Source organism: Tympanuchus pallidicinctus, unplaced genomic scaffold (genome assembly GCF_026119805.1).
Source record: "Tympanuchus pallidicinctus isolate F22 unplaced genomic scaffold, pur_lepc_1.0 scaffold3, whole genome shotgun sequence".
Taxonomy (NCBI): Eukaryota; Metazoa; Chordata; class Aves; order Galliformes; family Phasianidae; genus Tympanuchus; species Tympanuchus pallidicinctus.
Window position 1 is genome coordinate 35,783,351 of NW_026294747.1, and position 144,179 is coordinate 35,927,529.

The 144,179-nt window shown below is 40.7% G+C and overlaps 2 protein-coding genes and 2 long non-coding RNA genes across 5 annotated transcripts; 1 reads left to right on the top strand and 3 right to left on the bottom strand.

Annotated features, from left to right (window-relative positions):
- Nucleotides 1–36,277: 36,277 nt before the first annotated feature.
- Nucleotides 36,278–60,979, bottom strand: LOC128087377 (uncharacterized). Its single transcript, XR_008209809.1, has 5 exons — nucleotides 60,756–60,979; nucleotides 50,951–51,017; nucleotides 49,166–49,221; nucleotides 39,624–39,683; nucleotides 36,278–38,778 (listed from the first exon to the last, which is right to left on the bottom strand). It is a non-coding gene; the product is annotated as an uncharacterized LOC128087377 (long non-coding RNA).
- Nucleotides 60,980–65,590: 4,611 nt separating this feature from the next.
- NKX2-1 (NK2 homeobox 1) lies at nucleotides 65,591–71,421 on the bottom strand. Of its 2 annotated transcripts, none has more exons than XM_052696851.1 (3): nucleotides 71,242–71,421; nucleotides 66,871–67,247; nucleotides 65,591–66,327 (listed from the first exon to the last, which is right to left on the bottom strand). In XM_052696851.1, exons 1-3 carry the CDS (start codon nucleotides 71,292–71,294, stop codon nucleotides 65,657–65,659), a joined length of 1,101 nt encoding a protein of 366 aa, XP_052552811.1. In that variant the 5' UTR covers nucleotides 71,295–71,421; the 3' UTR covers nucleotides 65,591–65,656. The 2 variants fall into 2 exon arrangements, with proteins under 2 accessions (XP_052552811.1, XP_052552812.1); XM_052696852.1 differs by lacking the exon at nucleotides 71,242–71,421 and adding an exon at nucleotides 69,347–69,424.
- A 589-nt stretch (nucleotides 71,422–72,010) lies between these two features.
- Nucleotides 72,011–73,244, top strand: LOC128087379 (uncharacterized). Its single transcript, XR_008209812.1, has 3 exons — nucleotides 72,011–72,424; nucleotides 72,503–72,966; nucleotides 73,159–73,244. It is a non-coding gene; the product is annotated as an uncharacterized LOC128087379 (long non-coding RNA).
- Nucleotides 73,245–108,748: 35,504 nt separating this feature from the next.
- Nucleotides 108,749–111,330, bottom strand: NKX2-8 (NK2 homeobox 8). Its single transcript, XM_052696870.1, has 2 exons — nucleotides 110,608–111,330; nucleotides 108,749–109,724 (listed from the first exon to the last, which is right to left on the bottom strand). The coding sequence occupies exons 1-2, from the start codon at nucleotides 110,780–110,782 to the stop codon at nucleotides 109,180–109,182; spliced, it is 720 nt and encodes a 239-aa protein (XP_052552830.1). The 5' UTR covers nucleotides 110,783–111,330; the 3' UTR covers nucleotides 108,749–109,179.
- Nucleotides 111,331–144,179: the final 32,849 nt, after the last annotated feature.

A 144,179-nucleotide genomic window follows, 5' to 3' on the forward strand; every position in this document is an offset into this window, starting at 1 on the left:
GATTATCCTCATTTTTTTTATCTGAGACATTTAATGAGGACCATGAAGAATCACAGCATTCCATAAACTTTGTGCAGTCTCCAGAAGAGAAGGAACAAAGCCTGGTTGTTAAGCATGCCAATATGCAAGTAATACCTTGGGTATGATGTACGCTACTATGAGTACCATGTGATTAGTGCCTGTATGCTGCCAAAGATATCTGAAAATGCAGTTTTGTGATTTTTTCTTTTAAACTGGGTAACCCTATGGCAAAGAATTACTGGGATCTCTTTGCATTTGGAAAAAAATCTTCCAATTTAGCTCTTCTTTTTAGAAAAAGAGATATTATTTTACTTAATGTAATACTTATGCATTTGATACAAAAATGAGCATAACAAGAAAAAGCAGAAAACTGATATAGAAATAAAAAAAAATCAGGTAAAGAACATTCTTATGACTTTATAATTGTTCTTAACAGGAAGAAAAATGAAAGTTCAGCAAATAAATCTTAAGATCTACCACCATTTTTGTGTATGAGAAGCATATTATGTATGAACCATGGTAATAAAATATTTCTAACAGTAATATGTCTAGGTAACACGATCAGAGGATATGAAATCTTTTCAATCAGCAGCCTAGCAGTGACTAAATAAATGCTAATAACCAATATGTATATAATTCATGTTCCCCTCCTACTTTATAGAGCAGAGGGGAGAAAAATCTATTGAAAAAGCTAAGATGGAGGTAAGCAGTTTAGTAGGTTTTTTTTTCTCTTCCTACATAAATGTCTTCTGTCCATAAAGATTCTTCCATGGATCATGCAGAATAAGAGCAGAAACAGATATGAGGAGAAAAAAGTCAGAGACAACATAAATGGGTTCTTACTCCATATTTGCTCCTACTGCAAGGGTTTTCTAACACCCCCTTCAGCCTGCCCTTTTTTGATTGTGGGTAGTAGTCTTTGAGATTTTAAGGAATTTTAGGCAATTCAATTTAAGTGAAGAATGTGGGGACCAGGATAATGCCAAGAGGTCTGGCAGACTTTGCTTCAGTAGAAATGCCTGGAACCTAGAAGCCCAACCCAATTACAATTATCCTTTATACTTATAAGATACTATTGAAAACAGGGTCCTTAGTGCTTTCATGCCCTATAAGGAAAGTACTCTGTGACTTTGGGAGATATTCTAAGCTGTTCTGATCTAGATTTTCTCTTTGGGCAGATCTCGAGGAGGCTGGGAGAGGTGTACACTGTAATTCCATCATTCTGTGAGCTTTCTCAGTATAACCTTAACCTTACTATTGTGTACTTCGGGGCTAGTCTAAGGATGAATCTGTGCTGTGTGCTTCAGAGTATGACAACTTCAATATCCCAGTGTCATTAATTGCTGAAAACAGAGAGGAAGGGAAAGGCAGGAAGGGACATAGCGTGACTGGATGACTAAGGCAACGGAATGTTTCTCTTGCAAATTGTCCTGTCCTAAATTCTTCCCTGGAGATCTTATGTGATGCAGAAAAGTCACAAGACACATTTTCATAAAAGGACATTATTTTTATATTGCCATTTTCCATATATCATGATTGGGCCTCAGTGTGGTACTGAATTCTGGCCTCTGTGTCTTAGAGACTTTGCAGGTTCCACTGTGAAATGAAGTGCTTTGAGTGTTCAAGGTCCAGCAAACTTAAGCCCCCCTAAGATGGAGAAAACATAGATTAAGAAATTAGTAACTCTGTGTTCAGGTAAAGATTAAATAGGGAATAGAATATGCAGTAGGCAGGGTAGATACTGAGAAACACTGAGCAGTAACCCATTGCATGAATACCAATCACTTTATATGCTGAATGAGGCAGGCTGACATAGGGAAAAATCCGAGAGTTCTATTTGTGACTTGAGTTACAGGGTTTGGATAGCAATGTTGATTTAAATACAGCAATGTAAGGCAAGCTGTGTCATGAAAGAGGAAAACTTTTATTAGTTCAGGCTAATGTCTTTAAAACTAACTGATTTACTTTGTGTACACAGCCCTTTCTTTAGGTACGAAACAAAGAGAGAACCTTCCAAAACACCCACAGATCCTACAGGATGAAAGCTATACAAAATGTATTAAATGAGGCTTGCATAACAAGCAATGAGGTTTTCCTTAACTTTTGGTGGCTTGTCCTTGCATTCTTTTGTTTCAGTTTGGTCGTACAACATTAATAGATGAGCTCTTCTTCCTTGATACCTGGAGTAAAACCCAGCACTTCACCACCTCACCAGAGTTCATCAAATTTCTTCCTTACCCACACTGAACTGTGTGATTCTTTTAATTTGCATTCCATACCTCCAAAAACACTGTATACTCTGGACTCACTTCTGTTGATCCTCTTCACAAAGGTATAAAAGTGACAGCTTCAGTGAAAGAAGTATTGCAGAGAGCTGCTTACAAGCACTGAGCAGAACAATGCATGCGTAAGTAGCTGAACCTTGAAGGGAACCTCTATTGAAGTAAAACACAAAAAGAGAAGCTAATTCAATTAACAAATGATTCTTGCTTCTTGAACAAACTTCACTGAATTTTTGGAAAACAAAACAAAACAGAAGCTACATAGCCAATGAGTGTACTGGCAAAATACATTTTTTGTTAACACCTTGAGTTTCCTTTAGATCATACTAGACTTTGCAGCTTACTGGTGGCTTTTCTTCTGGCTTCCTCTCATCTTCCGTATTTTCTTCCTCAAATGAAAATGGCCTAATATGTCCAAGCCTCTGTAAGTATTTTCACATCACCCTGTTATCCTGTGCATATCAAGTACCCTCCTGTATAATCTTTTCTCCAGAACTGCTGCCTTTGAGTAATATACAGATGTATCCATATTATTTCATTCCTACTACTATCTCAAAATTCAGTTAAAACATTCATTAAATTGAGCTGTGCTGGGCCACAAGTAGGAATAAGCTATTAAACAGGCTGGGGAAAGGCAGACTTTAAACATCTCACAAATTCATCTAGTTCTGCAGAAGCCCTCCTACCCAGACCAAGCAACCTGAACTCCAACACCACTGATTTAATTGTATTACAACAGCAAGAACATTTTTTCCTATAGAAGCCTTAATATAAGGTAGTCAGTCAACCATTTTGGTCCCTTTGGGAAGCAGTGAGGAGGAAATGCGTTAAACCTTAAATCACTAGGTGTAATCATTTTCACTGTCTCTATAAATATATATAAAAATATTAAATCTAGTTAGTGTAATTTGGTCTGATTTTGCGAAGGTTATTAAGATGAAAAAACACCAAACAAAAATATCAAGGAAATTTTTTCTATGTAAAAAGGTGACTTCATCCTTTTTAGAACAACCATTGCTGTAGGAAAAAACAACAACAAAAAAGACAACAACAAAAAAGTTTCCTTTAATTTAGCAATAAAACAATTTTACTTAGCTCATGTCAAAGTTTGTTGTGTGACTTTAAAGCATCTGCTAACTTTAACAGCATAAATGAAATCATCACTGAATATGGCCTCACAAAGCAAATGTGTTTTTTTTAATGTGTAAACCATTCTTGCCTATACCCCCTTGTCATTAACTGGTAAATCAGTAATTTATTTCCTATTAGAATTTATATAGTTTGCAGCAATTAAGAAGAAAAGCATAATTGCTGACAAACCCAGGGCACTATTTAAATCACTTCCTTGTTGACAACATATTTCTCCTTCCTAAAACTGAATGTCACTGAAATCTGATTTGTACAGAACCCTTGTGGACTCATCATTCAAATGTACTGCACCTGTCACCTGTGTGCTAGCATTCTGCTAAGGATCAATTTACATAACCTCATTTAATGGTTCATAAATCATACCCATTAAGCCCAGCTAACAGGAACCAAGGGTTCTAATTTATGCTGCCTTTCATAGCAGAAAATTGGGAGGCTGGAGCCTGTGGATAAAGAACCCAGGTCTTGCCTTTGATTGTTGATTGTGATGGTAAATGTATGGATGATGAGAACAGATTTTCACTTTATTGATTTCCTGCCAAAGCACAGCATGCTTTATTGTGAAAGGGGGCCTTTTGGCAGCAGTGCTAAAAGTGGCAGTTGTTTAGGAGCCCTTTGCCAAGATGACATCTAAGACAATACCGAGTGGTAAATACTAAAATAATATCAAGCCAAAATGTTAATTTTTAAAAAGAAACCTCCCCAAAGGTTCATAAAATCAATGATGTCTTCTACCCAAAGTACTTCACTAATAAGCATGAAGCCAGGTGATTACTGTGGGGTACTAATATTGCTCTCTTTTTTTTTTTTTTTTTAATGTATTTTTCTTAAATTCTTTATTATAAATTATTCATGATATTCCAGTCAAAGTAATGCAGATGTTTGAAACCCGCTGTACAGTGACAGTTCAGGCAGAGTTGTGGGCAGGGCCTGCTTTGGGCTTTGTACTCTGATCCTCTCTTTGATTAAATACCTGGAAATAGCTTTTTCTGTCATTTGATTTTCAATTTTTAAGTTCTATTATTTAGTAGGTGGCTGCATGCCGTAATGAGAGCATTGCCAAATGGAATATGCATATGCATAAAGCAGTCTTCCCATGTGAGTTTAGGCAGGGACCAAAAATAGTCTCAGTATTACTTTCTAGAATGGAATAAACTGTGTTGGTTTGTTCCCTTCACCTCACTCTAAATGGCAGTCATTCATTTCAGTTTGCTTTATAATTTTCTGTAAAAGTAGAAATTATGCTTCTCTTCATCTTCACTTAGCATAGGCTTATTTTCAAGAACTGGGAATTTTATCACTAATCCTGAAAACGGACAAATTCCTTTGTCAGAATGAGCCCATAGCTGGTATCCTCTGCCAGCCCTGATACCAGTTTGAAAAGATTCACAGTGTCATGGGGCTTGCTTCTTTTTTAGCCTCATTTTAGGAATCAAGAGCTTTGTCTTGAAAGATGGTGGCCATACAGTAGTGAAATACTAAGCTAGTTAACAGTCTTTTTGATTAAATGAACTTTCTCAGAGAGAAAGAAAAAGCCATTTTTGGAGCATTAGATGAGGACCTGAGACTCTTCCTACTGTGGTCTGCCACAGACTTTCTTTGTGACTTTGGGAATTCACTAGACATGAACTCACAGAATACATTTTGTTTGGTCTTTTTTTTCAGTATATTCTAAAATGAAATACAAAAATAGTCAGGAATGGAGTTACTGGAATGCTACTATTCACCTTCTGCTCCAGTTCATGCTGATCTCTTAATTGAACTGAAGAATTGCGTACTGTTTTTCAATGTGCTTCTGACATCTGATTACCATCCATCACAGCTCTTAGGACACTGTGAGATCTCCATACTCGGAACAGCTTAGAGTGTTCTGGACTTGGAGATGGACTTTCTAAGACTTCATGAAGTGACGTGAATAAAAATACTCCATAGTTTATCAACATCCTTTACTGACTCCTCCATTTTTTAAAAGCCACTGTGTTTTATCCTGCCAGTCCTGCCAGTGTTTGTGCAGACTCCAATGATTGCCTTATGACATCTATATGATAAAGATCTGGAAGTAACGAATATGGAAACACTTTGTAGATCTTGGTAAGTCCTACATGGTAAACTACTATTACCAAGTACTTTACTTCTATTAAGACTGACATACTGTATATCCCAGTGCTTAGACAAACAGAAAACTCTAAAATTTGGTGGATTTTAGGCTTTTAGGATTTTCATGGGAAAACAAGCATTTTGAGGATTTAAATCCTAGACTTTGAGGGAATCATAGAATTGTTTGAGTTGGAAGGGACCTTTGTAGAGCTACATCTTCTGACTCTGAGAGTAAGTTTTGCTGAATCTTGCTGGGACTGTATTGCATGTCACTACCACGAGATTCCTGTTGTTATCCGTCTCCTGCAGGTTCCTAATCCTATAGCAGAACTTACAAAAAAAGTATGTGGTGACATATTCTAGCTCACAACTCTGTATATTAACTTCAGGGCTGTTGAAATTTGCACTGAGAGACTGGAAGATGAAGTGCAATAGCTGGGGAATGAGCATGCATTAGATTCAAACCTCTCCCTTACTGCAGTGGTAACAGCAGACAAAAGTGAAGGGAGAACAGATGGGACAAGCAGTGCCTTACACTACTGTAGCTGCTTATTTTGTGTGCAGAAGTGGATCCCTCAGACTCTGTCTCACTGTCCTTCTGCAAAATAGGAAGATAATGAAATAAGAACTAGATACATTTAAAAGGATATGAGCAATTAAGTCCACATTAATATCTTAGACTTCATCTTTCAAGAACAGCAATTATCTGAGGGTTTTTTGTCAGTATTGAAATATGAATGCTAATTGCTTAGTGGATTGGAGTCCTACATTAGTTTCTTTGTCTTCCAAACTCTAATAATATTTTCTAGAGATGGAAACTGTTGCATCTCCTCCTGTTATTCTAATGCACCTGAGTCCTGAGCTCAAACATCTCTGCTGTTCAAGTCCTTGGCCTTCACTTAAACAGAAACCAACAATCCTACTGAAGAGAGAGAAAGATAGAGAAAGCTTTGTAATCTCAGCCTATGTGCTAGTAGGTTCATAGTAAGTTCATGTCACTGTACACATTTTCATTTGTGACATAAATAATATTTCAGCTCAGGATTCCAGAGGTGAAAGGTTTTAAACTCCAGCTTAGCTCTACTAAAAATATTATTTAGGAAAATAAAAACAAAAACAAAAAACTTTGCTAGAATTCTGCTATTCAATTGCGAGATCCAATTAATCAGAAACTAAACAAGTACAAAATCACAGCCAGTGAAATTGTTCTTATTATTTTTATGAGAATTAATTATTTTTCAGAGGCAGAAGTGAATTGAAGCTGAAGTAAAAGCAGTTCAGTGCCTGAAATGTTGTCTGTTTCCTGCTCTTTGGAAAAGATAAGCCCAAAGAGGGCAATGACTCCTTGGAAGATGAGAGCGCCATAGACATGACATTTGCAACCTTTAACTGCTGTGATCACCTAATTATATGAAATCATAGTTGCTTAAATAAGGACTAAAGCAGATCAAGACCCATTCTAATCTCCACAAAACACTTCTTCCCAGATGTTATGGTTTCAAAGCTTCTGCATACAGTTAATGCTTTGTGGATAATCCACTGATACAGCTGGACCAGATCCACTACTTACATCATCTTCACTCAAATCAACAGGACTCCCATGGCTTGCAATGTATTATGGTCTCCAGGAGCTAGAGTGAAGCCAATGAGGGAGATTGTGGCCATCATTTACTTCAATCATATTTTTGCTTCTGGCTTCAAGGAAGGCAAGATTTCACCTTTTAGTGTTCCTACATAATGTCATCAGCTCTAGCAGATACACTCCACTGTGTATAAGACTACCTAAAGGAGTGACATATATGTAGTCTCAACAGCTGAAGTACTCAGTACTGCTGGACCTGCCCATGTGCATGTAGACCTATGTTAGTCTGTTTATATCAAACTATTCAAACTGTATTGAGAGAGTGAATTTATTAGAGCCATCCATTATTATCATTTCAAGTTGTTGTATCTCTTACCTCTTCTTTTCCTTGTTCCCGAACACAGGCCTGAGTCTTACGAGTATTCCACATAGACAAGGGTCCAGCACTAATGTATGTGAGGATAATAAAGAAAAATATTAGAGTGGGGTCGACAGAGAAAGAGCGAACTGGGAATACAGGCAGGTGTTGAAGATATTTAGGGCTCCAAGAGAACTGTAGTCATGCCTTAAGATTAGACAACTAACACAGTTGCTGCTCCATTTTTCTATTGGATCTCACCACTCTCCAAAGCAAAGAAGCCCTACATGCTCATAAATGAGATTGAAAATATTCAAATTCGGAATCAGGCACATTTTAGATAACTGAAAATATGAACAGTTTGATCCCAATGGGTGGAAGCTGCTGTTGGCAGCATCATCAATGAGAAATTAATCTTTGTCAGCAGAAAACAGGTGTAAATTAATTGAAATGGATGGATTAACCAAGTATAAAATTGTTGTAAATTGAATAAGGCAGCTCTATAAAGAGAAGGCACTATGTATTTGAAATGAGGTGAAAAACACTGCATTTAACATTTTTTCATGTTTTTATATGGAGATTAAATTAAACAGATTATGCAAAAGTTGTAAGTCAAGTTGGGAACTTGTACAATATTTGGACAGCACAAATTGTACAAGTGCAATATTTGATCCAGATCTAATGTAAACTTACTTTGACTAAACTTTTCTGAATATAAATATGATCACACTCAATTTTTCTGTCTCTCGAGGCACAGATCATGGTAATTGCAAAGCTATTGTTCAGTAAACCCTTTCAGCCATAACCCTGTTGATACATTTCTCCACTCCTTATTGAGGTTCACCCCAAGATTACTTTCATAAGAACTGCAGAAAACTCAGCTGAAATGCAAAATTCCAGGAAAACACAGAAATACTAGAGGACATGATGTTTGTGCTCCAGTCTTTCAGCTTTTCTATTCCACAAGAAAATGCTGGATGGCTTGCTGAAAATGAGTTAAATAATTTCTCTGTAGCCCTTTTTAAACATTGGAATGAAAATAATCCTAGAACATGCCAATATTCATTCAATGTTATTACTTAAGTGGGGGAAAAAAATGACTTTTTGAGGTCATGAGAAGGCAAGCAAGGTCAAAAAGGATTGTGGAATTGCTCTGTCCATCTATCTGCTAGTCCCCAGTGCCTTTACTAATTATTCAATAAGTAGTCTAATTTCAAAGAAATTATACAGAAATATTGGAGTTATTAAAAAAAGATCTTTCAGATTCAAGCTGAGTAGTAAATACATGAAAGCAGACAACTAAGTAGGAGTGCGAAATTAAAGCACCCTCATTGCCCATAAGGCTGAGATATGAAGTCACCCATGTGACAAGACATCGAAGGTAGTAAAAGAGAGAGACCTTAGAACCTGATTTCATAATTCTGTTGTTCACATAGCTATTTCTTTTTCTGAGGCTTTTATGTTCAAATCTAATTAGTCCAAGGGTTTGGTTTTTTTTTTTCCTATTATTTTATGTCCCCATTTGGAAATTTTTCTAGATTCCCAATTATAGAGTCTAAACGAATACATTTCTGAACAGATTTATTGGTATGATTAATGAACTTCACGCTTATAGATTTAGTATATGAAGTCCATTCCAATAAAATAAGGTTTCTTTCATTCCTTAATGTGAAAGATGCAGGATAGATTAATTTCAAAAGCCATTAAATTAATCTCTTATTTCAGAAATAGATCTGAGGTACCTGGGAGAGTTGTCTTGTCATAATAAGTACAGGTTGGATGCATAAAGTCTTGTGTCAACTACATTTCAAACTAATTTCACTTATTAAACATGTCTACATCTGCAAACGTAAATTGTATAGAGTGTAGTTACGTACTCTTCATCAGTCCATCTGTTCAACTGATACTGCAACTGATGAGTTATACATGTGATTAATTGTTTAAATAAATCAAATGCCCAGTCTTGTAAGAAAATGAGTGTTTGTTGTTCCTGTTTACTTCAGTTTTGTTTAGAAATAGAAATGTCTTTAAGGACAGTTCTAATAATATGATTAAAAAGTTTATACTCAGTCCCTGCTTCCTTCTTCCCTAAATAGTAGGAAAAAAAAGAGAAAAGACAAAGCTGACTGAACAGTGTCAGTAGTTTTACCATGGATAGCATATCTTCAGACTGACTTGTAACATTCTGAATGTGGCCTACAATACTGATCATGTCAGTAGTACATGTCAGTGATGGAGCTTCATCTATATATATATTTAAATTCCTTTGTATATTTCCTTAATCAAAATTGGTTTGTATAATGAGTGTGGGGGGGTTATGGTTCATACTGTTGTGATTTTTTTTTTTTTTTTTACAATTTTACAAGTTACAAAATTTAGTTTTACAGATTCAGCTAATTCGGTTGCTGAAGTGCAGAAAAACCTCAGACTATCATGGGTCCTACCCATTCATAGTGGAACTGCAGGAGACAACAGAATTACACCAGCGATGAATTTTTCTCATTGAGTTTCTTCCACTTAAATTTAATCAACCCTTTGTGAACTTCATTCATTTCAATGGCATTATATGAAACAACTCAATGTGATACAATTCTTTGTTGAAATTGCATTGATTCCTCTGGAGATGCAGAGGATATCAACATAAGTCTATAAGATCTAGTCTCCTTTTAGGTTACTAAAATAATTGCATTTCTATTTAATGCCTTTAGCCTTTTAGGTAATAAAGTCTCTAAATTCATTTGTATGTAAAATCTAGAGTTAAATTGCATGAGTTCAGTGTTGTATCATTGCTCTCTTTATGCACCAGTGTAACTGAGTCCTGAACAAAAGCCTTTATTTTCCAACTATGAAAGATCATATTTATGAAAAAAAAATGTATTTATCTAGATTCTAAATCATTATTACACAGATTTCTGACAATTTATTTTGAAATGTTGATGAATTGAGGATATTTACTAGATCGGATACATTTTCCATGTAAATTGTGAATACTGAAAAAATAATACATACCAATGTAGAGGCAAAATACTGTGCTCTTAAAGACATCAATATTTTCATATTTAAAATTTTGCTAGTAATAGAAGCTTAGCAGTAATATTTTAAACACATCACTATAATTATTAGCCCTCAGTGTTGGAAAGAACTCCTTTTATCATTGCTGACTTCTAAGGCAGAAAGAAGTATTCTCCTGTTCTTCATGCCAGCATCCAAACCCATACACTGCCTATTTCATGGTTATATTACAACCATGTGTTTAAAGAAGCCCTCCAGTCAGTGGTTAAATATGTCTTCAAAATGAAGACATTGGTCAGATTACTTCTGCTCACTCTGAATTCCTTTGTCTTCTTCCTGACTTCATTTCCATGCTTGAGCAACTATAAAAAGTTAGCATTGGAGAAGATGTGGTTTCCTCTAAGGAAGATGTGGTTTCCCTTAAGCATGGTTCATCTTTGTGACCTAATTCCTGGAATGGTTTATAGCTGAGGATAAGAAACCAAGGGAAATGTTTTCTCTTGCTAACTGAATCCAACAGGCAGGCCAGGAAAGTGCCACTTTGCATTCTGCTCCTTGGGAGCTAAGGGAGGTACCCAGCCAGCTGGCTTGTTCCTGAAACACTGTTGTGAATTTGAAAAGCCTACGTGCTTCACCAGGGCTCAAAGTTTAGTAGAGAAGGTGAACCTTGAATTAGCTCTCCAAGAAGCCTCAAGGATCTGGGCTTTTCATTGCTGTTTGTTGAAGAGAAGGGTCCAAATACTGCAAACAAAAGCATACATAATTTTCAGAATGTGCATACACCCACTGATTTAATGGGACTATTAAAATTCAAAAGGAAAGTATTCACAACCATTTGTATCATCAGTGGCCTGAAAGTGAACCAAATGCCTTTTTCCCAGTAGCTTAAACTCGCCCTTCAACTGGTCTTTTAGATTCATGTGTCACCTTGCCAGTGCTAAGGTAGAATCTAAATCTGTGAAAAATAAACAGAAAGTGCACAATTCCATGTCTTTTTTTTTCTTCTATGAAATTTTATTTTATTTTCATTGTGTTGGGAATTGACTTTGTGTGTATATCTCATAAACTGGCCAGCACTAGCAAGCTTTCTAAAATATTTATATGCAATATTCGCTATATTCTCTTCTTCCCAGATATACTTTCTAAAACTTATTTGAATTATGACAATAATAAAATAAATATTATGTTCCTCCGCAACTGTAGAACAGATAACAAACCTCATCTTGTAGTGAGCAACAGTGTACTTTCTAACAACCGCCAAATGCTATGAAAATGGTTTCATTTCCTTCCAGAATTTGCCAAAAACAGATGATGACTGAAACTGGTAATGACTATTTTCTATTCTCTATCTCTAAGTAATTGACCATTAATTATAATATCAATAGGCTGTGGATAAGTAAAGCAGACACATGTTAGGGCTACATTTCATTTGTAACTGTTTTGTATATATCATAAATCTCTAATATTGGGCTATTGTCACACATGATGAATTATTGTAAGCATGTCAGCACATAGTGGAAGTCAAGTACATTCAAATACTACTCAGTCAGAATTGAATTTGGCATGATAGTCTCATAAAAGGGGACTCAATTGAGAGTTTCCACTTGCCTGCTCTAAACTTGTCACTTGTAGGTGCTAAAGAGCTTGTTGTGTTGGTTTAATTAGTCAACAAATCGGTCCTTACTTGATTGCGTGGTCGTATCACATATGTTAACACTTCACTGTTTGATGGAGATATTAACAAGTGACAAGAGTCTCTTGGTCTATGGACTTTAAAGAAGAGAAGCTCTTCTATATTATTTCATTTGGTCCTGCCAATATTTATTAGATCATGCAGGCTGCAGGCTGCCAGCAAGAGAAAGACAACACAAACATTTTTCAGGGTTATGCTCATCTGTATCCCAAAGAAGGGTCACTAAACAATCGATGGTAGAAGAATATAAGTAAGATGAGTGTTTTCTACCACAGCTTAGAAATTCATTATTTGATACAGTTTGCTGCAGACCTCCTTGGAGCTTTTTTCACTTAAAGATAATTTATGACAAGAACAGAGGGGTTCTTGAAAATGCTATAGCAACTGGAGCTGAATGATGCCACTCTGGCACTAGATGCATAGTCACCAGAGGCCAGTAAAAAGGAAGTTTGCATTTGTGTGAAGAACTGTATTAGTTAAGCATTCATCCGTGTTGTATAAAATATTCATATTACTTGTTGGTGGAAGATTAAACAAAAAAACTTCAATAATTAAAATGGCTTATTCCCAGGAGTGGGGGGTAGGGAAAAAGTTGGTCCTCTGCAAGTTTGCAAAAGGGCTTGTCTATTCAGTTTTTGTATAGCAGCAAACAAAAGAGGAGTGCATACTTTATAGGCTCCACTTGTTTGACCACCATTCTGTTATAGCTTTTATCTGTGCTTTACCAGTAATCAAGCCTTTCAAGAATGTGTTGCAGTAAAGAGAAATATAGAAAATCTCCTTGATAATTTTTGGTGAGTCTCTTCTTAGAAAATGTCATTGAAAACAATTTGGTAGGTGTTGTATGTGTTTTTATTCATAAATATAGATTAGCTGGTCATGGCAATATGTTTTTTTAATTATAATGGGAAAGGATAGATTTAAGTTTACTATTTTAATAGCATTATAATTAAGTTTTAAGTCAGGATATGTTATAAGACAGATGTCTTAAATCACCCTGAATTCTTCACAAGGTCTTTAGGTTTTTCGTATTCATCATAGGTAAAAGAAAATTCACAAAACTAAGCTAAAGCATTTGTAGTAAACTTACTCATTAGTAATCAATGATAGAAAAAATATTTCAAAGCAGAGGCAGTTAAATTACTTGCATGAAATTCTCTGTGCACGATTTGGCAAAAAAAGAATAATTGTATGTTAAATGCATTTAGAAGCTTGAATATATGCTTAAAAACTGAATTTTGTATTAAAAAAAATACTAATCTTATAAATAGTAAACATGCATAAATACTGGAAATTGAAATGCACAAGTTTAGGCATAGAAAGTTGTTTCTGCCATCTTTTTAGTTATGTCAAAGTCTGTCATACAGATCGTTTATTCACACACCCATATGTAGGTGCACACAATTCTGTGAAGGCAATATTTTTTTTTTTACTAACAGCAGTATAAAATATAGTAGCTGTACAAAAATTATTTTTATTTATGTGACTAGAGCATTGCCAAATACTTTCAGCTATTGTTCTAAGATATAATCTGTATTAGTACGAATTGTTTGAATTAGTCTGAAAGTGTTGTTCACTTCTTATTTAAGTATCTGGATTTAATTGTCTTATATAGTTATAATTTGATGAAAAGAAAGATGAAGATGCCAAAGGGGAATACAGGGAGCAGATACTCTGAAACATCACAGACACAGAACAAAAGATAGTTCTTGCTTTTATCTTAGTAATATTTACCTTTTTGTATAGTGAGATATTTTATTGGGTTGCATGCATATTTTGCACACTTGGAATTTTCATGAATCATGAAATTTTTAGAGTTTTCAAATGCTCCTTGCCCAAAGAAAGAACCCATATCTTTGGGATATGTTCAAATATATATATATATATATTTATTTTTTTTTTTGCCAATACCCAGGGTATGTTACAGAGTCTGTAGTTGTGCCAATCCTCCAGATTGCTGGAGAGCATCTGTGAATTGCTAATACCCTTAATTTCTATTGATTGCAGTGAACAAGGGAAAATGAAAAATAAAATGAACCAGAGACTTCAGGATGCATTTGAAGCCTTACCAAAGTGAGAGTTTGCTATGTCCTGAAGTAGTGACTATTCTGGATTTATTATGAGCTAATTTTCTTCATTGTTTTTGCAAATACCTCTGTCCATGTTCACTGGTTCAATATTTTATGTTTATCTTGTTGATTTCAAATATATGTATTTTATTCTAAAATCTTATTTTATATTAATCACTGACCAATATGTTCTCTTTCTCTTTTCCTGTCATTTTATAATTACTATTATTCAGCTCTGCACAATAAATTGATTTTGCCTCAGGATGAACTTTTGGTTGGTGGCAGTACTACCTCATTTCCACCATTTCCACCTCTAAAGAAGTGAGTGACTTTCCCAGTGCCACAGCCATGGCTGGCTGCTGTCCTCCCAAGACTAGGCTCAGGAATAGGCTGTTGAGATAAAGCTAATACATCAGTCCAGAGAAGCAAATACACCAGCTTATGAGTAGGGAAAGCTGCTCTCATATTAGTCTAAAACCCAGTTGACTACACAATGCTGAAGTGCAATGAGAAAGTGGGTGTCATTGTTTATGGTTTTTGTTATCAGTATTCCACATCATAACATCACATAGTGTACTGGGAGTTAAAGAGTTAATGCTCCAGTTCCACGTATCATGGATAGTTCTCGGTACCTGTTTCTCAGAAGAACAACTACATATTATATACCCCAGATGACTTTGCATTGTTCTGTTTCCATTTTCTTTTCAGAGGGAAAGATAAAACTGTTTGCATATCATGAGCCTCCCCCCTCTTTTCCCTTCTGCTTGTTCCGACTAGACATCTTGCCTTACCATTAGAGTAAGGCTTTAAGCTTTCAAACACTCTCTCATTTTGTTTATTAGCTCCAATTCAAACTATATTGTATTATAGTGTGTTATCTTGCATTCCAATATCATATTCAGTAAATCAGCTTGTTTCTCCTCAGATTGTTGCCGCTGTTTTGTTTTAGGCCCATCTCCCTACCCTTTCCCCTTTTCCCTTTCCTGGGGCATAGGTCCATGGATCCCCCTACCCTGCTATTTATGGAACTGGGCCAAACCAGTCCATAAACCACTGACAGTGGGTTGGAAGGGAGATCTGTTATCCAATCTCCTGAAAAAGTATTGCTAGCAGTGAAGTCTGGCCAAACTGCTTTTACCCAGACAGGTCTTGAATACCTCCAAGAATGGAGAAAACATAAACTTTCTCTGCAACTTTATTCATACAGTCATAAGTATGTTCAAGTAGAACTCATCCCATGGTTATCCTGGAGCCTTTAGTTTCACAGATAGTTTTTTTGGCCTTTTTTGAAGATGGGCCTTCCACTGGACTCCATCACTTCTCAATGACAGAGAATGGCCTCACTGTGCTACTGACTATGATACAGATTCTGACAAATATAAGAGAAATCATGCCCTAAAACCTTTGGATAAATATTAACTTCTTGTTATTCGAGCCACAACTGCATACTAGGAAATAATAAATAGTTCCAGTGAAGGGAATTTGTTCAATAGAACAATTTGGGTGATTCTCATAACCCTGTCAATAGGTTGGAAGAAGCCCTTTCAATAGCCTGGAAAAAGCCTTTTATAAAGAGGGGAATTATATGGAAAGTGTTAAAGAGACTCCCTTTCTGAATACTCTTTATTCTGTCCCTTTGGATTCTTCTTTACATATGTTCATTGAGACATTGAAGTAAGTTTTTTCCACCAGTGTAACTATGAGAGGATGAATCCCACCCCCTTTTGACTCATACATTATCAATGAAATGCTTAGGAATGCATTGACTGAAACATGTATAGCACTATTAGAACCAGAACTTCCTTGCATAGAGAGAAATGCCTCATCACGGCATACATATGTATATGCATAGTCATTCTTCAGATTAGCCACAGCCACATCTTTATAAAATGCTTAATTACTGGAACACAAAACACAGATTACATTTCCTCCCTTAATCAGCTTCAAGATACAGTCAATTCTACTGTGGGGCTGGAAGATCAATGTGATGACATCTTGAGATCCCATTCAACCCTATTACCCTTGTAGTAAACAGGAAACAAATAAATACCATTGCTATCTATATGTGTTTTTATTTCTTTCTCTGCTAAACACAAATGAGAAAATTTACACTATTGTTACTGAACCGTTGTTAGCTACACAAGCAGGAGTCAGATAAAAATGAGAAATGCATTCTTATTTGAAAGCAGCATGGATGAAGTAGTAGTCCTCAGCTACTCTTTAGATCTTAGATGAAATCTGTATTTTGAAAGGTAAAAAGGATCTGAGTGGTATTCCCCAAGCCCTATTGCCCTATTTTTGCTAAAAAGAAGGAAGGAAGGAAGGAAGGAAGGAAGGAAGGAAGGAAGGAAGGAAGGAAGGAAGGAAGGAAGGAAGGAAGGAAGGAAGGAAGGAAGGAAGGAAGGAAGGAAGGAAGGAAGGAAGGAAGGAAGGAAGGAAGGAAGGAAGGAAGGAAGGAAGGAAGGAAGGAAGGAAGGAAGGAAGGAAGGAAGGAAGGAAGGAAGGGAGGGAGGGAGGGAGGGAGGGAGGGAGGGAGGGAGGGAGGGAGGGAGGGAGGGAGGGAGGAAAGGAAGGAAAGGAAGGGAGGGAGGGAGGGAGGGAGGAAGGGAGGGAGGACGGAAGGAAGGAAGGAAGGAAGGAAGGAAGGAAGGAAGGAAGGAAGGAAGGAAGGAAGGAAGGAAGGAAGGAAGGAAGGAAGGAAGGGAGGGAGGGAGGGAGGGAGGGAGGGAGGGAGGGAGGGAGGAAACCAGAAGCAGGCATGTACTGCTTTTCATGGGAAGCTGTAGCCTGATGCCAAACATTTGAGTGTAACTGGACATTATAAAACAGAAACTTATGGCTAATCTATGAATATAGTGTTATCTTCTACTAATCTAAATATTATATTCACAGTTTGCATAGCAGTGGTTTTAACTATCTTACGGTCTCTGGAACTCTTTGTGCCTCTTCAGTAGCTGTAAAAGGATCCCAAATGACTGGCAGTTCAGGAGCCTATCTTTTAGGTAGCTAAAATGTAGTGAAATTAATTTTGTCTTTAGAAATAACAGGCAGTACAACTGAGGTTCCAAGCTAAGGGTTCTGAGCAGTAAGCTAAAAAGGACTGAAGCACAAATATACATACTATCTTGATACACCCTAAAGAGGCATCATCTCTGACGTGAGAACTGCAGTAGTAAACCCTGCTCCCTGCTATAGATATAGCCTAGAGAGCATGAGCAACAACTCTGAAATACTGCAATTACATCTGTCACAGCCCCTAATGACACAGGTGTAATTGCTGAGAAAAAAAAAAAAAAAAAAAAAAGTATTGATTCCTACTTAAGTTTGTAAAAAGGGAATCATGTATTGTTAAAAGAATAAGCAATAGTGATATCGATCATCAGTGCTGGTGCGTGGGTGCTTTCCACATATACTATGTTCATCACCTACAACAAGGTATGCCTCTGCCTTCATGTACAAAGCACAGTCTCTGAAGTGTCATCTGCTCAGCAGTTTTTGAAAGGTCTATATCCACTAGGTGTCAGGGCATTGCATGCAGAAACATCCTCACCAGATCAGACACACAGTGGGTTTCTGATCCACCACTTGCTCAGTCAGTTTCCAACCTAGTTGATGAAGGGACTCAGCTGTGGAACAGCAAGGACTCAGCTGTGGAACAGCAAGCACCACCATCACACCAATGTCATGATACACCAACACTGATAGAGACTCTCTCAAGATAACTTCTAGTATGTGTTCTGCTTTACAACAAATCAACACTTGTACAAGTTATCTGTTCAAAATAAAGAAACAAACAAGCTGCTTACAGCTTATGTTAGTTCCAATTGAACTCAACACTAAAATCTGATAAATTTATAAGATCTGACAAACATGAAGAAATAGGGAGCTCCTCTTTAAAGGATCCCACAAAATGGAAAGATACAGTTTATTGTATGGCAAAGTCTACAAGATATGTTATTTTGCAACACCCATTTTGCTTATATCTCAGTTGTGAGTATTGAAATACCCTCTGTCTATTTGCAAACAGTGTTTCAAGTGCAGATAGCAAGGAGAAACTATGTCCAGTTTAGGATATAACTCAGATTGTCATATCTGCAAAACAGAATGGTTGCACATACTCTTTAAGTTACACGGGCACTGAGGATACTCGAGGTCTGCTCTGAAAGTAATGCATCCTATTTTATGACGTTGGCCCACAACATCTGAAGGAGATGTTGGTGGTATGATGGTAGAACCTTTGCATCAATATTCCATTGCTGATAGCAGCAGAGGGGCAGTCTGAAAAATGGCATCTGAAATGGAAGTATGTATTAAGTAAAGATGTGTCACTGAATTCCTCCATTTAGAAAAAAAATGGCACCCATTGACATTCACTGACATTTTAGAACCATTTATGGAGACCAAACAGTGGATGTGAGCAGAGTGAGGTGGTGGGTGGTGCATTTCATTGGTGGCAACAGCAACATGAAAACAAGTCATGTTCCAGATGACCATGCATAACTGTTACTACGCAAAATGAAGTGTGTCTCAATCATCTCATCTGTGCAAATAGGCTGATGGTGGTTGTAAGAGAGCGTTATGCAGCTGGGCATTTGGGCTATTAAATACTGTTATTGTACTCTTCGTATCTATTGTAGTTTACATGGAAATAAGTAAGTGTTACTTTTGGAGCAACCTGCATTTTTATGTGTATAAATAATAAATACAATGTTTAGTGGTTAATTATGTTTTCCAAAAATAATGGGCTTGAATATATGTTCAAATATTCCAACAAAGTGAAGGCATGAATGACTGTCCTACTACTCTGAATATGTTAAGGATGGAAGTTAGTAGGCAATTCATATTTAATTTCAATATTCTTATTGAATTCAAGGTGCCTCACAGGACTTCCTCTAGTAGAGAAAAGGTAGCATTTGTAACCAAGTGCTTTCAACTAATTTTAACCATTTTTTCAGTCACACTTAATAATGTATTTTAAAACAGAAGGAAAACAATTAATGACATGTTTTATTGATTTTTATCATGCCTTTCAAGTTTGTAGTCTAAGGAAAAATTAGCTTGCAAAAGGGCCAGAATGTTCATTAACACATGGATTTCATGGTCCAGCATTTTTCAGTAAGCATCTCAGTGCCTGTCTGCTGATGAAACTGCAGCCTGGAGCATTGCCTGGGTCTGTAATACCAGCTTAAATGTTCTTAGGCAAAGCTGAGCTACACTGGGTTGGTGTGAGATGTAAGGAAATCTCATATTTTCAGCAATCCAGGACAATGCAGGAAATCTCTGCATTTTCAGCAAAACTTCAAATATCACTATACATGCAGATATAGACCAGGTGTATGTGATAAAATATGGAACTGTGATTGTTTATTATGGTTCTATGATTACTGCACCTACCTCTTCCATTTTAACCCTATTAGCAGCCTGTGATCGTGAAAAGAAAAAAAAAAAAAAGAGAGAGAGAGAGAAAGAGAGAGAAAGAAATTTCCAGAAAAATTTTCTCCTTTCAGCATTAAGCTATCATCTCACTGCTCCTCTTTGCAAGGGGAACAGTATTATGCCACATGAAAGAATGGCAAGAATCAGGAGGATAGAAGTCTGAGGTCTGGCAATGCTGAACTTCAAAATAGAGTATCTTCAGAGAAATCCTTAAGGTCACTTCAGCAGTTCCAACTCCCTGTAACAGCAGCTGTTCTAAAAGTAATTAGATCAACTCGACACTAAATATAGGCCCAAAAATATTTAAAGGCTTTTTTAAATGATTTTGAAGGGCTTTTTATATTCTGGAATTTAGAAATTACTTCAATTAGTACAAAAAGATACTCTGTGCTACAAATACATATCTGTATAGGCTATAAATATGCACATATATATTTAGCCTATATATATAGGCTATGTATATATTTAGGATATACATACATATTTTTATACACACACGCATATGCACTGAAGAGTTTACAAGGATTTTATAGAAGAATGTCACATCTTTAAAGGTCAGTAAGCAATATCAGGGTTTCAGTTCATGGCCGTTTGAAGTATGAATCCAGGGAAACATTTTTTTCCCTGTGATTAAAGTTTACAAGCCAAAATTGAGATATAGTTAATCCAGGACAAATTACCATTTTAGTGTCTTGACCCTAGCAGTATTACAAATGGGAAGGCCCCATCCATGCTGCAAGCAGCTTTGGAACGCCTGTTATACCAGCCATTAGGGGTGCACAACACTCCTGTCTGCCTTCATTCCCTGTAGGGATAAGAAATGCCTGCACTGTACACATGGCAGAGGCAGCAGGTCTCCTTGCTGGATGTGGCTTCCTGCCAGCTGACCCCATTCCAAATGCATCCTTGTCATTGCAATACTGCAGCACAGCACACCAGTGGGGGAGGAATAAATGATCTCGTGAGTATGAGGCTTACAGAAAGGTAAGGGAATGCACCTTAAAAACTTGCCATTTAAGAAGATGTCTTAAGAGTGGATATGATATTACTATATAGTACAGGAAACAAAGGACAACAACACTACTTTAAACCTGTAGTTAGGGTGTTAGAGGCTTGATCCAATGCCAGGTGAAGTTAAAGTGGGGTGGGGGTGGGGTTGTATCAAATGCTGAATGCCCTCTCAGCCCATCAAAGGGATTATAGACCATTTAATGAATCTGTGTCACCATGTGCTGGACTGTGCTAATCTTACTGTGTCATTTCAATTGTGGTAAACATGCAGCTTCTTTTTTTTTTTTTTTTTCCCAAAAGGTTTATTGGAAATCTAAACTTTCTCTCCTTCTTGCATACCTCAGTATTGCAATTTACTAAAAAGTTTTAAGAACTCCATAATTTTTTCATATAAAGTCTACGTCAGTTCCCTTACTTAGGTGTAAAAAGCAAACTCAACCAAATCAAATAGGATACTTGATTCTTCCTTCACAGAAAATATTTTACCGATTAATGAAAAGTTGCTTTATATAAAGGAATTCAATTTTCTTCGATTGGTGTTAGACTCACAGACAGACAGGAATAAGCTGCCATTCTTCCATTTGATAGCCAGACGCTGCCAGTTGTTGCTAGGGCAGTCATGCTGTTAAATTAGGTCTAATGAACGAGTAATTGCTTTAGGTATAGTGAACCATTTCAAAGAAAACAAGGATTCTAATTGATTTGCAATTTGTTTGGCACATTGCATTGTCTGGGGCTATTGATTAGTCTTCTGGATTTCACACTGCATGTGTTTCCCTTTATTAAGAGAATAACAGGTTACTGATTACTTTCCTTCTGGGTTTAATGTAGCGGTTAATGTCTACTTTGTTCTTGTGTCATGTCACAGGCAAGGAAGGAATAATATGCAAGTGGGTGGCCCTTTGGTAAGAAACTCCCCTGCTGCTTTGAGCTGTGTACTCCAAGACATGCTGAAAAGCAGATCAAGAGAAAGGGTTAGAATAGCAGGACTCACAAGTTATGGCCTGAGTCAGCATAGACCCAGGCTAGAAACTTGGCTTTCCTTCCTTATCAAAGCACAGCACAGTATGAAGCAGTTGGTGGTAGATTTGTTCTTGTTTGATTGTGTGTTTCTATATAAGGAAACACACTATAGTTTTATATGCCTCGGTTTATTACAGCAACATCTTAAAAATGGAAACTTGTAACATACTTATCTTTTTGCTGAAAAATATAGACTCATAACACACACATTCTGGAGTGCATGATGTTCCACATTTCAAGTCTATCTTGGTTAATAAGAAAATGAGTTCATTTAATGAACAGCTTTGTTCATTTCATAGACAACCATGTATAATATAGCTGATGTGTATTACAGTATAATTAATTTCTGATTTCTTAACATTCATAGCTAAGAATACAATCCTTTGCACATCTTTAATGAGTAAGGTAAAACAAAACAGACTTCATTGTTCTAAAATTGACTGTGCTTCTGGAGATTATTTGGCTTTATATTTTGTCATTGTGTTGGCAGCCAGTGCAAATGAAATGAAATGATTACCTACAGGTTCTAAGGAGTCATGATAATGTGCCCCTGGTCTCTCTCAAAAGGATCAGCTATTTACTACTACATCTACATAAGCCTGATCCAAAGACTATTGAATTCAACAGTAAAACTCTCACTGATTTTCAGAAGGTTTTGCCAATGACCACATCATTTTTTCTTGATTCATCTCTTTAGAACCCATATATCACTTCAACAAACAATGAAAGTTTTACTGTCAGATGAGCTGCAATGCAATGTTCTGTGTATCGACGTTGCATCAGTTGCACCACATGACCAATCACTGAAATCTAGTCTTTGCTCCTTGTGCCAGGATTTGAAACTTCTAATGCTGCAAAGGTATTTTTAGTCCAGTTTTTATGAGGAGTATTAGTGAATTTCCTACACAGTGTGAAATTTTTTGAAAAAGTACAATGGCACATCTCTGAAATATAATGTTGATCATGGTTTGTTTAGTCCAATGACAAATTTAAAACTCATAATCTTCCGTGATTTGAACATTGCTAATTTCTAAGTATTTGCAGTGAGAGAAACTACAGCTGCATCTTACATTGAAATCCTTACGTATTTCAGATCATGCTGGATGTCTTAATTAAACTGGTTTTGTACTTTCAAATTCCCATTAGATTGAGATTAGTGAAGCCCTTAGTCTTAAAGGCAGCACCACGAGAAACAAATATAACAGGAGGCACAAAAGTATTTTGTTATCATGTTTGACACCCATTTGGCTTGTAGTAGATAAGCATATAGTGTTCTGCTATATGCTTATCTAATTGTCTACTGTTTTGAGATGCTCTATGTAATTTATTTTTGCTACCCTATTCTCAAGTGATGAACTCTTCTAGAATGAATGTATATCAAGTACCTGATATATACTGAAACAATCCTTAGAACTTAGCAAATTATAATTAATTACTTCATATTTTATATGATTTTTTTTTTCATCAGCATATTCAAGCCATACAAAATGTATATTTATATATATATCATATTGGTAATTAAATATACTTCATACAATATGGATAACATAATATAACTGTAATGTAGAAAATTCATTAAATTTTAATTCCTCTATGTTGGCATTTTACGTCTTGTATCCATTGTGAAAAGACTGGGATGGAAGAAATATGATGCAACCATTCCCTAATTACAGTGGACCACAGACTATTTCAGCAGCTTGCACAGGCACCATGAGGGAGTTGAGACTTTAATTTCTGCTGTCTTTGATTCGGTAAGGAAAACCTGAGAAGAAACTTTTTCAAGCAAGAATGTTTGCAAGGAAAGGTATCAGTAGCTATTGGGAATTAATACTGAAGTCTAAGCATACTCCAGTTGCAACTGGATTAGAAATTAAACTAAATGTGAGTAGTATAGAAGCAAGTATCTTAGGACGTGAACTTTCCTAAATAGCATGGTACAGCCCATCATTTGGATTACTGTGTGCTACTGGAGAAGATCAGGATGACTTTAATAAGGGTGATATGAGTTGATCTCTTTCACTGAAGTACACATATGCAGAAGAGGATTGCTACGTTGAGATTATGAATATCCCATAATTCAGGGAAATCTTCTATGTACTACATTAAGTGTATTATTGCCTTTAATTGCAGGGCTCACTGTGGAACAAAAGCGGTTGATTCTTCGGAAGAAACATACTTCACTGGTGAATTCAAGCATCAACATGTTGTTGTCATTTTAGGTTATTATTTATCTCGTGTGTTCCAGAGAAATCTTTTTTTTTCTGCTTAGCTGGGGAATTTCCAGAGTAAGTTCTGTTTTCTGAATTTCCTTTTAAATCTTCTTTTCTTGGGTTCAAATAGTCAAGCTTTATGTCTACGTATATAAAGAAGCATGTACTGTGGTGTTCTCCAGGGTTCTGGCCTTTTTCTGACCAGTGAAAAACCTGGTTACCAAGGGTCACACCTCCATTAGGACCATATGAATGTAGCTTCATGTGCCCATCTTTCTGCCTTGTATGGAGTTTTTAAGTACCCAGAGAAGGCAATAGACCCTACAAAAGAAGTAATGTCAATTCCTCTGTTGAAGGAAATTTTAGGAAGGAAATTGAAAACTTGCTGGGACAGAGAGAAGGAAAGTCATATAAATTGTGTTTTCTTCACTATGTTAATGTAAATCCTTGTTCTTTCATGGTCTAAGCTGAAATGTTTGTTTGTGAACTTTACACCAACAAAGTTAAATCATGCCCTCTCCTGTGTGTTGAGTTCTGACTCATGGAATATAGACACAGGATATCATAGGACATTGTGAAGCCTGGTTTAGCAGAGCTGCTTATCAATGCAAAGAGTAAGATTCTTCTTAGCATGGTATAAACAGCAATCTAGACATTCACAGAGTTTTCTGAGATAAAATTTAAGTCTCTATAGGCATTGATTTAAGATACAAATTTGGTGGATTTTCTTCTTTGATGTAAATACTTAAATGACCCATGAGTGGCTAATTCCTACTGTGTCAATAAACCTAATTTCTCAGTTACTGTATATGAAAATATTTTCACTGAAGTACACAGAGGTTATGGTCATCAGGAATATTTAATCACAGATTCATAGAATAATTAAGGTTGGAAAAGAGCACCATGGTCAACCACCAACACATCATCACCATGCCCACTAACCCATATCCCTTTGTGCCACATCTTCATGGTTTCTGAACATCTCCAATAATGGTGACTCCACCACTTCCCTGGGCAACCTGTTCCAATGCCAAAATTATTAGATACATCCTTAAAAAATTGAATGCATTTTCCATTCTGATTTTTACTAGTTGTTCTCTGATAGTAATATTGCCTGAAAGGCACAGAGCTACTGAGCCTACTGAGCAGGTTCGGTGCAGTCAAAACATGCCTGAGATCCTGATTTTGTGTCTGATTCTTCTGTAACTATTGCCTCAGCTGAAGACTTGGACTCAGGTAAAGGCTTGGATCCTCAAGAATGTTTTTGTTGCTTCTTTTTGACAGCAAAATCTCTGTTGAGATTTTAGGTGGAAAAACAATTGCTGAGGCAGTTTGTTTTTCTGTAACACAGCTTTCTAGTTTGTATGCACAAAGCAAATCACATTTTGAAATATTTAAAAAACATGTAGGTGCTTTAAAGATCTGTTTAAAAAAACTGTTCTTGGTTTGGTGCCAGCTACGGAAGCCATGCTGATTACAGAAGATTACATAAATTCCCCAGGTCTTATTATCCTCTCTCTTACACCTATAAAACTGGGAAAAATTCCACTGGAGTTGTTATGGCCCTTATGGTTCAAAAGCTGTAAGTGTTTTCAAGTCCATTTATATCTACCCATGTATTAATATAAAAACTAAGTAAGATAAGCAGAATATAATCTGACTATGCATATGTTTCAGTCTACAATGATTTGAGCTGAATTGCACAGATTTTTATGTCAGCTAAATTCTAACCTGAATATGTAGGAAAAAATGCAATTCTTCTGCATGTTTTGAATATCTCATTATTAATATTTTTTGTGCTATGTATTGCTATATAAAATAATAAAAGATGAATATACCAAATCAAACAAAACTTTCCTCTAGCTTTGGAGCAATGACTTAGAATAGAGTAAGATGGTGAAGGAAAAGCAGTGTATGACATTTCTCTCTCATACAGTTGCATTTTCAGATGCCCTTTGAGCCTGATAACACATAAGTAGATCTTGGGTTCTGCTGGGGTCTTACTGACTGTGAACCCAGTCAGTTCTTCTTTCATCCCAATTAGCCCTCCTGTGACAATGTGCTCCACTGTCTAGTTATGCACCATGAGAAAAAGTGATTGCTTCTGATCTTTTTAAACTGGTTGGTTTTATTGAATGCCTTGCAGTTCTTTAAGAAAATGCAAATAGTTTTCTTCACTTAATTTCTTCACACCACCAGTAAAAGTATAAGTTTCAGTACAGCCCAGTCAGTCATCTTTTCCATATTAATCACTCTGGATATTCTTTCCCAATACAAATTGTCTTTTCATGCCATTGCTCATCCTTGTTGAATTTATTTTCTCTATTTAGTCTTATTCTCCTTTGAGGTGGATTTTCAAACCAAGATACAGTATTTAAGATGTGGGCACACCATTAGTTTATGAGGAAGGCTCATGAAGATGTTCCTTACTATGTCCTGTTTTCTTTTTATGCCTACAGAATGGGCCAAATGCCAGTCACAGTTCTGTGGGATTACTAGCAGGATTATGAAGGCCTTTGCAAATGTAGCAATACAAGGGATTACACCACTGCTTGTTCAGATGAAGAAGAGAGGGAGATTGGTGTATTCCATGATTCAGCATTATTTAGCTGAGAGTAGAAAGAGACCTTCCAAGTTTACACAGGCTACCAACAAGAGAACCAGAGACAACCAGTGGTCGTGAACCAGAAACTAAACTGCGAAGAATAGTTCCTAACAGTTTTTCCTAAAAGCTGGGATGATTCTATAGCCTACCATTGTCAAAAAGTCTTAATATCTTCTCTGTGATCTTCAGCCCTCAAATAAGATGAGGAGTTCTTAGCCTATAAAAGAGCCATATATTTCTTGAACAATGCAAAGTTGAGAATAAAAACAAATTTGCTCCTTAGAAATTGCCTAGTGAAGCAGTTGTTTCATACTGCCTGTTGAACATTTGGGTAGACTGATTCAAATGTTAAAGCTGTGTTCAAACCAGAAAAAATAAAAATAATAAGCTGTCAGAGTAATTACTAAGAACGTACAAGGATTATACAAAGTAAACTGCAGCCTGCAAAAAGAGAATTGCATGTTAGCTAATTGTTAATTTTAGCAATTGCAATGGCTAATTACTGTGGCACACATTGACTATTAGCATGATGCCCCAGCACCTGCTTTCTCCAATGAACAGATTTCTTCATTGCTCGTGCAGGAGCAAAATGTGTAATTATTGGCCATCATTGGGGCGATTTTTCAGTGATTCTTTTGTGTGATGTGAATAAAGCATAATGACATATTTTATTAGAGGGCAAATAGCTGTTTGTTAATGGAAATGATTTGAAATCCAAGAAACTAGGAGCTAGGAGCATGTTTTCAGTATCAGCATGAATTCAAATGTATTTTCTTTTAACTCTTTATAAAAGAAGCATAGAAATCAAATCTAAACTTAGTATAATATATTTAATGATATGTGCAAACACAGCATTGATTAATTGCCTCAAATGTTTTCAATGCTACACCATTCCATTTGTTACAGCAGTCTGCTAAATTTATGCATTTCTTATTTAAACTCTTCTTTCCTGGGCATATAGTGTTAGCAAGATTATGTGGCTTGTTCCTCATTTACTGCAGGGAAAAAAAATCATCTTTGTAACTTAAGCAACAATTATGGGCTTTATGAGGCACATTTTCATTGCACACATTGTAGAATACAGTGCACTGGCATTATTATTCCTGAAAGTACACACTTGAATGTATCTATCAAGACCCAAATGTCAGCTACTGAATAGATTATGCATAGTTATCCAAAGCAGCATGTAGATACATAAAATTTCAGCAGCAGAATATTCCATTTTTTGAGAAAAGATTTTTATTAGATAATCTGCACAGTAATTCTGAAAAACAATGCAAATAAATTAAAAAAAAAAATCACATGTGAACCGTATACTATAGTAGTGCTTAAAAATAGCTGAACACTTCATTGTGAAGGACATGCTGCAGCTAGTATAAGAAAGCCAGCTTCTCTGTTTTGCTTTTATCTGAATGTTAAAAGTTGAAAAGAAAGGGTTACTAATAGACATATTTTACTGAATTCTACTGACATAAAAACTAGGTTAACTTGACAGGAAACAATGAAGTGGCTTTGGATAGCCAAGGAAAGTAGAAACCTTATGAACCTTTCTGAAACTTAACAATATGTGGGAAATGTAAGCCTCTAGTGCACTCTTCAGATAGGAAAGCCAAAAGTTTAACACTAGCTTCAAAGTACAGTAGCAAGAGAGATTTTGGTACGACTCTGATTTCATTCCATTTTAACAAAGACCCAGCTAAACTTCGATTATGCTTGAACCAATTTAGAAGGACATAAATTAGATGGCATTCAGACCTAGTGGATAGACATTAAATGTCTGATTGAAGTAAATTAGCCTTTAAAAGCGTGTCATAGTAAATAAACAAATAATAGACCCTAAACATAGTAGGCATAATAGGAAGATACAGTAAAAGATCATATAGTTTACTTTTTTTTTATTCACTTCATTATGACACACATAACATATTTAAAGATTACGTTCTTCAGAGGTCACTGTCATAAAAATTAATCCATCCCTATATATGCAGAAAATCCAGCTTGTCCAGTGTACCGAATCTGAATTATTTACAAACTTGAGGAAGAAACTATGAATGGGCACTTCCTCTTCTCACTCAGGGCCTATAGCTTCTCTGCTGTTGCAAGATGCAGATAAGTTTGGTATTCAGGTTCACTGTTTGACCCATTAAACTGGTATTGAGGTATAATTTGTGTGTTTTCCCAGTACGGTTGCAGATAGAATGGGGTTCATTTCCACAAGTTTGAATAAATTTATCCAGTTCAGTGAACCTGTTGTTAAGCTTAGCAAAACTCAGTAGGTGGCTTTAAAGTCCTGTAATTAGCCCATTACATAAAATCTGTACTTTAGATTTTTGCACATTGGTTAATAAGTATAACGTGCTTCGTATAGATAAATAACATTACATTAAATGTTGCAGTATAAAAGAATTAAAGGCCAAAGTAGTTAAATAAAATACTTGAAGGAGATCTCAAATTAGCATGTTTAATTCCAATTCATTGAACAGGAAAAGGCTTTAGCCTTACTGTACCAGTTCCAATCAATCTACAGAAAAGTGGATTTTTATTCTTCATTTTACAGAAGGTCGCTGTCATTCCTGACCTCTATGTGACTTTGGAAAAATGTTCTAATTAGCTTGTTTCTTTTAAAATCTAATCATTACAATATCTAAATATAGTCATGAATTACCAAGACAGCACTTGCCTCAACAGTTTTTCATAGTTTGTACATAGCTAATTAATTCTCGATACTTAATTTTTGCTTTCCAAATGAAATATGTGAGGAAAATGAAGTCTACAGCTAATTAACCCATGCAATGCTTACTGTTTCACAGTGAAAGCGCTTACCTTAAAGCTCAGGTTTTTAGTAGCTGAGAGAGTAAAACAGAGCTTTGAATCTTATTGCAATAAATTAAAGTTACACTTCAATTCAGCAGAATATTATATTCATTATTTTTAAATGTTGAAAAAAATTACTTAACCAAAGCCTCAGAATTCAGTTTTTCTTGAAATCTATTGATGAATGCTATAGTATGAATTGATATGTTGAAAGGTAGTAGTATGTGCATAACTATTACCGTTTTTTATTTATTTTTCTATTCATATGTAAAGAATATTACAATATGTATACCACTTCTCATTGATTCTACAGTATCAATGCAAGAAATATATTTCAGAAGCTTGTATAAGTACACATATGCCTACATTTATCTATAAATATGGGAAAACAAACTAATATGTTGGTGCTATATTAAAAACTCAGAGTTGATACTAGCCAAGGGAAACTTGTTCAGATTTGAGATCATGAAAAATTCAATTGGACAGTTTGCCAAGTTTCATAAACATATGGATTCTAGTCAGTGAATCTATACCTATTTATGTGTTCAAAGTGAGTTAATGTTGAATCAGTGGTTTCACTTGACCTCAGCCATTAAGCCAAACCTCATTCATAAACCAGACCTCATTCATTTGTAATTTTGGGTTTCATTAGTAAACAAAAAGAAAAGAGAATGCTGCAAGTGACAAAATTCATACGTTTTATTATGCTTATTGTGATGTGGCAAATAAAACTGCCCCAATTTCCAGCAGTATCCTATTTTTCTTTTGCTGCTTTATACCATGATCTTTGAGTGCCTTTGACTTTTTTCCCATTTAATTTATTGCAATTACCTTCTACACTGCTCTATACTTTTTCCTGAATATTTCATTTTATTGACATGAAAATACTTCTTTTTATATATGGCTACATTCTTTTCTTTTTTCTTGCATATGTTCACATCTAGAGGATTTTTTGTCCCACACCCATACATTGCACAAAGGCTGAAATCCAGTCTCTGAACTAATTCTATTCTCAATCATAGAGGAACACTTCCTGTTGGCTTCAAACAGAACAGACACCATAAAATTTGAGTAAAACTTGTCTCCTTGTGTAAGCAATTAATTTTTTTGTAGAACTATGCAGAGTACGTATAGAGGTAACAAATTTTGAAAGGAAATACCACATAAGTTATTTATACACAATTAAGTAACATTAAGAGGTGGAATGAACATTCTTTGATTGAACATTGATTAACATTCTGTAATTTGGTGCAAACAATCTATTCAACAGTTCAATACTTGAAAAGAAAATAAGAAGAACAGAAAAGCTAAAATAGTCAGTGGAAAATACAAGTCTATCCAGGTAGATCTTCCTCAACCTGTTCTGTCCCAATAATTTCCAACCGTCCTATGCCTTCTAAAATACATGCCATTTGGTTACCTCTGAAAGCACATTTAATGCTGCCATGCCATTTTCCTACACCTGTTTAGACTTTTTTAACTACAAATTTGGATTAAATATATTAAGTACACCATCAATTACACTTCTTTATGCTATGGATCCGCTTAAGTGAAAGAGGAGATCACTGAATGTGGGTTTCTCTTGTAAATGGAACACTCAATTTAGTCTCTTAATTGACCATATGCATGAATTCCACTCAATGGAAAAAGTTACACATGAGAACTAATCTGCAAAAGCATCAAAGGAATGGCAGTTATGGACAGCAATTGCAAAGCTGCCTTTTTAACTACTTATATTTAAAATTTCTCATTAGCATCTAACAGTAAAGAACACCATCTTGTGTATCAGCTACAGCTCTCTGTTTTGCAAGGAATAGTAGCCACTAATGAGTAAAACACACTGAATCAAGTATTTTTTCAAAGCATAAAAAAATTTCCAGGAGAAAGATGATGAAAACAACTTCTTTTCACTAAGATGTTTTATAATCATATCTATCACATTATCAGGCAATGCTTCACCATGTTCATCCTTGCACATAATTCAAAGGAAGCTGAATTTCATTTACAAGATTTGTCTTATCTTAGCTGAAGAGCTTTTTTTACTCAAAAAAAAAAAAAAAAAAAAAAAAAATTGACCTCAACAGAGCACTCAGTTTCCAATTTCTAGAAATGTGTATGCATATACAAGTGAATCACTACCTGCCCAAAATTAGGCCTCTCAAGTTTTAGCAATAAATTAAAATTTTCCAAAGTGAAAAGAAATGTTTACTTTGAAAATCAGGTCCATTTAGGAAATTTGAAATACTGGATGTATGCACATTGATAAATATTACATCAGGCTATTTCATAGAATCATAGAATCACCGAGGTTGGAAAAGACCTAAAAGATCATCCAGTCCAACCGTTCAATATTTGTTGCAACTGTGGAAGGTCCACATTTCCTATACCTCTGAAGCTTATCAGTAGAACCCATGCTGCAGTTAAGAAAAATATAATTTTATTTTTGATTGCTTTTTGATTGAGAAATGATTAGTGACTGCATATCTAGAAGCTCCTCTGTCAGATAGTTTAAATAATTTTAGGTTATTTGGGAAATTAACAACTGAAGCACAGAAATGTGTAACCAATATGGTCATAAAAGTAGCTAAGGAAGAAGAATCTGCATTTCATCACCTCTGGTTTTTGGCTGAGCAATACTACAGATGGTTATCAGGGCTTGTCTTAGCTATACCCTTAGTTTTCTGGATAAATATTGATTTTAAATACACAATTTTAGCAATACTACCTTCCATTGCATATATCATTGATGACTAACAGACACCAAAGAGCAAAGAAACTGAAGAAGTGACACATGCCTTGTTGCTCCACTGACAATATTTTTTGTAAGTTGATGGAAAGAAAAGGCCACCATGAACTGCCTTCTCACATTAGAGTTCTTATAGTACATATCCAAAATGTGTTACTCAGGAACATTCTGCATGGAACTAAGAAAAAGACAATTTTTTTTCTTACATCTACTACCATGAAGGTAGTGTTCACACCTGGGTAATGAAAAATGAGTTGAACTTTTCTTTTGAATGAAACAGTCCACTTGTGAGTGCTCTAGTATAACCAATCATGATCACACTCCCCAGCATCTGGCAGAGACAAAAGTACAGAATAAACACTATGTGAAATTTTGTAACAGGTGTTATTATTGTTGTTCGATCTGATGATTTTATACCAGAAATTTTAGAAGTTTCAAGTATTCTGGGAAATTTCAAATAGTTTGTTGACTCTGCTGCCTTTTCTCTCTTTTTCTTCTAAGACAACTATTCTTTGTGCTATTAATCTAATTCTGTATACCTTGAAAAACTGAAGAGCATGTAGTTCACATAGCAATCAACTCACTTGATTTCATATAATATTTAGGAAAATTTGAAAGCTGGAAGCTAGTCTCATGTATTACATTGGGACAGATGGAATTTTTATTTTCCAACAATATAAATCTCTGGAAGACACAAAGTTTAGCTGGCTACAGAAAATGTAAATCAGCAATGAATCTAGTCAAATATTTCATTTTTTCTTTTCTCAGTATTTATGCAATGTGAGAACTGTTACCTTTGAGGAGACTTAACATTGATCGCTCTCCAACTGGAATGAGGACAAATTAGTTTACAAATGAGCACAATGTTTGGGTTAGAAAGAATGCATCTTTGATAGATGAGTTTATATTAAAAGGATAAAGATGACCTGGACTTTCAAAGAAAATATTACTGTAGGGAGAGAGCAAACCATGCAGCCAAAGGATTGTGGTAAATATGGTTTTGCACTGTAATTGCCATCAATGAGTTGAGCCTATATTTCTACTAGCACGTAAACTTATGAGATCCATTTCTAATATCAGAATAATTTAAAAGGAAAATATTACAAGATTAATAGCAATATTTTCAATTTTCAAAACAGTAATTCTAGAAGTTCCACTACAACTTTGTTCACTGATGCTTTCTATGCTTGCTCTAGTCAGCTTATGGGCTGATCTCTCATCTTCACATTCTACCAAAAAGCCCATTAAAAAAAAAAAAAAAAAAAAAAAAAAAAAAAAGGGAGAGAGAGAGAAAAGATGTTAAAGGAAAAGAATAAAGAAATACTACTGTATGACTTCTTAGTACAGGAATGATAAACCTGTATTTCCTATGGTCACCAGCAATTTTTTTTTTTAGTATCAATTCTGTCTATCTGTATATGAAATGCTAACTGAACGCTTTCAGCTCATAATTTCAAACCAGTATTCCTGCAGACACGACACTTCAATGAAGGGGAAGAAGTTTCTAAATACACAGTGACTGCATGATCAAGCCTGAATCAGGACTTCAATATTATGCGGATAATTTTAACTTACCTTTATGTATAATCAAAAACTGCATTTACTAACACATCAAAAGCCCAAAGCATTAATAAATTGCAAAAGTGAAAAGTGTTAGAAATTATTGTAAGAACAAAAGAAAGTTTGGGAAATAATCCTTTTTTTTTTTTTTTTTTTTTTTTTTTTTTCTTCAAAATCATTCAATTTTATGGGTCAGGTGAGAGAACAGACAGTGCTTGTTTTGAGATTCTGTTCTTACCTAAGCAATCTCACTTCAGGGGCTATCCAGATTGTATGCAATATGGAGAAGGGAGTGCAGGTATCTCAGTAGGAACAAGAGTGAAGGGAAATAATTTGTGCAGTTGAGGAAAGTTTTAGATTAAATGAGAGGAAATTATGAACCTTAAATTAATTTTATCCATGCTTTTTTCTAAGTCAAATGTTAGGATGACCACACAGGATGATTCTTTATTCAGGATATAAAAATTTATTACTGTGCACTGCCCTAGTGAAATTTGCAAGAAAGTGTATTAATTTTTTTGTGAAGCAAAACATTCCTATTAAGTTCTACCTGTTAGAGCCGTGCTTTCTCTGAAATTATTTTAATTTCAGATTGACAAAACTCCCACTTCAGCTAGTGGAGTGAAGCACAACCATTTCCATCCACTTAAAAACTCAGTGCAGGAATCTTGAAGGCCCAAGAGAAAGAATTTTGCATTTCTCTCTTATTTTTATTCTTCTTTCTTTTTTATTATTATGAGCACAAAACCTTTAAAATGTAAATGTAAGCACTAATAAGGTTTACTATTATAGAGGATAATGAGAAGTGACTGTTGAATATTCTATATTCTTAAAATGTTTTGATTTAGCGCGGTGAATTCAAAACACCACAGTAGCATCCAGAGTGTAAACTGATTGTACTTACTTATGTCAAAAGAAAAGAAAAGAAAAGAAAAGAAAAGAAAAGAAAAGAAAAGAAAAGAAAAGAAAAGAAAAGAAAAGAAAAGAAAAGAAAAGAAAAGAAAAGAAAAGAAAAGAAAAGAAAAGAAAAGAAAAGAAAAGAAAAGAAAAGAAAAGAAAAGAAAAGAAAAGAAAAGGAAAAGGAAAAGAAAAGAAAAGAAAAGAAAAAGGAAAAGAAAAGAAAAGAAAAGAAAAGAAAAGAAAAGAAAAGAAAAGAAAAGAAAAGAAAAGAAAAGGAAAGAAAAGGAAAGAAAAGGAAAGAAAAGGAAAGAAAAGGAAAGAAAAGGAAAGAAAAGGAAAGAAAAGGAAAGAAAAGGAAAGAAAAGAAAAGAAAAGAAAAGAAAAGAAAAGAAAAGAAAAGAAAAGAAAAGAAAAGAAAAGAAAAGAAAAGAAAAGAGAGAGAGGCTAAATAAATAAATAAATAAATAACAAGGTAGGGACACCTCCCCCCTTCCCCCAACATGCACACACCCAAGTCATAAAAACGTAAAGCTCTAATTGGAAAGCTTCCATCATCTGAGTACTTGTTTCCTGGCATATATGCAATGATCAGTGAGGAAAGCAGGGTCAATTGAGACAGACTGAGAGTGAAATTAAAATAATAAAATGTCTAAACATTTAACTGCAAATAGGAAATCTTTATACCCACCCACACCCTATTCTGTAGCATAAAACTAAGGCAACAATTATTCATATACCTCCAAGTAATTTGCAGCCTCCATACAAAAATCTCATTTAAAATAAGAAATTGCTATTTCTGCACATTTATTCTCCCCAAATGCTGGCTAATTGCTGCAATGGCCATTATAAAGAATAATTTTCGCTTAGTGGAAAGAAAAGAAAAAAAAAAAAAAAAAAAAAAAAAAAAAAAAAAAAAAGGAATGAAGAGAACATTTTCTGGTTTTGTTCCTCTGCGAAGGCTCTATTCAGCGAATCCTGAATGCACAGCGTTTCACTGCTACATTTATTATGCTGAGAGGTCAAGTATTACACAGCATCTTGTATTACGCTTTGCATGCTAAGTATTTCACTTCACAAATTGACCCTTCGGTGTACTTACTACATAATGCTCTAAAAACCCAGCTAAAACGCAGGACAATTAGCAATACTTTGGCTCTCGCTTAACAATGGGGACACCAATGTAGGTGATTGCATTTACAGTGTTGCTTTCTTCACAAAACATTTTTGACACATTAAAGGTACTTCGGAATTGTGCAGTACCAGTCGCCTCTCTCGTGAATGGCTTTTCCAGCATGTACCGAGAGAAACAGTTACTGTAGTTTAGGGCTTAATTGAAAAGAATTCAGGCACGGCCCTATGAAGCACCAATTAGGGGGATATTATATCATAAAAAGCTGTAATATCAATTTTCAGGCTTGTTCAGCAGCCAGTACAAAGTAGGGCACGGCTTCAAAAGGGCTCCTGCGCGGAGCGGGACGCCGGGAGGCGGCGAGGCCGGGGCGCGGAGCGGGGCGGCGGCTCCGCGGCCTCGGGCGGCTGCACCGCTGCTCCGCAGCTCCACACTGGAGGTCGCGGCGGGCTTTTCGCCCCCAACAGTCGTGGAGAGGGGAAAGCCTCGTGGCTCCGGCAGCGCGCGCTGTCGGCAGCAGCACGCCGCCGGGACACCCCCGGGACGCGGAGAATGAAATCACCCGAAGTTGCTGGGATTTTTTTTTTTTTAACTATTATTATTTATAGCTGTAATCATGGAAACAAATAGAACCCTCCATTAGAGCTCCCGGCTCAGCGCGCGTCCCTGTGCTCTCAGCTCCCACCCCCCTCCTTGGCAATCCAGAGAGCGGCAATTGCCTGCGGCTCATTGTGCGGGGAAAACAAACAAACATAAACTTATCGCCCCGAAAATTTTGGATTTCTCGCGTCAAGCTGCTAATAAAACGACATTAATGGATCAGCCCCGCGAAGTGTCTCTTCAGTGGCTTTAAAGTATCTTTCGAGTGCCGCGGGAAAGCCGAGGCGCACCCACTCCCGACAGCTGCTGCCGTCTGCCCAAGCATCTCCGGGCAGGGGGCATCCCGCCTCCCACCACCGCCCATCTGATGTGGTAACAACATTTATTATTATTATTACATTTATTATTATTATATTATATTATATTATATTATGTTATATATTTACAGGGAGAAAAACCCAAGGGTTCCAAAACCACACGTAGAAATGGCATCTTGAAGCTGATGAAGCAAAATGAGACCAAACATCCCATGACCTTCCTAGGGCAGGGACTCCACCTGCCTTCCCTCACCACGTGTCCGACGGGGAAGCTCTTTTCAGCCAAAGCAGGCCCTTCACAGGGCTTTCTGATGCAGTGCAGGGGCAAGACACTGGAAGGGACTAGGGGCAGTCTGCGGCAAGCTCCTCAGATACATTTGTTTGTCACCCAGGAGGATGTGGGTATCACACAAATGCATGTTCATCATGCCCCCTAGCACCTCTCCATCTATGAAAGTGCTGGGAGTATCTGCAAGAGAGTCCTGAAGGCACCTTATTACTGTAGCTGCAGGATTTCTAAGGGTTACTGTCAATGATTTTATGGGCTGGTTCGGCCCGGTTCTGTGACCAGTGGGATGGAGGGATCGATAGATCCGCGCCTCCAGAAAAAAAAGGCTATTACTGGCATGTGTATATCTCTCTGTGTTTAGTAAACCTTATAAATACTGTAGAAAGAAAACTCGAGTTGAACAGGATTAACTCATCTTCTGCACTGTTGAACTTTTAGTGTGTGAGGTATGCCTCCTGCCTGCCCTTCAGGTTTGCAATGATCTGATCCTGATCTTCCGTCACGGCCAGTGCTGAAAGGTTGAAGTCCAGTGTCAACACAACTGGAAAAGATAAAATCCTCCTATGGCTTCTTGAGATGGGGACTGCAACCAGGGTGGATGGGTACCTCAGACTGTCCAAAAGAACCATGAAGTCTTCAAATAAAGAACAGCGTGGTGACAAGGCATCTGATGACTCTTCAGTCTGCTTTTCTCAATACACGTATCTATTTCTTTCTCTTTTTCTCTGTGGTGCTAGCACATCTTTAGTGCTGTCCTGGAAACACAAGTGGTGCTAGGATCATGATAAGAGGAAGAAAGACAAGCAACATTAGGAAACTAAAGCTAAATGATGCAGATGGAGGGGATGGTGGGGGGCAGGGATCTTTTCAGTGAGTGTTCAGGCTGTGCAGTATCCCCATGCAATCCCAGTTCCAGTTACATGTGCTTCTTGTGCTTGACAGAAGTCCTGTAAATTATAAAGCAGAATTCTTCTTCTGAAGTGAACTGATAAAATCACACATTTCGATGGAATATGGTTCCATCAGGGCTCCTCTGTCTTGCTCTTGAGACAGTCTTCATGCATAAAGCACTGTTGTTTGTGAAGAGGAAAGCTTTGAGGGCTGACAGCAGCTGTAAACTCTAGAGTGGCCCTGCTTTAGCAAGTGCAAAGTCACATGTTTTTCTTCACTAAGGGCTTTTTGGAACTGCATGTAGCAGTGAGTCATGCTTTTTGCCATGCTTAAATTGGTGACAGCTCACTTTAGGTCAGGCAACTTGATACTTTCCCATGAGTGGCCCATTGTTCAGCTTTGTCAGGAGGGGTGGCGTCTGAGGGCAAACCTTCCAGCACCTGGGCACAGCCCTGCCCACCTTAGCTGTCAGCTCAATCTTCAGAATAGTTATAAACAAACAAAAGGAACCAAACATATCGGAGTGGCGGGCTGGATGTCCTTCCTCTGGGCAAATGGATGAGGTGATGATGGCAGGAGGCAGTGTGTAATAACTATTTTCATACTCTGCTTAATTAGAAATTAGTTAGAAATTAGGGGATATTCACCATGGTCACAGACTGCAGCTGCTTTAGCTCGCTCTTCTCAGTGTATGTTAGATGGCCACAAGTACACAGTGGTGTACTTTTAGCAGCCAAATGAGTAAAATCCCTCTCTGCTGCACAGGCAGGAGAAACTGAATGAGCACAGTGTGGCTTTAAGTTCAAGAGTTTTGTGTATGCTACAGAATAGGTACTTCCAGGCATTTGCTGCAAGGCTCTCATTTTCTAGATGAAAAATAAATACTTGACACCACATCAGTATACACATATCACCCTGGTAAGACGTGTATCTTGTCTTCCATCTTGTTTGAACATTTGGATCCCTTGTTGAAAAGTGCCAGTTTACCTGAGAAGAATTATTTAAATATTGGTAGAGGCTGATTTGGACCCTAACAAGCTAGCTACATCTATTGGCAATAGCTGCAACAGACTGCTGAATGAAAAGCACCTTTGTAACACCATGCTTGACAGAACTATGCATGTGCTGAAGAGTCCATTGAGAATTACAAGTGTTGCACAGCAGAGCTTGAAGAAAAACCATGGGGAAATATTTATGAGTGACTATTTTATGACAGCCTTATTAGAATCAAGTTTTAAAGGACATGCAAACTAGAGATATGCTGAGCATTATTAGGACTTATCTTCACTTAATTGTTTTGTTATTCTGCAAACAAACAAAGACACAAAAAGGGGAGGATAAAAATATCCAGTAAAGAAGTTCTGTGAAGAAACAAGCTTGCAGCAATCAATAAAAGTGAAGGAAAAGACATTGAGAATTAAATGTCTTCCTACTATCAATCAAACTTCTATATTATGTCTTTATTTTTGGTTGCTAAGTTTTTTTGCAACATTTATTTTAAAGTATTTCAATTACTTAAAAAGCCTTCCACAGTTAATCAGTTACAACTGATACATATTTTGGCTAAATACCTGTAATTACAGTTGTTTCATGCCTGAGCCCCGGTTACTGATGTTGTGTAACAAGCAGTCCTGATTGCTGACATCAGCCCACTTAATGTTCCTGCATTTATGTGATAATTAGATAAAATCAAATAAAGACTTTCTAGTAACTTCATAGAATGCAGTAAACATATTTACTGAGATTAACACAGATCTAAAATATTATTTATGGTTTCATCTCTTTCTGACATCAAAAAGGAACAGGAAAAGCATCTAGGAATGATTACTTACTTTAACATGTGTTTTTCCACAGTGTAGCCATGTACAGGTCTGTGATGTGTGAGGTGAGAACTGTAGAAAGAGGTATTATTTTTTATTAGAATCACTATTTAGAATACAATTTATGATGTTATGCTTAGGACATTTTTTTATTTCTCACCTCTACCATTTCTCACACTCTTAGACCACTACTACTACAACATTAACATTGCATGTTTGGGATGCCCTAGAATATACAGATGACCAAACTTACGAGTCCATGAACATGTAGAAATGATGTTCCGTGCAGAAAAGGTGCCTCAAAGATAATTTAGGATATCAGCTTCATAAGGAGGAATGAGCAAAGTGACCATAGCAGCAGCCTCCCAGCCATAGTGGCCATCCGGCCAGGTGCAGCCTGAGGAGGCTGGCACTTTCTCCTCAGTCTGTAGGCCAGGAGGCTCTACAGCCTGTCAGGCTGTATACAAACAAGTGGGTGAACTCCAGCTCTCAAAGCTTTCTGGTCTTCCCTGTGCAAATCTTTATTTCACTGACTTGGTCACTCCTCCTTGCTAAAGCCCCTTGCGTGACACACCCCACGGCAGTGCATTTTGGATCAGTTTGCACTTCAGCTTCTCTTACTCAGAGTAAGCGGCAGTGCTGCTTTATTCCTTGACAATTCTGACGCGTATCGTAGGCATTTGCTTTTGGCCTTTAATCCCCTTACAAAAATTTCCTGCTGGCCACCTGCAAGAGCAGCTCCAGCCTACCTGGCCACTCATCATAGCGAGCACCCTGAGCTCTGGTGTGTCACTTCCCAGACATGTCCAGCAGTTAAAATAAAACAACACAGAACTTGGGAAAAATTTCAAAATCACTTACAACCCATGGCTAATGCAGCAGTAGACAGAAATAACAAATTTTGCAGGTGTTTCTTCACTTCATAGGTCTTCATGTTTCAAAAGTCATCCTCTTAGCTCCTATTCTGTTCCCTATTTCTTCAATAAAATTGGACACAAATGTTTTTCATACAGGACATGGCCATTCCATTGCTTCAAAATTACTTCTGATTGTTCTTCATCAGGTAGAAACTTGATAGAGATGTGGTGAAAAATAGCTGATTCTACAGCCTTTCAGATAAAGTAATGGCATAGTGGTTTAATAAAACCAATGAGAATGTACATCTGCTTTTTATTTTTTCTTTCTTTTTTTCATAAAATTCTTCTCATATGAACATAACCAGAGAATGACTGCGTTGGATCATGTAGGAATCTAGCTAATCCAGAAGGCAGCTCCTGATCAATAAGCAACTATCAAGGAAAATATCTAACAAACTGGGAAAGTGTGGTCTTAATGTGGTTTCACATTCACATCTAAGCAATCGTTTGCTTAATTGGTCCCTTTACAGAGATGTGTTGGAGTCATATTGTGGTTGAAAGCCACATGCAAGATTTTTTCCCATGAATTTGTACTCCTGGCCCCACAAAGTCCTGCATCAATAAGAACATGCAATGTTTCTGCTTGTTGCTTTTAAACTTCCTACTTCATCATTTTACTGGATACCCAGTACTTCTTTCTATTTAAATTCTCCATGTAATTCTTTGTTTTCCAAGCAGAAGAATCTTAATATGTTGAACTAAGACTTGGTAAGAATCTATGTTATTCTTCTGATGGTTCTGACTTTCTTTTTCTGAATCTATTGTAGTTCTTCTATATTATTTCGTGGTAGGTTCGCTGTAGTGATATTATCTAATATGTGCCTTCACTATATATTTATTCATTGCCATAGAGATGCTTCATATTTTCTTCTCTATTTCCTGCGATAATTCCTAATGTATCATGTCCTACATTGGTCTAATATAAAAAAATATGCAATCTTGTTGGCCACTAACTAAATATTTTGAAAAATTTCTACAACTCTCCATGATCAGCTTGAGTATTTTAATATAAACAGAAGTCTTTCTTCTCTCACAGCACGCACACGGACTCTCACCACCCTTCTCACATCATTTTTTAGTATTCTGGAGAGATAAAAAGAATTCACTGGTAACTTCCATACTTTTCGTTAGCATAGTAAAATTTTAACATTTGTTCCTTCTTATACTTGAAATCGAGAAACTCCCTCTTATGCCAAGATTGTTTCATTTTGGAATCTACAGTGAAGAACCTTGTTGAAAACTTCTTGAAAATCTGCCATACACAGTGTAGCCAATATATAAGCACAGATTCATTTATTTATTTATTTTAAGAGATCCTGGAGTTCCTAACTGCTGTTTGTGTAGAAAAGCTGTAAGAAAAAAAAACATTCAAGTTTAGCAAAGGCATAAACAGGAACCTACACATACATTAAAAATTGTTATTTAAAACCTGTTTTGTAACTTAACAGAGCTTGGTGCTGGCAATGCAAATAATTGCGTGTAATTGGTAGTACTTTAATATTTATTTCCCTTCCTAGTCCATATTGCTTTTATTATGAGTGGCTACTTGTAGTTAAAGGGGAGGTGCATCTCACTGAAATAAGCCCTAAGATTTGCTGGAATGGAAGAGGATTTCTGAAGTTCCTGGGCTTTGCATTTGTCCTGTGCAGAAGGCAGAGCATCAGATGCTGTAAGCCAAAATGATTTTACTATGTAAATAGATGAACAGTGTGGATTGGTGTCATTAATAGGCATTCACTGTATTGAAGATAAATGTAGAGAGAGAAACAGTAAGGATATTTGTAAACATAGAGGACTTAACAATACCACAGTCACTGGAAAAAAAATAGGTACATGGAATGAGAGGATGTCAGGATACTGTGCTTCCAAAAGTTCTAGGCAGCACAGCTGTTAACTACATGAGGACTTGTTCCTTTACCATGTCCACATCCTGCTCTAGGTTTCCCTTTCTCTGTGCCATGTATAATACCCATGGGCAGAATACCAGGAAAATGCAAGGACTGAGGTGGTCTTGGTTACTAATACTGAGTTACCAATCAGAATACTGTGTGTGCCTTGGGCCTCTTTAGTTCTAACTATGGAAGCACTGATCCTGTCATTTTTTTACTAAGTGAAGTTGCAGAAACATCATGTGAAATATTGCTTATATATTTTAGAAGCAACTCTGGAATGTGGGATGCAGAGAATGCATTTTTTTCATTCTTTGTTATTCCTTCTCAATTATTGCTTTTATATCCCAATTTAAAATAGCAATATCTATACTTCACTGCAGCTTGCTGCTTTGATAGAGAAATGTACTTGACTCCCTACAGTTATTGCAATTGGAGGTGGATCTGATTAGGATGCTTTTCCTAATTAAGTGATATCACCTAACGTGAGTTGCCCTACCATTGTCTCATTGCGGTGTAAAAATAACAACAGTGCAGAATCATTTGGTTATTTTATTTTCCTGATTAAAATGTCTTTACTCATTCATATTTTACAGAGTAAAATTCCACTTTAATGAAAGAAAGAGGGTCAGTTTTCCAACACAGATAATTATATGTCCTCATATCCCAATCATGGTTAGGGCTCAATTTCACTGAATTCAGCAGCAGCACATCTCACTAGATCCACATGTGAGGAGAAAGCCCAAGGTGGATACGCAGCCACCAGAGATCACGGAGAAGGTCCTTCAGAGGGCTTTTCATTCACAGTCATCTCTGGGAGAAAAAGAAACAAGTCATGCCCTCCCCAGCCAGCTGCCACATATATGCAGATCTTCATGGTATGAAGGAAGTTCTTTGTCTTCATTTGAATCTATAAGATCTGGATGTTTCAAATTGATTTTTTATGTTTTTTCCTTGAAAAAAAAAAAAAAAAAAGTATTTCATGAGAAGCTCTAGAGTTCTCTTCTTCTCTGTTCTTTTTAAAGGTCCAGCTGAGCCCATATTTGATCAAAATTCTGATCTACTATTAAGTGCAGGTATTATCAGAGATAATAATAAATAAATAATAAATAATAATAAATAAAGGGAATTTTGAACATCTTTCCATATGTTAGTGACTACAAGACAGATGAGATTTGCACTTGATTTGCCTATATTTTTAGGCAATTTTATAAAGTTTATAAAGTTTAATATGAAATCTTTTTAGTACATTCAGAGTTGAAAAATATGATATGAAAAGATATTTCTCTGAGAAAGAGAAATAGCTGGTTATGGAAAAAGAGATTTTGTATTTAAGTAGATAATAAAAATGAAACACATACACACATCTTTAATTGCAAGCACAGCTGTTGGATGCAAATACTGCAGACCTTACAGCTCAAAAACACTCTTAAGGGAATCTTGCTCAAAACAGTCTTCAGGATCAGGCCTTGTAAGATGGAATTTTTAAGTAGAATGTTATATAACATTTAACTCATGTATAACTCATGTATCATTTGTTTCCTTGTAACACTAAAATTAATATTTTTCACATTTCTTCTGCATGCAGCACAGTTAAAAAGAAAAAAAATAAAAAGAAACTTTTGTCTCTGCCCCTATGAAAGTTGAAGTAGGATTTCCTGTCTTATTCTTTTCATTCTGACTAGTGGTGTTCCATGTAGCATATTTTATTGCTGTTCTGCTGTCTTCTGTGCCCTTGTGGCTGCATGCATCAACCTTAGTGGAAAAATTGACTTTCCTATGGTTTTGCTCTTTCTTTCTTCTACTTCCTTTCCCACTTTTGTTGTTTCTATTGATTCAGTCACAATAAGTAACAAGCAAAAAAGAAGATTAGGGCAGAAAGATCTTCCCAGCCTATCAATAAATTTCCTAAGCCTTGCTGGCTGTAATTTTTCAAAAAGACTTAGAGTTACATTTACATTCAGAAAATAAAATGCGTAATCCAAGGGATCAGCTCTTTCACATTCAATAATGTGTACCAAAAATAATTCAGCTGAAGCCAGTGGCTTAAAATTTATACAAGAGAGCAGAAAACCAGGCTGGTGTACAAAATGGCAAACCGTTGTCATTTCTGCCAGGCAAAAATCTCGAGAAAGACAGCTGCAAGAGTTTTGTCCAAATAAGAATTTTGATATTCAGCCAAGGAGCATGAAGAAGACCAGAATTAAGTCCCAGTATTTTCTAGATGGAAACATCTGATTGACTGCTCTGTGCTTACGAATTTTTTTCTTCAAATGTTTTTCTTTTCAGTTGTACTCATTGTACCAAATTATCTCCTCATTAGCAGAAGACAGTTTTGCTTGTTGAAAATGATAAAAAACGATGTGATTGAAGTTTCTGTTTAACAAATTTTCTTTTATGGTATATTCTCCTGAACTAAAGTCTAATCTGGGCTTTCTAAAACTCATATCAGTCTCTTTACAACTTTGTCTCCCCAAAGTACTAAAATATTTTACCAACCTAAACCATTTGAACTTTCACTAACATTTATTTGCCATAAGAAACAATAACTCCAGAGACAACTCTGTGACTACTTTAATATTCTAAGTTGGCCTCGTATCACGTAGCTCATGTTATTTACTAAAATCAATAAAAATGCCAACAGTAAAAATATTCCTTATTATCCACTGTTGATGGAATTGCCCTCAGCATTAAGAACATTGGCAACTTCACAAGCAAGCAGTGTCAAGTTCACAAATGTTTGATTGAAATACGAATGTGAATGCCACGATTGTGTTGTTCAGCTTTGAATGTCTCCTATAAAAGGAGCATTAAATAATTTGAAGTCATATGCTCTATTCTAGTTGTACATTACTGCAGAAATGGGGCTTCAGAGAAGCTAAATCGTGTTCTTTAAAATGCATTTAATTCAGCATTCAACTTTTGTAATCAGTTTGGGTGGGTTTCATTTTTCCCAAAAACAAGCAAACTAATGACACAAGGTACTTGCCTCTTAAAGTGGGAGCCTTTACATTCCTGCCTCCTAATTAATCCCATCCGCAAACTCCTTTTATTTTTGCAGTAATGGTGGCCCCTGTTCAGTTGGATCTGGTACATTTACAACTGAAGGGCAGAAAATGTCTTAGTACTACTTGCTTGTTGTTAAAATGTGAAGAACAACACACAACAAAAAAATAATAACTAGTGTCTGGGGAAAACACGCCATCAAGATTCAGAAAGTTCACAAGAAATCTGTTTTACTCAGTGCAGCATTTTAAACAAAAGATTCTTTTCTGTTCAGCATTCTCTGGTAAACATCCTGGTTTAAAGACAATCATCCTAGCGTGGAAGCTCATCAGCCTCTGACCCCCAAAATACTATGTATTTAGAAATATTGTATACAGTGACTAGTAAATCCCCAAATTTAAAATGTTGCATTTTAAAGTGAATCCTATTTCCTGATGTAGTGACTAATAGCATGACCATGATCAAGTTGTCACAGAAGTGAAATTGCAGTCACTCCTTTGGGAAGGAAACAGTTCAGACACTTCATCTCAGCTGTTAGATAAAATAGAAGCCAGTCAGTGCATTCCTTACACTGTACTAAAATAATAATTGTTATGTGCCTAGCTGAACTGCATGAAGTGCAGAGTCTGAACCCTTTATTTATATGCCTTGCACAATCAAACATAAATGGAATAAATAAAGTGCATTAAGTACAGCACTTTCCCTTTTGAAGCCACTGGCCTTACACAGAACTCTAAGAAGTAAACTCTGCAGCCTCCTCTGGGCCAGAACATCAATTGAGTACTTGCAATAAGAAGTGAGAATCATATGTTATTTAAAGGCATTAAGCTAAGTGTAGATATTTAATGCAAGTAACTTAGCTGTGCGTTTAGTTAATATGGAAATAATTATTATAATGTAGCACTTCATTATTTATAATGCATTAAATTGAGATTTTTATATGATGCCTTTACAGAGCAGATAGTTCTTTTGTGCAGCAGATAACCAACGTGCGCAAAAATTGCAAAAAATACAGAAAGGGTGAAAGATCTCTTAAAAAGCAATATGTAAGGTTTGATGATTAAAAATGGATAGTAATCACCCAAATGCTAAGCAAATAGCATTACTATTCAGTGGTTTTATTCTCTTTTCATGGAAGGTATTTAAAATCTCTTCTCCAGTGCAGGAAAGATTGTCTGAAATACCTGCATATTTTCAACGGCTAAGCTATATATTTTCTGGTTATATTCTTCATGTAGAGTGTGGGAAATATTTATTCCAAAGCCCAGATGAAGCAGCAATGTGAGAAATGTTGTAAAGCATCTCATATTGATTGGAGCTAATTAACTGCCGTGCTCCACTGTTGTTCCCAGTTTTAAGCAGCAACACAAAGCACAATGCCTTTTATTTCGCTGTTCTACAGACTTTTGCTTAAAAACAGATTAATTCAGTATTTGTACAATTTCAGCACTTTTTGTCTTAAAATGTTTTTTTGTAGATACACCAGAAATATTTTCTATGCCATGTTGGTTTTTATGTTTCATAATAAAGTACAATTTGATAAACTACTCGTACAATTTTGCCCTTCTATAAGTATAGTGAACATGTGAAACATGCTACTTTGTGATTACGTTTTCAAATCAGCTCTACATTTTTAGAGGTATATATTTAAAAAAAAATAAACCTAAGCATAGAAAATCCTGAAAGAAACTCAGCAATTGGTTTCCCCTTCTTCTCTCTTGTACCAGCTAACCTTGAATCAGAAATAAATGATGTAATCCTGTGCATCCTACATTTACCACTGCATATCTATAGACATACATTTGAGGGTGAGAAGCAGGAATACTAAAATGTTTCTCAGCACTGCTGAAGCAGGTATACTGCTGTTGTGCAAATCAGATTGTTTTAATATTGAAGATGTGGGAATATATCAGAATCCATTATTTGTCTTTAGTTGGTGTCACTGGAATTTTAATATCTGGAGAAAGTTGGGTGCCATCAATTTTAGTTAATGCTGAAACAAATCACCACTATTAAACATTTTGATTAAAAATGCATCTTGTTTATTCCACTGACTACACACACACAAGAAATTACACACTCTGTGATTTCTTGTCTGACTAGCTGCAAATGTACCTATCACCTCTTCACACCGCTTCCCAAAACTTTCTCCTGGTTTCCCAAGTGCTTTTTAAATTTTTGTTACTTCTTCATTCCTAGCCACACTGACTCTAGGAAGAAGAATCAGAGCAAGGCATCCGTACAAAACCATAGGGTATAAAAACAAGGCATCTGAAGGTTTTAAATTCAAGACTGGTTCAGCTCTGCATCACATAGGAATATGTCACAGCCTGCAGTACGAGCTACATCCTTTTTTGCATCTGTTGAGGTCATATCTTGTCACCAGGCTGGGCTCAGCTCTGACTGCACTCCAGGGCAAGAGGTTCTCCAGGTGTCTAGCAGGGTTGCGGGGAAGGAGAAATGGGCAAGGGAGGGATGTAGCACACAAAAACTGGCTTCTAGCAGGTCCAGGCTGAAGAGGCTGGTGGACTGTGGGAGAAATCAGTCACAGATGAAATCCTGTTTATGATTTCATTAGCAGCAGGTAGCATCTACCTGCTTCCCCAGTTGTTCTCTCCACCCTCTGATATTCCTGTCAGGCAACCACGACATATTCTCAGACCCCTATGAAATCACACTTCTATAAAGTGGAATTGGAGCTGAGAGGCCTCTTCAGGCTCAGGGTCAGTGAGAGCATACTATATCTTTTGTTTCTGTTGTGCTACTCCTGCTGCTTCTGGGAATTGAGAGCAGAGGGAGGAAGGAGAGACTTGTGACAGAGATGTTAGCTGCACTGCTTGGCAGACTACCGCCCAGCTCCCCACTGTGCCAAAGATACCCAGAGGAGCCCTGAGCCTGCCATGGCATTTCTCTCTAACTCCACCTTCCCGCTAAGTTAAAATTCTTTCTATCCCTCATTTTCTCTGGTTGAAGCTGGCATTTAGACACTGCTGTGAAATGGTTAAGCTCTTCTTCATGGCATCACCGTTTTCATACCAGGAAATAGGAACGTAACAGACCCTGTGTGTGACATTGGTAATCTGCATGGAGGGGAAAGCAGGGGTCCATTCCAGTGATGAACACAGTTAGCTTTCAGAATAGTATTTTTTTCTCTGCAGGAGAAGACACACTGAAACCCCACATTGTGGGATGCTTCCATGGGGATTAGGAGAATTGGGACTGTTTGTAATAAATAAATATCCAAACACCTATTTAAATTAAATATATTTGTATGGTGTTAAATAAACAAAAAGAATAATCCTTTTCAGGACAACAATTATATTCGTATTCTCATGACTCTTCTATGTTTTCCACCTTCCCCCTTCTCTGAGTTGAGTTTCCATTACTACTACAGGCATTTTTTTATTTTTCATATTGTTTTTTTCTACTCATAATGTTCTAAGATTTTGACAGTGATGTAGCTAATACTGCAATGATCTTAGCAGTAACAAGAGCAGGTGTGTTCAGCTCCATGATTTTTAAAAGCATTGACTGGATCTTCCTTAAGATGTTTATTCTTGGTTGACTCTGAGGACTAGATGCATTTGAAAAATGTGCCTGTGACTTCTGTACAGTCTTAATATATCACCTGGGGAATTTATGTAGATTCTGTATGTTACTCTAACTAACATCCCAAGTCTCCTAGCCATTGTATTTTATCTAACGTGGTCTAGTAATACTCTGCCTTGAAGGCAGGTCATACCTTTTCTGTAAGTAGTATGTAATTCTCCTCTGGATCTCCCCTTACTCGAAGTAGTTCTGTGAAATAAGAAGACACAAAATTCGTCTTCAAATCTTATTTCAGTAATCTTGTCCTGGATGTGAAGAAGGTGAAACCTGGTTATTAGCTTAAAAGACTAAAATAAAACTATGTTTCAAGATTAATTGGGATTTCTCCTTTCCCTGTGTTGAGCTTGAAGAAGCCCTTCTATCAGCATTGTTATAAGTTATTGAAGCAGCCTGTCAAAATAGATTTCTCAGCCCCAGTTAACTGCTGGTACACTAGCATGAACCTCCAGATTCTGTGCCCTCTCCCTCCCTTTCACTTTGCAGTGTCTACTGAAAAGTTGTGATTGAAAACCTTATTTTCACCGTATTTGAAACTTGTATTTTCTGCAAGAAAATACATACAGAGCAGTAAAGTTAGCTGCTACAGTGTTTGACATGGACTTTTGGTAATTAGAGTTACTGTATTTTCATGTGTCCGTGAGATGGCAGGTTTGGGTTGTTTGGCTTAGAGATCCGTATCTTGTTCCTGAGATTGGAAAGACCCCAGGATTTCATGCACTGTGAAGTAATGGTGGATAGTAGTGACGAACCTGTTGGTAGAACAGTCTGAGGTGAAAAAATCATGCCTCTTGGTGAGAAGGCAGTTTGTTGGGGAATTGATTTTCTGTCTAGTTCTCCCTACACATGATATGGAAGACAGAATAAGTATGGAGAAGCACTGTTGCTACATATGTTGAACATTAGCATAGGGATAGTAGTACTTTTCTTCAATTTAACATTTGTTCCTATTCAGTGCTTCAGTTTTCTGAGGGTAAATGCTTTACAGATCTCAAGTTGGATGTAACATAAATCCAGATCTCAGGTTAATGGTGCTAAGTTTGCAATGTTGTGGTCAATACTCCTGATATCCAATAATGCCTTTTTGGAAAAAAAAAAATCATGTCCTTGCAAGTGCAAAAAGACCTTGTTCAAGGGTTCTTCAGAGCCACAGAAAATGAGACCAAAAAGAGCCAGAATGTTATTGCCTGCACACCATAGCAATTTCTGCATCACACTTCAGCTCCAGAAGGACATACATTTTTGAGTTAAAGTAGTGGAGGTCCTATCATAACACCCGTATGCCTTCCCTGTTAAGGATTTGCACCTTATTTCAGCTGAGCTTTGCCTAGCCTAAGCTTTTATCTGTAGAGCATAAATGTGCTTCCTTTTCCGTGCCAAATTAAAAACACATCTTGTATAGGAAATCTTTTCTTAGTTATGTGTAGGCTCATTATGTCATGTCAACCTCTTTGCTCCTGCCCTGGAAAAAACATACTTCATTGATTTTGTGTACTGGAAAAGACTTTAATATTCTTTAAATAAATATAACTTCAATATCACTCCTGTATTGGCATAAAAAAGGAGTGTATAGGAAAAGAATGGAGGTACTGGTTGTATTTGCTATGAATTTAAAAGAAAAGAGGAAAAAGAAAACACAATGCATTCCTAAGAGTATAATGAAGAGAGAAAAAAGAGTTTGGATTGTGGCACAGATTTTTGTTTCCAGTTGCTCTGTGAACCACACAAGCTACATTTATTCTTCACGTTGTGACAAGACTCCTTAAAACTTGTGCTTCTTTTGCTTCAAAGTATGTATTAACTGTTTATAATAATATTTGTTCAGTCCTGGTCAAAATAGAGGTGGATGGCTCATGCTCTAAACTGAGAATAACAGCAATGAAGAAGTTAGAAATAAAATGGATCTTCAGATCTTACTTACTGGCATCTTACAACACTGCAACAGGAAGAAGAGCGGATTCTCCTGGTCGTCCTGGTCTCTGCAACTTCTACAAAAATGCTGGTTTAGAAAATACTTGGGAAGTACGTGGTGGGAGTTGCTCCAGGGACCAAAGTACAACAAGAGGCGACAACTCTAACTTGAATTCACACTGTGAAGAATGTTGAGCTACGGAGTCTGCCTGTGTAAGAGCTTTGGAGAACAGGGATCTTAAACTACCAGATGTAGATCATGTCATATTTAGTGGTGTAATTTATTGCGACAAGACACCCACAGAAAAGTTCAAGAAAGAAATAATGGATTTCAGAAATCTTCCAGAAGTGTCCCAGATAACTCTCTTTTGAGTCAATTACTCCACACTTACCTACACGAGCACTTTGTTTTAAAAGCTGTATTACTATTGCCACAGGACAAGACTCTGAGTAATGCAAGTTACTGGTCTGATTTGACCTTATATTTTCTATTAAAATATTTTTTCTAAGTGTACCCATCGCTTTCTGGATAATGTTCTAGTATATGCAAACTTTTGAATGCTCACACCATACCCATTTCTTTCCCATACTCTCAGCATTATCATCATTTTTGCCCATGCAGTAATATTCAAATATATTCCCATGGGCCTTATCCTCGTTGTTAGAGCCTGTTTTTTGTTGCTACAGCTCACCTGTTGGAAATAAGTGGCAGAAGTCTTTCTCACTTTAGTCAATAAAATACCAAAAAGAAAAAAAGAAAAAAAGAAAAAAAAAAAAAAGAGAGAGAGAGAAGAAAGAAAGAACATTCAAAAATTCTCTACATTGCTTCATTGAGGATTTTTGCAGAGGTCAAATCTGTCCTCACTTGTGAACATCCCTAAAATACTCACTAGAAAAGCTAGAAAGCAATGCCAGCATAAGCAAAAGAAGGGAAATTCTGGATGTTTTGAAGCTACTCATCTAGCTTTTCCACAGATCTGTTTTGGATGACAGTTTCCACCCCAGGTCTGTCTGGAAAGACTCCGACAACCAAGAAAATTCCTGGTTGCATGTTGTTTTTCAGTGCTTACATCAAGACAGCCTGTTGGTGTCCCTCAGCACATTTCTGAGACTTACCACTCATGATTCCTTTGCTTCCCCTCTATTTCAGGATAGAACTTCTCTGCATTACTTTGTTGGAAAACTCATCCTTAGTGACAGTGGATTGCCAGAATGGCTAAAATGGGCTGATCAGCCGCCTCCTGCTTTTAATGAGAACTGGATGAAGAGCCTCTGGAGAACAGTATTATGGTTTCATCTCCCACGCTTTTTGCAGAGCCTTGCACATGTTCGCACTGCTCTGTTTTCTTTCTTCATGTTTGTTCCCCATTCATAGGTCAACTCTTCTCATTACATTAATCTTGCAGGAAATAATACTGGAAATAAAATGCTCACTTCTCATGGGATTTTGTTCATCTACACACATTTTTTCTTGCCCTTAAGCAGGAACAATATTGTACATCTCAGTTTCTTTGGTTAAAGTAAAATCTTTGCTGTGAAAAATTTGTTCCACTGCTTCTGTCTTCTATTTTCTGTGAAAATCCAACACACATTCAGCCACAAGCACTACAAGCAGGGAAAGAAGAGGGGCAGCAGATACACCATGATGCTCGAACTGGTACCCCAGAAAGCTTGTCATTCCATTACTCCTCTACCCTGCTCAAGCCTGATTTAAAACAGATTAAGTTGTGGACTGAGAAGCTTTCATCTGTAAAGCAGTCTTTTAAGGCAAAAAGAATTACTCATTCTTTCAGCCTGCAGAAAAAGTGATTGCCAACACGACACCTTTTAATTAAGAATAATTTATTTATTAAAATCAGTACATCCTACATTCTGCAGAGAGTACCTTTGAGTTTTGCTGTTTTATTTCCTTAGAGCAATTATTTAGCAAATATATTTCTGCAGTGTGACAGGAAGGGAATGAAGAGCACTTTATTTTGCAGACCTATCGTGGCGAACCTCGGGTTTGGCAAGGGAAAATTATGTCTGTGATTATGAACTGAAAGGAAAAGACAACCTGTAAATAAACCACAGCCTTAGGGAAGGAACAGTGTCTGAGGTTTAAAGGTAATCCTGCAACATTGATCCAAAGGTGTCATTACTGAAAAAAATAATAAAATAAAGTAGGAAGACTGGCTAGTGTGCCTCCTATGGTCTTGAAACAAAGTTTTTTAAGTGTTAGATTAGTCCAACTCTCAACATAAAGTGTCAAACAGAGTAGCCTGGAAGCTGGGTTTGGGGCAGGCTTCATGCAGTAGCTCTTGGTGTTCCACTCCAGTACACAGTTCCGCACTCAGCAGCAGGACATAGACTGCTCAGAGCAACTCCCTTTCAAAAATGTGACTTTTTGCTTGAGTGCTTGCAATTGGATGATGTGACCTGTGAGCATAAGCTCACAGTGAGCATAAGCTGACCAGTCCATAAAACACACACAGTATTAATATTATTTTTTTACTTCCTGGAGTAGACTTCCGAGGGGAAAGAATGACAAAAGAGCAGCATGTTATTGGTATCATTGCCTGTGGGTTATTGTGGGAAGTGAGAGGTGATAAAGAGCTGTTTGCTGTCACCAAGGAAATGCAGAATAACTTTAGGAGGCGTAATATCATTGCACCTGACAGGGTCAAGGTTATAAAGGTGGTTGTTGGGCATGTGCTGATGCTATTAAACCTCTACTAGCGTGGAAGGGCTCGATCCTATTCTGCTGGAAGCAGAAGGGCTTGCATCTTAACTTTGGTGGGAACACGCTCGAGCCCAGATCGTCTTAACATAGAATATTGGTAGCAAATGACTCACACGGGAGAAAAAAAATCGGCCTAAAATTTTAAATGGAATGACCCTCCATATTTGAGGAGTTTTTGGAAGGTTCATGCTTGACTCGCAGCGACTTAGAAAAGACTTTCTGAAATGTCTTAATGACCGGGAAAAAAAGAAAGAGAGAAAAGGAAAAGGAGAAAAGAAGAAAAGAAGTAAAGAAGAAAAGAAGAAAAGAAGACGTCTCAGTTTAAAGAAAATATTTCTGACGTGAGGGCATGGTACTTGAAAGCTGTAATTATGTGAATGCCGGTAGTAAAAAGCATCCTTCTGGGGCTGTCCAGCTGAAACCTGAGCACAAACAGAAATTTGGCATCTGAAGGAGAGGAGAATCCTGAATACGGTGGGGTTGTTGTTTGGTTGGTTTTTTCTCCTTTTCACCGTGTTTTATCCTAAATTTAACGTCTCGGACAACTGCAGGCAGGTGGCGTGGTTAGGAATTGAGCTTTTTGTTTGTTTCTTGTCGGAAAGCTTGCGGGCAGCGCAGTGCCGCGGCCAGGGCGGCTTCTTCGGAACAAGCCTAGGACCGAGATTTGCAAACAACGGCGAAGCCGCGGACGCACAGCGCATCCGGCTGAGCCCGGCTCCGCTTCACCCCGGTCCCCGCTCCGGACCGGGCCCGGCGGCCGCGAGCAGAGCAGGCGGTGCCGCGGACATTTCCGCCCCGCGAAGGACTGCGGATTGTTTTTAATGTCCCGCTGTTTCTTCTTCAGTTCTACCCTCGGAATCCTAAGATTCACGGAAGAAAGCTGAGTAATGGGGCGGTGGGAACAAAATTCTGGGATTGAAAAATTCGCTCAGTACCTCGAGAATATCGCTTAAAAACTGCTCCGAAATATTCCCTGGCTTTTTAATTGAAGTAAACAAAGTGCAACAAATCCTAACTCAAATATGATTGCACTGAGATTAAGCTCTAATTGCTTAGGGTTCAGGTGGAATCTGCAGGCTAAAGCCTAGAAGAACAATCTGAATTTCACAATCATTCTGTCAAAAGCAAAGAGATGAGAGCCCACACGCTTACTAACAAGTCATTTTTAACAGTTACAAGCTTCTTACAAAGACCACACAGGGAGTCTAAGAGATGCAAATCTAATCCCTGGTCATTCCGCGGGCCTGCAACAAAGATGTACTAAAGCCCTAATAGAAAAGAAATCAGTTCTCTGTCACCAGCTCCTGGTAAAATCTATTAGAGAAAGTACGGATCTGGCATTTACAGCGGTTGCTTTTAAAGGTTAAGGACAAGTACATATAAAAGGCGCATATATATATATATATATATATATATATATTTGCATATGAAATATTTAATAAAATCTGCTCTTATTGTTCCAAAAGAGGATTTGGTGTTATTTAGTATTCATTGAGCAGCACAGTGGAATTCATTGAGCAGAAGAATTATCCATCCATTCTTTAAAATGTTGACAACAGAAATTTAAAGAAAAATGTTTCTACGGATACTGTTCCGCTTTTTTTTCCCCCTCCTTTTCTTTCTTTCTTTTTTTCTTTTTTTCTTCACTATTTCCACTTGCAAACGTACTCAGGGACAGCAGAACAGAGGTCAATCTCCTGCCAAAAACTCCGTCATGCGGAGTTTGACCAAAAATGAATATTCAAGTGAAACGAATACAGAAATAAAGAGGAATAAAACGTCCCACAATGCACTGGCAAAGGACATGGAAACAGGCAGACGTGTTACGGGCACTGCCTTCTTCTCGCTCCTCCTAAGTTTTGGTTGTAATGAGATCAGCCTTTTTTTCTCTCTCCTTCGCAGTATAAGGAATTCGTTCTATCTCTCGGCAAATCTCACTGATGCAGTGAGGGATTCTATTATACTTTTGAATCGTTGAAGTTAACAGATACGAAAGTGATTACTTTTTAATACTGACGAACACACCCGCAAGGACGCATCTCACTGCGTTCGCATACATCACTTATGCAGATCGGCATTAACACGGAGAAGCCTCATGCTAGTTTTTAGGTCACTGTGACTCGTGGAAGGCTGCGTGCCCAGCCCCTGTCCGCAGCCCGTGTCCCAGTAAGGCGCGTCAATGAGGGCGCAGTCCTCCAGCGCTCCACTCGCACCATGAGATTTGGTTAAGTGGGAATGTGCCTGCCAGAAGACTGCTGGGTTGGAGTAGCCCTTCTGTTTTTCCCTTGAAAATCACTGGCAATAAAATAAAAGATTCATTTGAAAGTGGACTACGAGTTTTTCGTCGTGGGAACCGGGGGGACGGAGGTCTTAGATTATCAAGGGAGCCCTAGGTGACACTCCTGAAGGTGACAGTGCTGTTCTAACTCGTGGCTGCATTACCGATGTGGTATAGATACAACTCCTGACAAAAGTCGGGCGATGGATCTCACACGCACACACAAAAAATTGTATTGCTCTTCAGTAATTGTGTAAAAAGAGAATCGGGTCGGAATTCGCCGGCGGTTCTGCTCGGATCTTGGGGTGTTTTACCAGAGCGGGGAAGAGCTCTGTGCATCCCGTGGGCCTGCCGCGGCTTTAAGGGATAAACAAAACACGTCGAGATCAAATGGCCCCATTCTATCTGTACATCTCGATGGGGACAGATTGTGTGGATAATGACAACAAAGCCTGGGTTGGGACAGAACTTTTCCTAAGAAGAGCGGTCCCTTCTTTCCTCTTACCACCTTCCGTGTGGGGACCGTGAGCAGCAGTGCATACTTTCTGGGGGGACGGGACAGGAGACAGTAATTGTAGCGCTTCGGGTAGGGGAGCAACTGCTTCCAAATCCCCAAGCGCAGCCTTGGAGGCCTCCTCCACCATCTAGCCGAGCTCTAATTAGGGCTCTGAAATAATGAGCTTTGGCGGAGAGGAGAGCTGGGACTCCCTCCTTCCTTTCTGGGAGCAGCACAGTGGAAAACCAGACGGGAATGCGTTCCCCGCTTCTTTCCTTTGCCAAGGAAGGGGCAGATTTGTGGGGCGGTGGCTGGGGCGCGGGCAGCCGGGCTGCAACGGGGGGAGCTGGAGGAGGGGAGGAGGCTGAGGTGTTCTACAAGTCTGGCCCCAGCGAGGAACCCCGAGGCAGTGGCAAGGATGTCCGTACCAACCCGCCCGTCACCCTCCTCGATGTATGAGCGCTCCGCAAAGCAGTAATAACAACTTGTACCTCTCCGAGGACAAATGTGGCTTTCTGCGATTTATTTATTCCAATATTTATTTATTTACCTCCTCTTCCCTTCCCAGGAGCTAATTTGGCCGCTTGAAGTGGAAGAGGATTACAAACTGGGTGGGAACGGGGATAAGCAGTGCACTGGGACGGGCCACGGCGTTTAGCCTCACGAAGAGGTGACTGCTGCAAATCCTGAGAAGCAAACGGGGCGGGGGGCTGCGCTCGGGGCTGGGAAGCTGCCTGCAGACCTAACGCTCTGTCGGCAGAGCACAACCGCATCAACAAGTAAATGAGGGGAATCGGAAACGTCAATTAATGTGCGAACTGAGGTGCTGGGAGAGCCATAATTTCATTGTTGGTTCCCCCCCAGGCGAATCTCATTTCTGCCTGCTCCTCTCCTGCAGGATGATTACGACAGAGGGTGCGTAGGCCTTCCTGCTTTCCGGAATGTTAAGGAGTAAGGAAAACGTTCCGAGCAAGCAGGAACAGGGAGTGCCGTCCTGCTCTGTGCAAGGGCTGCTGCGGGGGACAAGGTGACGGGACTCTGCTCTTCCCGCGGCTACCCACCCCCGAGCTACGTGCGGTGGCTCTTGAGCATCCTTTCTCCACTCCTGCAACGATGCGGAACCTACCGGGGACAGGAGAGGGGAGCCCCGGGAAGTGCTTCCCAAGATAGGGCTCCCCAGGGGAAGGGTTCTCCAGAGCAATGCTCCCTCGGACAGGGCTGCCCGGGGCAGTGCGCTCCGCTCCGCTCTAGCTGGCCCCGAGCAGTTCTCCGTGCACGTGTCCCTCCTCCGGGTCTTTTATTCAAAAGCAATTTATCGTTTTATAGAAAATAATCCGTTCTTAATTAGATGACTATTAACCCTAAGGCTCTGGTAGGACAGTCAACATGCTTTTCCAATAAATACTTTTTTTTTTTTTTTTTTTCCCCCCAAATGGAGGAGTCTCGGTGTAAATCAAAACCTTGCTTTCTAATGCAATTAAGTAATATTTTCAAATAGAGTATTATTTTCAAAATACAGCGTGATTAAAGCGTCGTGAAAAAGCTTTGCAATGAGGAGAAAATATTTGGTGCTCGTCTGCCGATTCTCTCACCTACCACCTACTCTGAATGCGTTCTGTATCTTCCATCGTGTCCGGCCCTCATGATTGCAAATAGGGCTGTTTTCAAATGGAAATAGGACTTCCAAACTGATTATGTGTATTGAATCGGAATCACTCACTAGATCCTCTTGTTTAAAACGTATTGAAGAAGAGCGATGGTTGCCCAGTTCTGAAACCGGCTGCTTCTCATCTCGGGGAGGTCGATCTATTTTGCAACTTTTTGCCATTTAATAATGTTTCAGCAACATAATTACTCTGCCATTGTGGAAGGGCGATGCGGTGACATAAACACCCCCTCTCCCCGTACATCTACAAGCACTCAATTCCCGGCGCACACCTCCAGCCCCCTGCGCGGAGTCTCTCTGTGCCCATCCCGCGGCCCGCAGCCCCCACGCCCCGGGCTGCCCACGAGTGTCCGGCACATCACCGCCACTCTCGGCAGCCCGGGGAAGCAGGCACAAAACACTCTAGCCGCCAGTACCCCACGAGGAGGGAGATCCCGATGGCAGGAAGCGACCCCACCTGGCTCCCCCTGGGCTGCCTCACTCCCCTCGCCCTGACTTTCCCGTCCAGGAGCTGCCCCCCACCGACCCGAGCCAGGAAAACTAAAGTCGAGCTGGGGGCTGGGGGGGCCTCAGGGGCCAGAGTCTGGACTAGCTCTGGAGGGCGGGGGCTGTGGGGTCACCACAGCGGGCACTGCGACGGTGAGCACCAAGATGCCAGAGCTAGGAGCTGATATCCTGCCCTCCCACTACGTGCGCGATACCTTTCAGAAGCCACAAGTTCGTGCTGCCGCATCTCGTCCTTGAGCTTTTTTGGGGCTTACCACGGCACTTCCCTGCCGTTCCCCTGCTCGATGGGCTGTGTTATACGAGAGGCTGCCTTGCCCCTTCCTCCTGCCCCCGAGTTGCCCGGACCAGGAACCAGGGGCAGCCCTGGGCCGGCCCTGCGCCCATAGCCCCAGGGGCATCGCTCCGTGTGCCAGGGGATGGGGCCGCTGAGAACGGCCGGATCCCACGTCCAAAAAAGTAAGACGGAGACGAGCGCTGCCTGCGGGTGCGGGTTTTGTTCTCCCCGTCCGTGCAGCACCTGGGACCGCGGCAATTTGTGTCTTGCCTGGAAGAAAGCTGGGGCAAAAGACGTCCGCCGGGCAGAGGAGGGTGCGATGAGGCCTGTTACCGTTCCTTGAGCACCGCGAACGAACGGCGGCGAAAATTTGGTCCACTTGCTGCTTCCCCAGTGCCTGGCGGGGCCGGGTCCCGCCAGGCACTTCGGCTGAGCGAGCGCGGCACGGGTCGGAGGGCAGCGCTCGCTCCAAAGCGACAGTTCTGTGCCCCTGCTTCCCAACCCCAACCCCTATAAACACCCCCAGTGTTCGTGCAGCCATAGATAGCACCAGGACGTGGGCGCGCACATTCTGCCTAACCTCCCCGCGCTGGTCACCCACTGCTTCTACTCCTCTTTGCCACGAGCGAATGCGAAGATGAATGCTGCAGGAAGCTGCGTGAGCACCGTTCCTCAGAAGGGACAGTGTGGTGCGAGGCAGCGCGCAGGTTAAGAGCAAATTCCCAGAGTAATGAGGTGCGAGAGAGAAAGGTAGCATTCATTTGTAAGACCTTATCTGAGAAACAGCGGCAGAGACAACAAAAAGTTTAAGGAACAAAAGCACCGAGTGAATCTGCAGACGGACCGTGTCCCAGAGTAACGTTATTAGGTCACTAACACGCTGGGGTGAACTCAGCCACTTCAGCAACACCTCTGCTAAGAAGCAAAAAGTCGGTCCCCGCGAGTCCTCAGGTGTGCGCACGCCTGTCGCACATCATTACTTGCGTGAATTTACTCCATCGAGGAGAAGGACTGCGGTGAAATCCACCCAAACAGATGGAAGGGACGGTCTGAACCTCGCACTGCAACTACGTTACTTTTTTCTTTTTCTTTTTCGTTTTGTTTTTCTTTTCTTTCTATTTTTTTTTTTTCTTTTCCCTTTTATTTTCTGTTTGAACTACTGTGCTCCTGCACTTTATTCTCTTCCTTTGCACCGTCAGGAAACACCGACGAGCACCCGCCAGGAGACACTGGGAGTTCCCATCGAACAGACGCAATGGGTCGCACATGTTCGCCAAAATCGGCGGTGTACACTCACTCGCTAAAGAAGCGCAGCTTACAAACCGACATGAAATTACCGGGAACGTCCTGCTGTGTATAAGAAACACCTCCCAGAAAGCAGAACCACCGTATTCAGACTTAATTCTAGTGAAAGACCTGTGGCTGCCAGTGGAACCGACACAAGCAGTGTCAGTCACCTGCTAAATAATTTTAGAATAAACAGTTTTAGGTGTTTTTCTTTTCCTCTTTATTTTTATTATTATTTTTTTTTAAAGTTGTTTAAGCCAGTTAGGGACTGTCAGTTTCCCTTTTCTTGCATATATAATGCTTTCGGCCTTTTGTAAATGTCTGCTTCATAATGTAATTCTAAAAAAATACCAGTTTTTCCCATTCCCCCCTGCCACTACTAAAAAAACTTCAAATCGAAGATGAAATGTCCTAGGCAATGTTTGCATCTTTAGGATCCCCAAGACGTTTCCTGCACAGTGCGTTGTTTTAAGCATCGAAACGAATTCAGTTCCGTGTTACATAAATCCACCTTATTCGCCTTATTTATACAGCTGACCAGAGCCTTGAGAGACAGACATAGGATATAGAAAACTTTGACCTTACCTGCTCCCTATCGTGTTGCAGCCAGAAAAAAAAAAAAAAAAAAAAAAAAAAAAAAAAAAAAAAAAAAAAATTAAAAAAAAAAAAAAAGAAAGAAAGAAAATGACAATAAATCATTTCAATCATTTCGCGTTATTCACCCCTTTGCCAGAGATGGTTCTCTCTACCTCATAGCAACAGCCGCACTGGGACAAATCTCTGCATGCGTTTGATGAACACAAACAGTGTTACCATTACTTAGGGTTTGGAGATTGGCTTTTTCCACCCCCACCCCCCCCCCCCCGCCCGAAGGGGATCATGAGAGGAGCAGCGGTCAGACAGAAAAAAAGTATTGCTCAGCTTTGCTCCTGACATGGCCGTGGGAGGACCGCAGTCCTCCGAGACTCCCTCGGGCCGCAATCCGGGTTTCTATGCACCGCGGCCGGGGCTGGGGCCCCATGGGTCTCCGTACGTGCACTCTGCCACAGAAGTGCCAAAATATCTCCTCTCGCTCCGTGGCATCTTGTCCCGGAGTCATTTCGGAGCTGTCTCAGATTGCACTGCTCGGGACCCGCACTGGCGCGCTGTCTGTGGGCTCCGCGCTGCCGTCGGAACGCCGCGGGCAGGAAGGCGCTCCTAGCCCCGCTCCCAGCGTGGCCCGACCGACGGGCACGGCGCCGGCACCCAGCGCTGCCCGGGACTGCGGGGCACAGCAAACCCACGGCTGGCTGGGGAACAGCAAACGGGAAGGAGCCCTCTGCTATTGTCGTGGGGGCGGCGATAGGATTTGGGGCTTTTTGCCTTTTGTTTTCCGTAGGTTTTCTTTCCCTTCCCCCCCTTTCCTTTTTACTACGTGCATACTCCATGGCAATCAACCACGAACTCTTACTTACAACAGGAAAAAATGCCCTCGGCGGTTCTCCCCCGTTAAAGGGCAATGCCAGGAAATGGGCAGAGGCAGGGGAACGCCATTCCTCGCAGGGTCCCTCATCGCCCCTATAAAATGTCCTATAAAGGAGCGGTCACATTGGGAAAGGTGCATTTCTCCCATCAGTTCAGGTTTCAGTCTTGTCTCCTCACCATCCCATTATCCAAACTTCTCCTTGATTACCGAGGGACTGAAAGTCGGCGTACTCCGAGAAGTGAGTGTTCAGACGGAGGCACTGATTTTAATTTAGAAAGGCTGCACAGTGCCTTCGTCCCCGTGAGCGACCTCGAGGGAGAGCTGGGATTAAAAAAAAAAAAAAAAAAAAAAAAAAAAAAAAGAATACCACAAAAACACAACCAAGTATCTTCATCCTAATGAAGGCATAACCGCTTTATACAAATAAATTTATGATAAAAGCAATAACACAATGTCATTAAAAGCTATAAAATTGTTCAAGAGCAGTTTGTTTGCGTTTCTCCTGATTGATATGTAAATACAGTTTGAACTGTGTTTGCTCGGTCCCTAGTGCTTAATAAAGAGATGAATTCACCTTTCTGTGGAACAAGTAAACAGACTTTAAACTAAGCCGACATCAGACAAAGTGGAAACGAGTTTATTTAATCGAAACTAAATCTAGTTTAAGAAAGATAAGTCAGTGTACATAATAATCCATTACAGTAATTACACCCACCACCAAATATGTGTTTATAAGGTTGCCGAGACACAATAAAATTCATTTATTTCCCCCGAGATCAGTAATGAGAAGTCACCGGCTGGGTGTCTGCCTCACATGCCAGCCCCACCAGTTTTTTCCAGGGACGGAAGGAGGTATTTCTTGGCTCTTTTAAGGCCTTTCAGTGCTCCTCAGCTGTGAACGTCTGAAAGGATGCACATATTCATTACATCTGAAGGGGAAATGTCGACTTCAGCACAGCGGTGTCCACCTCGGCCTTGTGCGCTATCTTCGTCAGAATCACAGCATCGTTTAGGTTGGAAAAGACTGCCAAGATCATCTAGTCCAACCAAGCCCCGACTGAAGAATCAGCCGAGTGCCCCCCTGTCCCGCTCCCCTCACAACGCCGTGGCACCTCCGGGATCCCCAGCACCTTTCCCTTTGAGCAGAACTAGGGGCACCGAGGGGCTGAGTTTAATGCGTGTGTCCGAAAGGAATGTGGACTCGGTAGAGAAAGGGAGAAAAAAAAGAAAGAAAAAGGAATATTCTTTGGGTTAGTTGAAACTGCCCCTGTGCAAAGCGGGACGTAGTATAAAGAATGAAAGGTCCCGAAATTCCTGCTAACACACGTGATGTTCTCTAGTTAGAAATAAGGAGTGGGGTGGCGGGGGTGGGGGGTGGGGAGTGGGGATGGGGACGACGACGGGGGACGAGGGGGGCAGAAAGAATCCGATAATCTTTTAATTCATTCTGTCTATTTCCCTTATTCTCCATCCAAACCGGCACTTGGTGTCCGAGTAACGCCGGTTATCTTATATCAATAAAGGGCTTTCGAAAGCCGCTACTTAAGCTGGAGGTTGGTTTGTTTTCATTCCGGCAATCTGCTTGCTTTCTCCTCAAAAATATGAACGTTTCATAATACCTCTGTAATGCAGAAAGCTTTCAGTGACCGAGTAGCTTCCGTGGTTTAACCGGGGGGGTCTGGAGGGGAAAATAAAAATTAAAAAAAAAAAAAACAAAAAAACGCAACCGAGCAGCAAATGCAAAGGTACCATACTGAGAGAGCCTTCGGGATGGGGGGTTCTTTTGTTACACTCACAGAGGGGATATTTGGGACCCGAGACATTAAAAACGACATTAAATTCAGGATTGTCCAATATGAGCTGCTTCACAGGATATGATTCATATATTTACAACAGAGTTAATACCTAATTGCTTGCATTACCCATCGGATTTATCTTATAACTGAAGGCACCTCGGTTTCCCGGCCGGGCGCACACACGCACACACCCACGCCTTCTGCATCTGCTTCTTTACTCAATTCCCACAGAGCTACGAAAATAAAGAAGAAAACAAAAGGGGAATTAAAAAAAAAAGAAAGAGAGAGAGAGAGAGAGAGAGATAAAAAGAAAAAAAATAAAAGTAAACAGAAAAAGAAGAGAGAGGGAAAAAAAAAAAAAGTGGAAAAAAAAAAAAGGAAAAAAAAAAACCGAAAGCCCAACCTGTGCTACGCTGAGCCGCAGCCTGCCCTTAACCCCCCGCCTGGAGACTGGGGTTGGCGCTTGCGGGAGAGCTGCATGGCCGTCTGTCTGCCTGGGAGGTGTGTGCGGGTGGGAAATTCAGTACAGCCCTTCAAAGAAAGTTAATCCAAACTACGATTCGTACACAATAAACTATCTTTTTATTTGGAATATAAATAAGGTGACTGTACTTCCCTTAAAATACAAGTACATAGGAAAACCTGGTAGAGATTGTTCTTTTCCTTTCTTTTTTCTTTCTTTTTTTCTTTCTTTTTTTCTTTCTCTTTCTTTCTTTCTTTCTTTCTTTCTTTCTTTCTTTCTTTCTTTCTTTCTTTCTTTCTTTCTTTCTTTCTTTCTTTCTTTCTTTCTTTCTTTCTTTCTTTCTTTCTTTCTTTCTTTCTTTCTTTCTTTCTTTCTTTCTTTCTTTCTTTCTTTCTTTCTTTCTTTTTTATTTTATTTTTTAACAAGGTATTTAAATTGGACGCTCTTTAAAACGGCCGGACGTCCTACACTGCCAGAACGTTCGTCGTTAGTTTGTTTCTAGTGGCATCAGACTTCTCCCTTCTTTCTCCTCCGCGCCTTTGGCATTTGGCTCTCTCTTCCCGGAACACTTCACTTTCTCCAGCAAAAAGGACCGAGGCCCCTCCGCCTCCCGTAGCGGCCTGACCCCATCCCCTGCGGCGCCGGAGCTCCCACTCTCTCTCCGCGCGTTCAATCGGCGCTCGGCCCCGCGTTTCACCGCCTCCCGGCGCGGTTCCCCCGAGCGGGGGCGTCCCGGAGCCCGCAGCGTCCCGGTCCGGTTTCCATCCAACACAAAAATAGAGATGGGGGAAAGGAGGGTCTGGAGCGAGCCGAGAGGAAGTTTAAAAAAAATATATATGTATATTCGCAATGCGTATAATTTATTAGAAGCTTCTTATGAACTATATTTAAGCCAAATATCTACATAAGTTACAACAGGAAAAGGCGGCGTGCGCAAAGAACAAACTGTCGGAGAGTTTACGAGGGGACAATCAGTGTCCATAAAAAAGAGGGGTGGGGTTGGTTTGGTTGATTGTATTTTTTTTTTCTTTCTTTTTACAACAAAATATACAGGATGCTAAAAACTATGGGTTTAGTCCAACTTTTGACAGCATTATACAGCTACAGGTTCACATCAAACGTAAAAGAAAAGCCAAAGCCTCGTGTGGCCTCCCGGCCCCATCGCTGGGACGGGGCTGGGACCGGAGCCGGGGGTGGGGGAGGTTGCTCTGTGGCTGCGTACCGCGACCGCGTTTTTGGGAATAACCCCAACCCCATCCTCCCCAATCTCTATATTTACATGCAAGTCCTAGACGCTGGCAAAGGGTCCATCTGCAATCCGAGCCTTCGGGCCATGCCTACCGACGGGCCCCTGTCTGCAGAACGCTCCGTAGTTATTGGTCAGAATTGGTTTAACACCCCACACAGCAAGTTGGGGGGAAAAAGGAAAAAAGAAAGACCCAAAACTGTCACAGTATCAGTGAACGGAACAAGAAGTCACTCTCTTCCTCTCTCTCTTAGGGGTCCTCAGAGAACCAATCAGTAAAACGAAAAATAAAAATAAAAATAAAAATCTTTAAGGGGAAAAAAAGAAAGAAAGGAAGGAAGGAAGGAAGAAAGAAAAAATAATAAAAGAGCAAAGGAAAGCACCCAGTACTTTGGACAGGACACAGATTTGTGTGACTGGGAAAATCTGTTGGTGTTTTTTTTCTCTCTCTTTTTTTTTTTTTTTTTTTTTTTTTAATTTATTTTGTTTTGTTTTGTTTCGCTTTCTTTAATCCTTTCACCAGGTCCTACCGTATAGTAAGGTGGAGCAGGACATGGCAGTGCCATAGTCAGAAGTGGAAGAGTTCAGGTGAGACAAACTGGAGACTTGGCTCTGCAGGGAGGAAGGGCTGGCCGAGTGCTGTCCCATGTCGGGAGACTGCCCCGCACTGTTTGTCTGATGGCTCTGATGCTGTCCGAGGCTGTTGCCATTGGTGGCCACCGTGATGGTCGTGGCCGCCTGCTGCGGGTGGCTCTGGATGGCTGCGGTGGGGGTGTTGGAGCCCGCCTGGCAGGGCTTGCCATCCTTCACTAGCACCGGCACAGCCACCCTCCTGGGGGACTGCTGCTGCTGGCAGGAGCCGTTCTCCTGTTGCATCTGTTGCTGCGCAGCCTTGTCTTTGGCCTGCCGCTTCATCTTGTAGCGGTGGTTCTGGAACCAAATTTTGACCTGAGTCGGGGTGAGGTGGATCATGCTGGCTAAATGTTCCCTCTCGGGGGCGGAGAGGTATTTCTGCTGCTTGAAACGTCTCTCCAGCTCGTAAACCTGGGCCTGGGAAAACAGGACCCTCCGTTTCCTTCGCGGCGTGCTCTGCAGCGGGGCCATGCTCTTGCTCACGTCCCCCAGGGAGCTCAGGCCGCCCATGCCTCCCATGTTCATGCCCGAGGACGGCGCCATGAAGCGGGAGACTGCAAGGCAGAAGGGGCGCGCTGTCAGCGGCTCGTTTCGGCCCCGCGCTGCCCCCGCTCGCGCCGCCGCCGCTTCTCTCGTTCCCCCGCCGCCCGTGGGACCCCCTCACTCCCGGCCCGGCCCCGCTCGCCCTTCGCGCCTCCCGTGTGCCGCCGCACGGTCCCTGCGGTTGTCGGCTCCCGCGGCCGGGGTTCCGCCGAGCCGGGCTCTCCCGTTCCCCCCGCTCCTCCGCGGCTTCAGCGGCTCCGCTTCCCTTCGTCCTGCCGGGATCGGGCGGAGCGCTGGGAGCCGGGCAGTGACGGGTTCCCTGCGGCTGTATCCCACTCCGATGCTCTGCTGCCGGCTCCCCTCCTCCCTCCTGCCGCCCCGGGAGCAGCCGCGAATCGCCTTGCGAGGGGGGACGGGGCCCGATCCTCCGATAGAAGAACGGACAGAGCGGAGGGGGACGAGCGGGGTCCGCACCGACTTTTGCCCCCGACGCCCGCGGGGCAGAGAGGGATGCAGCCACCCCCCAGCGGACAGCCGGCCCCGGGCTCACTTACTTGAGGAGAAGCGGGGATCTGGGTTGGTGCCGTACCATCCTGTCGCTGAAGCACTGTTTCGCATGGTGTCCTGGTAAGGCGGGAGCTCGCTCATGTTGCCCAGGTTCCCATTGCAGTAGCCCCCCATCGTAGCGTGGGAGAGCTGGGGGACCCCTGCCGCTGTCATATGGTAGGCGGCAGTCACCGTTCCGTTGTGGCCCATGGGGTGTTGCTGCATGGCCGGCTGTGAAACCTGAGACTGTCTGTAGGCTGACAAGGGAGCCCCCAAGTTACTGCCCTCCATGCCCACTTTCTTGTAGCTTTCCTCCAAAGGACTCAAGATGTCAGACACTGAGAAAGGAGTCGTATGCTTTGGGCTCATCGACATGATTCGGCGGCTGGGGAAAAAAAAAAAAAAAAAAAAAAAAAAAAAAAAAAAAAAAAAAAAAAAAAAAGGAAGGGGAGGCAAATCTTTTTTTTTTTTTTTTTTTTTTTTTTTTTTTTTTTTTTTTTGCCAAATATTCTGGTGTTGCCTTAACGCCGATCTTGTTGGATGTACACGTAACCGAGTGGACGAAGTCCGCCTTAATTGGATTGAGTGGAGGCTCAGGGCTGCCTTTCGTTTGTTTTAGCCAGACGCCAGGTTTTAGGCTGCCACCAGAGGCGGGGCATAGGCACTAAAGCAACAAGACAATAGAAGCCTACATCTTGCCCAAGATAATTAGCTTACATGCTGATGACAAGGTAAACACCTTTAAGTTTTACTTGTCAGGATTTTTTTATGTCTTAAAAAAAAAAAAAAGAGAGAGAGAGAGAGAGAGAGAGCGGCAGGGAGATGGAAATAGAGAGAGACCCCGTGAGCAGAACTCATTTTATTTTTCTTGGGGGTTACAGTATTGTGGACGGGTAATGGAGAGCAATGCCAAAAGCCCCCGTTTGCCCATGTGGAGGGATTTCAGATCAGACGCGGGTGGGCTGGCAGACTGGCAGGTGGCCTTCGGGAGAGCTGCGGACATGGGACTGCTGCCACTGGGCACACGGAGCAACCCTCCTCTACCCCCCAGATCTGCCGGGAGGGGTTCCGCAGCCAGCGATCCGCACACCTCCCGCTGCTCGGGCACCCCTGGCAACTGGTATCCCAGGAACCTTTCTGTACCCTCTAAGACCCTCGGAGTGACACCCCTTGTGCGAGGATCGTATCTCTCCCTGAACCTACAAGTTCCATTTACCTAAGGCTTTCTTGTTGTTTTTTTTTTTTTTTTTTTTTTTTTTTTTTTTTTTAAACCTCAGAGAGAGGTGGAAGATGCAAGTTTATAAAAAAGAGCAGCAGTTACATTGCTCCGAGAGACACGCTACTGAAACAGCTTAGAGCAAGACGTCTCTCCCTATTCCCAAAGGCAAAGGCTGCTCCAGGCTCCCGAAGTCCCTCTGAACCCGAAGCTGCTCTCTAAGGTTATTTATACAGCGCGGGAGCTGCATGGAGAAGACCTCTCGGGTCATCTGCCTCACCAACCTTGCTAACGAACACCTGCCACTTAGAATCAACATCAATTTCTGCCATTTTCGGATCAGTTATGGGATCCGGCTTAAGAACAAAGGAGAACCCACTCCCAGCTCCGCGCACACACACGCGGCAAGCAGCCCGTCACAGCTCCGGGTCCCCACGCGGGTACCGCGGGGCGGTCCGGGAGGAAGGGAGGAACCTCCGCTAGGCAATTTGCACCCCTGCCCATAGCCCTGGGAAACTCGTTTAATAAAGCGATTACCTGAATATTAAGGAAATTACGGAGAAGGTACAGTTAACCCAGTGACTTTGAAGTGTCAAGTAACTATTTAGTAATTGCACTTGTAAATATATTGGTGCTCGGCTGGTTCGTGCTTAAAAATGCAAAAGTGCACTTGCTACCCGGGAACAACTAAATATCTTTGTCTAAAGTGGCAGCGTAAATAGCCGGTCGCTTTGTGACTGCGCTCTATATTAGCGCATAAGGATCATTTTGCCTCAATTGGGAGGCTCTCATTCAGTAGCCAAGAAACCGTTTAGGAGAAAGTAGGTTCCCGTATGAGAGTTAACATCCTCGAAGGGTAAGGCTCAGCCTTGATTACACTTTAGAGCTCAGCGAGAGGTGAGCTTTTCCACACACATACACCGGGGGACTCTCCTTCCATCAGGCCCTCGGCCCTTCTGGCCCCGCTTGGCTCCCCCGAGCCCCAAGATGGGCTTCTGGGGGTCTGCCGTGTCCCGCAGGCAAAAGGGCCGTTTCAGGCTGGGGAATGGCTGCTCTGAATTCGGCCTCTTTCCTTTCCGGACCTTTGGATCACTTCCTTACAGATCCCTGGGACATTAATTTCCCCCTACCTCCCACTCCTGTACTTCCCCCAATCCTCCTCACCCCCACCCCCACACTTCCCTCCCACCCCCCCACCCCCTTTTCTGCACGCGATTTTCAGTAAGATCTTCGAGTTTGCTCTTAAAGAGAGAGATATTAGACCTCACCTTGCGGGGTTTTGCTTGTTTGTTTGCTTCTGTTTCCCTTGGATTCCTCGACCATTACCTCCGTGCCTGCTTTATAGGCCTTAAAGAACAGGAGGGTGTGGATAGAGGAACAAATAATACCGAAGGATCCACTGTCACAACAGTCCCGGGAGGAAAGACGGTGGTGCGGAGTCGGGGCCGGGCTGGGGACTGCCCATAGTGCACTGTCCCGGCCACCGCCACTTCGATGGGGTGTGCTCTGGCAGCCCTCGAAACGCTGCTTGGTGAGACAGAGCCGAATGAATCCGGCCCTGACCCTGCACGGGGGCTGGCAGAGGGGAATTAGAGCGAGAGCAGCGGGGTGGAGATCTCCTAGAGGGCTGAGCGCTGCCTGTGAATACTGAGGATCTGCACCCCGCAAGATCCCACCTGCACTTTTGAGCCCTTCCGGATCGATCCAGTGAGATGGAGCAGGGCAGCCCCTGATCCACCTTACCGCCCCAATTAGTTCTGCATGGCCAGTCGAGCCGCGGCTGCTTCTCTCTGCCGCCTTTTCGAAGCCCACCCCTCTCCTCTCGGCCCCCACTGTCGGAGCTATGTCCGCGCTCATTCCCGAGGGGGGCGGGGGAGCAGAGCCCGGCAGGGCCCTGCTTGGGCTGCCTCTTGGAGCTACGTTCGTTTACCTGATGCTGCCGTTTAGGGACACGCTCGAGTTAAGAGGAAATGCTAAGGAGGAGAGCAGGGAAGATGAGCCGCATTTTGCCTGGAGGAAGCATTTTCATGAGAAAGGCATGGTTTTCACCCCGTGTTTGCAGAACGCGGCTACACGGACGTCCCTTCAATAGCTTCTGACCCCACACAATCCGTTTGATAACACTCGAGAGGTGGAAGAATGTGAGACTTTGTCAATCAAACGGTGCCAATCCCAATGGAAATGGTGCCACCAACACCGCAGCGCGTTTCCTCATCAACTGGATTGCGGGGGCTGGGAACTCAAGGAGCGCCTTTTGAAAGAGCGCTCAGGGCTCTCCAAAGCCAACAATATCTTTTTTATGAGAGCCGCTGTGCCTCCCCGAAAGGAACCCAACGTGCTCGGCCAGGCAGCGCCGCGAGGGGCTGCTGGAGGATCCGCCACCCACTGCGGTGGGCACCGAAGGCTGCTCTGCTCCCACCCGGGGCCCTTGTCCCGAACTCTTTCCACTCCCCTCTAAGCCCCTCCGGAGCCCGTGACTCCCGCAGAGCAGGGAGCCGTCCATCCTGAGCCCGGCCCCGAGCCAGGTTGGCTGCAGTCTCCGGGGGAGAGGGGCAGGGGCCAAGCGATGCGTGCTGCACTCCTCAAATGCAACTTCGTAACAGAAAGAAACGAACCCTCTCTCAGCCAGGTAGTCCGGCTTAGAACGGGTGAGGTGAGAGTTGGGGTAAACTTCCTTCTGCGCTGGTTATTAGCAGAAGCATAACATGCGCGCAAAGATTCAAATTCCCTTCCCAAAGCCCCGAGCCTGCAAAGGGGAAAGATGACCCGCGGCGCTGGGAGAGCTGGCTGCGGTACTTCCCTCTTGGCCGACCCTCAGAAGAACTTCAGCTCTGGTGCCGTGTGCGTGTCGGCGCACCCCTCCAGAGTGTGCCCGGCACACCACGCCCGGAGCCCGGGAAGGGAGCGGAGGGGCCATTCCCGCAGCGGCCGCGCGGGGCGGCCCCGTGTGGCTGTGACTGCGGGCACATCCCTGAGCCTGAAGCACGGTCCTGCCGAGCGCTCGTGTTGGTGGGGCTCAGCGAGACTACTTCCCTTCGGGGAATAGCCACCCTTCCCCAGTCATTTTGTGAAGCTGAGGAATGCCTCAGTGGGCTGGTCACAATCTCTTCTCCTGGGGATCTAAGCAAGCAAACTAAGCAAAGTCCCAAAGGGAAATTCTCACCCCTCTGCAGCGCACGCCCAGTTGCTCCTCCAGCTGCTCAGGGCATGGAGCATTTCGCATGCAGGACCCACTCGCGAGGCTTTGCCCTCCTGAACCACTTCTCGGCTGGCTCCCGAACTCTTCTGACCCGATGCTCCGACCCCCGGCTTTTCCTTTGCCGGGCCGTTCCCGGCCGAGAGGGACAGGGAGGGGCCAGCAGTGAGGTACCAGGGCCGGGCTCCGAGGCCGCTGGGGCGGGCGGGGACCCCGTGCCCGGACCCAGTGGCACGCCTAGGCCCGGCGCCTCTGCGCTGCCCGGGGTGGTGGCTGCGGGCACGGAGGGCTGCCGGCAGCATCGTGCTGGGATGTGTTTTGGCACCTGCCCAGGCACCGTTATAATCAGCAATTAATGCAGTGGCCTCATTGCCACAAAGCATGTGATTCCCACCACGTCTGTAGATTGCCACAGTGCTGTCAGTACAGGTGTGCAGGACTCATTGAGGACACAAAGCAAATTTGGTGCCGTGTCAGAATGTGGCTGCACCAGAGGTGGCTGAGATAATTTGCAGAAAGTTATGTTTTGTAGTTAAAAATATAAGCATGGTTCACACAGATGTAAATACATACGACAATACTTAGTATCAGCACATACCTACAACAGAATCTTGCCAGGATTGAACTATTTATCGGTTTTTAGATACAGCTATCAGTATATTACCTCAGATAATGCAGGAGTTACATGTTTGTGTCTGTATACCCAGATATGCACACATACACTGTGAGGTGCATACCTTCGAGAGCAGCTGTGCATGAGCACATATTTGCGCTCACATTTCTGATCCCCAGCTCTGTCGCCTGCACATACTGCCAAGAGGAAACCGACCTGCAGGTGGGCCACCTGCCAGCCCGCACCCTGCCCTCTCTGAGACGACGGCGGCTCTCGGCCCGGCGCCGTTGGGTGCCGTGTGCCTCCATACCCGGGTTCGGGAGGGAACAGAACTCCGCGGGAGGAATCGAAGCCCCACGGGGGAAGGAGCTCCCCGGCTGCCGGGGAGTGGAGATGTGGCGCGGCCCCCCTCTGCCCTCGAGTTTGATTTGGACCCTGCCCTTGGACCTGTGCTGCCACTCCGGGGGGCGGCTCCGCGCTCACTCGCACTCGGAAGGCTGCTTCTGGACCGGGGCCACCGCCCCGCGCCCGCCGGGAGTACGTGCGCTGGCGGGAAGGCGACCTTTCCCCCTCGACCTTTCCCTGGGGGTAACCAAAGCTCCCTTTTATTTCCAGTGTCACTTCGGAGTCTGCCTTTTGTTCCCCGCTACCTCTCGCTTCCAGGGATACGGGCGGCTCCCCGCTGGCTCGGGGAGGGGCGAGCCGTTGCAAAGATATCTCATTTAAAAACGACAATGGAGTCCTTTCGACCAGCCCGTGTTTTCGACCAGCTTTGTTTTCGGGCTGGGGGAAGGGAATTGTTTGCTTTTCTTTTGTTTTCACAGCAAAACTTGAGGGCAAGTTACAGGAGTGTTGCGAGCAGCCTCGGCTCATCCCCATGGACGCAAGGTACCGGGCAGGGCCACCCTGCGCATCTCTGGCCCTCCCTGCGCAGGCACAGCGCCTTCGGGCGCATCCACTAGACGATTCCTTGCTCTCACTGGCTCTGAGAAGTCGAAAAATTGCTCTCCAAATCTTACCCTGATCTCCAGTCTAAGCCTTGCTCTGAGGTCTCCTGGATGCTTTAATTCGGAAGGAAGGTGCCAGCTGGCTCGCTATGCCCTTGGCTTGGCTTTTAAAAACATTTATCTATCTATCTATCTATCTATCTATCTATCTATCTATCTATCTATCTATCTATCTATCTATCTACCTATCTATCTATCTATCTATCTATCTATCTATCTATCTATCTATCTGCATCCCCGTTGCTGGGGCTCCACCTCAGCTAGGACGTTCCCAGCCGTGCCAGGGAGCGCAGGGACGCACCGGAGCCCGGGGGCCGCCGGACGGAATCGACCCGCAGCAGCCCCCGATGGCCACCGCGGGAAGCGCAGTCCTGGCTGGGGCCAGAGGGCCTCCACTCACAAGCCCGTCGACTTCTGTTGATGAAATATCCCAAAGAGACAACGGGACGAGACAAAGGAAAGAAATAAACAGAATGGGGTTTTGCTCTTTCGTCCTTACAGGAGACCATTGTCATTACATGAATATTGGGCCTTAGTCTCTAAGTGTTCATCCAGATCTAGAATAAAGGATTTGCTTCTTCCCGTGCTGCTGCAGCTCCTCTCCAGCACCCACTCACAGAGGTAACACAGCATCTGAGCAGGGTTCTTCTCCCTCTTCCAGGAAGTATCCATCTGCAATCAGTCTGGGACAAGAGGAGCTTGGGATCATTTGCATCTGCTCCAGGTGTTCCCTTTGAGTAGCACAAACAGTTCCAAATTGTGCTCCCACCAATTCATGGAATCACAGAACATCCCGAATTGGAAGGGACCCATAAGGATCTCCAAGTCCAGCTCCTGATTCCGCATATACAGAAGATACTCTCTCAGAAACTGCCTGTTGTGAATTCCTCTTCACTATCTTCATCATACACTTGAGCCTGTGGTCTATGAGCTGAGCTCCTCTCCCTCCTTATGGGAACAGCCTACTTGCCCCATGTTCTTTGAGAGCAAAAAGTGAATCTGTTGTGCCACTGGGGCTTAGGAGCTCAGAGGGAAAGCTGTGATGTGTCAGTGAGCTGAGCTCTGCTAAGGCCAGACTGACCAAACTGCTTGCTGTAAAAGGCAGCTGGATGTATTTCTCACATCAACCTTAAAATTAAGGTTACACTTGAGTCTTAAATAAACTACAACTCAGCCTGACTTGATTTTTTTTATTTTCTTTCTGGAACAGAAGTTACAGGAGGCTTGCTAGAGAGAGATACTCATTTCAGAAGCCCAAGGGCAATTCTAGGAATGTTTCAGAAGTTTCCTTTTCACTTCATGGGAACAAGAGTCTCCTGGGAAGATCATGCCTTCAGTCTGCCTAATACAACTGTTAGGTCTAGTTAAGAACTGGTCTAAAAATCTGCAGCATAAAGGAAGCCATCTGTAGTGAAACCCAACAATGAACTTTATTAGTCCTGCCACCAAATGCAGTAATGAAGCATTGCTTCCAGGCCTGAGTTTTGTTAACCAGCTACTGACACATATATGGCACAGAGCACTGATGTAACAGGTGCATTCCTCTTGCCAGGAAAGAGTTCAGTTCAGGTGCTAGCTTAAGTAAGTTCTGTTCCTGGGTACCATCTTTGAAAGAGTTTCCTGCTGTAAGCAGGGTCTCAGACCTTCCTTGTACAGTGAGACACATGCATGGCAGGAACGCTCTTCTCAAACCATGAGACCTGTCCCACAGGACTTAACAACAGCTCTCCTCACTTCTGAGACACTGGGATCAGAAAGAACATCCTTGTGGCCAAGATCAGTTTAGGTCAGACCCCATCGGCAGTCCTGGGCTACCCTACAGTACTGCACCTTTCAAAGAAGGCTGTATTTGATTCAATCCCTCCAGAACCACTCCCCTCTGTTGCCCCTGGTAACAACCTCACTTCCCATATTGATAGTCCTCAGAGTTGGACTCTGCATCCCATAGTGAGGTTGGCAGCAGGGTTCAACTCACAACTGAGTACTGATAAAGATGTTTCAAATAACACTCTTGCAGGAGCTTTCTTTCTGGAGTAAGTAAACAGGAAGGAAGGAATGGATTTAAGCTCGAAGTTCAGCTGGGTTGAAGGACCATGTGTTACAGACCAAAGCAAAGTCTATTTGTATTGTGGCCTAAAAAATGTACTGAAGAACTTTCTAAAAGTCCAGAAATATTTTACTTTTGAATTAGAATAGTACTTTCTACTCATATAAAAATCCCAAAACACGTGTTAAAAGAAGTCCTTGCTTGCAGGTTTATTTTCTGTTTCCCCAGAAGCTGGTCATTACTAACATTCTAGTGCAGAAGAGTCTCTGTGTAGTAGGACTATCTTCTAAATTACTTTGGATGATAGACATAATGAAGTTAAAAATTTCACTAATCTTTGCTCTATTGTAAATGAAAGCACATATTATACTTATTCAAAAAATAGCTAACCATAGAGTTAGATTCAAGTTGCATTTTCAATGTAGAAATGTTTATGCTGAAAAAGCCTAGATACTTTCTTGGAAGTAGTTTAATGATGTAAAATAGTCCATTAATGGATTTTGACTACTGTGCAGTTTTTAAAATAATGTCCTATATAATTAGTTTTTTTTCATCATTCCTTTATGAGCTTTGCTTATTTCAAATTCCAGGGAAAGAAGGCTGCTAAGCTGATATAATGAGATAATATCCTTCAGTGGCATAAGTAAGGATATGAGATGGACTGCTACCCACATGGGTAATTACATATGCTCTGTTTCCACAACTGGAAACGGAATGAATAGTCTACAGCATTTTGCTGTCTTTGAGTAACATTAACAGAAAAAAGAAAAAAAAACAACAAGTGAGTAACTTGTTTATGTATTAGTATTGGAGGAAGCAACCTGAGCTGGCTGTCCTTGAGATTGTGGAGTCACACTCATTCAGTGGGCACTTAACACTGGAACAGGGAGAAGAGCCATTTTGCTATCAACATATATATTTTCTGCGCTGGCTCTGCCACTCCAAGGGGTGCCTGCTACAGTTTCGCAGGGATGGGTCACCAGAAGTCAGGGTGAGGATCACACTTGTGTCCCATTGTGAGAGACAACTCTGCAGGTGAATAAATGTGACACTCCCATTCTATCTTCTCTGTAGGATCTCAGCACACCCTCAGATTTTCAATGGACTGAAGCTGAGAGGAGGAAGGATTTCATGCCCTTTTTGAGGTGTTGTAGGAGGCAAAGCTGCTGCTTTGGGACTGCAAACAGGGCTACAGGATGTGCTCAGGAGCGTGTGCACAATCATCACCTGCAGCTGGGAATATATCCTACCACATTTCCACCTGTGGCCAGGATGAGAAATAAGTGTTGTCTTTAAATTCATCAAGTCTCTGGTACTTACAGACCTTATAACTTGTATTGTAAAATGTATCACAGAATACTTGCTTTTCATTATTGCATTTTGACTCTTTTTCAAGTAAAAAATCTTTTTCCTGTGTGAAGGTTGGAAACCTCAAATGGAAATACTTATTGCATGATGCAGGGGTTTCCAAATAGATCTTTCTTTGGGTACTGCTTGCTGCAACAACCAACCATAGCTACTGGTGGGTAGCAGCTGGTCTCGATGGTGTCAGCTATGCCAAGGCTGAGGATTCCAACAGTAACTACCATGACTGACTTTGCACCAGCCTTTCCACACTCCTCCATTTTGTCCATCCTGTCATTAGGATGCCAACCATAGGCTTCCTTCTCTTTCTCCCAGCCCCACGGGCTTTTTCTCCTCACTGCTGTCATGCTTTCAGCAGCTCACCAGCACTGGCAGCATACTTGTTGGAGCTAGCTTTGGTGCTGGAGCATCAGTTGGAAACTGCCTGTGCTTGGGAATTAGACTCACAGCTGAGCAACTTTTTACATAACATAGTTGTTCAGTACTGGCAATGCTACGCAGGCTGCAGGATCTTCACACTTAGGAAAGTTGTGAATTACCTTAACCAACCACTCCAGAAATAAGGGAAAAAAATTTTTTTAACTGTATTTTAAATGGGCATCTCCAAGAAATTCTATAAGAACTTTTCAATGAACTGTGGATGCTCAGCTCTCCACAGCCTCTTCCTTGCAAGGCTTAATGGTTTTCTGAAGGCACACCCCTTGAACTGATGGGCTTCTATAAATTTTCTGACTGAGTAACTATGTGTCCTGCATTTGTACAACATAGCAAAAAATGCAGGACTTTGCCTTTCTCTCAGGCTGCATGCCATTCCTTTGCAAACTTGAAAATATTTGTTCACTTAGTATTTATTAATTCAGCTGTTCTTTTTATCTAATTTGACTATTCTGCTGCAGATTCAGATATGAGAACAGTTCCACCTCCCTTGCATCCAGTTCCATTTCTCTTCAGTTTCATTTCCCTCAAGGTCACTGTCAGGTGATGATATGCAGTAATGTCCCCCATGAGGTGCAGTTTCCATTAGCTTTCCCTTTCAGAGGTGGTCAGAGGTCTAAATTCTTACATGTTTTGTTTTCTCGCTTCTTAGAAAATAAGATTCAGTTCTGATTCCTCTTCTATACAAATGAAAAATGAGCTGCTTTCAGATACTTCTCCGTTTCCTAATGAGGCAGTGGCTCTTACCTCTTTTTTTAAACCAGCGAATGTTGTAGTGGATAATTTTCTTAATCATCATTCAATGCTGTTTACATAAAAATGGTTTTAATAGCAGGAAGAAGTCATAATGCAGAACATATAATGCACGTCCATACATTCCCATTTGAAGAGGAGAGTACACCCCCAGATACATCTACATGGAATACAGTGAGCAAGTAAAGAATATTTTCTCCTGTTTAACACAAATCATGATCTGTAGATGAGTGAATGTATAAACTCCATGCTACAAGGATGCAGTCAGCTCAGTAGATGTAATCCTTGTTGAATCAAACATGATTCAGCATACAATGTGCTCCAGTTATGCTATTTTGGCAACTGAAGGAGAGGGAATGACAAACCAAGTGTCCCATTCTTTCCTCAACAAAGTGCTATTTGAAAGTTTATCATTTGAGCACTAAAATGGCTTTTTTTCTGATTATGAAATCGTAACATGTGGGGGCACTTCAACACCTTGCTGCACTTTAACTTACAAGAGTGGTTATTCCTTTAAAGTTAGCATTGCTTGGTAGCCTTGTATTGGCTCTTCACACCACTTGAGGGGCATGGTAGGGCTTTACAAGACAAGCTGGAGAGAAATGGTCCTGTACTTTACTATCACTGTTTTTGAATAATCTGTTGTGGAAGTGAGTTTGGAGAGAAACTGGGGCTAGCATGTCACAGGAATCAGCAATTCAGAAGTTTGGAGGAGGGGATTCAGAACTGCTGTGACTGTTAGTGGAAAATTAGAAGAATTGTTACTCATCCTGTCAAATCTATAAATAAATACCAGAATTGGGCTGAATTCAAGTACCAATTATTTTTCTTCTAGTTTTGTTGATCTTTTTGTGCTTTCATATTATATTTCCTATGGTTATCCACATTTGTCTAGGTAAAGAGTCATCAGTACACGTTATATTGTAATAAGAACTTGCAAGATTAAAGCTTATCATTTTAAGTAGAACATATGTACTTCTTTTCTGAATTATCATGTTGTCCTGTTGAATGAATCTAACTGAAAGTCTAAGGAGTTGCCCACATTGTTCTCTATCCCTTATAGCTGGATAGCATCTTCCAGCTGCATTGTTGATTACAATCTTATGTTATCAGAAACAGAATTTTCTCTCATGAAAAGAAATCTCCTTTTTCTCTATTTCTATACAGAAGTAAAGCAAATGTCAAATGTCAAGATTTTTTTCTTTTTCTTTTTCTTTTCTTCCTTTTTTTTCTTTTCCCTGAATAAAGAAATTTTATCAGAACTTCTCATGCTTTTATAAAGGCTCTGGTCCTGTTTCAGGAGAAGTATGACTTTCAGTGAGACAGAAACTGCAATCTACAGTCATCTCATGCTGAAATAAAAAACCAATTACTCTAAATTCTTAAAATTGTTCTGAAATAAAAATAAATAAAAGCCCATGGAAAAAAAAAAAAGAAAAAAAAATCCCCAACGATAATCTAGATTTCACTTCCAAGAAGAAAGTTGTGGAAAGAACTCATTGACTGTATATCTCAGTGTGTAATTGTTGACAGAACTCTGTTGCACAGGCCTAGTAGTTAACATATTTTCTTCCGTACAAATAGTAGATACTGGTTTATGTAGTTTACAAGAGAACAATAGAAAATCTGCCATTTTGTCACCACTGTGTTTTATTCAGCATCAGGAATGTTCAGTGCTTTACAGACACTGAAAAATATTTGACCTCCCTTTGCAAATCAGTGTCAACATTCATTACCTGTTTGAGTAGGTCTTCATTCTTATCTATTAGGGGGTTTCATATCCAAAATCCACTAAGGCTTAAATTCTTGCCTTAGAAGACACGCAGGTGGGAACAGACATAGCAGAGAAGTAAATAGACTCAAATATTAATCAACAACTAAGACACTACCATCTGCTTGTGTAGTATGATCTGAACTGCAGAACATCTTAAAGCAGTATAAGGCCTGATCAAGACATCTGATCTCATTATATCAGATAGCCTTCAGCTAACCATTACATTGAGATGCTTAAGATCGTCTAGTTCCAACCCCTCTTACTGTAGACAGGGGCCAGGTTACTCAATTCAGCCTGATCTTGAATGCCTTTAGGGAGAGGACATCCACTGTCTCTCTAGGCAACTTCTTCCAGTGTCTTACCATCCCTACAGTAAATAATTTATTCCTAACATCTAGTCTAAATCTATCCTCCTCCAGGTTTAAAGCCATTTCTCTTCATTCTGTTGCTACATGCCGTTATGAAAAGTTCCTCTCCAGCTTTCCTGTAGGCCCCCCCTCAGGTACTGGAATGATGATATAAGATTCCCATAGAGCCTCCTTTTCTGTAGGCTGAAAACATAAACTCTCTCAGCCCGTCCCTGCAGGTGAAGTGCTCCAGCCCTCTTTTCTGTAGCCCTCATCTGGACTCACTCTAACAGCTCAATGTCCTTCTTGTGTTGGAGGAGATTATCACCAAACTGTGGTAGTGCCTTCTTTTCAGCCATTTTTACCTCCAGGTTAATTTTTTTTCCTTCAGTTTTAGAAAATATTTTTTTTTAAGTTATTTAAAAAAAAAATCTTCCAAAATTATTAGAAATTGGCAGAGAAACTGAATGTCTTCAACATTTTATGCTTTTATTGAAAAGTAAAATCCAGCATAACCATACAAGACGCATGTACTCTCCCTTTATATGGCAAACAGAGCATTCTTTACAATCACTTCCAAACAGAGTGTGGTGAATACTTTGCATGGGACAACCCATAGCCACACTACAAACTATCATTAAACGTCTAGTAGTCTAAATTTACCAATGCACTACAAAACTCCTTTCTTTCTTGTTTTCAAATGAACAACTTCAGAGATAAAGAGATAAACATCTTCTCCTTTCTTTTTTCCATTGCAAATATTTTCCACCAATTTTTATAATGGGTATTATTCTTTGTACATTGCAATGCCTTTCTTTAGCTTTGTTATCTAAAGGAATGCTAGGTAAAACCTTTCACTTTCAAATCTGCCTGTCTTTATGTGCATGCATGACTTCTACTGATCTCACAGAGTTGTGTATACACAGGGAAAGGAGAGTAGAGACCTGAAAATTGCCACCATTTCAAGTAATAACATTTTTGCTTCTTTTGTTACCTTTGAATACAACTCACTGAACCCATATAAAAATTTATTTTCTCTCTGTTTGCCTCTTTCTTTCTATGCTGCTTTCTGTTGCTAAGCTGCCTCCATTCCTTATCATCCATGTGCTTGATGTTCCCTCTCTTGGTGTAGTGCCATAGAGCTGTGATCAAGATATAACCTAAGAGAATGCAATTGTGTGACCATTAAGGTCATGCATTTGCAAAGTATGTTTCCATTCCAAATCCAGCTGCATGCTATTGATCAAAAATTGCACGGTAGCACTGCAGTGAGAAACTTCTATGAATGGTGAGTCAAAGAACAAGCATGGGTATTTATGGGTAACAGCTTTTTCAGAAGGACATATTTTTTAAGCTGTTCATTGGCTTCATGAATGGCTCAAAGGGTTTCTAAATGATCTTTAAAGTATAATGTTTCACTCTCATCATTTCTGCAGCGCAAGGGAGATGCTGTGGTACAAGGATTCCATGTACCAAAACAGGCTGAAGTTGTATCTTTCTGGTACCCACTACTTCCTGTGTGTATAGCTATGTCCAATGTATAGCTTTTGGACTGCCTCTAGGTGAGGTAGCTGCTACTTACGTCCATTCACTCTTATTGAAATTCAGCTGTACTCACACAGCATGGAAAACTAAGTCATAAGCAGCTTGCTCCCATCTCATACAGCCTGAGAGGCAAATGGGAAGTGGGAAGATGTGGAGACAGTACAGCTGACTCTCAGCTGGTAGCCCAGTGACACACGCATTGGGGCAAATTGAAATTGCTGCAGGAACATAAGGCAGGGTTGTCCTTTTTCTTGTTGTTGGTGGAGCCACAATATTGAGTCAAAATCTGCTGTGAGGCTTGACTTAATGCAACTGAAGCTTTCTCTGAGTGTTCCTGATCCAATATCAGGAAAAAATCACCTCCGGTATTCACCTACATACCAGAAATCCCTCTCAAAGTGATAGCATGAGAGAGGAAAGCCTAATCATTATTCTTTTAAACAGTCTACATTCACATCTTTCTTCTATATCCAGCTTCTTTCTGCTAATTATTTATTTTAATTAATTCTTGCTACATCTCCTTTCTTTTCCACATCACATGCTTCATTTTTCTCTTTGGAAAAAAATGAGCAAACAAATAATAAAAAAAAAACCAAAACACCAAAACAACAGATTTCCTTACTCTCCATCCACATGCATAACAGAATCATAGGGCTAGATTCTGAAAGGTATGTGACTGGAATATAATCGTATCAACTTCAGTAGTTACTCCAGGAATACTTGAGAGAAGAGTCAGGGACGAGCTCTTTTTTAACTAAGCAAAGTCTACTGTCACAATTGTTTAAAGCTTTGTAATACAATATAGGATGTGTTGATAACGTTCATTTTTAAAAACTACCCTTGTACATTTACAACCTCTTGCCAACTGGGAACTTTGATTTTTTTTTAAAAAATTTTTCTCATGACCCAGTTTTGCAATTTTCTTCTCCAATAGGCCAGACTAAAATTCTTTCACATCACTGCATCTGGTAGTTCTGATGGTCCCATGGCTGCTTAATTTATTTGTGTGCTTACAGATGAATCATGAGAAACAGAAAACAAACTTGAACTCTACCACTTCTACTTGCTCAAATACATAATTTTAATGAGCAGTAAATTTGCTGGAAAAAGCAGTACCAGTTTTTCATGACACAATCCATTTTGTGAATTGCACAAAATAACAGGATTAGATGGGCAACTAGTCTGATAGTTTTTTCCTTCTTAATTGGAGTAGATGACCAAGATTCCTGAATAGATCTGAATGAGCTTACCTCATCCCAAAGACCAGTACCTTCATCTACTTGTGCCAGCTGAACAGCATCTCACTTCTTATTTGGCCTCTGCAGAAATTTGTGTAGTTGCTAGAACAGGAGCAACTAGAGCCCAGCAACTCACTGTTGGCCATGGTGACAATTACAGGTTATGCATTTTATATCCAACAGTGGAGGATTGATTTTTCCTTTTCTAATGCTTTGTCTATTCTTGGTGTTTTTTGCTTTCCTTGAGGGTCTTTCTCTTCCTGCCCCAAATTTTCCAATGTTAAACCATTTATTTGCTTGCTAATTTGAGCAACAGCTTTTATTCACTCGTGTAGTCATTCCATCACTTTTAGCCATGATTTTTCTGTCACATTCTTATGCTATAGATATCCTGTTTTATCCTGCTGGGAGGCATTGACTCACTCTAGAAATACTTGCTTTCCTATATTGCTTACGAAAAGCACTTCATATAGCTGTCTGTAATCTGCATATTGACATCTCCAGTTAGCTGAGTTGAATCTAGCTCTTCTTTTGGTCATCAAAACCACCTTTGAAGAGTGACTCTTGATGGGTCTCTGCAGTGTTTTGAAATCCTCTTTCTCAGAGCTGAACTATAGAATTAGCCCTGAGAGCAAAGAACTAGTCTCTCAGTTTCTGATCGTCTCTCATTGCTCAAGATGGAGCATCACTACCTTTTCTCAAATGTTGTTTTTCAGTTGCATTAATTTTTTTTTTTTTTTTTTTTTTCTAATTGTAGCAATGTGGACTCTGGATTTACATTCCTTGGCATGGTATATTGCTGTAAAAGTTCACATCCTTCTCTTCTCTTACCCTTATTCTTTGAAATAAAAATGCAGAACTAATAAATGATTCTTTTCCTTAATTTGCAGTTCTCAAATGGCACTTCTTTTTCCTAGCACGAATGCTCTCCTGCTGTTCAACCACAAGACAGTTAGATTATTTCATTAGTCATAGAGCATAAGAAGTATTTGCCGGACAACACATTTCAGGGAATACTTCCTCTCTACTGTTAATATATGCATAATGATGTGAACGACATGATTCATCACTCCAATTAAACAGCCTTGTTCTGGGCTTTCCTTCATTCCTCCAGATTCTTCACTTTCTGCTTTTTCCTAGATCAATTTTGTCCTTTTATTTCTAACATCTCCCCAGGCTCCTTTAGTCCTTTCTTATTATACATCTATATAACATGATGTCTCTAGTGAAAAACAGGAACATGTCCCAGGGAAGAATCATCTGCAAATGCCATCAGTATGTTTCTAACCTTTTACCTCCACCCTCACCCCCACCCTCCCTAATCACAGTAAATAGATTAAATAAAATCAAAGCTAGTTTCAGTCTCTGTAAGAACCCTCTGGGCACCTTCTCCAGCTTGCCACATTAGCGCTTATTGTTTCAGTCCAACAGGTCATTTATAACTCATGCTTTAGTGCTCTTGAAGGAAATTAGTGCAACAAAACACAATTCTGGAGCTTTAGGAAAGCAAAAGTGATATTTATTTTAAACAAAACTGACTACAGTTCCTCATGTTACTTTTCCCACAGATTTCACTTACTTGTTTTCTCACACCCACAAGACCATAAGCACAACAGTGCATTTGTCCAAGCAGTTTTTTGAGTCCTCCCAGTATTTCTTGGTTTCCTGTGATGGTACAAGCAGAATTTTGGATTGGACTTTTACATCTTTTGGGAATTAATTTTATTGTGAAGCAATACCTTGACTCCAATTGTTTACATTGTCTTTCATAAATCCTACATGAAGTATATGTCTGTTTCTTTTTGGTGTCTTTGTGGCTACAGCCCATCTTCATATTGGGGTGGTGGTAAAAGGAGGATACACGCCATGTGCTGTAACTTTTCTACCCTACTGTCCTGCCTTACTGGAGGACAGTCCTTCAAGTCTTTGTCTAAAAATAACATTCTTCAAGCTTTGCCAGTTTGGCTGTACCTGATCATGCCCTCCGTTATTAATGTAGGTATCTTGAGGTTTGTTAGTCTTACTGATGTTTAAGTATGTTATATATATATGATCACTTACAGAGAACACTCAAATTTGATTCAAGTAGTTATTAAAGGGATTCAAAGGATTTCCATTTATTTTTCATATTGTGGGATTATTTATAGGTTTTGGTTTATGTACAATTTACTTATTTTTATGGATCCAATCAACAAATTCTAAATATGATTTGTTTACTCCTGATAGTCTTCTGAAAATCTCAGACTGAATAACAGCCATCTCAGAATCTAAGTTAATGTGGCACATTATCAGAGCACTTACAATGGAAAAGATCCCATCCTATGCAGTTCGATTTTGGTAGTGACTGAAGAATACTCTAAACATGGGACAAATAAGTTCCATATCTCAACGGTTTTAGAGTTGCAGTCTGTTGAGCTGAATCAATTACAAATGAAGGGTCATTCAAAGGCAGCAAAACATTTAAACTGTAATTCCTCATTTTGCAACAATGAATCAAACACCACTGCACAAGCTCATCTTTTGCATGTTTTTGTTCCAAGTCTATGTTTTTTAGCACTGGTGGTGTTGCCAGTGAACATGTTACATATTTATTCTATTTCAAGGTCAAGATTTCCTGAGAGGATGGAGATATACAAATAACTTACATTTGATATGGCTGAGTATTCAAGCAGCAGCGCTATTGTAAGTGATAACAAAAGACAAAATGTAAGTCTGATACTTAAGGCCAGAACATGTTGTTTTTTTGAATCCTTTGTAATAAAAAGAAGGAATAGAAATTTTATCTCCCTTAATAAAAATATATCTACTTCACTGTATGTTTAGTTTGCGGTGTTGGCTTTATGAAAAAATTTGAGCACCCTTTGCAGTAAAAGGTAATTCATTAAAGCTCCTAAAGAAATACATAGTATTTTTTTTTTCATATACATCAGTATCCAGAGGTCATTACTTTCCTGCCAGGGACATATCTGAAACACTGTATTTTGGATTTAATTACAAGATCCTTACATTCCAGCAAAGAAGTTCTGTCCTTTCAGGTGCTGGCTTAGGAGTCACTTTGTAAAACACCTGTTTGGGGATCACTACTACTATTTTATTCTTTCTGTGTGCACACGTTTCCATAGGGTACAGAGGGAGCAAATTTTTCTCCCTTTTCCTTCACCAGAAAGTACACAGTCTGAGCGTGAGTGGGATGGTGCAGGAGTGAAAAAGAAAAGTCCATCTGGAGCATGCTCATGGATCAGCCTGAACAGTGGAGAGAGTGCGCAGGATAAAGGGACCGAAGAGAATCCAGTAAGAAGGGAAAGAAGAAAGGAAATTAGAGAGAAAGTAATGGACTGAATGCGTTCTGGTACCAACTGCAGAATCCTCCCTGTTCTCCAGCACCCAGGAGTACAACACTGACTGCTGCTGCCCCAGAGGGTTCTCCTCTCCTCTCCTCTCATTTTCTCATACAAAGGAAGTCTGGCTGTTAACAAATATGGAGAATGTTTTGCTGGTCCACTACAAAATTGTTAAACAAACTTCTTTTATTTGGGAAGTTTTTTCACAATGTTAAGCCTTCAAGCAGCATAGAAAATAAGAAAATCAGGGAAAAAGTAAATAAAGAACAAGAGAATCAAATAATTGTCTGGCCAAAATCTACTTGCAGTGTTGAAAGGAATAATTTAAAAGCAATGCATTTAATCAAATTTTTCACTTGTTCAGATCACATTATAGAGCTTGAAAAATCCTAGGGAAATTCAGTCCAATCTACTGAGCATTGAAAGCAGTACCACATCTTAAAGAAATTCCAGTGAAACCTTTACATATAGTCTACTGAAATCTTACCACAGACTATCCAATTTCCCATTAAAGTAGGTTCTTCTTGTAATAGGCAAAAAGATAGTAAGCAATTTCAGGAAAAACAAATAAACAAACATTTTTCTGGACTTTGGTTGGCAGTCTTCTCCTTCCCCCCCCCCTCCCTCCCCCCACCCTTATTCTCAATTCTATCCATTTTTTCTGATCCCTAATTTTGAAACAGCAACATTTATGCTGAGTGGCTTCAGATCCCCTGGATAATAGCATAGGGTGTGAGTCCTCAGGATCATGAGTCTCTTTTTCCCTACTCTATATAGGAAAATTCAATCCATCTTCTTGTTTCTTTCTCCCGTCACTTTATCCTGCCCTATTCCAAACCTTGTGAAGCCAATTTCCTGAGATAATGATAATAACAATTATTATTATTTTTATAATATTTAAAATATTTTTAATTATAATTATATATATATATATAATTTTATATATAAAATATAAATATATCTATATAAAAAATGGAAGGACAACAGAGCTTGCAAACTTCTGAGCCTGGGAAACAGTATTTCTCAGATTCAGAACAAGAATCATGATCAGGTTAGAATTTCTGGGCAGGTGACAGGTGGCCCTAATTTAGTTGTCAAAATAAAAGTGAATTTGTGGTCTCAAGAAGGAAGAAGATGACTCTGGTCTTACTCAGTCCTATAGGAAGGAATGGAAATTTGATCCTAAATCTAAGCATGCTTTCAAGATTTTCAGGCCATAAGGATCTGACTAGTGGGATCACTTTGACGACTCAGAAAAAATGAGATAAGCAGAGATACTGACTAAAGAGAGGCACACTTAATGCAAGCATCTCAACATAATGCTAAAGTTAGCATCAAATACTCAGTGCTGAGTCAGGTAGGAGTGTTGTGTTTGGTCCATCACCCTTCTCGTGTCATACCCATTGTTCTTGGCTGGTGGATTTCTTTTCCTATTCCTATAAGTACAAAGTACAGATATGTGAGAAACCACCTTTTGAGTCCTCCCAACCCGTAAACGAAGCCTGTGTTACATTTCTCTCCATCAAGGATGAATAAATTGCAGCTCCAATAGACCTTTTCTCACGCTTCAGGAAGCTGCAAAGAAAGCAGATCTGCTGTGAAACTCTTAACATTTGTTCTCACAGAAATTGAAAAAGACTTTCTGCTTTCACTACATTTCAATACATTATGTGTGCCCTCAGTTTTTATTAATCTTTCTGCAGATCCTTTGCTTTTGCCATTAGAGTGCAGTATTGTCACCAGTTTCCTTCAGGGATGTGAAGCTTGCGTAGGATCAAGAAAGGAAATTTTAAAGGGGTAGAAGAGAAACAGAATGTCACTTGGAGAAATTTATTGTGAAGCTCTGGTCTCTGACTCACTCATGAATAAATCCCAAATGCTAATTCTAATAACTCTTAGCCAGGAAATAGAGTGGGTTCAAGGTTAAAATCCCTGAAAAAAATGTAGGATAACCTTGCTGCAAGTCTTGCTAACTTGTATATACAAAGAAAGAAAACATTAGTGCCAGATCTCACAGACAGAGCTATTGAAGTACAGAAGTTTCTATTCCCTGAAAGAAAATGAAGGGTCTTTTTGAGAGATCAGTGTGAACCACCCATGAGCTGCAGAATCATTTCTGCTTTCTCCCTGGGAGAGATTCAAGCAGAGCTAGTTAGAAAATGCTCTACAAAACATTTATCTATCAAAATGTTAATTGCTCAAAAACAGAGCTTTTCTCAAATACATTCTGTTTTCAGTCAGCGTTTAACAGGATCGTTTCTCAGCCCTCTGCTCACCCAGGAGTGAGTTTGCTCCACAGCCATAGAACTTAAAACCAACTGCCTTGCAGTCCTTTTCTCACACAGAAGGAGAGTCTGGTTTGGAAGATTCTTCCTTTTTCAGGTGTTTAATCAGAGACTGTGATCCAGAGCTCCTCACCTTGTGTGCAGCATCTGTAGGCTGAACAGCAGGCACAGGGGCTGAAGATCAGGAGGCTGCCATGCTCTGGGATAACAGGCTTCTCCTCTCAGCTGACTTTTACTTTTTTGCTTTGTTCTAAAGTCAGCTATGAAGACACAACTTTCTGGGCATCACTGCTGCCACTCAACACCAAAGCAGCTTGTCTTGGGGCTAAGTGGAGCTGGAAGGCTGACAACCCTTTTGTACTCTGTACTTAGTCCCAGCATACTGCTCAGTCCTGCTATTCAAGTGAGTTCGAGTCACAGCTCACCTTACACCTGCTCCTCAACCTGACCTGACATTCTGAAGCCTGCCTCTGTTTTTCATAATGGCAATTCAAGAATTATCTGTTTCCCACTGAAAACTCAAAGTTAAAAGCCATCACAGCTGCTGCAGAGGCTTCACCAAAAGCAGCATCAGCAGTTTCTGTTTTAAAAACATTTTTTTTTTTCCACCCAGTCACACTGATGCAGCTGCATCTTTCGGCAGAGCCATCTCTGTGGCTGATTTGCCATTTTTTCTCTTTCCATTAAAAAATATCTGGGGCTTTCAACACCTCAAGACTTAATTTTTGAAACTCTGAAAGTGAAGGTTAAATATATCACAGCATCTGGAAAAGTTCTGTCAGACTCAAGGTCAAGTATTTTGCATATTTAGAGAGAGGAATATCTTTGTTTTACATCCTGAATGTCAAAGTTGCTTCAGAAAGTTGTGTTGTTGATAACACTGGATACATGAATGCTAATGAATGTAACCTGATGAATTTGAAGTGGTTTGTCAAAGGCAATGACATGAAGAAAACCAGGAGCTAGTAGGTTTCACCCATGTCACTCCTAGACAGTATCTCCTGTGGAGCAAAGGTTTTTGCTAGAGTTTGTGCTGCTTCCTCAGGGGTGCTTTCATCTCTCCACAGGAGCCCACTGATCCAACGCCTACCATCCCAGGTGCAAGTTTCTTCAGAAATGGGAACATCTGCACAATAGTTGCTCAAGACATGGAAAAAGAAAGGAGTGTAGTGGTAAGAGTGTGTCCCAAGCTGATATGAGACCTTCTTCATCAGCCTTGACTGGGAGGGATCAGTGGCCAGGCTGATCTCTGCAGGAGAGCTCCCAGCACAACAGGGAAGGCTGTTTCTGTGCCCTGAGCAGTGTGGCAGTCCCAGAGCAAGGAGGTGGCCACATGTCATTGTGTAGAACCTTGTGGCAGAAGGAAGAAAGTAACTTTTTAGGACCTCTAAGAGGACTCAATTAGGTGAAGTGACAGAAGAGGGGAGGGGAACCTGCCATCAGCTTAAATACATTGTTCTCTTTTTCTTATGTATTTTTATGCATTTTTCTTGATGTTTTCTGAGAGTACTTTTCTCATAATTTCAGAAATAAATGAATGGATGAAAAGGATATGCTGCTCCACCTGCCCTTGATATCAAAGAAGAGATGAATACATTCTAAGGCAAAAGATACAAGATTGTCCAACATGACATCTAACATCTGAGACAATATATGAAAATATGCAATCTTCTTCCCCCTATTTATTTCATTCAGAGTGTGTGCTAGTGAAAATGAAAATAATTCTGTGGATATTGTGCAATCAGTGCATATAATTTGACAACAAAAGAATAAGAAATATAATAAACCATTATCAATAGTGAGAAGACATCAGGCATGCTGTATGATTTCTTAAGCATGTATCTGAAATAGCTACACAAAACAGTCAGTGCAAAATGAAATAAAAAGCAGTGAACAGTTGTTTGCTGTAGGTACATTTTCTCTCTGACAGCTTCACTTCATTTCTGTTACACTGAACAGATACTGTCATTTGTCTGCGGGCACCTGTAATGAAATTCCTACCATAAGGGCTTTCCCAGAGTTGAGTCTTACCCAACGCAAGACTGTAAGAGTTTCAGCACTATATTAGATCAAAGGTTCACCTAGCCAATATCCTGTAATAACCAAAAGTAGATATGTAGTGGAGAGCAAGAGGATAGAGAAATCACTGTGACAGTTCTCCAAAATAACCTTCCAATCTCCAGCAACTTGTGGCTTGGAAATCTCCTGAACCAGACTTGGCTCTTAATAATCTTTGCTGAGTGTGTGTTATTTGAACTTTTTCCATCTCCTTGAATTCATGAACAGTTTTAGTACCCACAGTGTCTTTTGATAAAAAATTCATTTATTTAACAACAACATGTGGAGAATGATCTCCTTTTTGTTTGTTCATCAACTCCCACCTGCCAGTGTCATGGAATGCTCCCTTGCTCTTGCACTGAGAGAGGGACAATCAATGAGTATTTGCTACAGGCACACAGGACTTTCTACACCTCCAGTATATTTCCACTCTCTTACATCTTTTCAGGCTGAAGAAATCTCACCTTTTTGAGTAAATCATTTCATACCCGTGTTAACCTCTGAGCTTTTTCAGATTCTGCTTTGTACTTTTTGAAATGGGCAAAAAGAACTGTACAGAGTGTTCAGGATGCAGATGTACCATGAATTTATATAATAGTATTATGTTTTCTCCTTTGTTTCTCTTTTCCTTTCCTAGGCATTTTTAACATTCAATTTCCATTGTTACCTGGACTAAGCATCGAGATGACTGTCTGTTATAACCTTTCATTCCTGAGTATTTATTTCTGAGCTAATAATACTATACCTGAATTTAGCATGGGATTTTGGTTTTTGTTGTGCACCATCTAATGTTCACCTATACTAAATTTCATCAACTGTTTAATAGTTAGTGTTTTAAGATCATTCTGGACAGTTCTGCCACCATGCTATTCACACCTGAAGCATTCAGTGCCTATTATTTCAGAAAGAATTACTATTTAGCTCTAAAAGACTACTCACATTAAACGTATGTCAGGGAAAGTTACAAAAATTTGGTCTAACCTGTATATCTGTAACTCCATTTATTGCAAATCTATGGGAACAGAAGTGAACCTTTCTCTGTAACTGCTGGTGATATGATCATAGGTGGAAGATGCATTCAGGATATGAGATGGAACAGTCTCACATAAATAATCCATGCTTTCTTCTTTCTTCACTATGTCAACCAGTTCAGCATAGAAGTACAGTGAAAAAGACTGCACATACAGGACAGCATATGCATCCCAGAAGTATCTCAGCAGATGTCTCTGACATTTGAAGTCAGGCAAAATCTAGAATCAAGTGTTTCATTTCGGGGATTAAATATTGCTAAATATTTAAATACTAGTGCCTCTTACCCCCTCCACCCTTGAATAATTCTGTTTGGAATGTGTAAATGCTGATTTGAAAAAGGACAGAGAATTACAATTCTACTAATCAATGTTCTTTGACCAGTTGTTCTTCTCTGCCAGCCTCTGAGCCGTCCTTGGGGCACAAAAGTGCCATGGAGAGAATGCACAAGAAATTGTGAAATTATTTCCCTTAAGCCTCAAGAGAAGCATAAGCCCAAGAGAGAAAAGAGGCCCATTGTTTTCTGTGTTTTGAGCCCTCAGATTTGAAAACTCCCAAGTTTGCCATAGAAATGGGATCAACTTGCTTGATCCGCAACATTAAAGATATAGAGTAAAAGAAGAAAATGCAGTGTTGCTTAAAAATGATGAGAAATCCACAGATACTTCACAGAAGGTACCTTGAAGAAGCAAAAACTTTTTCACTCTGGCTACACAGGGAGGATTTAACTGCCAGGATGCAAAGAAAACAGAAGCTAATTATCAAATGAACATTGTCTTAATATGTTAATGAAGCGGTTTTGCTAATAGCGAGAGACCTGAATTTTAATACATTTTAAGAGCTCCTTGATTACGTGTTTGTTAGTTGTTATGATCATTTTAAATTATCTGTGCATGGCTTTATAATGGGTTAAAAACTGTATTAAGCACTGTATTCTAAACAGGCCTTGATGAGGCAGGTGAATAGTGCAAACATTGTCGCTAGGAAATTCACTTCAAAAGAAATGTAAACTAGTTAACCTAAAACATGTCATCAGATCCAACAGTCACACTCAGCAATGTAAGTAATTTCAATGTAATTGCCAGTTAGTTCTTTAAAAATGCCTTTTAAAAAATTATATATATATATATATATATATATATATATATATTGCAGGAGAATATTAAGTATTGTGTCAGTATTTCACTGTGCAGTAAAACTGACCCCAAAACAAGTTTGGGAGAATGAACTAAGTACTTTGGAAAATAATGAGTTATTCTGTTTTATCTTTGGTAACTAGAAACAATTCATGTTTGGTTGTGTTTTGTTTTGTTTTGTTTTTTAATTTGTTTGTTTTTTAATTCAATTATTCACAGTTTAAAAAAGCCTTCTACTAGAAGGCTTTTCTTTCCCCTTTTCCAAATCAGGTCATCCTGGACCATTATCCTTCTCCAGCCTTGCTTTTTTTTTTTTTTTTTTTTTTTTTTTTTAACCATTATAAACAGCCTTCAGTTGAAGGGTTCTTGATGGCTTGTCATCTAGGCTTCTGTGAAGCTGCTCACTGAATAAGACATGCTGCTCTTTCTAGTGAGAAATAAACGACAGTTACAAGTCCTCTGGGTTCACTTTCTGCAATTTTTAGAGGCAACCAGAGATATCTTCTCCACAAGATATCTTCCTTTAGTCCTTGAAAAACTGTTTTCATCCCAAATGAGGACAAAAAAACAGTACATAATCCATGTGGAAAGAGAGACTGCAATTTCTGGAAGGATGTCAGTGTTTGCTGGAGGTTACTCATGCCCATTTGACATTCCCCACTGTTAAACAAAATTATGTTTCAGTTCCATGTGACAAACATGTTGTGTTTTCTGGTGTGTCCATATTCTTTCTGCTCAGATAACCAAGGAAGTAAGGCTTTGTTTCCTCAAACCAGAAAGTGGAGCTCTGGATGGAAAGGGAATGAGAGCTTAGGTACAAATGGGAACTGTGTTTGTATTAGGCAAACTGCCATTAAGGGGTTCAAGCTCATCATTCCTTACTTCAGTTAATATCAAACAGAAGGGTCACACTGGCAATACAAAGATATTCTGAGAGCCTCATTTGGTATGTAATATCCAGTTATACAGTTTGGGACAGAGGCTTCCTCATCTACATCAGAGGCACTCATCTGCTCTTCACTCAGACTCCAGAAGTGCCTGGGGGATTGAACTATTGAGGCACTTCAGTGAGCATTTGGGCTACCTTAGAGTGCCAGACCCTGTCAGTGTCTGTTTAATGAGCCAGTGCTTCCATCTCCTGCACATCAGGTGCCTAAATTCATCTCATGCCTTTGGTTCAAGCCAGAGGGGTCTGAGACCATCTGAAATTCTATCCATAAAAGCCCTCTTAAGAAACCATCAGAGAGAACCCTTAAGTACAACATACACAGCTTTGGCTTTACAAAATTAAGCATATGTATTAAGCGAGCTAAAGAAATTGATACAACACAATATTTCTCATATTACATCCATTTTCTCATAAAATTTGGAGACCATAACTATCTTCTTATTTCTTGCACCTCTGTGTCAGTTTGGCAGAGAAAGGAGGAAACACAATCTTACTTAATATAAGCAGCATTTGAAAAATAGTAATTGCAGGTCTCACTTTAATTTATTTTTAGGTCATACTGCCCTCTAGGGGATTAGGCATATAGCTAGAGATTTTTGCATATTATGAACATTTTTAATTCAAATAGAAAGAGATCAGTACCTTTGTACTGCAGTAGAATGTAACAATCTATCTAGACTTCATAACTGATCATTTTTAGCATAATTCAAATTCATTTTCTTGGGAAGTATTCATAATTAGCATAGAGTCATTGCTTCCTGGAGATGGGGCTGACTTCATGTGCTCAGGTTGTTCATCTCTTTATATTAGGAAGTTTGTGCAGGGTCCAGTTGATGCTGTTAAATTAGGAGAACTTTCCCACTTATTTTGGGGAATACTGTATGAGAAGCATGAGAAAACTTAAACACTTAAATACTCTGTAGAATATATATATATTTGTCGCATCATACATGACTCCTCTTTCAACATTTTTGAAAACAAACAAACAAACAAATAAAAAAACAGCTTTCAGAAATAGAACAAACAGCAAAAGAGTCCATTTGGCCAGGCAAGATTGTGATTTTTTCCTAGTGATTTACGAAGGCCAAAAATAAAGGGAAAAAAAATGAGGATATTGAAAGATTGGAAAGGAGAAATCAAATGACAAGGAAGACTGCCCTTTGGGTGGACTGAGAAACTCGTAGCATTTTTTAGAGGTGGCAGTGCTTGCCAAGGATGGAGGATAGCCTACAGAAAGTGGTAAAGGAGCAGATATCCAGTTCTTTATTACCTCAAAATATTTAATCTTGTCTGCTTCCCTGTCAGTTACTGATGCTTTGATCCTCCTCTGACTTCTCTTCATCCTATTTCAATTTTAAAAGCCTGCAACTGGGCAACTGTAGAACAATCTTCTCTGGCCAAACGGACTCTAAAACTGGACTGGGAGTGGGGATCACCAGATTGCTGTTGGATCATTGCAAACCTGCTCTAAAAGTCTGAATTTGGACCTAATTAATCTTCATTTTACTGTGGAGTGAGTAGTCTTATCACTACAATGGGCCTCCAGTTTCTGGTTTGATACCCTCCATGCAGCTGCACTCCCAGCAGAGGAACAGCCATCTCCTGTAAGCACTGCCTTTAAAAAAAGATCACTTTGCTCTTGCTTCTTCCAAGGATCATGTGGGACTTTGGAGACGTTTTAAAGATGTCAGCTTTATATAATCTGGCTTTGCACTTTAACCTTAGCAATCTTAATTATGAGAGCTAAGGAAATTAGTGTAAGGTAAAATAGCTAATCTTACTGTTATTGTATTATCTTTGTGTTATCTTATTATTTAGTCCATTTAAATTTCAGAAGGCATCCACCTAGCCGTCTTCTACTTTTTCCCAACTTTGTTTCTGTCTTCTCACTTAAAATCTATATCCATTTTGTAAAACATATTCTTACATGTAGAAGGTTATGCTGCTGGGACCTCTTAAGTAAAAGCTCGCTTCTATATTTCCTTGCCTGGCCAAGAAAATGGGAATTAACATCTGCAGCTTTTTTAAATTTATTCTAAATGGTCCTATCACATTCAAGCTTGCATATCCTGTCCTGTAGTCCATGGCATGCTAATGATTTTTATTCTCAGTGGCCTAGACATTTGCAGATCTCAGAGACTCTACAATAATGGGCTTTCCCAAGTCTCTGCTGATTCTAACCTCATTTTATAAAAATTTCAGAAGTATTACATTTCTGGTTTGTTCTGGGCTTGTGTAGATGCCTTATTTACCTGCAGGCATGTGCCAGAAGAGGTAGTATGGCTCTTTCTGCGCTAGCTTGCCTCTACCAAGGCAAACCGGAGTTAATAACGTCAATAGGAAGACATTTTTGGTACTGCTTTGTAACTATAGCCATTGCCTTAACTTCTGTGCTTATCACAGTGTGTAGTTTCAACGGTCATGAACTGTCTGGAAATCTCGCTTCAGTTAGTCATACTTTTCCACTGCTGTGAGTCCACTAGGAAGAGCTGTTACCATTGTGATTTTCAGCCTGTGTACAGGACAAGAACACAGTAGCACAGGCTCTCCATGAGATACTTGAACTGAGGGATGGCACGTTTTCAGCTAGCAGTCAAGAAAAGGGCAGTCTGACTGACTTCTTGAGACTGCATTCCTCTGCTTTCCCACCACTATGCCTGGTTTCCACACAGGCAGCCTTTCTTTCAGGAGCGGTTGTTCTTGTATTCCATAAGGAGTACCCACAAACGTGTTCCAAAAGGAATTCCAAGAAGGGAATTCCAAAATACCAACAAAAAGTCTGCTCTATTTAAGAAAGAGAGAGAAATAATTAGAAATACTGGAAAAAAAAAAAAAAAAAAAAAAAAAAAAAAAAAAAAAGAGTGGAAATTTCACTACTGTAGTTTGGAAAACAGAAGTTATGCTTTCAGATTTGAAGGTGAGATATTGAGTGGGTGATGGAAGAGCTTCTCCTGTTCTGTGTCACCAAGCTAGGTGTGCTGCCCTCAGGCAAAAAGATGTAATGGGAACAATCACTAAGCTGCAGCATTCACGACATGGGTTAATAATCTGCACAGACAAAAAGAATTACTCCAGTATAATTTAAGGCACATTTTACATAATATATTTTCCTAGATCTTGCATGCCTGCATGAAGAACTTCTTGACTCCATAAGTGATTCTCTGATGAAAACAAACAAGGCCTGATGGTGACTAAAGTGCTCCTCAACACAAGAGCATTGCTGCAGCCAGATTCTGCCACAGCCATTCTTGCAATAAGTAGTGACTTAGTCTACAAGTAGGATGTTTAGTCTCAGACTGAGCACTGCTGGTGAAAGGTGCTACTCAGCCTGAAAAAGAACCTGATTTACAACAAGAAATACAAACCAAAACAACAGCTTCTCCAATCACAATGGCTGAGTGGGAAGGTTAAGATTTCACATGCAATCCTTGAGTTAGAATTTGCCTTGGGAAGCAGGGTTAGGTCCTCTTTTCTGCAATTCTCAGGTCTTTCTTGCTTACACACTTCAAGAATACAGTCTGCAAAACAGGACTGTGATATGCCCCACAGAACTATCCCTTAGCATTGCTCCTGCTCTGTTTTACTGACAGGAATAAAATCAGAAAGCAATGAATCGCCTTGTCCAGCTTCCTGTATATCAACAGTCACTTCATGTTTCTGTGAAGATCTGTAATGAGTCTTGAGTGACTTGAGTGCAATTTAAGCATGCTTTGCAGAGGGGCCTCGAGTCTTCATCAACAGGGTCCTGGGGTCCTTACCCTGTTAATTATCCTCATGCTTCCAACTGTGTGCTCTGCTCCAAACTTGGATTTATCTTACTTTCACTCCATTTTTATGTGCCATTCTCCTCAAGGCAGACAAGGCTTTTGCCTCCAGGAGCACTGGAGCTCAGCTGATCACATGGATCATGCTCTTGTTGCAGGATATTCAGCAACATTTCATGTGTCTCTTCACATAAAAATTAGTTTAGTAATCCCATATGTCTTTCAAAAGAGATCTTCACACTGTAGTGGAGTGATCTTGCAAACTTGTTTATACTTAATCAAGTTGATATACGTTATTTAAAGTCTATTGCCCTTTTGTTACTGTCTTTCTTGAATCATGTTGTGGCTTGTTTGCAAGCTGTCCTGTGATGTGATTTGAAAATATGTATACAAGCAATAAACATAATGCCCTAGCACTGATCTCATCAGCTAGAGAGGTGAAGAAAGAGCTTTCTTTCTCTCTTACTTTCCACCTCATTCTTTGAAAGCCAAAGATTATACAAGTCTCCTTTACATCACAGTTGTACTGATATCTTCCTCTTAACTACTGCTACTCTTCTAACTTGAGACAAATAATATGAAGAATAGGAAAAAATATAAAATACTGAGCAATTGCCTGTTGAAGGAACTTCCACTATGGTCTGAGCTTAATGAGGCAGAAATTCCTCCAAAAATTTATGGGTTGTTGAAAGACTATGTCAGGGCCAATCCGCCCAAGGTGCCACCTCATTTCTGGAGCATCCTGGCTTCAATTCTTAGCTTTGCAAATAAAAATGAATTTGAATACATTAGCATATGTAATAGTTATTACTTATCTCTCCTACGACTCAGTTTCTGGACAAGCATGGGACAATGAGCTTTAAACAAGGCAAGCAGGTGCTAAGGGCTTCTTTGAATGAGACAGGCCTTAACTATCACTCTATACTCTGTGCCAAAATCTGAGTTTTTAGACAGCGTAATTAAGCTTCCAAATTCACCCCTAATGGCATAAGGGTCTTGTTTTAAGTGGCATCAAGTGTCCAGCACCACTTTGTCTTCAGATAATCCACCTAAAATACATGCCTTATCACTTTGCAGGTATCTTCTGTGCTCTTCCTCTGTACTTTCCCTGAAAAAATAATGCTCAAATATAGCCAAGGGTATTTTAAGAAAACAAGGACTTTAAATTGCTTATTGTACTCTTTTGTTGTTTATTTTTTTCTTTTCCTTTTTTGGCCTGTGAGGGAGGGCCTGCCTGTATATTGCCATATACTTAGACAATTCCTGCCGCAATGTGGAGCCCTCCTCCTGCTGAGGAGCTTAGATGCTATTGTCCTATAGAGAAATACTGGCAGAATAATGTCTATATAGTAAACAAAACAAAACAAAACAAAACAAAAAAAAAAAAAAAAAAAAGAAAAAAAAGCAGGAAGACGAAGCTTGTCATATGAATAATGCTTCAGAGAACCTGGGGAAAGAGACTTATTTATTTTCACTTTTCTTTCAATCATTTTATTTCTGATAGTACTTTTGCCTGAAGTTAAAATCAGCTATTCTTTAATCCCCAGGAGAATGATTACTATCATTTAAGAAAATGATGTTCTTTCTAATTAAGCTGTTTTCAGACAATTAAATTGCTTCCTGATTTTCATAATTGTTTCATTGCTACAATCTACCTCCTTCCTGATTAGCTAGGTGGAGAAACCCCAACCTTTTTACTGTGTAAAACGTTTAGCAGTTAAGAAAGTAGTCCCAGCAAATATTCTGAGTTGGATTCTTCCCCCACACATCCTGCCCAATATAAGCTGCCACTTCACCTGCATCCCTCCCATCCATGTAGCAGTCACATCCGAGACTCCAAATCTCCCAGAAGATGTATGTGATAATGCACACTTTTACTTTGTCCTTGCTAACACAAAACATCAACTCAGAATGATGCAGTTCTTCTGGGTAGAACTGGGGACAGTTCTGCTGTCCCACTGGGGATTTTGTTTCTTACTGGATAGCAGTGCTTGTTATGGGATGTGACTAAAGATGAGGCCCAAACTGAAATTTCATAGATAAACAGAAGATCATTTAAACCTGTTTTGATGTTTCTAGCAAATGTAGATGATGTGTTTTTTTTAGCGTCCTGAAACCAAGCTTGCTTGCATCAACTGTTTGTCTATACTTGAACCTCAGGTCTCCATAGACTAAAACAGTGGGTTCACAAATCCGCAGTGTACAAGTTAACCACAGACAAACATCAAAAAGCTATTGCAGTGTGTTCTGACTACTTACACAGTCTGGAATATGATTGATTTGTTGCACAGAGGTGCCTTGAAAAATATGGAGAGCTCTTTCCATCCAAACCCTGTACAATATGTCAAGAATGCTGTTGGATGTGCCTGGCTTCATCTAATATTATTACTTTTTAACATCTTGTGCATCCTATGTGCATGTTTTCGTCTTCTTTCTCTTTCATTTGCTTTCTCTTTCTCTTTTGCTCTCATTCTCTGTTATGGTGAGGAATTAGCTGTTAATATTGAAGGCTTATTAAAATGTGAACAAATTAGAATGTGCAAAATGTCTTGGGATGCTAGGGAATTTAGAGAATGCCATGTGAGTTTTAGTATGTGAAAGGTGCATAGCAGAAGTCTTTCCACATTTACTGCATGATTGTCTGCAACTGTTGCAAATGACCCAGCAGATCAATATCCTTGGTATTAAAGGAAAATAGATGGCTGTGACCTATGAAGGAGGGAACAGCTCTAGAAACACTCCAGCGATGTTTAGCCCTGCTTCTTCACTTCCAAGCCTGCCTCTCTCTTGCAGCACTAGACTCCAGCTCTGCTAGCTGGTCTCCGCCTATGAGACAAAGGCAGCCCTCCCTGCTGGCACAGGCCCTCTCCTCCTGACAGTGAACAAACAGTCTTCAAGAGACCCATTTCTCATAACCGGTTCTAAAACAGACACACTGTGAATGCAGCACATTGAACTTAGTGATTCCTCTGATCTCAGCTTCCAGTCACTGGGCATCCCACACTCAGCAATCTCTTTAGCACTTCAAAATGTTTCCGGATCATTTTATTTATGACTTTATGGGCCAATTTCTTTAAACGGCATTCAGGTGTCTTCCAAACTTGTGCTGAGAAATACAGATAGAGTCTTTGTTTATTTAGCAGTGAGTGTTAGTAAGCGCAGAACCACCAAACTGGCAACATAGTGCTTTTAAGTATTGATCCACACTATCAGAAGAATAGAAGAAATGTGAAATAAAATTCAAGAAGTATTTAATTAAGATATTGCTCCTCCCACAGTTCATATACCATTCTGCTCTCACCATGACAGATTCCACCTGAATTTACTGAACCTCCTTGTGACAGTGTTAATTAGAGAAGCATGATGGCAAATAGCCCTCCCAGCCTCCCACAACCAGGAAATCCAGCCACACAAATGGCAAGCTTTTATAGCAGGGTCAGCCTTCTTTAGAAAATGCAGGATTTGTCAACTCCCATGATTTTCACAGGACTGCCTTTGGAACTGTGTCAGTGGCCTGGTTCTTGAAGTCAACTGAAGTGCCAGCATGTACAAATGTACAATTTTAGTTCTGATTGAGCTTACCACACCCTTTTGGAAGGAAAAAAATAGAACAAGAAAATATTTTAAATGTAACAAAATTTTTCTTAAAAAAAAATAATATATATATCAGAGGGAAAATGAGTATCCCTTTCTCTTTAAGTCTCATGATTCTTTACATACATCCTACGATTTTTTAGCTCTGACTTACTGATTTTTGGCATGGTGTTGAAAATGTGGTACAAACTGACAAGAACGAGCATATTAACTCCAACAGAATCATCTCTTCTTTAGAGATGTTTATGGGCATGTTAGATATCTCCTTCCCTTGATATTTCCAACCAAATGAAAGAAGTCTTGAAGGCAAATAATTTTGCCTTTCTGTTGTGATAAGCTATTTTGTTGCAATATCAAAGGCCATTATCATTAACTATCTCTTTTGTCTTTCAAATTTTTCCATGAAAAATGACTTAATATGAATTTTTTGTAATATTATGAGAAGGAAATTGATGACTTTCAAAATCACTTTTGAGGCAGAAGTCAGCATCAAAATAAACACAGCAGAGCCATCTCTGAGCAAAGATGTTCAGGTGCTTCAGTGCTCATGGGCACAAGCGGTTCGGAAAGGAAGGAAGATGTAATAAGTCAGGATGCAGATTTCCTCCTAGAGTCAAGCCTCTGTTGCCCATTACTCTCATTTCAGTTACTTCCATTAATGCTCACACTCTCATACTCTTCTCTCACTTTTTGCCTTTTTCACCTTGTGCTTTAACAGCCTGTCTCAGAGGGTGGTAATGAAACAACAAATAATTTTTTCTGCAGAAAAAAAACTTGCAAAAAATACCATCCACAACAAGTGATCCTTCTAAACACCTGCATACCCCCTCTATGCTGTGGGATGAGCTAGCTAGAGTAGGTTATAAGTGTGATGCACAGATGATCAGCAAGCTCTTTGCTTGGCATCCCTTTTTCATTATCCTGCCATTTTAGATAAATGTTTTTATAGCCTCTGCTTGATTTTCTGTCAGATTCCTCCCTATGAATCCTCCCTTCCTGCTTCCTACAGAATGTGGCCAGCTGGTTACTGCTAAATTTAAACAAAGATGTGCTACTTGTAACTCTGTTTTCTCCATCCATGCAGTATTACTAGCCTAACTCAGCTAGCAATAAGTACTTCTATTTTGATGTGTGTGGGGACTGTAAGCCCAGATGAAGGTCAATGAAGGCTGTTGCACAGATAGATAATGCTGACAGGGAGTGCTCTGTCTGATTTTCCACAGAAAAGGGCTGATTCTGTGGAATTGGGACATTTGTGGGGGCATGTGAATTCTGTCTAAAATCTGGGGGAAACTGGGAATTTAAAATAGGGTGCCTACTGGAGATCTGCAGAGCAGCACAGCCCAGATCTCCATCAGCAATGTAATCCTACCACACTGGTATGGAACAAAATACCCAGCATCTCTTGTGAAATGGAAATCTTCCTTTCTAACCAGCTCTAATTACAAACAAAATACTGTGTTTGAATAACCAATAAAATAGGGCATCAACAAAGAAGCAACTCTTTGCATCTCTGAGATTCATACAGCATCCAAGAGCTCAAACATCAAGGGGAACACAGCAGGTAGCTTAACTCCCAAGATCTCTCCCCTGCTGTTGTTATCATTGACAATGAAGGCAGTGTTGTAAGCGCAGAGTGCAATGGACAATTCATGCACTTACTGTATCTTGCACTCTAGCTACAGGCGCGTGATTTTCTGAAGAAATGATGACAGGATCAAACATATTCTGGCAGATGCTCACAAAATCAGAGCTCCTTTCACTCAGTAAATGACCACAAAAATGCTTTGAAGATGACAATAAAAAGTTATTTAATCATGTTCAAAACAGAAGCACCTGCCAAGTCAATATATCATTTTTTACATGATTGGCTGGTGCAGTAACAATAGCAAAAGATGTAAAGTGAGGCTGTTAGGAGCAGCTACTAGCCTGATTCTATAGTAGGCATAGCCTGATGGTGGAGAGAGAGAGAAAGAGGTGGGGAGAAAAAAAGCATCAGAGAGAGTCACACATATATTTCCTTAGCCTCCTGATTTTTCATCTCTTTTCCACAGCTGTTACAAGGTGCCCTTGGGAACCACATTGGAAGACGTCCCAACCAGTCCCCATTTTCCACCAACTCAGTGTAAAGAGAATGGATCATGATAGGACACAAGGCAGCCTGGGTAATCTTTGTGCTGCTAGAGCAGAGGGGAAAGGTTCTGGTGAGAAGGACAAAGATTTGACCGTTTGGTAGTGTCACTGCTCAGGACTTTTGTAAACCAGTAACCATGTGCCTTTAGAAATAGGGAAACAGCCTTATGTACAGCTGGGCAAGAACATATCAAGAATAATAGGAGAGCCATTGCCTGCCACTAATAGCATGAGCTATGAGGCCACAGCTGTACAATAATGCAGAGCCCATGCTGCTGTTTGGCTACTCCCCTGCCCCACAGGTGTACACAGAGCTCAAATTCAGCTAGACAAAACATTTATCTACCCGTGACCTGGCATACACTACATGCTAGGCTTAAGAGCTGTCCAACCATACCTGGTACAACTCAAAACCACCTCCACGATGCTGACTGACTGAGCTGTTAAATAATCAGCTGAAATTAATTCAGGTAGTGATAATTTACATAGATTGATGAAAGGAGATAGGCTGGTATCTGAAATCCTTCAGAGCAGCAAACAAATGTGTAGAATTTAAGGTGAATAGCAAATGCTGAGCAAATGCTGTCATCTTCATGGGGATCCCTGGGATTAATTCACAATACAAGACTAACACCTTTGATTAAACTAGAATATTTTTGTTCAAGTACATCATTCAAATTTTCAAGGTAATAAAGCATGCCATTAAGTTGTGTTTAAAATGACTTACAGCTCTTGCTAGTTAAGAGTCAGGCCAGATTTCTGACCAGGATTTGTCTAGATGTTGGCTCTCACTCAGCTTTGACCACTAACCTAAGGAGCCTTTTATGACCAAATTTTTGTTTGCTATGTCAGTTTTTTAGCTTAGGTTGCTTCTTGAGCTTCTTTGGTGTGCTAGACTATGCAGGCCATTCCCAACCTTCACCCCCCAGGATGAATATTAAGCCACGGCTTGTCCAGTGGCTCTTGCTTGGTGGCTCTCACGTCCTTCAATTTCTTAAAATGTAGACTTTGAAACAATATGGCACAGAAGGATGATTGATAATGTAGTGTCCTCTGGAAGCACCAGGAACACAGAAGAAATGGAGTTCCAACTGGTGCCCAGCTAGCAGCAGCAGATGCATTTTCTGAAGTGTGATAGGAAAGCAATAATCACAAACGATACTGTGTTTTGCAGAGCAGATGTATCCAATTAGGACTCTGTGTGAATGCACACAACAGAAAAAAGCAAATCAATAGCTTCTAGAAGAGGATGTCACTAGCTACTGGGCTCCTTTCCATACTGGACTGCTTCTCTTCAGGGAAGTTTTCCTTGTCTGGCAGCACAGGAAAATCATGGGCACATGGGGTAGAATATTTTCTCTCCGGATTTAATTTATCTACATATTTTAAGTGGCTACATTCATGACTTAGTAAAATAAATATTGAAGTTGAATATCATAAAACCATTAGCAGTACCAAATCCCCCACCCGTCTGTAACAGGAGAACAGTCTGATGCCTACTGCCAACCAATACTGCAAAGCAATATATGGCGGTTTTGGGGAATGTCAATAAATTATTTTTGGTAGATGATTTTTGGAAATCATTTTGTGACTTTTCTGTATGTTGAATGTTCCAGGAGAATTTGCCTGGCTTCTCAAAAGCATCATAAGCTGAGTCCCAATGAGTCCCTTTGTACTAAGGAGATTTGCTATTCTTGGTGCTGCTAACAGCTTTTCAAAATTTCCTTTTCTTGTTCCTGTCTGTTCCTTTTCTTTTTTAAAACATTCCTCATTCAGAGCCAAATTCAGTCATATTCTGAGGAGGGTATCTAACTCCCAGGTTTAAATATCAGATGGAACAAAGGCTTATGAGGAAGTACTTAACATGCAATTCTCTCCAAACAACTTGGTCTCCTTTTGCTCAAGAATGAGAATCTGTGAATGTCTGAAATGGACTCATTCTCCAGTCATGTTACTAGGGTAGTGGGCACAGCCCCAAGCAGACAGAGTTCAAGAAGCATTTGGATGATGCTCTCAGAAAGAGGGTTTGAATTTTGAGTGGTGCTGTGTGGAGCCAGGAGTTGGACTTGATGGTCCCTGTGGGTCCCTTCCAACTGAGGATATTCTGTGACTCTATAATTCCACGTTTGAATATAAGAAAGGCATGCCCCTGTTCTGGAGAGACATCTTTATTTTTACCTGGGAGACCTATCCTTGGAGCATAAATACTTCATGATGACTTCTAAATAGAAGAGTACTGGAGAATGTAGGATGAAAACTGGCACTGCTGCCAACCTTTTTACTCTGGAGAGCTGATTGTCTTCTCAATTTAAAATGCAATTTTAAGGCTGAATATAATGGAAAGTAATCCTGATCTTAGTAGTCTGTGCGTTATTGGCAGGCAGTGATCTCTTCTCCCTGTTAAATCTTGTAGATGTATTAGTGACATTTGGTCAAATTAATATTGCTGCTCTGAGATACTCTACTCCTACATGATACTTGAGAATATATTTATGTCTGAGGAAGGTAAAGCAACTTCTATGATGTTGGAAACTGCAACCACTGTCCCCTTCCTCAGAGAGAATTCTGTTTTAACCAATGTAGTTAGAAGATTCTTGGAGGTAGGTTGAGGTGTTCAGGATTCTTTCTGTCACTGCTATTGTTGGTGGCACTTGGCTTTTACTCTGATTTTTTGGTTTTTTTTTTTTTTTTTTTAATGTGAAGTAGATAGAGGGAAGTCTTGCAATTCATTGTAGGAATTGTAAGATGAGTACATCACGCAATGGGTAGTAGGTATGGGATAAGACCAGGACTCAAAGGTTGCTAGCACCAGCTGGGGGAAAGGAAAACATGCCTTCAAGACCTTTGATGAAAGGGCTGAGCGCCATTAGTAAGGTTCGGAGACTAGGTTCCTTGTATCTCAGCTATTCCCATCTTCTCAAGAAGCAACAGTTATCAGTCACTTGAGTCCAGTAGAAGACATGTACCTTCACCAAATAACTGTGGATTGTGAGAAGCACTGAAAACAGGGAAAGCAGGCCCATTCTCCTCCACAGAAATTGCTGGCTAATGCCTGCTTCTGAAAGCAAAATGAGGTCACTATTCTCTCCAGTATCAGCCGAGTCCTGGCCAGGGGATGGAAGGCTGCTTCTGCCACTGCAGCACTCAGAGAGGCTGAAAAGTCCAAGGAATTTTTCCACAGACATCATTTGCTCTTAATTAACAGCACAGTCCAGGTGGGTTATGAATCTAGACACACTCAATGCAAAGCTGCCAGGAGCCTTTCCTAGGTCAATGATAAAAACACCTGTTTTGGTGCTTGGCTGAGCTCTGCTGGGAGGTGACACATTTTGTCTATTACAAAATTTAAAATATATTACATATACCTCTAGAGACCAATGACAGACAATCATTAGCAGGGACACATTCAAATGGCTCATAAATCACAGCAAAAAAAGCTGGGTCGTATGCTTTTTCTGAACTATTGTCCACCTCTTGGAGACAAAGTCAAGTGATTTGTTATCATGCCGTGGTTCTGAGCTAACAAACATGTGCCCAGGGGCTCCCACTGAAACGGAGCTGGCCTTTTACAAAGTCAATAGTTTATTTACTGAATAAGAATAAAGCACCCAGGAAGATCTTTTAAGATGTCAGCAATGCTTTTCATTAGCTGAAGATGGCATTTAGGTCTTGATCACTGCATGTTTATTCATTAGTTTCAGTGAAATCCCTGTCCTGTTTGCACGGGAATGTAGAAGTGAGACCTGGTAGGATGAATGAAAGGGAGAAAAGACTGTGTGTGTTTGCCCCTTTCACAAGAGTGGGAAAAGAAAGAAAAAAAAAGAAAAAGAAAAGAAATTAAAAACCAAACAAAAAAAAAGTATTACAAAGAAAATGTATTGAAAGGCAGTAGATCTGTTTTTTGGGTTTTGGTTTTGTTTTGCTCAAAATTCTGACCAAAGATGTTTGTCAATGTATTTCTCCTAGATAAAGCTTAAACGATAGTTAGGTTAGCACATTAATTTTCCTTGCTGAATACATTTAAAATTTAGTTGGATCCATTTGTTTCTTTTATGAAAACAGTATTTTCAGTTCAACTCACTCTTTGCAGGTCTTCTTACAGTAAGTCTCCATAGTTTTCTAATTGACATTTAATGTAAAGCATTCTTCCTGCTACCTGAAGCTGTTGATTCAAGGAGCTGCTTTTTAGTACTTAAACTAGACTCGATTGCTCTCCCTGTAGCTCAGCTGTTGGTTACCTTCCCTCAACCTGGGGAGCACAGCTTTGGCCTCAGCTGGTTATCAGGAATTGCAGCTTTCCTATCCCCTGGGCTTGGTAAAGGGCAATGCTCAGAAGCTGTTGTTTTGTTTAAAGAAAGTCCTATTGCAGAGTATTTCAGGGAAGGGAAGAGAGAGGGACACCCCAACTCTTTCTGTCGTCACCTGTTCAGTCAGTAAGTGGTAAAAGCATAACTTAACCAAGTCTTCCTCTTTCACAGAAGCTTTCTAGGGCCGCGTGTTGACTCCTGGGGAGGAGAGAATCTCAGGCAAAAAGGAGCCAGGAAAGGACCCAGACCTCCTGGCTGCGATGCTGCCAAACACTCAGCAATTTGATGGAGGGTGGATGTAGGCTAAGGAGGAGAGAAGTTCTGCTCCTGCCTTTCCCTTTCTAATGCCGATGTCATGCTATTCCCGCGGCTGATTCTGCTGCACCGTTGGGTTGCAAAGAGTTAAAATGGAGAGCAGAGCAGCATGTGCACGTTACAAACTACATGAGGCAAAATCCAGAGCTTGAAGTCCGGATCCCTTCATCTCCATTCTCCTGCCAACATCACCCCCCCTCCTGTCCTTCCAGCAATCATATATTATAAAGAGGTTTTATGATACAAATTTGATAATCTCCCATACACATTGGCACTGTTCTAATTGGAGTTGTAAGCCCATAAAATTCAAACTCTTTGTTTTCATGAAGGCCACAAGGTTTTAAAAGATACTATTGTACCGCCTAAAACCCATAAAATTGTCACTAGGGACTGATTAAACAGTCCTGAATTGAAACAGTGCGGATTTTGTCTAGGTCCTTTTCAACCACAACAATGCTCTTTTCAACTCCCGAGACAAAAGGAGGTTTAAGGAGCGATTCTCTGGGAGATTCTTCTGAGATAACCCCATCCATATGGGAGACAAGGTGGCCAGCAGCTGAGACAAAAATAAATAAATAAATAGGAAGAGAGGGAAGGAAAAAAGATTTTGGATGGCAGGAGGAAAAATAAAGTGAGGAGGGGGGTGGGAATAACAACAACAGAAAGACAGGTGAAACACAGTCTGTATTCCTCTGCGTTCTCCTCGTGCATCCGCAAGCCCGGCCCTGCCCGCATCCCCTCGGCACCTGCCCCTGCCCAAGCTCGGCGGCGACGTGTGGGTTGGATGTGGTGCGGAGCCTGACTGCGGCCTCATGTCCCGGGGCACATCTGCTCCGAGGAATTCCCTTTCGGGAAAACACGCATTAAAAACAAAACAAAACAAAACAACAACCCCCCAAAAAAACAAACAAACAAACAACAACTCCCGAGTGCCCCTCTGCTTTAACTCGACCACCTTTCCTCGGCGTTTCTAACTCCCAAATATTCCCTCTAGGTTCTTGGTTGCGTCTCCTGTCGAAGAGCTGAAGACAGTCAACAATTCAAACTTCTTTCTCTCGTTTTTAAAGTGTTTTCCGTATTTACAGCTAGCAGTTGAATGATTATTTCCCTCCAATTAATAAAAGCAATAGTTAGATAAAGCGCTTCAAGACGTAATTCTCTAGCTGTTGACATACTTCACTGCTCTCTCGACCACCCTTCCCCACCATACCTTTGGAACAGCTGCGGGCTAGCGGTCAAGTCCGCTCAATGTCGGCTCTTGCCTTAGCAGCTCGGGAAAGCCCAGCGCTGAGCTTACCGCCGTGGCGCCGGAGCCGTCGAACCGAGCTGAGCCGATGGGAATCCCGCCCCGCAGCCCTCGGCCCAAGCGAAGGGTGCGGAGCCCGCAACCACAGGCGCCCAGCACCCTCTGGCAAGCTCTATTCGCCGTTCACCATGGCGTGCGTGGGTAACGCAGAGGAACTCGAGTGCGAAGATCCTCTGGAGAGTTCAAGAGAAGTATTTAAGAGCGAGAAACAATCCAAAGTGAAAGATCTAACGGTCAAAAATACACTCCTTATCCGAGAAAAAAATATTTTCTGAGTATCATTTTATTAGTCACTGGAAGAATAAGCTATTTTCAAGTAAACTAGGTCGCTAGTTTTTATTATTATTTTTTTAATAGGAAACCTCTCCGACAGAGCCAGGAGGAGAGGAGCTATCACCGAAGCAGAGCCGTACACGGCTCCGTGCCCCGGGAGCAGATAGCCCCGGCAGTCGCGCTCCGTGCCCGCGTCTCCGTGCCCCGCCCGCCCCGTCCGGGAGCCTTCTTCGAGCCCGTGGCCGGGCGAGCCCTTGGGATGAGTCCTGCCCGGAGGGGGAGGCGCCGCTGTCACCAGCTCCAGGAGACTACGGTGGGATGCGCTAAGTGCTGGTACGCGGGGCAGACGCCGAGGGTAGGCGGGCAGGCCGGGTAGCCCTGCACGGCGAGGGCGGCCTGGGCGCTGCAGCCCGCCAGCGCGCAGCCCAGCTTGGGGCGGGAGGCGGCTGGCGAGGAACTGGCGGGGAAGCTCCGGCAGGGCTCCCCGTCCCTCAGTAGCACCGGCACCGGCATCATCACCCGGCGCAGCAGGGCAGGCGAGCGCGGAGGAGGAGGACTGCCGGGGCCCTCACTCCGTGCCCTTTTCATCTTGTAGCGGTGGTTTTGGAACCAGATTTTCACCTGCGTGGGGGTGAGGCTGAGCAGGCGGGCCAGCTGCTCCCGCTCCGGCGCCGAGAGGTACCGCTGCTGCCGGAACCGGCGCTCTAGCTCGAGCGTTTGAGCTTTGGAGAACAGCACTCGTCTCTTCTTCTTCTTCTCGGCCTCCGAGCCGCGGGCTGGGAGCGACCTCTGCGTGGAGTCGGGCAGGCTCAGCTCCGGGCCGCTCTCGTCGGAAGCTGGGGACAGCGAGGGGTTAGAGAGAGAGGCCGCCGGGTAGAATACGGGCCGCCGAGGCCGAGCGCGTCACCTCCTGCGGGGAGAGCGCGGGGTTTACCGGAACTCAGAGGGTGTGCCGGGCCCAACCTGGGTAAGGGGAGTCGTGGCCACGGGACAGAAAGGGCCGGACCCACGGCACGTCCCCGCAGGCACCCCTTCCTCGCCTTGAGCGGGTGCCAGCAGCGGCACGGGGCTAGCACCGGGCTACCAAATGTGCACACTTTCCTCCAGCCACGACTACCTTAACGCGGAGCTTATCCCGATTGGGTTCCTGCTTCCGCCTGAAGCAGAAACTCGTCCCCTCACCTCTGTTTAAAAGCATCTGTATCTGCAGCGCAGTTTGGGATAAGTGCCGCAGCGCTGGGCTGAGCGAAGGCTGCTCGCCGCGGTGGGAAGCGCGTGGGCATCCACGGCTGAGGCCGCAGCGCTGCATGGCAGCCTGCGTGCTGCCTTCCGCGCTGCGGGGGGATCCGAACCCCTCCAGTACAAACAGGCGGATGCCTGCAACACTGAAACGGGAGGAAGGAATCCGGGAGCGAGGCTAAATGGTAACTGCAAAGAGACCGGAGGATACAGCCCGAGGCTAAGCTTTCTGCCATAGCCCTGCTCACACCGAGAGGAAAAAAAAATAATCTTTTTTCTCACAAGCTCGTGGCTGGGATCCTCCTGCTGCTTGGTCCTTGTAGTTCAATAATATCCTATATAATTCCCAGCCTGGATCCCCCCGGCGCTGCAGGCTACACGCGCTGGCAGTTCGCTTCTTCACATCTTCCCCAGAAGAACGGGGAACAAACACACGATAGCTGCAAGGAGATGGCGAGTTTCTGTCCGTAGTATACTCACAGGGATAGTGATTTCTGTCCGTCTCTATCCAGCCACCATATGGAGAGCCGCTGTATTTTTCCGCCGAATGCTGGTGGTGGTGGTGGTCAGAAGCTTGCTTCATGCTATGCGCATCCTGTTCTGGTAAATCCAAGATGCTCCTCACTGTAAAACTGATCCTGCCAGATGTGGCCATGGTAGGGTGTGCACACTCCCCAAAAATATCTTCCCGAAGTCCCAAACACCCTCCCTTAAAGCCTCGAGGAAAGGACTGCGTAGTTATTGGGGAATCTCTCGGCTCGAGAGGAGCCCTTCCATCGCCACTCAACCCCAAATATTAGTGTCGTTTACAGAGGTGTCCTGTTTATATAAACAGTCCTCCCCACTGCAAACACTGCCCGCTTTCAAACCGTCCCTGTCTATAGGATGCTAAGTACCTGAATTAGTCAAGTGCTAAAGCCCTAATGGGAGTAGGTGTAACCCCCCTCCCGCCACCCCCATGGGAGAATAACCCGTTACCTCCCAAAGACAGCAGGAAACAGGCTTCATCATTACATATTCTGTCTGATTAGCCAAAAGTGGGGACAGATAATGGTAATTGTTAGCAGTGAATAACATCTTGGGTGGCATGCGGATGACCAACAACCACCCCCCTCCACCCGCCACCAAAGCCACCAGCGTCCCTTCTATCCCCAGACAAAGTGAATCCTCCCAGGACATCCGCAGAGCCTGCCGAGAGCCCCCTCCTAGCTTCTCCTTCTTTATTCTCCCCCCGCTCCCCAATCCCCCTTCTTTTCCCTATCTTTAAACCTGGCAGGAATTTCACTCGCTATTTGTTTTATTTTCCCGGGCCGTTCATCGCTCTCTCTCTTCGCCAGTGGCAGCGTTCCTACCCTCAGCCCCTACCGGGGCTTTCACACCTCCGCGGAAAGGCTGCTGCGTGCGAACGTTCTGGGGACTGTTGTGCTACATCTCCTGTGCATGGTGTGGCTGTAAGGTTTTTTTTCTCGGGAACAGCGATGGGGTGACCGTGGCTGGGTACACAGGGGTAGCTCGACACACTTGCTTCATGGGAAGGAGAAGTAGGGGAGATTTTATTAACATCATTTTGCTCTGTGATTAACCCAAAGGCGACGTGTGTAAGGTGTTGCAGTGACTCCAGATGGGAGAGAAGGAGAAAAGCTCAGACGCGGTAGCGCCTTTGTTTGTTTATCCACATCCCCCCTAGCTCTGCTTCACCTGCGGAGAGCCCCAGCACTTGTCCGGATCCGGGGCAGTGGCCGTCGGCTAGATGCAGCCCCAGCGGCACCTCCGTTTCCCCTCGCAGCCTCTCATTGCGGAGCTGCAGTCTGGCTTTGCCTGGCTTCCGTGAGACTCACAAACCGACACAAAGCCACCAAGCCTCGCTAGCCGCTCAAAGGCCGAGCACAGCGCAAGGCTCGCTTCCTAGGCGCATGGCAGGGACCGAGGGACCGACAGCCGCGACCTGTTTCGGCTTTGTCCGAGATGCGCAGCGAGGGGAAGAAACATGGGAGGAGAGGGGACATATGAGCTCTGTCGCTCTTGAATGCCGCCCAACTGCACACAGTGTGGCCCCGTTGGGTAAATTGCGTGAAATCCTGCGCCTCGAAAGAGCAATCTAGAGGCACATGCAGAAATGGCTCTAGCCGGCTGCTTTGTTGGTTCAGATCTCCCTGTCCAAACAGACACCTCTTACCCATTGTTCTCAGATTTTATTTATCCATCCCCAGCTTCGCCCCTCTGCCTCCTGCAGCCCCTCCCCGCCTGGCTCTGTGCAGCGCTTCGCGAAACAGCTCCACTCCATGGGAAATGGGAGCTAGGCGATAACGGTGGTGAGGGACAAGATTTATATCGAGGAGATCTGTGGCGGAGATGAAAACAGGGCACCGGTCTCCATTTGGCCATCTTCCCGCATATTTTCCAGGGACCGGCCACGCTCCATATAAACCATTCCCAGGCCGAGATTGCCGCAGCCACCTATCAAGCGTGCGGGTGACAGTAGTTATCTTCCTCGCCCCGAGCGCTGCCTCCCAGCCGTCCTGGGTGGTCGGAGCGAGGGGAACACAAATACATGCCAACTGCTAGGCCGTGAACAAAGGGGAAATGTAGCCCTATGTCCCGGACCTGTTGGAAGCATTTGTTCCAGTCAAGATTTTGCATTTGTTCAGATCTGGAATAATAGGTGATTGACGCCTTCCCACAATGTGCTTTAACTCTCCGGGATAAATCGGAGCTTGTTCCTTGTTGTCATGGTTTTCAATAGGGTTCAATGGGATTGAACCACTATCGACTCTGCTTTACGTCTCCGGCAGCCCCGTCCATACAAATTTATTAGTTATGTCTTTTTAAATAAGATTAAATAGAAGCGACGTGGCCGCGCTCCGCCGAGCTGCTCCTCCCGCACCGCTGTGGCCCCAGGGCGCAGCTCCCGGTGTGTGACTCCCCGTGTCGCACCCGCGTCGCCGCAGGGGGGCTCGGCCCTGTCGCCCCGCCTGGCAGAACCGCGCTTACCTGCGGGCAACGCACTGCCGCCCGCTTCCGGCCGCCCCGAAAGCAAAGGAGTCCGCAACGTGCTTATTAATAACTTGACCCCGCGGGCAAACACTTGCTGAGTGCCTGTGCTTGGAGCTGGATGCCGGGGGGGGCGGCAGGGGAGGGGCGGGCCGGGGGCTCGGAGCCGCAGAGCTGTACAGTACCGCGGTGGCTCTTACAAGGAGTTTGCTAAGGACTCTCCAAAGAAAGTGCAAAAACTCTGCAAGGAAAAAAAGTGGGGATGAGAGAAAGAGAGTCTACTTCAGTGACCTCTCTTAGCCTTTTAATCTATTTAACATCCTAAGCCCACACTGATGTGTAGAAATAAGTAAATGGTACTCTTCAAGCCTTAAGAGCTCTTCAGCATCAAATATTTGCACTTACTCTTAGAGTTTTTCTCAAATAGCACAAGACACATTCTCCCTGGACGAGCCGAGCTAACTAAATATACCTACGCATTGTTATCTGCGGGAAATAGTTCCCTTCAAAGGGAGAACGCAAGAACCTGAAATGTTTCATGTCTTGTTTTGCTTGGGACTGACTCCGTACTTGCCAGCCCCGGCTGCCCAACCCCATTTCGGGCTCTGCGGGTTCACGTTTCATCCCTTCGAGGGACGCTCTGACCGTGGGGACTCCCGGGGGCCGCAGCTTTTGACAGACGGCGCACACGAGGATGAAGCCGGGATGGGCAGCGCCGGCTGCACACCCCACACGTGGGCCCGCAGAGGAGCGCTGCGCGTGCCTGTCCTTACTAATTTCCCAGCACTGTGCGTCCCAGAGAATGTCCCCTCTTCGTAGAGGATAAAGGAAAGAAAAAAGATTCTAAATCAATAATATTTATTTGTTACCACGTTTTTCACAGCGCGCTTTTCATCCCTCCCTGCCACCAAGCGTGTTTGTTTGAGGCTCAAGAGAAACACAGCAGGAACAGCAGCGTTCTCCAGTCCGAGACGTGGCCCGGCCAGGCCCTTTTAAGGATATCCCGGAGCTCGCTCTGACCTTCCCCATTCCCCTCGGGGCTCTGCCGAGCTATAAACATCTGAGAAAACAGGGCTTCCCCCGGTTTTTTGTTTGTTTGTTTGTCTGTTTGTTTGTTTTATTTTTGTTTGCTTGTTTGTTTTGAATGGGTTCATCTGTTGTGCTCAGTGGAGGATTCCAAAGCAGATTGATTAAACCGATATATGCGGGATGCTCAAATGCGATCAGAGAGAAGAGGGAAAAAATAGATAAAAGTATTTACGCCAATGAAAGCAGCATTCTGTTGGTGGTGGATGCAGTCGTAGCTTTATGGAGGAGCCCTCCATAGCGCTTAGCAGACGGCTGCGGGGCAGCACCAGCGCCCAGGGGAGGAGGCTGGGAGCCGCCCAGGCTGTGCTGCGGATGCGTGCGTTTCAGCCGCGGAAGCTGCCGGGGCAGCGCACCTCGGCGGTCTCACAGCCACGGGCCGTTGACGTCTGGGAAATGAGGCATGGAAAGTGAGCGACTTGACAAATACCACAACAACACTTGGCAAATGAAACCTTGGCCTAGAGTTTTCTTTCTCTAGATACTGGATTTTAATATTTCAATCTGTATTGCAATCAACGTCCATATGAGAGGATTCAAAACTCACTACTTTGGTTTTACTGAAAGGAAAACCTGATCTCACAGAATTCAATGGAAACTGTAGAATTTAAAATTCGAAATTAGAACAGGGAAGATGCTCTCCTTCCATAAAATCCTTTACTTCATTTTCTAATAATGAAAATTTTCATAGCTCGGAAGTTTTCTTTTGTAAGTGCCTGGAAATAATGTCTTTCCCATCAGCTTTAACTTTGAATCTTACCATAAACTCTTGTATTTTAGCTTTGCAATCTACATTCTTTACAGTATATTTTATGATTAGGGCAATATTGTGGAAGGAGTATAATATTATCTACAGGAAGGATTGCTTTCTATTTATATATTGTATTCGTCCCTCTTCCCCAGAAGAATAATATCAGTTACTTTTGGCCGTAGGTTTTTCTGCTTTCTAATACGTCCTAGAAATCCACTTTTTTTTTTCATTACTTTTTAAAAAAAAAATATTTTTTTTTTCCCCCAGCTTCATTATTTCTTCTTTTCATTACCATTCCCCAGCTTAAATACAATGAACTCCATCAAAAACCTCAAGATTTTTTTTCATTTAATGGTTACTCTGAAGCCTCTAATTCTCTGGTGCACCACCTTGTACTCCACCTAAATCATGTCTCTGCTATCAGTTTCCATTTGGTTTTGCAGAGCTTATTAATCAAAAATAAATAATAATTATTACATCCAACACATTAAAATCATGTTATCCAAGGCTTACACTTTCTCTGAAGCCCTCAATTTTCTGTTCTGCATTTAAACAAGAGGCATTACTCCTCGGAAGAGGGATTATCCGCAGCAGTGGACAGAGCTTTTCATTTGCTCCATGTGATCATCCCGGAGGAATTATTTTGCAAATGGACCACAAGCAAAGCAGACAGGGACAAACTCTCCCTGCCCTCCCTTGGATTGAGATGAGCTTGTGCTGTGCCTAGGTGGTGTGTCCTCACAATACAAGGAAGTAGAGTGGGGCTGTCACTTGCCCTGGCTTCCCTCTCCTTGGGGTGCCTGGGCCTCAGATCTTGGGAGAGGCTGAGGGAACAGCTCTCCTGCCAGCACACTGCCCTTGGGCAAGCAGGGAACACCTCCCAAGGTTACCTGGGTGGCACAGCAGCAGCAGTCCCACTGATACCATTCCTCTCCATTTTTATTTCACTGCTGGGGCAGGGGCAGGCTCCAGCTGAAGGGCAAAAGACTTGCTCCCAAGTTCTGCGCCCACTGCCAAAGTTGGAGCACACAGGTTCCTTTCTCCAGGGCAAGATGTCCATGCTCATGGCGAAGGAGGCATCTCTGGAATGCAGAGTAACAATGGCCTTGAAAGGGACAGGTCTACAGCAGAGGCTGCATTTTGTGCTTTGAACAGCTTATAAAGGTATATATTGTTCTTCAGTGTATGACTTTGGTTTGGACTGATATTTATTCATTACATTTTAAAGTAATAAATAAATTCTAACAAGTATTCTCCATTGGTTAAATGCAATTAAATTCTAATACAAAATCTCTATGAGAATAAAATCAACAGCCAAAATTATAAATTTTAGAAAGTTCTTTTTGTCACTTTCATAGGATATGATTTCCTTCCTCTGTGCCTTGCTGGGTCGCGCAGAGACACCAGTGCTTTGGCTGGTACCTGCTGGCTGGCTGCCACTCACATGTGCTGACTGCCGCCAGCCTGCTGCCAAGCCAAATGTTTGCCTTCCTCCCCTTAGTCAGCCAATAACTCAGGCTTTCTCTCAAGCCATTGTGTTTCTCTGAACTCCTGCAATCATAATTGGTTTTGAGACTCCTGTCTATTGATTGAATTTGTTTGAGGCTGCCTTTTTTTTCCCTATGGGTGCCACACAAGGACTGTCTGTGCCAGCAGCCCCCATTCTGTTCTCTTGGTGGGTGGGAGTTTACTGAGGAGGCACTTTCAGTTTGTAACACTAGAAACTGGATTTTAAGTTTGACTGCATATGGACCAGACCAAATGTCCCCATTTACAAATGTGGCTTGAAATCTGCATTTGAGTTTCTCAGCTTTGCCCTGACTTGATACTGAGCTGCTTTTTTTTTTGTCCCTACAGATGTATGTAATGAAGAGAATTATTTCAGGTTTGTGCAGCAAGGAGCCAAGGTTTATTTTTGCATACAAAAATTTCTCAGGCTAAGATTCAGCTCATGACACACATCCAACTTTATGTACTTGTACATGAAAGTGCATACACACATTTTGATGCTCATTATTTTCAATAATAGACCTTGAAGTTCACAGAAGATGATTTATTTTCCTTTCTGTTTCAGCGTCTGTCTCCACAGCTCTCTTCTATTTTTCTTCCCTTCTCTCACTCACATTTTACCTCTTTTGCCCTGATTTTTCTCTCTTGACAGTTTCCATTTAAAAGCCTATTTGCAATCATTTTCTCACAGCACATCTGAACATACTCTATACCAGCAGGTCTTGTGTTAAGAAACCATGAGGATACGTAGTAATTTCTCAGTCCCATTGCAGTTCCTTAAATGCTGTTAGTCACCAAACTGAACAGTAAAACAAGCTAAGATCCCCAGACAATCCTAGACTGAAATATTTTATTAGAAAACAATAAACAGAAGTATGTTTTCAGCTATGCTTCATTTTAAGCTTATGCTCAGGTTGTTCAGTAAAATCCTTGGGTCTGATTCAGCTGTCATTATCCATTCTTAATCTAAAGGGTCTTAAAGTTAAGCCTTGGTGAGCACTGCATTACAGTTTAGGTCAAGAAATTTATTTCATTTGAAAGAGCTACACCTTTGCTAGATGTGGTGAGAATACAAATGTCTCTCTGGGTTATTTTCTCAAAGGCTCTTTTGTGCAGTAATTATCAAAGTTGGGCACTAGCAAATTAGTTGCATGGTCTGACAGAGTGTGGGTCAGAAGAGAACAGAAGATCTAAAATCTGATTTTGGCTCAGCTCACCCTGTAACTATTTCCGCAATGTAAAATAATGTCAGATTTTATTGAAGTGTATCATACAACTTCTGTGGTTGTAATGATGTAATGGGTGAGTAGTCATACAGCGCACTAATCACATAAATTGTTGTCAAAACCTCTAAATGAACACTCAGGAGACATATTTCATTATGGACTCACTGCCTGATCCACGCTACTGCAATTGTATGTGCTGAGTTCTGGACATACGTGTGTGCTGTTCTTACGTTCACTAAAGCTATTTAAACAGCCTCAACCCCTAAGGCAGAGAAGTTACAAGTAGAGTGGAAGTGGCTGCTGCAAGAATGCTTCAGAAGAAAATGTCTTAGGGTATTTGGGGATTTTAATAAATTGCAAACACAGTGGCACAATATTATGTAGCAACTTTTAAAATGCCACAGCTGAAGTTTCCATAAAAAGTGCAGGAGTTGTCTCGTATAGTTTGGAGTGGGTTAGGTGGGTTAGTTGTTGACGGGTTTGTTTTTGTTTGTTTGTTTGTTTGTTTGCCTTGAGTGTATTTGTATGATGATTGGAATCAGGCACTGCCCTGGAAGTTGCTGTGGGCAGGAACACCTCTGACTGCCTCTGATTCTGCAGCAACAGACAAATCCCCCTGCAGTCTCCTCAGAGAAGAAGTTGACTCAGGCATCAAACAACTCCTAAACACACAGGGTCAGTGGAAATGGGAGGACAGAAAGCCAGGAGGAAAGAGAACACAATAACTAATAGTGAATAAATGGCTGCCGACCCTCCCATCTCTGCCCTCCTTTTCAGGCTGATCTTGAAGGAAGGGTGGGTATTAGTTTTCTGTAGTTTAGTCAGCTTCAAACACAGAGCCTTAAACTCTGCTGAAGCATCTTATAACTTTTTTGCTGCTTTGTTGTACACTGACAACCACCCTATATTAGCATACTTGTTAGCAATATCCCTGACAACTTGTCGGTGATAATCTCTCAGCTTTTGATATGACAAATAATAACTGCTTTAAAGACCTATTGGTCAGTTTCTGTTAGTCAGAACGGCTTTTTTGGTGCTGAAAGTTCTCCCTGAAATTCCCAGAGTTATGTTATTTCCAAAGTCAACCTTAGGAATATCCTTCCTGCCTCAGGTCGTGGCTACTGGATGTATAAAACCACAGCTTTGAGACTTTTTCCTCGTACTGCAGTGCTTAAGCATGCTGACAGGAAGGAAGAACAGTGGATGATTAATTTTAAAACAAAGCATTCCCGCCAGCCCTCTGCAGCTCAATGGAAGCTGTGGTGACTGAGGCATTTATGGAGAAGATTTCAAAATGAGATGTATTTATCCCATGACAGCACTCTATTACCATGACTTTTTGTGGTATACCTTTAATGACCTAAGTATACAGTACAGAGTAACCTTGGTGTAATAGTTTTCATATGACGGAATTTGTTGTAACAGTGAAAAAAAGCAAGTTTACTATTCCTGGAGCAGACACATTCCAACCTTCTTTTTTCTTTTTTATCTTTTTCTTCTTTTCAATATGTTTTCTTTCCTTCTATTTCTCATCCAGTTAGCAAAAATGTCCATGGATTAACAATGCAGTTGCTAAATCAGCTCACATCATCATTTGTATTATGCCCAACATCAAGCAGATTTACAGAATTTAATGTTTAGTAGTGCTGGCTTGAATCCTTTTGTGAGTTTGCAGTGATCTATTGCATTGATTTAGTTGACATTTACAGTTAAACAGCACAGGATTGCATGATGCATATTTAATTTGATAAACATTTTAAGTTTGCTGGAGCAGCAGCTGTTTTATTTTATGTATTTAATCAAAGAAGTGCTTTGTAAAGCTATGCTGTGCTTTGGTCCGTAACAAATGTTTACTTTAAAGTAGAAAAGAGTTCATCTGTGCTCAAACAGTTGCATTATGCATTCTATCAGGCTGTGTCGCGAGGGGAATTACATTTGCAAATAGAAAATAAAAAAGGAATGACAAAGGAGAAAAAGAAAGCACTATTTTTAGTGCCTTATCTTGCAAACATAGATCAAAACACAAAAGAGAAATGTTTGAAAGAGGGACTTGGGTGCTGTTTCTCCAGGAATCACACTGATGTGCAGCCAGCTCCTGGCCAATGGGCACCGTCGCGCCCAGCACAGAGGGAGGAAGGTGGCAGTGCGGAGCTGCCCGTCGGCACGGGGCTGCACACAATGGTTGAAAGGCGACCACCCAAAGTGATGCTGCAGCGGGAGGGTGCGCTGAGACCTGCAGTGGTGACCTCGGCCTGTGACCAGTGGAGTGCAGAGTCACTGAGTCAGGAAGGTACCTCGGGCCCTGCTTTTCAGTGGCCGTGTGAATCAGCATAAGCATCTTATAATGCTTGAAAAACTTTGTGGGTAACCAAGTGAACTGAGATGGTGTTGGGAGACTAGGGGGGTCCTCAAGCGCAGCAACAAGCAGCAACCAGCATTGCAGCTGCTCTTTCAATACAGCAGGCGATGGTCTGCCGGGAAGTCCTGCAGCAGTACTTTTGGCAGTGTATTTAGGCAACTTCTATGCTTAGTTCACTGAAATCAGGAGCCTTGAGCTGTGCTTTGTGGTCTTGAAACAGAGGTGGGAAAAAGAGAGAAGTCTCATTTGTGGCATAGAAGTAGGGTGATGTGGAGATATGTTTAAATACCCACAAAAGCAGACCTTAGGCTTCCATGTACCCATAAAGGTATTTTGTGCCACTGGGGGCTTCCAGTCTACATTTTCACACTCCAAGTATATATAAAGCTGGGAATACAGAGAAAAAATACAGCTTAACTTAATCAGTGCTGCAGTTTATTGTGTTCTGTTGTCCTCAGAGGATTTAAATTCATTTGGATGTGACAGCTGTATTGCAGCTGCAGCCAGAATACTCTCTGTCTTTCTTTAGTGTCAACAGCAACATTTGGAGAGATTTCCTGTACTGCCTGGTTCGACTCCTTTATTTCTTGCAGATTTTATTTTATGAAATTAATCTTTGTACTCTTAAATGTTTAAATTTGTGTTCTTCCTGCTTCATTTTTTTGATCCTCATGTGCTCTGCTTAGTTTTTCACTTAGGCAGTAACCACCACAGCAGCATATTCCATTTTCCTCTACTAGATCCAGAAACTCAGTGTCCAGAACCTTCCTTATGCTGATCAGTGCACTGTTTGCTATGTTCTGGGGACCTCAACGCAGCAAAAGGGACCTGGCTTAGTGTATCTTCAGATTACTCTTCCACATCTCCAAGCCAACCACATGAGTTACACTACCTAGAAGCAATGAAGTGAAATGCTGAATCAGAGTTCACTGCATTTGTAGGCCATTGTGAAAAGGTTATATTCACTGGACAATGTCAGTTCAAGTAGAGTTTATTAGCATAAAATAATCAAATTTATGCAAGGTGTCTATACCAACCTGAAACACAATAAAAATCAATGTTGACAAATGAAATGTTGATACTATTTTAAACAAGATTAGTTGTTTCCCTTCAAAAACAAAAACAAAAACAAAAATAAAAAAAAAACACAAAAAAAATACACTCATACACGAAACAGCAGAAACAGTGAGAGAAAAATACAGATAGACCTATGAAAGCCAATGTATATTGGGCTTTTTCACATATATCTAGATATAGAGTGCTTGTATATATCTCTATCGACTTAATGGAGATACACTAGTTTAAACCAGTTAATTTGGTGGTGCTAAATATTTTATTATTTCTTCTATTGCCTTACTGTGCCAGCTTACAGAGTGGACATAAGAAATGAAGGGCTTACAGTACCTGAAAATGAGCTGAAATGTTGCAGTGCTGGTTAAGTGTTTAATTGCTTGTCCAAGTTAACAGTGTGTTTAGTGTGCACCATAAGGAAAACCTTACACAAATGGATTTACAGAAAGAAGACCTCGCTAGATTGGGAGCATAAAGGTCTATAGCTACAAGTAGGAAGAAAATTGCTTGCAAATATGTTTTAACAGTAAACCAGCACCAGATAATACCACGGGAGTAGTGGCTGCACACAAGGAGCAGTGGGGAAGATGAGAGCTACGGCTGTCCCCATTGTGTCCAGCAGCACTTCAGCATGGACTGTCTGCTGCCAGCCAGGCTGGATGCCTGGCAAAAAAATAAAATCCTACAGGTGATAGTAACAGAGCAGAGAATCAGGCCCCACAGTACCTAGACAGCAGGAATTTTGTGCAAGGATTGTTCTAAATGGAGTTTCCATTCTTAGTTTGGAAAACTTCCCTGGACCCTTCTTTATGCTCTGTTGTTTTTTCTTCCCTCCGCTGTTATGTGTGCCCATCCTCCAGCATGGCAGCTTGGACACAGGTGATAAATGCCAGGCTACATCTCTTATATCCAGGCTTCATAGTTCTATATAATAGTACAGGTTCACAGGCTTTGCTTTGCTTGTCCATTTCTAGAGAGGTGTTTAAAAGATACAATTGCCATTAAAAAGGGATAAATACACTTGAGCAGGCAAGGGCCAAGTCTCTAGTGGTGATTCGGGCACCAAACCAGGAATAACAATGTACTAAAAGCTGTGGCTTGGACATTTATTTCCTGTAGGAATTTGCCTCCAGAGCATTGTGTTGGCAAGTAATGTCTCCTCAGCAAACAAGGACACTGCCAGGTCCCTGGCTTTTCTCCTATTATCTTTTATCCAAGAAAGCAGTAAACAGCAAGGAAGCAGCACAGTTTCTATGTCCATAGCTTTGAACATCTCTTTCTGCTCACTCTTTACCTAGGGCATTATCTCAGATGTACTTCAGCCTATTAAAGAGTACTATCATAACTAGCATTCAACATAAATATCATAGAGGCGTTACACAGGTAATTGTATTTTGCATCAGAAACTCTTACAGCAATCTTTGTTAAAGGTCACTACACAAGAAAAATATTTTCAAGTATATTGAATGTGGTTTTTTTTTTTTCCAGATATAATACAAAAGAACATGCTATAATTTTGTCTCTAATCATGAGTTAATTATAGTCAAATTGCAATGGACAACCTGGCTCCTAATGTTGTTTTGGGAAATGATATTCTGTAAACATGAAAGATAGAAAAGAATCTTTTTTGAAAACTGAGTTTCTGTCACATTTGTGTGATGTCAGCACTTAGGGCTTTAAAGAAAAAACAAATTGCTATTAGTCCATGAGACTCACTAACCCTACAAAGGCCTCTTCCCTTTGCTCTGACAATATAAGAAGTTTTTGCAGTGCATCTGCATTGTGTTTGAAACCACTTCAGCATACTTTGATGTTCATTGGCCCTTAGTTTAAATAACAGTCTGCACTTCTATCTTTTACAGTAAGAAAATATCACATTCCAGCCTTAAAGAGTAAACACTGTTCAGGGAGTATTCAAATTAAATGGCAGTGGAGAATCAGAAAATGGCTGAACCCTAAACAACATAAGTGACAGGGATTTGTCATGGGAATCTACTCTTTTATATAGGAAAAAATTGGCTGAAGTTTTACTGCTACTTAGCAATTTGGTTCTGTTATCAGGTAATATTTAGGCCAGTGAAACCTTATGCTGAGTATCTGTTTTCACTGGCTGACTTAAACCTGCAGAAGCAATATCACATCCTTCAGGGATTGAAGCTCACTGGGTGTCCTCTGATAATCGTCCCATTGCACTTGGAATGAAGGGGATCACTCCAGTCTGACAGCAATTCAGAATTAATCAGCACATTTTCTGGGATATTCAGAAAATGAGTTGAAGGAAAGAGGGTCAATAGCCAGAGAGCACTGGGGACAGTGATGCACACAGCACTGTCTAATGCCCCTTGTCATAAGCTGGCTGGAAGCTCATAGCAAGGTTCACAGAAATGCATTCAGGTTCGTATAGCACATAAGTATTATGCATAAATATTACATTGTCTTCTCTAAGGTAATCTAACTGGCATAAACTGTGAAAAACCAGCTGAACATTAGAGGCTCATACATCAAGGAATTAGGCTGCTGGGACCTGGACATACAAAGTGAACAGTCTGTTTTCACCCTTACTGCATTTCTTTGTTTGTAACAACTTGAACTATTTCACGGCAGCATAAAGACAACTACAGAGAAAAGGAATCCCAGCAGTGCTTGTTTTTAAAGTATCTTTTCTTCCCACACAAGGTCCTTTAAGACTGGCAAGTAAAAAGCTCTTGTCAGCCTTCCATTCCATTTATTTCTATGGCTCCACAATGTGCTCTCCCTCCATGCGTCCTCTTGCAGTCCGCTGTTGGCTCTTTGTTGTCTGGAGACTCACTAGGATTCTAACATCTTACCTAAATTGCTCAGTAGAAAAATATCAGAATATTTCATTTCATCAGCTTGAAGTACTTTGCTTCTCTACAGTTGAAGCACTTCAATTCAGCTGTAATATTTTGACTTTAGGAAAATAATGAAATATTGTAAACTGTAAGCATTGAAGCCAATGCAAAAAGACTGAAGCATGCAGGGAATGTCTTTTTGAGGTATTTCAAGTCACAACAAATTTTGGATTTTTCTTTTAAACATCAGGATTTATTTCTTTTTTTTTTTTAAGAGAAAAGGAAACAGAAATTACAGATTCGGTTTTCTTCTAATAAAATGGGAATTGTCCAGCCACCGGTTGCTCATACCATAGGGTTGCTTCCTCCAGCACTTAGTCTTTTGATAGACAGTGGCCCATAGTGTGATGCATAGACTGACAGCCTCCTGTAAGAGAACTATTCACTGCAGCTGAGAGATTTATCTTCAATTTTAATCCTCACGGGAGGATCACAATCCTTTCAGTGTAGAACAGTGCTTAGAACAGAAACTGTTCAGCAAAATGAGCAGTGATGGTTTCTGGGCCATTCAAGGTCACAAAAATGAAGATAGAAGGGATATTGTGATTTTTTTGGTAACTCAACAGGCATTCCATTCCTTGTAACAGATTTTCAGCACAGTGATTGAGATCAAGGGAGTCAATGTTGCCAAAAATCTGAATTCAGTAAGGTATTTCATGACCTTTGGAAGGGAAAGTGCTTAAAGAGTCAAATACAGAAATAAGGAAAGAAATGTTTATGCTGTGGATACAGATCACTGTTTCAAAATCTCACTATTTCAAAAACCAATCAAGTATATTGTAATGGTGAGAGAACTACTAAATATGAAAGACTCAGTACTGAAGTAAGGGAGAATGCCTTCATTAGGCTCATGTCTTAGTGAAGTCAGAAATCATGAAACTCCCTTCCTTGTTGATGCCAGAGGATCAAAACCTTTAAGACATGGGGAAATGAAGGGTGAAGGTGAATGAGTTAAGGCACAAAGCTATCCCGAAGAAGGATTTCTGAAATATCAGCTCCAACTACATAGCACATCTTTTCACTCTCCTACATTGGCAGAAAGCCCCTATTGCAGGAAGAGAACTGTGCTCTGGTTTGCACAAGGACAGGGGGTTGCTGAAATGAAACAGGAGGTACTGAACTCTGGGCATTACAAGAGAAGAGCAATGCAGAGTATAGCCCTGTACATCTATGAGCTGATTTTTCATGATTCACAGAAATAAAAGATAATATTATGGACAAAATCTTTTTTTTTTTTTTTTTTTTTTTTTTTGTCCTCGCAATAGTTGGACAGAAAATATTGGAAGTTCTGCAGAAAAAGAAAGAAAGAAAGAAAGAAAAAGCTATTCTATACTCTATTTGTGGGGCAGAAATATATTTTTAAAATTTTTTGATGTTAAATTGACTCTAATCTTGCTGCACTTGTCCTCCAAACAGTATTTCAGGACTTAGAGTATTACAAAAACTTATTTTCTAATACACACAGGGTGTAGAGCCTGAGGCTAAATTTTCTACTTCCTATTGCAAGACTTTTCTTAATGTAAGTTGTGTCTATAGTGAAATAATTTACTGAAATACTATCAAATGTAGTGTGACTCATTCTACGCCCTCAAGAGGATTCATGCTGTATAATATTTACATTCAAACTGCACATTTCAGAAACTTCTAGATGCTGACTAAGTTATAGGTAATCCAATTTCTGTGCTTGCAGAGGCAGAAAAAAATCTTAATTTAAATTTTTAGAAGTGATTTTGCTCTAAATAGTTTTTTTTCTTTTTTCTTTTTCCTTTTTTTTTTTTTCTTTTTTTTTTTTTTCTTTTTTTTCTTTTTTTTTTCTTTTTTTTTCCCTGGGTCAGAAAATGTGGGGGGAAGGTTTTTTTTTGTTTTCAAAATGTCTGCATTTCTTTGGTGTTGCATTTTGATTGCTACCACCAAAATTCTGTGATGGGATCCCAAGTAAATGTAAGGTGCAGATATTATCCAAGTCCAGTTCAGGCCCTGGGAGACCTCCTGTTTCCACTACCTGCAAAGCAAGGACCACTTCCACTTTCTTTGGGGACATCCAGGTCCGGAAGCTGGATGCATCTGACGGGCAGAAGTGCCTTGTGCCCAGCACCCTTAGGATGGAGCAGCACTGCCAGCAGCTGAGGTACACCCTGTGCAGCAGCTCCAGCGTGCTGTGAGTGCATCAGACTTGTTGTAGTATGTGCTATGTATGTAGGACAATGGTGTGGCAGGGATATGCTTGGGCTGATGTCTCCGAGCACATTATTATACACACACATGATTCATCTTGGGCTTCCCAACAGCTGAAAGTTCTAAATAAGGGGCTAAATTCCTTTTCCATATGGAGATCATTTATACATAAAATTTATGCTAGCTGTCATGTTTTTTCCTTATCTTTCTTGACTGACAGACAGGAATGAGAAAGGCAAGGTGAATTATTTACATTCATTACATCTGTTTATATTCTGCATAAACAGAGATATTTACCATCCTGACACAATTTCAGCAGAGTTATGGGACAGACGTTCCTACAGGAACAGGACCACTGCTGCTCTGCTTCCACTGCTCACTGCAATCTGCCCAAACAGCCTTCTCTGGAAAACCAGGACAGTGCAAACAGGCACTGTGATAAATGCTGTGTTCCACCCTTCTTGCTTTTTGTCTTGCCCTTGAAGGCATGGCAGGAGAGTTCCCTACACCTCCTGGCTTTGGTGCTGGTGCAGTGAGGTTCTGAGGACAGCACTTGAGCAGATTTTTTGTACCATTCACTGCCCATTTTCAAAACCTGGAGTCTCACTCTGAGCAGAAAATCAAGTCACACCAAGGGGTCCCAGCTCACAGCAGGGATTTCTGTAAGACACTCTCATAGATAAGCAACTCCTAACAGCTTCTATAAATGTCATGTATTTGCCATTAAAATTTACAGCGAATTTGCTAGAAAATACCGTCAGCAAACATCCGGCGTGGGATTTCCCCTCACACTACTAGCAGTATGTAGGTCTCTATCCCCCTCTAGAGGTAAAAGGCTGAAGCATCTACTGTACGAGTAAACGCGCTTTGTTGTTGTGAAGCAGCTTGCAGCGGTCCAGGGTCTCCTGGCTGTCGCAGCACTGATATGGCTAATGTCCAGACTGCATTTCTTGCTGCTCAAATCATCACCACTTCCCATCTCGTACAAGCCCTGTGCACTTGTGTAAAGCAGACATAAAGCCACGGCCATTGCAATATGAAAGTAGATCAGAGACCTTCGTTCAGGTGTAAGAAGCTGTAAAAGATAGAAAGAGATGGAGAAATAGCCCTACAAGGACACCGAAATCCTGCAGTTATTCCAATTGTTATTTGTGGATATCATAATTTCCAGTACAAATGTGGAAATGACTGCTGCAAACCCGCCTGAAGATGGAGGGCTGGAAAATATTAGAGACATAAGAAATTGTATGATGTTTTATTCCATAAAGTACTTTCTCTGAAACATATGTGGAGTAATGCAGTACAACCATCACAGAAGCACTTCTCTGATTAAGGGAAGCTGAGAGAGCTGGAATTGTTCAGGCTGGAGAAGAGAACGCTCAGTGGGAATCTCACTGAATTCCACTAGTACCCGAAAAGAAGGTATAAATAGAATGGAGTCAGGTTCTTCTCAGTGGGACTGGAGCACCTCCCCTATGAAGACAGGTTGAGGGAGCTGGGCTTCTTCAGCCTGGAGAAAAGAAGGCTGTGGGGTGACTTCATTGCAACCTTTCAATACTTAAAGGGAGCCTACAAAGAGGAGGGAATCAACTCTTTGAAAGGGTTGATAACTGCAGGACAAGGGGAAATGGTTTTAAGTTGAGGGAGGGGAGATTTAGGTTGGATGTCAGGGGGAAATTCTTTATGGAGAGAGTGGTGAGGTACTGGAACAGGCTGCCCAGAGAGGTTGTGGATGCTCCATCCCTGGAGGTGTTCAAGGCCAGATTGAATGGGGCCCCTGGGCAGCCTGGTCTAGTATTAAATGGAGAGGTTGGTGGCCCTGCATTTGGCAAGGGGGTTGGAGATTCGTGATCCTCAAGGTCCCTTCCAACCCTGGCCATTCTGTGATTCTGTGATTCTATGATTCCTTGGTGATCACTGCCAGGATGAGTGGCCATGGGCACAAACTGGAGAACAAGAAAAATAAACGTTAAATTTAAATGCAATGCCCAGCATATTTGTAGACCAAATATGGAACAGAGAATGTAAATTTTGCTTTTACTTCTAGAAGACATTTATGAGGCAAAAGACTCAAGACGTTCTTCTGGTGCTATTTTTTCTATAGTTTGACTACAGATGCTTAAGGCTAATTATGTAGATCCTTCTTAGACTGTAATTTATGATCATTATTAAGCACAAGACGCCACTTCTGGCAGGAGATGTCCTAACCCAGAGATTGCTCGAGTTCTGGAGAATAGTCTCAATAAGTATCATCACATGAGCTCTCACTTGTTCTGTTTCTCCACATATATCATTTTTAGGCCACTGCTGGAGACATGATATTTTGGGATATCCAAAGTTTAATCTTTCAGGATGGATATCAGCAAAAATTTCTTCTCAGAAAGAGCAATGATGCATCGGAACAGGCCTCCTGGGGAGGTGGTAGAGTCACTATCCCTGGAGGTGTTCAAGAAATGTGGAGATATGGCACTGAGGGACATGATCAGTGGGCATGGTGGGAATGGGTCAGCAACTGGGCTAGATGATCTTAGAAGTCTTTGGCAACCTTAAGGATTCATTATTGCTATGATTTTACGATGCAGAATGTTTCTTCCTGATGCTTTTATAAGCTCCAGTAAATGTAGTGCCACTGAGTCAGTGTACAGGGAGACCAGAAAATCATGACACCCTTAAAATATAACTGGAAAAGAGAAAGAAAGCAGGAACTAGTGTCCCAGCAAAGCTAGCTCTAAAGGAAGAGAAGAGCACGTATTTATATGGAGCTCCAGCCTGAGCCAGTAAGTGTTTCTGCAATGGATTTAGGTAAGCTATATTTGTAGAGTGTCCAGCCTTGTGAGGTTGTGGTTAAAGCCATGTTAAACCAGCATTAAATTTCAGGCTTTTGGAGGGAGATTCATCGTGCTATATTGATTCCAAATGGTAATTAATGTCTTGTTGACCTCTAGGCTTGAAACACGGAGAATCTTGTTTCATTAGTGCTCTGCAGAAGAATCTTTCTAAATTAGCACTTGTGCCTCACTCCTTTGAAATTCCTGGATTACAATTTCATAATAGATCAAGAAGAGATTATTTTAGGCTTTCAACTGTACTTTTTATGGGAACATTTGAACACTGATACAAATTCCAGGGAAAAGATGAAAAGCCTATTCGTTAATCTCAATAAGCTAAGTGAGTACCTTGGAAATATTCATTCCAACAAATATCACACACTTTCCTGTCAGATTTCTATGCTTTTATTTCAGAAAGCCTCAGAAACTTGGGTTAAAGGATGACTGACTGCTCTAACATCTTTCGCTGCTGAAGGCAGAATCACATTTGTAACATTTATCTCACATTTACCATTAGGAGGAATTTCAGCTAGACTTGAAGCCAAGTAACTCACAGGCTTTGTCAACATCTATTACCCAACTGTAGGAAGATGAAACAAATTATTTTTTATTAGGTCAATCTGAAGGAGTATTTCTATGCCCCATTTAGTAGTGTATTACTTCTCTAATGCAGAATAAATTGTTTGAGCCTTTTCCTGAGGCATTTTTCCAGAGAAGACATTAAAGTAGGTACAAGTTCACAGTCTGATCAGAGTTACAAAATTCCAGATTGGCCACAAAATGTGATTTCATATGCACATGTTGGGGAGGGGAAGCACTCTTCAGAAGGAAAACGAAAAGAAAAATGTGCTCCAAATACACCTGCAGGGCTTCATTAATATGAATGACATAGGAAAACATTCACACTTACACATATACCTACCATTAAGGCCTTCACATGAAAAGCATGAGTGTTTGGTACCAAAAGGAAAAACAAGAACTTTAATTGATTATGACTTGTGGTGCTAGTTTAGCCAAAGGCAAAGTTGTACTTGGGCAGGAAACAGATTGCACAAAAAACATGTTTTTTCCAAGCTGATCACATGTTCCAATCAAGAAATTCACTTAGTATTTGGTAAGAAACATTTCACTTTCCATGGATCTTCAGAGGAAAACCGAGTCAATAAGGAGGGATGTTCTGCTTATGTAGAGTCCTCTCCATCCACAACTTTTTCCTCACTACCTCTTCGTAGAAAAAAAGACTCTACAAAATATTAAGCAAGTTACACACATAATTGTGTGTATGTTCAAACTGAAAAAACAGCAGAAGCTAAACAGAACAAACAAACAAACAAACAAACAAAACCCAGGAAAACAAAAATGAAGTGTTTTGTCTTATTAGTGTAAAGTAATACATTATTTTTAAGATCAGATTGCACTAGTTAAGAAAACCGATGTTTCTTACAAAATCAGTCTAGTTTGGATTTCCATCCAGATAAAACACAATTTGTAGAAACAAACCTCTGCTACCACAGCCTAAAGTTTGTTTGGGCCACCTCATACTTTAGACAGCCCTGAAGCAACTCAGAGCAAGGTGATGCACTAACAGATTCTCTTATACCACTCCTATGTTGCTCTGATCCAACCAGACTTGCAGGTATAAATAATATCTTACAGCTATGTGAGTACAGCTGACATTAATTGAAGCCACTGGAAAAAGGTAAACTTGAACTTGCAGTATAGATGAGAAATTACGGGATAGTGTTAGAGTTTCAAAGCCATGCTCTTCTTGGTCTCCTTTTTATAGTAGGCTTCTGTTGCCTGGGGGGACTGAGTCTGCTGTTGGTGATTCCTAATATCTATAATGTGAAACCCAGTGAGATGCAGCACAGACCTGGATCCCTGTGTCTAACCCACACACCTGCTGGCTGAGTGGTAAGTGTGAGCAGGAACACACTGTCCTTATTTCACATGGCAAACCCCTGGGACAAGTGGTGGCCAAAGAATTATCCATGTAGAGACACAAGAATTTAATGAGTTTCAGAAGGAAGGTGAATTTATTTTAGGTGCATTAACACTGTTTTATGAATAAAGTAGTTAGAAAAGCCAACACAAGCAGCGTGTGATACTTTTCTAAATCTAGCCTGTAATTGTTACCATATGAAGCACACTTATTTTACTGCAACTTGAAGTACACTGTAAAAGATTGATTCATGAAGGCGTTATGAAATAATTAAGTGGGTTTTCTGTGAACTTAACCAATAAAAAGGTGCAGAAAAGACATGTCTGGAAGTTTCAGCGGTCACTATATGTGCTGAAGCTGGTAACACACAGGTGTTCCTGTTCTAACAGCTAGTATCTGCCTGCAGCAAGAAGTGCTTTAGACAGAGTCCTATGCAGTGCTGCTTGGAAATGTGGTTCTTGAGGTAAGTAAAAGAGAATGTTGTAAGCATCAGCCTTAGCCCTGAGATATTAATGTAACAAAGGGAATTGTGACATCAGCCTTCTTTGCTTGCTTTCCCTGTGATCAGTGGGTGGGATCAGTTGTTGAAAAATGGGAGAATAAGCCTTGAGATGCACCAGAAATCCAGACCAATTCTTTTTCTTGGTACTCTTGATATGCTTTTATGAATTCAATATCATCTCTCATTGTCCTTATAAACATGGTGTTTATCAGGATACTGCATCACTAATACTGGTTCTGCTGCCTGGATGATTGCTCTGGGCACAATCTCACAGTCTCAAATACTGTCTGATTGTTAGTCAAGAAAATGATACAAAAAACCATAAATTGTTGAGGAAAATGTGCTGCTGTGCTCCACACCAATTTATCCTATAGAAAGTGATGTAACTTTCTAAAAAAATATGTATACAGATACATGAGGCATGAATATATACAAGGATAGAAGTAATATAAGGGGAAAAACAACAACAACAACAACAAAACATGTCCTGAAACAGATTCACATTTAATATTAAATATATGGGGCAGGACTTATGAGGAGCTAAATCATTTACTGTAAGAAAGCAGCTCACGTGTTAATTCCATAGAGTTCACAGATCAAGCAACATTTTGCCTATTATGGTCACTTTTAAGTATGAGGAGGGCTGATATTACCACTCCAAGTGCTTCCAGTGTCAGGGACCCCCCTCATTAACGTTTACCATACTTTTCTAAATTCAGTCAGTTTGATGATTTTCAAGGTATTCTATGTGTCACTCACTGGCCATTTCTTTTAAAGTAAGTGAAACATAGCCATCTTTTTCCTTTGCTGCCTAATTAGAAGTACTTGCAGAACATGGTCTCAGCACTATGTGTCTGTAACATCTTCCAAGCTTTACTTTTTATTCTCCTGTTGTAGTCTAAGATGCTCTTCTCATGTAATTTCTAGTAAATAAATGAAAATTAGGGTTTATGAAGGCAATAAATAACAAAATTTGTGATGCACCACAATTAAAACCATTAGCTGAACTCTCTAGGCTCATCTGTTCATTTTTATCACACTCTCCTCATTTCCTTCTTTCTGCTAACATTGCATAAGCATCCACTACCTACAATCTCACCTCAGCTGGTACTTTGCAAAATCCCCTGCAGCTCCTGCCACCTAGAGCTGCCTTTCTCCACTTCATCCTTGTCCAGCATCAATTACAAGAAAATGTTTTTTTACTCTTCATAATCTCTTCACCTCTCTCTTCCTCAGTGTTTCTTTAGTGGTGAACAAACCGGTCTGTTAACTCTACAAAAGCATTTGGGGACGCAATAGGTGTGAAAGCCATGATCGCACACAGAATGGTGACTTCTGATGGATGTGCTTTTGAAATTTGTGTTGTTAGCTCAGAAGTATCAGGGACGTCAGATGTAACTCTCCTATTTCTACTGGGGGGATTCCTGCTCTGTAAATTTGTTGTAGCAAATTTATCAGAGGTGTTTCCACAGCTTTTTTGGTCAGAAGGATACCTCCTTCGTAATGGATGAGAACTTATTTGGATATTCCTCTGTAAAATACTTAGCGTAACACATGTTTTTGCCTCCTTACATACAAGTAGATTCTAGCGATGATAATGGAAATGACATATGTTTAGAGGATAATATCTATAATACAATAACCTATACTCTGCAAATTACTTAAGAAAACAAACTTTCTTTGTGTACACAGATTTTGCAGAGCTGGTGGTAGTATGTTTTGAGCAGTGTTCCCTGCATAGTAGGTAGTAAAGGAAAGAGGGTCTAAGGAGAGAGGGAGGGCAGAAATCTGGATTTTGTAACTACTTTTAATAACAGCCATGGTGCATAAAACCTGTGGAGTTTTGAATAGCTTTGAAATCACTTCTCACCTCTGGTTTTGAAAACTCTAGCCCAATTATTTATTTACCTGATAGTGCTAAAGTCTTATTCACCATCGTTATTTGCTTGCTAGCAAAGAACCAAAAAGAGCTGCAGTCCAAAGGTAACCACACAACTAAATCACTTCCAGATGATAAGTCACACTCTGATGGTGAAAGCAGACTTTACAGTTTCAATGTGCCAGGTAATATATGGCAGTCCCGCAGTTCCTATTAGGTTTTCATAACACTATATACAGATACTCTTTTTTTGAGTTGGATTAGGGTCGGTTAATAGCATGTACATGTAATGTTTAACTTGATTTCAGACAGAAAATATCTCCCACTAAAGAAGAGAAAAATCTGAAGCATCCCTCAACACACAAAAATCATATTAGCAGTTTATGACATTAAATGTCCATCAGAATAGCTACCGATAAGGAACATGCAGCCTAAATACACTCCCTCCACATGCCTGTTTGTAATGCCATTCTTGAGCATACAACCATTTCAGCCTTGCTCACAGAATCCCTGACTCTTCAGTGCTCAGGATGTGTGGCATTAATTTATTGAAAAGCCATAAAATATTTTGCTTTCTCCATATGTTTAACATGTGGCCTAAAACACTATTTACCACTGACTAGATGATCTTGATCTGAACAAAGAGTTTTTAATTTAATTTGGGAAATTTCTCATGGTCTTAATGACTGCAGTCTCTAAGAAGCTCACAAAAGTGTATTTATTTTCAGATCTCCCCTATGATTATCATTGCCATTTTATGGCTGGGAACAGAAGAGCTGAGAGGTGCAGTGATTTTGGGTGCTTAATTTAAGATTCCAGGTCCTCATTTTCCAGGCTACTTGCCATTATGTACTCCTTCAAATATTCAGAGCAGATCTCCCATTGAGCTGCAGCTGTGAGTGCTCAGCATTTCTCCAGATCAGACTCTGGAGTCTCAAGCCATTTATCCACAAAGTGGGGCAATTAATTACCACATGTGCAAAAACTGGTGTAAGAACTGATTAGTTAGAAGAGATAAGTGGCATAGGAAGCAAAGGATGTATCTAGCTTTTCAGATTAGCATCATCCAATATCTGTAAGCAAGATAGACTCTGCTAGTTCTCCTGTTTTCTTTTTTTTTCATTTTGCTCAATTGTATTCAAACATACCATTCTACCTTCAGCAGTGGATCAGCGGGGTGAGCAAACCATAGTTTCTCTCATTACCCAATACTGCCTCATCTTGACAGAACCTAGGGCTGAACACAGACCTGTACTGTTTCTGTAGGTGAAGAGTATATTTTCCTATAAAAAGATTCCCAAAGCACGTGTGCAAACCGGGAAAAGCTGAACAGATAGCTTCAGCTTTGGCACTTTCCAACTTCTGAGTGTTTGTTTTGGCAACTCATGGAGTTTTTTTAACGCTGTGTTTGTAAGTAATTTCCTAGGTTCTTAATGAAGCAAAGTGGAAAAACAAAATTTCTAGTATGTGGCATCATATTAACACCTCTATGCCTTCTGCTAGTGGGGTTACCTCTTAGCCTCTCTGTAAGGGCTTCTGGCCTCTGAACCAATAGGGTAACTTGTAGCAGCCTGAAACTGCTAGCTTCTCTGTGGAGAGGACAGAGGGTATACTGCCACGTTTTCTTAATTATGTCCCCACAGAAGAGTCCTCTTACATTTTTGCTATCAAAAACAAGACACATCTTGCCTTTACATATATGCATTTCTTTCAAGCAGCAGTCTGTCAGGTTAATGTTACTTTTCTCTGCTGGATGAATGCTTACATACATTGCGTTCTCAATGCTGATGCTGTGTTCAGTACTGTGTAGCATTTTAATGGTCTTTCAGCAGGGTTTGCAAGAGAAGACAGAGAGTTGGGACCACCTCCTTGATTTCATTTTGAGCTACTTCTGAAAAGTTCCGAACAGAACTCCTGCAAGAGTCTACCAAGCTAGATACTGCTGGAAATTAAATAGAAAGAAATAGGAAGAAGCAGCAGGGGGGAAAGAAAGCCCATGTTGTTGTTACAGGGCTCAGCCTTCAAAAATGACTCTTTCAATTTCGTATATGTTAAAAGCTTTTATATTCAACACCATAAATAAGTAAATAAATACATATCCAAAGAGACAGTGATACAGATACAGATACAGCCAGCCACTGACAAATCCTTATAATTCATTTTCGTTCTAAATGTGCAATTTTCACTTGGTTGGTTACTGCTGACAGCCACTGGATGTTGTCTGCAATAGCATTGCCATACTGAGTCTCCTCACACAAGCATGATTCATCTGTTGTAGTTGAAAGGGTAGAGCTGAACTAATTATAAACACTTTCTTACAGCTTTACTAACTGCAAATGTATTTTGAACTAAGGAGGAGAGGGGAGTTCTCCCACATTGCATGTTGCCTCATAACCTGTGTTTATGGTTTCAAGTTTGATCTGTTATCTGATGAAATGTTGGAAGTGCTGCTCAGTGAGGTGGTGGGATCACGCTGGCATGGAGGCACTGAAGAACTGTACATGTGGCACTGAGGGACATGTTTTAGTTGTCAATATTGGTGGTAGGTGGATGGTTGGACCAGGTGGTCTTAGAGATCTTCTCCAACCTCAATGATTCTGTGACCTCTTTAAGTCAGGGGAAGGTTTGCACTGGGCTGAGGAAGAGCTTGATCATGTGTTTGTGCCACTCCTTCAGTTTGGTCTGCATTGAGTGATGGATGGAGTGAAGATGGACATGAGTCGAACTTTCTCTTGTCTGTGCAGTTGTCCTACAAGAGCTTGTACAAGTTGTCCTACAAGGGAAGCCTACAAACATAGTGACATAATAATACTCTGTTTTAAAATGATATCCTATGTGTGTGGTTCTTACCCTTATAGGCACGTACATTCATAAAAACAGTCAAATATAAAAAAATATGCTGACTAGTAACAAGGTAATTAGTCATCCAAATGTTCCAGAACTGTCATAAGGGGGAAAGAAATAGTGATCTCAAGTTACTTCAGCTGCTGTTCGTATCAGCTCGAGTACAAGTATGAAGTTAAACTATTTCGTATGCTCTGCACATGAAAATGGAGAAGGAAAGTGATGAGCTCTTTATATGCCCCTTTCCAAATAAATTTGGAGAAGAGCTTAGGAGGTTAAGCAGGTCCCAGGTGGTTTCTGCTTCTGAAATAGCCTATTGATGCTTTATTTTTCCCTTTAGATTTTCCACTACATTAAACTTTTTAAACTACCAAATCTTTCTTTTTAGAGGGGAATGGAATGAAAAGATGTCTTACATGATTTATTGCAAATTCAGAGGGAAATACTCCGCTTGTAAATAGCTCTAAAAAAATAGAATCATCAATTTAAATGTTGACATATTTAATGCTAAAGGGTCATGCTTTCCCAAAATTTCCATTCAAGTAAGCTGGATTCAGTGGGAAGTGACTGTTGTGGGTACTGGTGCATCCTGGTAGTTAGCCTGTCTCTTGGCTTAACTTTGTGATTTTCAGTGGAACAGACACCTAACTGTTTTTGAGAGTTGAATTGGTTTCACTCCATATTCCCACTGCAGGCTCTTGCATTGCAGCAGTCCTTCCTCTCCCACGTCCTCAAGAATACCATGTAGGCACCTGGGACCAAAATCTCAGCAAACCCTACCAATGTCTTGAGGCACATGGATGCCAAGGTACTTAGAAGAAACGTCCAAGAGTGGCCTCTGGAAGGATCTTGATCCTTACCTTGTCCTCAGCTCCAGCTTTGTGCTTGGTTTTGTATTGTATTCCCAGGTCTTCAACAGTTAAAGCATCAAAACCTTTAGAGTTCTTCTTATCATGAGCATGGACTGCATTTATACTGAAGAATAATACACTGTTTTGATTGTTTTATGTTGTTTTTATATATTTTTTATTCTAAATTCCATTTTTATTCAGGGAATTTTTTTGTCATTAAACTCTGTGTTCTGGAAAAAAAAACAACAACAAACAAACAAAAAAACCCCCACTTCATTTAGAGAAAATATTCAGCCTATTTTTCTATCCTTCTGCTACTATTCAATATGAAAAGGATATTGTAAGTGCATATTCAGCTGACTATGCGGTTTGGCAGCAAGCGGACATTCAGTTGCCCTGCTCCTGCCCCAGAGTTTATTCAGGTCATAAAAGAGACATATAAGCATTTGAGTTAAGATTTATAGTTAAATTAAATATATCAGAAGCTTTTTATACTTAATATAAAACACATTCCAGCAGCTCAACATCACTTTATTCCACAATACAGTTGATATTAGACAAGTTGCCTCCTCTAATTATCAACATTAATAGCATTAAGAATAAAAGAAAGTGAGTTAAATGTCAGTGTGGTAGATGTAAGCAGGACTTTACAGTACACACCATTTTGAAATATTGCATGTCATGAAATTTGTACTTAATATTTTTCTAATTTACTAATTAAGCAATAACCCAACAAAATAAAGGACATCCTCATGTAAAAACAAAGCATGAGTCAGACTTCAATACAAATTCAATAAAGAGCTTGCCTTAAGAGTTTAATTTAAATTCCACAAAAGATTCAACACAATCCTGTCCCAACAGGAGGACAAGTTCTTTCAGACACATGTTAGGAGAAAGAATGGTCCATGATTTGGGTAGCTCCCTCCAACACCTCACAGTGACACTTGTAAAACTTTAACCTGATTTGGGTAGCTCCCTCCAACACCTCACAGTGACACTTGTAAAACTTTAACCAGTGCTACCTGGAGATGCACTCTTTTCCAAAGGTGCTATGTGTAGCTTAGGCAGGAAATTTTACATGTATGTCTTCAAACTACCTTCAATTTGCTAATTTGGAAACGTTGTTTTTATCCCATCTCCTTCAAATTACAATTTTATAGGGCATTTATTTTAAGATTACCTATTTCCTTCTCTTGCAAATAGACAGTCACTCTAAGACTTTGCATGTACATAACCTACCGCTGCTGCCCAAAGCTACTGTAAGACTGAACTAGGATAAGACCATGGTTTTAAAACAGTTTGTAGTATCCCTGGAGAGTTTAAGGTGTGAAATATGCCGTTAGTGCTTATTTTTCTCTACAGTCTTTTCCATCTATGTATGGATTAAACTAACATTATCTAAATGTATGCAGTCCCTATATTGGCAGTTAGGTGATCCTATTTTTGTCTGATGTTAATTGCTTATAAAGGTGAACAAAGGAAGAAAAGGAATCCCCTTCTATCTATGACCCTAACCTCAGCTGAGAACTCAAGCATTTTCTATTAATAATAATAAAAAAAAACCTCTGGTAAATCCTCATCTATTTCTTTTTTAAGCTTGAAACATTACTTCTTTTATTTCCACCAACCAGATGTACAATTCATGTTGCATTTAATAGCAAATCTTGCCAATATAGAAGACACTTTTTCTAAAATAATAACACAAATGTATTTTCTATCTCTAGGATAAATCCTTCCCAGGAGTCCCTCCTGTATTCACTGATTCACACCCTTACTAACAATATTCTTGCAACAATTGCTTTGATGCTGGAAATTCCTGTCACCTTCATTTTATAAAAATCTAGATAGAGTCAGGCTTTGAACAGAATTAAAACAGTAAGATTAAATTGAATGACATCTAAGGCTCCAGCATACATATACAAGGAGCACACTGTGAAGAAAATATTTGAATGTCACTTTCCCTGGGAAGCCTGACTTAATGGGGGGCAACCTTGTCCACTGCAAGGAACTGGATGGATTTCAATGACCCTTCCAAATCAAGTCATTCTATGATTCTATAAAGATAATTTGCTTGCTTTTTTTTTTTTTTTTTTTCCTCTCTCTCTCTTTAAATGAATTAAAAGAGCCAAAGATGTGGCTCACACTATTTATGGAAGTAATTTTATGCTTTTTGCACACCGGAGATGTGCAAACAGGATATTTATTTTTTGTTTTCTTACAATTTTATTAGCCTAGTTTTTACCATAATACAGTACAGAACTGAAAAGTCTGCACTTCAGTGTTTTAAAACAGTTCATCTATGGCAGAGAAATGCAGAGTGATGCAAATGGAGAACCTACTGGAATTTCCAAGTCCCTTATGGTAAGTGGAGGTGATCCAGCACGAGCTCCTGAGGCTGGTATCGATTGGTCCTCTGTGGGACCAATCTGCTGCTTGCTCAGCTTCCATTCCTAGCTCAAGTAAGTTAGTGGCCCCAGACAGCTCCCAAAGGATGCCTGCCTCATTACTCAGCTTTCTACGTCTGTGTTTTCCAACCTGGGCTGGAGTGGCTCTGTGCCATTCTCAGATCCTAAATAACACAATTGTGTGGCTGTAAAGCTCAAGTGACGAATCCTGCTCCCACTCCTGACTCTCCATTATGATATTATTGCCCATCCTTACTATTGCAGTTGAAATGCAAGGCAGGATAATAATCATTTGTTATTATTGTATAAAATTTATGGGAAGATATACATTTTTTTTTTTTTATTTTTGTTTTTTGTTTTTTTTGTTTTGTTTGTTTGTTTTTTACAAAATACTACAATCTTACATAAATGGTGCATGTGTGGTGTAGTAGTTCTAGCTACTAACCTCTTGGTGGCAGAATGAAGTCTATAAACGTAACACTGAGAAATCGAAGGGTCACAGTAACTTAAGTCACGTTTACCTTCAGATCTATTTGAAACATCTTTATAAGAAAGATAAGTGGTAACAGCAAAAATGCTGCCTTGGGACTAGACCTCATTGCAAACAGCTCTGTGTATTACATTTGGTATGACTGCTGATAGTGAAAATCTGCAGAAACTATTGCTAACAGATTTGCTTTCCTTCCACATTTCCACTGCTTCTCAGAAGAGTATTTACCTAAAGGACAATAAAATAAAGTTAAACAAAATAAAATAAAACAGAGATAATTTGTAGTTTTGCTTCATAAACAACCTACTGCCTTCAGATGTGTATCTGGCTGCTTCTGGCTTCTGTGGATCCTTTGCAAGTGTGTGTTTGCCAGATACCATCTGGGCCATCATAAATCACTGAACCAACTCGAGGAACTCCAGAGTGAAAGCATAAGCTGCTAGAATTTGAGTTAACAGGATGATTGTCATCTGCTATAGAGTACAAAGCCTCTTTCACATGTTCTGGAAGCTTCTCCCCTCTCTGGAAAACAGAGCAGGTAAACCATAAGGCAAAACTTGACTGTGCAGCTTCTAAAATAAGGAACTTTACAGTTATACAGGAAAAAAAAAACAAAAACAAAAAAACCATATATTTTATCTGAGTTACTTCATCTGTTCATCATCATATCTCACTGATATTTCAGTCAGTTTGTAAATACCCCTTTGCGTAGCTAGTTCTACCAGTTTTGCTCTAATGATAACTTTAGTGGAAACTAGAAAATAAGAAACTAGGAAAAGTAGGTAATAAAGCCACCAGGAGACAAGAATCATCATTATCAGTCAAATGAAAAATGGAAAAGAACAAGCAAGGAATTGTGAAAATTTGCAGCTTAGAAATTTCTACAGCTTTCCTGCTGGAAGAAAGGAAGAAAGTTTAGATTCATTAGAGGAGATTGAGAAAAGGTTCACCTTTCAAGGAAGATGAGTAAAATAAGTATTAAAATTCAACAATGTCTGTTGGAGGCAGTGACAAAAATATATACTTCTAGAATATATATGCATATATATGTGTATAAAAACAAAACAAAAAAGCAAACAAAAACCAACAAAAATATGGCTAGTTTATTTACCTGTTCAATTAAAAGGCATTTCCAGCCCAGGCTAAAACAGTATTTAACAGAGTAAATTCAAGGCAATGGACCTCAGAGCCTGTGCTCCGTGGACATACAAAGTAACTGATGGTCTGAACAAGATCTGTCATTGTTTGCTCCATCCTTTTCCACGTGCTGTGCTCACCTGCCCCTGTTTCCTGCTCTGAAGCATAGAAAAGGAGCTGTTTGAGATACAGACCTGCTGCAGCTTACCAAAAAAAAAAAAAAAAAAAAAAAAAGAAAAAACAAAAGCTGTCAGGATTCTTCTTATCATAAAAACCTGCATTTAGACTTAAGAAGCAATAAGCCTCTGCCTAGTCTGCCAGATATGAAGTTACAGAACTGAAGCAAGGATGAGGCAAAATAAGAGAAATTTCTCAGGTGTTTCTCTAGGTATGTCTCATTTCAGGCTGTTTGAAGAAAGAAGGTGTATTGATGAATTCAGTCTGTGGCCAGCTCTCTCCTGTATTCTAAACCTGACAGCGTATCTCTCCACAACTACTAAATTGGAAGCAGCCAATTGCTGCAAAAATGAGCTGTAATCAGAACCCTCACACAGTGAGAGTATAACACTGTGATAGTTTGAGCTGAGCAAAAGTAATTACTGCTGCCACAGAGACCAGGATGAGATATGAAGGCTCCTTTATTCATCTTCAAGAACAGATCCTGAAATTATGAATAAATTAACATCTAAGTTACAGCTGAGTGCTGGGTGGGATTTAAACCTTGAAGACTTCCCTCATCCTTGTTTGGCTCTGAGTTGGAATCTTGCCACTGTCATTCCATTGCATTACCTGTGATAGGCACAAACCTGCAGCTGATGAGCAGCTGTTTTTCCTTGACAATTAGCTAAGAACCTGTTATTGTAATCCAGCTGGCTATTTCTAGACTTTCCTCAAATGATTCTTTAAACACAGCTGCCTTACAGTCATGGTAAACATTCTTCACAAAGGCCAGTTTGCTCTGCAGGCCCAAAGGAATGTGACAGCTTGATATCTGGATAAGCCTGGTCTCAGTTTCTGTTTCTGCAGAAAGCTGAAGTCTCTAGTGAGTGTTGGTAAACAAGCCTCGGGGACATTACTCAGTATGCTTCATAAACTGTTACTCTGCACCTTGTAATACAGAGCTGGATGTGACCAAAGTGGAAGGAAGAAATGAACAAAACCAAAATCAAACAAACAAACAAAACAACCAGAAAACTATTTTACTATTTTGAAGATACTGGAGATAAATAATAGTGCATAGATTAAGCTGCTGCTGAGGAGCTACAGCTATCAGCTGTCACACATCGCCTGCTGTGGGTCATCTTGCAGCAGGACAAGTGACTGTAGCTGTTACTGGGCACAAGACCTCTTTCCCAAACTTCACACACAGCTCTTAAAACCTTCCACACAAGAACAGGAGAGGTGGGTGAGAGGGACACTGAGCAAAGATCTGTCAGGTACTCTTGATGTTGAATATGGAAAATAAAATCAATTTATTTTTTGGTCCCTGGCAGATTAAGCCAGGTAGATTCAAGCTAGAGGTAGAACACATGAAAGTCAGTACCATTAACTGCTAGACAATTTTATTTAAAGAAGTGTTTAGTCCTCCATTGCATAGAGTTAGTGTCCCATTCCTAAAGATGTTCAACGCCAGGTAGGATGGGGCCCTGGGCAGCTTGATTTGGTGGGGAGCAAGGGGGTAGGAAGTGGATGATTCTTAAGGTCCCTTCCAAACAAAGCCATTCTATCATTCTAAGATTCTTAGTACTTCAGTATCTCAATAAGTTAGGCTTGAGCTCTAGCTATGGTCTTGGAGTAAGCACTCCTTGGCACAATCCTGTGCTCTCTATCAAATCAACGAGGAGACAGGTCCTTTTGAACCAGCTGATGCTTTCCTGGAAACTTCTGTTTGCTTTCATGATGAGGAGAGAGTACAGAGAGTGCTGGAGTGTTGGAAAGGACTTAGAGTGAAGAGCTATTATCACTACTGCTATAAGACCAATTCCATCCTCATGACTAAGACTGAATGAGAATTACTGCCAAGACACTACATGATGCACAAAAGTGCAATTAGCCGAGAATGAGAATACTCACAACCTGGGCTTGACTGTGCAGGCACTGGGCAGTGTGTGGGAAATACAAGGTGTGCCAGCAGTTTCCAGTTCACTGACAGCTGGGCTCAGCAGGGATGACTGTGCTCTGACTGCAGCCAGAGCCATCATGCATTGCACCCCTGAGGCATGGCACTACCAGGGCATGACATCACCAGGGCATGGCAGCAACACCAAGTTTCAGCACAGCAAGAAGCAGAGAGGCATTCCTCAGCCTTCTGGGGCACTCCCTGTTTGTACTCTGCAGACAAAGGTCCTCCCTTTCTCTGCATCCATTGTAATCAGTGGTTGCAGCCTGCAGCCAGTGGAAGCTGTCTCCAGAAATACTTCAATCATGTCTCAACAGACCAGCACTGATCAGCACTGTGGCTGAGAGGACAGGACTTCCAGACACTTGAATGTACTGTGGCCGGCTGGAAGGGATCATTTGTCCACAAATCACTGGGAAGTTTTTGGATTTGTATCCTCGAAGACAGGCAACCATAGTGACCTGAAGGACAAGAACAGGAAATCAGATGAGATTTCTTAATTGCTTTGAGAGCAATCATTGCTGAGTGGATGTTGGGAAGGGTTGTGGGTCTTTTTCAGTATTGAAGGGCTGATAAGGTGGAAGGGAACTTCAGGGTCAGAGCCTGTTAGCAGGCAAATCCTCATTTAGCTGTGAGTAACCTCATTCAAGTGAAATGTTGGTACCAAAGAAAGAGGAAGAGCATGAAGTTAAAATGGTAAGCTTGGGACTGGCAGAAGGAAAGAAGGTGAAAAAAGAGAAACCGGTTCTCTCGGTGAGAGCAATGCTGTTACTTTTGAAGTATGCTGATCTTGTTTCCCGAAGTCTGCTTTATGGCAGACAAGGCAATCTCTATCACCACCTTTACATGGAATTTACTTTCTTTCAAGCACGTGCCACCAAGGGCAGGATGAATGGCAATGCCTGAATCCATCATTCATGGGTTACCAGTTATTTTTATAACTGTGACTGATTCAAATGTACAGGGGAATGTTGGATGTAACCCAGCACTGAGCCCAGGAGTGCCTTCGCTGCA

What these genes read in the sequence shown, in the direction of transcription:
- NKX2-1 (XM_052696851.1), bottom strand. Translation starts at nt 71,294, where the DNA reads ATGCTCCATGCCCTGAGCAGCTGGAGGAGCAACTGGGCGTGCGCTGCA. An exon ending in TGGGCGTGCGCTGCAGAGGG is followed by an intron (nt 67,248 to 71,241) that starts GTGAGAATTTCC and finishes TTTTTTCCCCAG; the next exon opens with CCGCCGAATCATGTCGATGA. An exon ending in AGATCCCCGCTTCTCCTCAA is followed by an intron (nt 66,328 to 66,870) that starts GTAAGTGAGCCC and finishes TCTGCCTTGCAG; the next exon opens with TCTCCCGCTTCATGGCGCCG.
- NKX2-8 (XM_052696870.1), bottom strand. Translation starts at nt 110,782, where the DNA reads ATGGCCACATCTGGCAGGATCAGTTTTACAGTGAGGAGCATCTTGGAT. An exon ending in GGACAGAAATCACTATCCCT is followed by an intron (nt 109,725 to 110,607) that starts GTGAGTATACTA and finishes CGCTGTCCCCAG; the next exon opens with CTTCCGACGAGAGCGGCCCG.